This window comes from Zingiber officinale, chromosome 4A (genome assembly GCF_018446385.1).
Source record: "Zingiber officinale cultivar Zhangliang chromosome 4A, Zo_v1.1, whole genome shotgun sequence".
Taxonomy (NCBI): domain Eukaryota; kingdom Viridiplantae; phylum Streptophyta; class Magnoliopsida; order Zingiberales; family Zingiberaceae; genus Zingiber; species Zingiber officinale.
The window spans coordinates 121,618,269-121,762,447 of NC_055992.1; the positions used below are offsets into that span (position 1 = coordinate 121,618,269).

The following is a 144,179-nucleotide window of genomic DNA, read 5'->3' on the forward strand; positions in this document are numbered from 1 at the left end:
TCAAGTCCCCAGTGAAGGTCTTGGTGGGGAGATGGTATTTATGGTGTCAAACATAATTTATACACCATGGATTAGGAAGTATGGCTCCGTGCCAGTTGGCACGGAACAATGCACATCTTTTCTTTTCTACCCTATGAAAGGTGACTATTAAAATTGATGTTATTTTATTATTTTGATCAGGCCCCTGTAAGAATGCTTGGAGTTTATATTAGGGGGATATAGAATAATGCTTTATTAAATGATATTCATATCAGGCCCACGTTGGGCTTGATATCCACTCATATCAGGCCCACGTTGGGCCTGATATCCAAGCATATCAGGCCCAACGGAGGCTGATTGTATTTTAATTTTCTCCCAGCACCTTTAGAAATTTAAATAATGATTTGCCACCAGATTTGGAGTCCTTGAAACTCCAGAATACCACTAGAACTGAAATGGATCCAATCAGAGGTGTCTAGGTCCATTAGTGGGTTTTGACCAAAACCCACTGATGGCCCTCCCCTACTTGGATTTAAATGAAAACAATTCCCCTGTGAAGGTCTTGGTGGAAAGATGGTATATATGGTGTAAAACATAATTTATACACCATGGATTAGAAGGTATGGCTCCGTGCCAGTTGGTACGGAACAGTGCACAGCTTTTCTTTTCTACCGTATGGAAGGTGACTTTTAAAATTGATGTTATTTTATTATTTTGATCAGGCCCCTGTTAGCATGCTTGGAGTTTATATTAGGAGGAGATAGAATAATGCTTTATTAAATGATACTCATATCAGGCCCACGTTGGGCCTGATATCCAAGCATATCAGGCCCAACGGAAGCTGATTGTATTTTAATTTTCTCCCAGTACCTACAGAAATTTAAATAATGATTTGCCACCAGATTTGGAGTCCTTGTAACTCCAGAATACTACTAGAACTGAAATGAGTCCAATCGAGGTGTCTAGGTCCATCAGTAGGTTTTGACCAAAACCCACTGATGGCCCTCCACTACTTGGATTTACATGAAATCAAGTCCCCAGTGAATGTCTTGGTAGGGAGATGGTATATATGGTGTCAAACATAATTTATACACCATGGATTAGGAAGTATAGCTCCGTGTCAGTTGCCATTTATTTTTTCATAAGGAGCATGGTAGCACATTTTGAGTTTATAGAAAGGGGGAGATAGTATAAATTTATAAGAAAGGATACCATACCAATGCCACTTTGGGCCTGATATGGTCTCATATCGGGCCAACGTTGGGCCTGATATGCTTGGATATCAGGCCCACGTTGGGCCTGATATCCAAGCATATCAGGCCCAACGGAGGCTGATTGTATTTTAATTTCCTCCCAATACCTTTAGAAATTTAAATAATGATTTGCCACCAGATTTGGAGTCCTTGAAACTCCAGAATATCACTAGAACTAAAATGGGTCCAATCGGAGGTGTCTAAGTCCATCAGTGGGTTTTCACCAAAACCCACTGATGACCCTCCCCTACTTGGATTTAAATGAAATCAATTCCCCTGTGAAGGTCTTGGTGGGGCGATGGTATATATAGTGTAAAACATAATTTATACACTATGGATTAGAAGGTATGGCTCTGTGGCAGTTGGCACGGAACAGTGCACAACTTTTCTTTTCTACCGTATGGAAGGTGACTTTTAAAATTGATGTTATTTTATTATTTTGATCAAACCCCTGTTAACATGCTTGGAGTTTATATTAGGGGGAGATAGAATAATGCTTTATTAAATGATACTCATATCAGGCCCACGTTGGGCCTGATATGCCCTCATATCAGGCCCACGTTGGGCCTGATATCCAAGCATATCAGGCCCACATTGGGCTTGATATCCAATCATATCAGGCCCAACGAAGGCTGATTTTATATTGTTTTTTCCCAGCACCTATATATATATAAATAATGATTTTCCACCAGATTCTGAGTCCTTGCAACTCCAGAATACCACTAGAGTGGAAATGGGTCCAATCAGATGTGTCAAGGTCCATCAGTGGGTTTTGACCAAAACCCACTGATGGCCCTCTCCTACTTGGTTCTACCTGAAATTATGTTCCCTGTGAAGTTCTAACTGGGAAGATGGTATATCTGGTGTCAAAACATATTTATACCCCATTTCTAAGAAGGTATTGCTCCGTGGCAGTTGGCACGGAACCTAGTGACGTTGTGCTCTTGAAACCGACTGTTGGTCCGAGCCTATTTGATTTTTTAAACAATCCCAACCGTTACCATGTTTTCAGTTTTGAGAAGATAGAAATGGTGTGCATTATAACTTATATACATTGTGTCTTTCCACTGATAAGCACCAACATTGCATTTTGTATATTGTGATTTATATTTGACTAATCACTATGCAATATTATTAATATTCCAGTGACAGTTTCTAATCTTCTCATACACTACATATCACCATATTATACAACAAAGACTACATACAAAGATATTAAAAGTCCTACACTACGTAATAAGTGCATTTACATTCTATACAAGTTTTTGCCTTACAAGACTGGATATTTAATCCAATGTTTTAAAATACTTATCCCTCAAAATTGCTACAATTACATCAATTCTAATCTTTTTCATGTCTTCTTGTTTGAAGTCCATCTTCATATCATATAGGAGACATCGAATGTATTGCATCACAAAGAAGTCACAGTCAACGCTGTAAAGAACAACAGCATTTTAATGGTCAATATTTTTTTATCAATTATTTATATTCACACGTTGTGCTCGATTTATCTTGCTTGTTGTTGTGGACATTCAATTGTGCGAGAGACCCATCTATCAAACGGATAATGCCTTTCCAAGTTTGGATGAATAGCAGCAACGTGCTCACGACTATATAATTTAAAATTTGATACCTGAAGATTGAAGAGAAATTTTCTATTTTCCATCAACTAGCATTTATATTAAAATACAAAACTACACATTATTATTAGATGTTCACCGCTGCTTCAAATTCATATTTGTATTTACTTCCACTTGCTAGAGAATTGTATTGATTGAATGTCATTGATTTGGTGTTCACCACCAGCAAGTGGAAGTGTGCATTATCACTGCACAAAGGTATAAATATATACCTTACCTCTTCATCTCGTCTATCCGTCTTTATCATGTGTTGGAAGGCAAACTTACTTGACGATTTCATTAATGACTACAAATATGCAAAGTCATACATACATAACCAAATAATAAAAAGAATTCTATTTTTTACTATAATCAAATCAATTCCTTACTATGAAGAATGTTGAACAATATATTGACTTGTTGTATGTGCTTCCAGACGGGAATGCCCCCCTAAATAAAATTTTACAATACGTGTCGATTACATCCCCTCTTGTCAACATTTCTCCATTCACACCAGATAAAAGGGAATACAAATTTAAACAAAAGGGTGGTTCCTCCCAAACTATATCATTTGTAAACCTACAAAGTAAATAAATCACAGATTATTTTTACAAATTTATTTTTGATAACCTTAGCCCAACTATGTAATCAGATAAGCATATAATATACTTTACTATTCAACTATTTAATTTACATACTTTATTTCCTCCAAGGCTTTTAACAAGTACGCCACCTCTTCGTCTTGTTTTTTTTTCTTGGAAGACTTAAATTGCTTCTTCACATACTATGCATACAAACAAAAAAGGCAATTAGATAATCCATTATATCTAACAAATTGCAAAGAAATTTGCATATATTGTCTTACAGCAATTGCTTGTTTCCTCATTTTGTCATATTTGGCAAACATTTCTACATCCTTGTCTGCCTCTTCATCAGATTTGTCTTCCATCAATTGTACAATATTAATTTCTTCTTCTATTTCATCCAAACCAATTTTTCCTTTCCCCTTGTCCACAACAACATATTCTTTGACAACTTTTTTTCCTTCTCCTATACTTGTAACTTTCTCCGCAGGCTCACTTATATGTATATTTCTACGCTGCCTCTTAGGTAAAGTTTTGAGCCACAATGGACTATCAATTGGAGTATCCCTGTAATCATAGCGACTTCTGTCACGTCCTCTCCTACTTCTTGTTGTAACACCTACAAGTTCAATTTGAGGATCGTCTACAAGCTCGCTATATTGAGATTCCGTGCCTTTTTTTCAACTATTTTAAGTAACTCTTTCACCCTCTCCTTCAATTGCATGTTCTCCATTGTTAGCTCTTTATTTATGTTTGCTTGAATAATGCAATTACAACAATCCTTATTAATTTACCTTCCTCCTACAGTGACTTCAATTTGTGATGCCTCCATTGCATGTGGACTGTCATCAACGCCAGCAAGGTTCTCAACCAATGATCTTTCATCTTGGCTAGGGATTAGGTCAATCACAACCTGTAAGAATATTAAACCACATGTTAAAACCATACTTTTTAACCAAACTATAGTCAAAGTATTCTAAATTTACCTCTTCAGATGAAACTTGGTTAATCAATTCTCTCACCTTACTAATATGTGAAGGAATATTCCTCCACTTATTTATTCTGGCTCCTTTTATTTTGTATGGTTTTTGGATTGGAACATGCTCCAAAAACCATGCCTGATTCACCATGACAAGGGTTAACCATTTTATAATTGTTCGCAAAATATTAAAAATTTTCACACAAATTAAACACTTACTGCCAAAAGACCAACAAATCCCTTTAGGTAAGGGAGGTTGGTGTTAGCATGTTTTGTCTCAGTTGATGAAAATATGTCCCCAATCTTAGATAATTGTGGAGCCATAAATTCATGGATTGCTTCAACCCAGTTGAATCTATCAAGATTCTCAAAATCATCTACTATATCTATAAGACTTAACGGGACCTTATATGTACTAGAAGAAAATAAGACACAAACAAATATATACAAAATATAGAATTTGCAAAATAATAAAACATCATCTTCACCTTCAACGCGATTGCCATAAAATTTAAGCAACTCCTCAATTCTTAATCTAGTAGCTTCTTTTTTGTTTGAGAAGTATGTTAGAAAGAGGTCACTGGATGCTTTAGCTGAATTCATCGGAATTGAAGCTCCTCGGTCTGCAATACCAAGCAGCAATGAAACGTCTCCTCTTGTGAAGCAAACCGGAACACCTGACCAAGTTAAATTATTATTAGACTTCTACCAACACATACAAAAGTATTAGGAACACCGTGGACATGATACGATGTCATATCAAGCACTGATACTCCATCGTATCAGCCCCACGTTTAGCAAAAGCTTAAATTTTACCATACAACTACTTTGTAATTAAAATACAAAATTATAAATTGTACCTGAGAATCTAAAGGTTTGACTACTTGAATCCCAATTTTCAAATATATTTACCAAAATCCCACGGATGTGCTGCATATCTTCTATGTCCAAAAAAATACGAAAGGGTGACTGTTTGATCAGCACTATGTGTCGGTCATGTAAAATAACAGAGCCTCCATGCGTTCCTTTCTTCGTGGATGGTTGAAAAAAACTTTTAAAGTGACCGAGGACACTGTTCCAATGCAGTTTCTGTCCAACATCAACTGAACCCTATACTTTATAAAAATAAAAAAAAATTAAATCATACTAGTTCAGCTTCTCAATATCACAGAGTTTGTAAAATGATAACCTTTACAGCTAATTGATGTGGAGAGGATGATGATTCACCCGATCGACGTCTTTGCGCCATTATGATACTAGCTGATTAATGTAATGTAAACCCTAGAATCCTTCACTGATGGCTCACGAACACTCCTGGTTTTTAATTAAACTAAAATACTAGCTAGATGCCGCTTGAGAAAAACTCGAACTGATGGCTGACGAACACTAAACTAGGGTTTCACAAGACCGAGCTGCACTCGCATGTCACGAAGGAGGGAGGTACCCTAATGATCATTTTTTTTTAATATCAAAGTTTTTTAAAAATATGATTCGGATGCCTGGGAAATGATGACTGATCAGAGGAGTTGGCGGTAGGGTTATATTCGGTAATAAACATCACTTATCTGCGCCTTTTGGTAAGTACAAAACTACGATGCGCTTTTTGGTAACTACATTAAACGTAGTACGCCTTTTAATAAATTGCCCTAATAATAATAATAATAATAATAATAATAATAATAATAATTTCTTTGTGTTTATAACTCTTTTGCATTTCTGTTTGAGAATTCATTTACCATTCAATGACTTATTTTTGATACATCTATCAATTTCTACGTATGACATTGTACTATGATTTATATTCTTTTATTTATAATCTTTTTTTAATTGAAATTATATATATACTCTTATCGAGTAACTTTGACCTACTACATACAAGTTGGGTTAGTCTTTATCAAGTTTGTCTTTGGCAGGTCGACTTCCTTCAAGTTGAGGTTCTATCAGGTCGGCCTCATTCAAGTCAGATTTCAATTAGGTTAGCTTCCCTCAAGTCGACTTTCTTCTTACTTCGGTTAGATTGAGCTTCAGTTAAGTCGGCTTCAATCAGATTGGTTTTCTTCGTGTCAAACTTAAGTCTAGTCAGGTTTTAATTAAGTCGGCTTCCTTTAGGTCGCACTTCAGTCAAGTCAATTTTCAGTCAGGTCGACTTCATTCAAGTCATGTTCCTTCAAGTTAGGCGTCAATCAAATCTCTAGGTAGCTAGAAGTTTGGAGAGACTTAAGAAGGATGTTAGAAGGGGACCAAAGTGAACAATGACAAGATTCCTCCGTCGCTTGACTCAGAATTTGATGAAAAGATGGAGAGAACGAAAGATGAAAATAAATAGTAAAGAACATAGGAGCCTAAAAAATTAAGAAGACATTCTATCGCCCCGCATCATTATCCTAGGATATATCTAAATTCATACTTGACGCTCTAATTAATAGTACAAAAATCCTTATTGAGATTTGATCATTCATTACAAATTACATGTAATAGATTCAATGCCCCTGAGTAATTCAAGTTTCTAATTCTTCAAATTAATCTCGACTGATTCAATTTTACGAAAATTTTTCATCAAGGATAAATCTGCAAAGCGTTCGCATTAAAAACCACCGACAATTGACCTCCATAATCAATCCATCACTATAGATTGTCATACTCCACTTGGTACTAAAATTATAAGGCATAAATCCTATCACTCCACCATGTGGGGGACTTTTATAATTTTTTCCTTCAAATAAAATATATACATGCTTTAACCGAGAATCAACCGTAATATTTTAAATATCCATTACCACTTGGTGACAGTGATGATGCAAAGTTCTTCGATCAGACATATACTAAGATAGGGATGTTGCTGACTCGCACCTAATGGTTTGGCCTAGATAGTGTTGCTTAACTTTTTCACAGTTGGGAAAACATTAGAGGATGTCAAAGTTATCCGATAAAGCCAGGTCATTAAGATCTAATGAAAACTAAAGCAAAGTAAAAAAAATTTTAAAAAAAATGACCTTGATATGAACATGCATTTGCATTTTATGTGTGTATGAAAGATAGAAACTGATGAAGTATTGTGGTCCTCTTCCCGGAAAAATAAGGACCATTATAAAATAAACGTAAGCCATGTCGACCTGGATTGTCATTGAATAAAGAACTTGAAAAGTTCAGAGCATCCGTAATGAAAGCTCTACTAGGTATGTCAAGTAAAAAGGCATACCTTTCGATAAAATCATTTAAAAATTTGAATTTCTCATCTAGTATATCGAAATAAACTTTGAACATTTCAGCTGAGAAACACATTACATAGCAATAACTAATAAACTTAATTTTATAAAAATTTTAGACAAATATTCATTCGCCCTATCAATTCAATCATTTAAATGAATTCTTTCCCTATAAGTAAATAAGAATATATAAAAAAAAACTCTATTACTAAAAATTATTTTTTTCCACCACTAGTAGTTAATTTTGAGATAAAAATATTTCATTTCTAGTTAGATTAAAATATTATTTATATATTTATTTTAAAATTGATCCGATAATTAATTTCAAATAGAATTTTCATCTCTAATTTTATTTTAAATCTTTGTTAATGGCAAAGAATATATCGAATATAATTTTAATTTATTTATAAATTTATTTATAATTCTATTTATAAATTCATATATAATTTTGTTTAAAATTTGATAAAATATAGGGGAAAAATGAGATGATAACGTGCTCATGTAAAATGAACTCGGACCCCTTCTATAACATTCTTGGCAAACTCAACCAACTCAGAATCAACCAAGCCACTTTTAATTCCTGGATCCGTTCCTAATGGACCATTATAATAAAACTAGAATCCTCTAGTCTACAAACACGGTCTTCTCAACCATACAAATATCTTTATTTATTTCAAATGTCTAAAAATCCAGATTAGAAGATGCGAAGAATATAGATGAACAAATAATGCTCCGGTTATATGAACAACAACAAATGATACATTAAAGAGTTCAAAATTCTTCTGGTAGAATACCGAGGAAAATGTATTTGGTTGGGATCGTGAAGTCAGACAGACTCGTCTTTTCAATGGTTACTTCTCCCGATGATATATTCCAACGTCGATTCCAAATGTAAAAAGGGTTATTTTTCACATAGTCAATGACATTAAAAAATCATTATGAATATTTTCAATAGAGGGTCGATGTCAATGGAGGGTCGTGTTAGAACTTGATATCATGAATTCTAGGAACCAAATAAGAACTCGAATAATAGGAAATACAAGAACATAGATCTAATTTCATCGAATCATTCATAGTAAAGAAAACATAAAATGGAAGACAAGGAACCTAATTGAAGAGTTATTCTTCCTTCTCTATAGTGACGTCCAAGAAACCATATGGAAGAAAGAAGAGGCGGAAGCAACAAGAGAGATCTTCCAAGGGTATTAGGGTTAACGATGCTTCAAACTCTCGTTAATGGAGAACGATGATTCTATCAAGATAATCTAACCCTTGAGGACCAATTATTTATATAGTATAGGATCATATCTATTAATAACAGATCAGGGTCTTACACATTATACCAACATCCAATAATCCAAAACCTAATAAAAAATAAGTTAGATCACTTTAATAGATTTGGTTCGTATTCATATATACAATTTACAAATAAGCTCACCTAATAGGGATAATATCCAACAATCTCCCACTTTGACTATATATTAGTTGTATATAAAATAAGTATAACTATAGTTGATATCAAACTTTATAGGTACAAAATACCACTATAGACAATCTGATTCATCAACTTTATTGGTATAGGATTAAAGAGACCATAACTATTATATATGTCTGTAACAAGCCTCAATAGTACAATATCAATGTAATTAATGACATAGATCAATATGTGAATATGTAATATGAAAATTATATGAAGTGTGATCAATATACGATAATTTTCAACTGGTCCTAAGTGACCAAAAAAGATCTGATCATATTTATTAAAACTTTATGCTAAACTACACTAGCAAGTCATGAGCTTTTATATATATATAAACACCAAATATGAAACAATAGTAGTAAATCATGATACTTTATTTTAGAGAGTCAAATAAACAAATAGAATTCTTATTAATATTTTAAATTTTAAGTACGTACTATAATTAAAAAAATATATCTTTATCAACATGGAGTAATAAAATAAATACAGATTACCACTAGATGAGTTCTTCTTCCATAAAAATGACTCTCATATCTATAACATGTGCATTAAATATCTTAGACACTAAGCCCTTGGTGAGTGGATCTGCTAATATGAGATCTGAGCTAATGTGCTATATTATTACCTGACGACTTTGAACTTTTTTAACCACCAGAAACTTGATATCGATATGCTTTGACTTCGACGAATTACGACTGTTCTTAGGATACAACACTATGACTTTATTATAATAGTTGATCCTTAATGATCTGTTAATGCCATTAATGATCTACAACATTATGATAAAGTTCTGCAGTTAAATACCATGATTAGATGTTTCATAGCTGTTGGTGCAGCGGGGACCGGCAAGAGCAGGGTAAATTGCCTACAAATAAAAGTTACCCTCCTCAAAGCGTTTCAACTCTAAAATAATGCAACACTAAATAAAAGAAAGAGAAGTGAAGACAGAATTTTTAACCTGGTTACAACCAAGAGGGTTGTTAATCCAGGGTGATGGAAAGCGCAGTAAGAAACTCCTTCTTTGAAGGCGGAGAAACCTTTTACACTTTGAGAGCACAGAGGTTGCTTAAACAGAGATTACAAGAGTTGGGTTTCGTATCAAATCGTTGTCCTTAATAGCTACCCGAGACCCCCTTTATATAGGGGTTCTAGAGCTTATCAGTTAACCTGAACCTTCGGGATCAGGTTTGACTCGAGAGGGATCGGTCGACCGATCCCCAAGTTCGGTCGACCGAACCTGCTGTACTTGCCCAGTCTTCTGTCCAGGTGCAGTCTCTGAGGATGAGCTTTTGTTCGATTGACCGATCCTTATGTTCGGTCGACCGATCAGCCAACGGTCTTCCAGCTGAGTTGGCCCGATCATCTTGCTCGACTAAGTCTCTAGATTAACTTCGGTTCGGTCGACCGATCAGCTTCACCAACGGTCAGCTTCTGACGTGGCATTCGACGTGTCTGCTGCGGTTGGCTTCGGTTAAAGAAGGGTTCGGTCGACCGATCAATAGGTTCGGTCGACCGAACCGTTGACAAGTCAACTTCCAGTTGACTTGCTCTGGTTCGGCTCCTTGGGTGATTGCGGCCATCCGGAATAGGGCTCACCCAAACCTAGTTCCCGGCCTTCTCCTCGAGCAGGCTTCCGTCCGGCTTCTCGTCCCTCGAACGCCGCGCACGTTCTTCTCGCTCCACCGGAGTACTCTTCCGCAGCTCTTTCGTCCTTTGGACGCACCGAGCCCGTCGGCTCCCTTCCCGTGCCGTCCTTCTCACTAGCTGCGTCTTCCGCTCGACTTCCTATGCTCCTAAGTTCCTGCACACTCAGACACAGGGTTCAAACAAAACGCAGGACCTAACTAACTTGGTTGATCACATCAAAACTACCACGGGGTCCAACAATCTCCCCCTTTTTGATGTGCATCAACCCAATTTCAAGTTAAGGTTAAAACTAGACAAAAGTAATTTTAAGAAAATTATTAAACTAACAAGTATAGCATAAATTTGCAATAAATAAAATTATAATTTCCTAACTCCCCCTAAACTTGTACTTTACTCTCCCCCTTTGATCACAGCAAAAACGGGGAAGCAAATTCTTAAGATAGAAAAAAATTTCTAAGCAAAATAATTTCTTAGAATTTTCAAAAGGAATTTTTCTAAGTTAAAATATATTTTCTAAGTTAAAAATTTCCAAAAATCCAAAACTTAGTAAAGCAAAAAAAATATTTGTACACTTTCAAAGCATTTTAATTCTACTTTTAATGCTCTTTCAGAAAGTTAATTAAACAGTTTTGTTTCGATATTTCAGCTTCCAGGTCGTGGCGACGCACTAGGCCTTCTTGGTTATTGGAGCAACAATCACTTCCTTAGACAAAGCCTTCATAAAGAAAATGTTTAATTTTCTCTCTAAAATGCTTTAAGTTTTCAGAGATTAGTTTAGCACAGATTTTGAAACCCAATAGAGGTTCCTTCATACTGAATTAATCAGGAATTTAGGTGGTACATAATTTATTGGTATTTTCCTAATTTGACCCTGATAATGTTTGACATACCAGTTTAATTTTCCATATAACTTTATTTTTGATTTTGGAAAAATATTTACTTTTAAACATGCATCATATTCAGTTCTTGAAATTCATTTTTTAACTTTGCATTTTCTAATTTCAAATTTTCATTTTCCTTTTCAAATTTATCTAACTCTTTAGAAAGTGCTTTAATAAAACGAAAGGACTGAGTAGAGGTAAGATTACGTACCTGACTTACCTGATTTGGAGAGGCTCCCCCTTCACTGCAACTTTCCTCTTCCGATGTTCCTCCCCCTTCATCGATGCTCATCTCTGAGCTTGACTCTTCTTCTGGCTGATGGTTAGCTAGTAGAGCTAATCCTGTGAATTCTTCGACTTCTGACTCGGAGGATGAAGAGTCGTCCCATGTTGCCTTCAGATTTTTGTGCTTGGGTCAAGCTGGCTTCTTGCTTCTTTCCTTATCTTTCTGTTTGCTCTTCAATTTTGGGCAATCATCCTTGATATGCCCTTCTTCGTTGTAATTGTAGCACCGGACTGTCCTTCCTTTTTGATGACGTTTACTTGACTACGATCTAAACTTGTTAGATTTAAAAAACTTATTAAAACGTCTTACCATTAACGCAGCTTCGTTTTCGTCGATTGACGCTTCGGAGTCGGGATCGTCCTTTTCAGCTCGTAGGGCTAAGTTGAGGTTTGACTTCTCTACTGGTTTTTCTGCAAGTCGAGACTCGTGAAGTTCGAAAGTTGAAAACAAGTTTTCTAAACTACTTACCTCAAAGTCCTTAGAGATGTAGTAAGCATCTACTAAGGACGCCTATTCTGAAGTCCTCGGGAAGGCATTGAGCGCGTATCGGATGGAATCCCGATTGGTTACTTCTTCTCCAAGGTTCGTTAGTTGAGTTATCAGCTGATGTGCGTAGATTATATACTCTTTTATGCATGTTTTTACGCACATTTACATACTTTGAGCATGCTTGATCTATGCATTTTTATACTTCCAGCTTTTCTTTTAGCGTATTTACTCTTTTGGTTCGGAGATCTACTTTTTGTGCATTTTCTGTACACAGGAGTCGAAATTGGTGAAGATTATGCATCCTCGGGCAAGCTTGGAAGGAATTGAAGGGAAGAGGACATGGCCGTGTGAATCTCACACGGCCGTGTCTTGATTTGAAGAAATTAGAGCAGATGCCTTATATGGCCGTGTAGATCTACACGGCCGTGTGAGGTTTCCAGAGGCCAAGCAGGTGGTGGCCGTGTGCACCACACGGCCGTATAGCATTTCCAGAGAACAGAAGGGTCCTGGCCGTGTGGATCTACACGACCGTGCTTGGTTGCTTTAAAGAGAAGAGAGCTAGGCCGTGTGAGTCACACGGCCACGCAGCTTTGGCAGAGAAGGAACTGGACATGGCCGTGTGAATCTCACACGGCCGTGTCATGGGGCCGTGTGGCGCCCGATTTCCTCCTCTATTTAAACCCTCCTTCATGAATTGAAAGGGGATCTCTTCCCCTTTGGGAGAAGGCAATATTTGGTGGTTTCCTCCCATTCTTGGGAGGATTTCTGGGCGATTCGAGGGGAGTTCTTGACGATTTCGACTCCGGAGCGAGGATTGGATCCGAAGACGAGGCTTCTTCGTAGATAAGTTTTCTCTTTCCCCCTTTTCTTGGTTTCTTGGATTGGGGATTTAAGAAATGCTTGTAATCTTTATTTCTTCGGGTATTCTTCCTCGATTCATGGAGTAGATCTTGTATTCTAGGATTAAGGGAGTATTTGTATGATGGATTGATGTAATCTATTATGGATTTGCCATTTTCTTGTTTCAATGACATTGTCTTGCTTGTATCATCAATTAGATCTTGAATGATTAATGGTGATTTGTGCTTAATTCTCATTCTTGATTGATTGTTTGGATTTCTTGTGGACTTTGTAAAGATAAACTCTCACTCGATCATCCGAGGGATCCACGTGACAGGTGCAAGCCCGTGTAAGGACGTTTGAGAGATAATCTTGAAGAGGAAATAGGAATATTCAAGAGAGTAGGATGGATCTTGTGATTAGTTTCTTGTATCTTGATAGATTAATAAGTTGTGGGCTTCTATGTTGATATCCGAGGAAGGCATAGTAATAGGTGCGCTTTTGTGTAAGGACAACGTAGGTTCACGTCTAATTGATCATATTTAGATACATTTCTCAGTCCTTAGCCGGTTATCTATTGCAAGAGAGAACCGGCAACTTTCTACAAGTGTTTGGCAATTGAGGGATAAGAATTGGTGAACCATTTACATTCAAGAAATCTTACAAAGAAACCGAAACTCCTAGAATCTCCCTTTATCATAACCCAAAACACTAAACTCTTGTTTGTTGATCTTTAATATTAGATTTGTTTACCTTCACTTTGCATTTGAAACAATTGGATAGTTGTTTAGCTAATTCGCATTGAGACATTTCTAGTGCTTATTCCAGTCCCTGTGGATACGATAATCTTTTATATTACTTGCGACATTTCCGTACACTTGCGGAGCGTAACATCAGCTCCTTGATTCTCGCTTGGAGTTGCGCTACCTTCTCGCCGTTGTTCATCCAGAGGTTTGTTAGTTGTGTCCGGAGGATGTCGCGCCGCGCCAGCTTCGCTTCTGAGGTACCTTCGTGAAGCTCCAGGAATTTCTCCCAGAGATCTTTTGCTGAGTTGTAGCTTCCGATCCGACTTACCTCCTGAGGTGGCAGAACGCTGAGGAGGTGGAATTTAGCTTTTCCGTTGGCGACTAAATCGGCTTGCTCCTTCTTGCTCCACGTGTTTTCTTCTTTGTCTTTAGGAACTGCAAAACCATATTTCATAGTAATTAAAATATCAAAGTCTGTTTTAAAGAATACCTCCATTTTTCGCTTCCATGTAGCGAAATCTCCGTCAAATTTCGGGGGATGAATGTTCGCACCGGCCATTGTCTTGATCGTAGTGCTTCAGTTGGCGGTTAGTACTTCTGAGGCGATCAGGCTCTGATACCACTTGTTGGTGCAGCGGGGACCGACAAGAGGGGGGTGAATTGCCTGCAAATAAAAGTTACCCTCCTCAAAGCGTTTCAACTCTAAAATAATGCAACACTAAATAAAAGAAAGAGAAGTGAAGACAGAATTTTTAACCTGGTTACAACCAAGAGAGTTGTTAATCCAGGGCGATGGAAAGCGCAGTAAGAAACTCCTTCTTTGAAGGTGGAGAAGCCTTTTACACTTTGAGAGCACAGAGGTTGCTTAAACAGAGATTACAAGAGTTGGGTTTCGTATCAAATCGTTGTCCTTAATAGCTGCCCAAGACCCCCTTTATATAGGGGTTCTAGAGCTTATCAGTTAACTTGAACCTTCGGGATCGGTCGACCGATCCCTAGGTTCGGTCGACCGAACCTGCTGTACTTGCCCAGTCTTCCGTCCAGGTGCAGTCTCTGAGTATGAGTTTTTGTTCGGTCGACCGATCCTTATGTTCGGTCGACTGATCGACCAACGGTCTTCCAGCTGAGTTGGCTCGATCATCTTGCTCGACTAAGTCTCTGGATTAACTTCGGTTCGATCGACCGATCAGGAGGTTTGGTCGACCGATCAGCTTCACCAACGGTCAGCTTCTGACGTGGCATTCGACGTGTCTGCTGTGGTTGGCTTTGGTTAAAGAAGGGTTTAGTCGACCGATCAATAGGTTCGGTCGACTGAACCGTTGACAAGTCAACTTCTAGTTGACTTGTTCTGGTTCGGCTCCTTGGGTGATTGCGGCCATCCGGAATAGGGCTCACCCGAACCTAGTTCCTGGCCTTCTCCTCGAGCAGGCTTCCGTCCGGCTTCTCGTCCCTCGAACGTCGCGCACGTTCTTCTCGCTCCACCGGAGTACTCTTCTGCAGCTCTTTCGTCCTTCGGACGCACTGAGCCCGTCGGCTCCCTTCCCGTGCCATCATTCTCACTAGCTGCGTCTTTCGCTCGACTTCCTGTGCTCCTAAGTTCCTGCACACTCAGACATAGGGTTCAGACAAAACGCAGGACCTAACTAACTTGGTTGATCACATCAAAACTACCACGGGGTCCAACAATAGCATGCTATTAACTCTGCCTCTATAGTAGAAGTAAATATCAGTGTCTATTTAACACTATTCCAAGTCTCCAGCAAACATGAAAATATAACCCGAAGTAAACCTCCTACTATTCAAGCATCTAGTAAAATCGGAGTCTAAATATCCAATCATCTCTAGGTGATCTGATCTCTGATACTTGAGCATATATCTTTTAATTCTTTATGAATACTGCATCACTCTCTCTTTACCGCTTTCCAGTGTGACAGTCCTAGTTACTTACATATCCGCCTAACATCCTTACTATGAATGTTATATCTGATCGTGTACAAACCTGTGCATACATGAAACTTCCCATAGCTAATGCATAAGGGAATTATTCCATCTCATTTATTTCAAGTTCAAGTTGTAAACACTGCTGCAAGCTGAATTTGTCACTTCTAGACACGGGAGTGTCACTATGTGCACAAGTTTACATACCATACCTTATAAGCACCCTTTTAATATAGACCTTTTGTGATAATCCAAGAATGTCTCTTGAATGATTGCAACAAATTTGTTTGCCTAAAATAAAGGATGTTTTACCAAGATCTTTCATTTCAAAAATACCAAATAAGAAATGACTTAGTTTCATGCAGTAAATCATTATTATTTCTCACAAGTAATATATCATCCATATACAAAACAAGTATAACAAACTTGCTTCCGCTGAACTTGACATATATGCACTGATTAATAAGGTTTTCTCTAAATCAAAATGAGATGACTACTTGATAAAATTGTAGTACCATTGACAGGACACTTGTTTCAAACCATAAATAGAATTTTTTTAATCTATATATTAGATGCTTTAGGTCATGAGACCCAAAGTTCTCCTATTGCACTATATATATAGACTCCTCAATGTCTTCATCGAAAAACATAGTCTTTACTTCCATTTGGTATAACTTTAAATTATAATGAGCTACAAGTGTCATGATTATCCCAAGGAAGTCTTTTGTCGGCATGGGTGAGAAACTTTTCATGTAATCAACGTCTTCCTTCTGAATGAATCCTTTGGCAATAAGATGAGTTTTATACTCTTCAATATTGCCCCTTGAATTTCACTTAGTTTTAAATATTCATTTATAACTAACCGGCTTCGTACCTTCAGGCAATTTGACAAGTTCCTAAACATCATTGTCTTCCATAAATTTCAACTCTTCTTGCAGGGTATTAATCCATCTTTCAAGATTAGAGTATTGTTTGACCTCTTGGAAAGATATGAGATTACTTTCCAAACCTATGTCAAAATCATGGTCTTAGAAATAAATATAATTACGAGAAGTCATGGTTTGTTGTTCCCTTATGGATCACCTTAAAGACACTTGTACTTGAGATGATTGAGGTACTTGCTCATCAATATGAGGCCATACCTCAATCTGAGTGATAGGCTCCTCTAATTGCATCGGAGATGATATGGGAATATCTTAACTCACTACTCTGACTGGATGTGCAATATTTATAATGTATGGTATGGAAATCATACTGCTACTAATTGTACTAATAGTGACAATAGGAGGATCACTAACGCTTTCCACAAAAGATACTACCCTAACCTTATCACTCTCATTGTCCTCAATATATTTGACGTTTCCCATTTCAAAGAAGGATCTATTAGAGGAATCATAAAATTTATACCCCTAGACTTTTTAAAGTAACCCACAAATTGTAGCTAAGTGTTCTTGAGTTCAGTTCATTTCTAAATAAACACAAATATCCTAATTTGTCCAAACAAAAATTAAAATTGAATTATGTTAACGGTACAATAAATATATTTTTCAAATCTATAAAGACATTAGTTCCTAAATAAAGTCTAAAAACACTAATCGACTCTACTTTAGTCTTCTTTCCATTCCCTGTATAAATGTAGCTTTCTTCATCAAGCAGAAGTTGGCTCCTAAAACAACCCTACATAGTGACACCTATATGAGTAGTAACATCGATATTTATCCGCCAAGTATAAGTGGATACAATAGATAAATTAACTTCTGAATTAACAAAGTTAAAAAGTATACCTTTACTTACATGTCAGTTGGTGTATTTGGGACAGTGTTTCTTCATATGACCTTTCTTTTTGCAAAAGAAATAAGTGGACTCCTGATCTTGTTTCTTTTGCTCCTTATGGCCGAAACCCTCCAAAATTTATAGTTTGTTTTTCCTTTTTTTTTATTCATCCTCTTTCTCTTCTTACCGGACTTTGAGAACCATATGCTAGGTGGACACTTTCAGGAATCTTGATCTTAGTCTCTTCTCTTCTTGTACGCATTGAGCTATAAGCTCATTCAATGTCCACTTTTTTTTTTGAGTATTATAATATATCTTAAAAGTAGTGAACTATACAAATAGAGACATCAAGATGAAATGCACTAATATAGACTTAAACATATTGAGTTTAAGTGACTTTAGCCTTGTGACAATATTAGACAATATATTCCCTGATGTTTTCTTTGCCATTACATCACATGGTTATCAACTTCAAAAGATGTATGGTAGTCTCACATTTTCCTTTGTCATGAAATGATTTGCTAATTTGTTAAGAAAACTCCTAACATCCTCTCCCTTAGTTATTGCTTCTTTAATTGATGGGTCGGCACTAGGGGGGCCGCTAATGTAGCGGATCTATCTTTTTTTAATTGATACTGGAATGGAAAACATCATGATACTAAAATTCATGTGATTCGATCACTCTCACTTTTCAAATTCTACCCTCTACTCTATAGTGCTAGCACTGGTCAGGGATGTAGAGCGATCATGCCTCAATGCATACTCTAAGTCCATACAGCCTAAACTGCAACAACATACTCTTTCCACTCAGCAAAATTCAAATAAGTTAGTATGAGAATGTTATTAATATTGACAATTATAGATTACACTGAAATTAAAAAAGTAAAAAAATAATATAAACTCGAGATTTAATTAAAATTAAGAACATGTATAAGTAAAACATAAGATTATGTAAAAACAATTAAATGCATATAATGGACTTTTTTTTTTGAGAAACTTAATATAATATTATATTTTACTTTATGGACTAAAATATATTATTAGTGATACTCCCTAATATAACTCAAATTTTAATTGACCATATAATGAGCATTCATTTGAGTCAACTCATTATGTGCATAATTTTGACCTAATCGATTCCACTAGTTGATTACAAAACCTTCTATATTCAACATCACACATTTTAACTGATTGAAAATTCATGGCAATCAATTGGATTTCACTAATCGATCGACTGCTCGATTTCAATATTGACAATCGATTAGCAAAAATAACCAATCGATTGGTCACTAACCGATTGATTAAATCAATTAGGCTAATCGATTAAATTGATCATGCCGCACTTTTAAGGCTAACAATCAATTAGAAAAAAAGTAGCTTTAATCGATTTAGTTAATTAATCTGAATCGATTTTGCTAATCGATTAGCAACAAACCAGTAATCAATTCAAATAGATTTATGCCCGAGATTAGTCATCAATCAATTGTCTTGTACAGACAATTGATTTGTGACAATTGATCGATCAGGTTAGTAGATTCCAAATGATTATGTTTGCACAATTGTCCGACTAAGACAATCGATTACATCATTGCGATTTTAACCTAAAATTAGATCAACGCGGCGGTTCTTCTTGAAGATAGTGGAGGTTCACCGTTGTTCTTCATGAAACACACAAATAATTTGGAAGGTCAAGCATTTCCTAGGTTTTCTTATTAAAAATCTTCAAAGATCAAACATGGTATATACTAGGAAAACCTAATCTCAACAAATTGAAAAAAAAACTTAAACTATATAGCCATAGAAAAGAATGAAACAGAGTCAAGGCTTTGTTACCAATTGTTAGAACTTGATATCCTAGGCCGCATAAATTCTAGGAACTAAATAAGAACTCAAATAATAGAAAATACAAGAACATAAATCTAGTTTCATCGAATCATGGTATAGTAAAGAAAACATAAACTGAAAGACAAGGAACCTGATTGAAGAGTCATTCATCCTTGTATGTTGCGACATCTAAGAATCATTTTGAAAGAAAGAAGAGGCGAAAGCAACAAGAGAGATCTTCTAAGAGTATTAGAGTTAACGGCGCCGCAAACTCTCAATAATGAGGAACGAGGGTTCTGTTAAGAAAATCTAAATCCTTGAGGAAAAATCCTTTATATAGAAGTTCCAATCTATTATTAGCCCATATATAATAACAAATCAGACTAAACGGTCATACACATTAAACTCACATCTAATAACTTGAAATCTAATAAACATAAGTTAGATCAATTTAATAGATTTGGTTCGTATCTATATATACAATTTACAAATAAACTCACCTAACAAGGATAATATCCAACATGTTAATGCTACGATATTGCCAAGTTGATACTTGGGTGGTAGATTGCCACACATGAGAGCAGAGATCGAATTCCGAAGAACAATCCCTTAGAGAATAAAATTCCTCCCACCTAAAGAGGTCACTCGGTCACCATGATTTACTCCCTTCATCTTGTTGTGGTCGAGGCTAACATGAGGGGTGCTTGGATGAGTGAGTTAGCTTTTGTCACATTATTTTACACAACATGATTATTGAAAATAATGGGATGTAGCAGTCAATTGATGAAAGATATCTTTCGTTACAAATATTTAAGGGTTCCATCCAAGAATTCCAAAAATACCCTCAGAAAATTATGAGTTATGTGATAGTCTACTACATTATTATATTTGAGCCAACTTAATTGAGCATATTTCGGCATGCTAAAATCATGATCAATGAAAAATAATTTATTAATTATAATACATTCAATTATCTTATCTTATATTTTATAAATGATTTGTAAGAAAGAGTGAGAATTGTTAAGCTATTGTTAGGAGATTTTTTTTTTTTTTTTTTTTTTTTGGATAGTAGAGAAATGAGTAAGATTTTTTTTAAATTTTGATGCGATATTGTAAAAACCATGAAAAACTTCACCGTCAATTCCTACCACAGAAGATGCCCTTAGATAACTTCGGAGACTGAACTGGATGGAGAGCTTTGAGCTAAATCAGACCCCTAACATGAATGAAGACGTAGGTTGTGACCTACTAACACGAGGTAAACTCATAGCAATCAAGTTTCAATTCATATTAAACAAACAACAAATACATAATTCGGCTAAACAAAGATGCATATGCAGTACCGTTAATAACTAATTTTAACTGGGAAAAAGTTAGTTATACTCGTCAGTTCAAAAATCTATATCATTTTACTACTGTTTATAGTCTACGCCCTCTTTTCTTTCCGCGCAAGTAAGCGTTCCATTTTTAGAAGATCTACCAACAACAGCAGCTGGTGACGTGGCAGTCGATCACAGCTCTGCGACCGACTCCCCCCCATCCATTAACATCCGGTGAATCTAAACACAGATGGACCCAATCACGCTCCGCTTATGCGAAATGACAGAAGAGCCCTTGGATTCCGTCCCTGTGTCCGTCACTGCGGCGCCACGCGTTTCGTGCCGCGATATATCGGCGTCAAGTCCCAGGCCAAATCGAGCGACGTAAGCTCGATCGTGTAGACGCGTGCCCACGTGCCGTCCCGCCATTAGTTGTAGAGTGAGACTGCGTTACGACACCTTATCACGACTCGGGCTACGAGGTTGCAAAGCTTTCCCCCGTGTGTTTTTGAGAAGGGCAGCGGACGACGGCACTGCGAATTCGAAGCACCCCTCCTTCCCCTCTGTTCCTCTCGATAATTGTTCGGTTTCGACTCTCCCTGGTGCTTGCGGGTCGCTCTTCCAATCTCCTGCCCGGGTCAGTGTCTCAAACTTTCGGAGGCTTCAACTGGATCGGGATCAGGGCCGTGGAGTTCGGAATCCGAGTTATGCAGGTTGTACAGATTGCGGGAAGGGAGCTGGGAGTTCTGGTAATCGAGTGAGGATTAGTGAACTGCGCGGTGCTTTGGCGAGCTCAAGCTTGAAAGTCGGGATCTTGGGGGTTGTTTAAGTGACGAATTTGCTGGTTAGGGTTTGGGGAGTATTTCTCAATTCGACCGGTGGTCGGGAGGAAGGCATCCCATTGCGTTACATGGCACAGTAGAAGCTTGTTGGCAGCTGAGGAAGAGTGAAAATGTTCTATTCTCAGTTTATCTTGGCCAAGAAGGGCCCTCTTGGTACTATATGGATTGCTGCTCATTTGGAGCGCAAGCTGAGGAAGAATCAGGTTGCAGATACTGATATTGGCGACTCCGTAGGTTGGTAACTCTTAATTCAACACATACTTTCTTTTTTTCCCCATTTTAACTTTTTCAACTTTCATGCTAAGTTTTCATTGGCGTGGCGGCATTCTTTCAGTTCGTTTTCATTGCTCCACAAATAAACACGTATGTTACTTCTGCTAATGTGTCCGCATGAAGTGCTAGTGAACACCCAACTTGAAATCGTTACATCCTGGAAAAACACTATTGCGTAATTAAGGCAGTAATTTGTGTTATCATGTCATACTCAGATTCTTCATATATTTCAAATGATGTATAATGATATAAACCTAGTAAAGTTTTAAGAACATCTTTAAGTGATGGGAAAAAAGTCAAACCAACTAAAAAAACATGATGTGACAGAATACCTTCATCAAAGAACTGTCTTAGAACTATTTCCATATGTTTTTCTACAAACAATTCAGCTGAGAGTGCCCTCTTCTAAATCAAGACTAGCTTTAGATTGATTATCTTGGTTGCTTTTATAGACCAGATAATATCCCAAGGGAGAGCACTAAGCAAAGACTTGATGAAGACACAAATAAGTTTCAACAGGAGAAAAGGGCAATCTAAAGATAAGGAACAAAATAATTTGAAGAAGCTACACATCAATCGACAAAAATAGTTAGTAAAATTTTCAAATTGTCACAAGCAACCCTCTATAAAGAGGGGATGGTGCACCAAATTGTATTGGAAATAGAAATTAACAAAGTTCTCTTCTTTAATCACTTGTTATCTCTCTTTCTCTCTCTTGGTCTTTTGTTCTCTCTCTTGGTCCTTTGTTCTCCTACAGTTGCTTCCCACCTTAGTTTTTGTGCACTCTCAGTTTGCTACTGAAATTCTCAATGGTGGTTTCCTTTGCTAGCCACTCCCATGTTGGCTCCTAAAGTAGAATCAAAGACTCTTACACCACTTTTCAAGCCCAATTTCTAGCTAAATTGCTCGTGGACCTGCCATAGTCACCCATAACAAATTGGTATTAGAGCCTACTGTGGGTGCTGACTTCCAACAAATTGTGTTGGAATTCGTTAAGGAAGTGAAAGAGGAACCATCCAATGGACAAGAAGAACATGTAGAGTTGGTTGCCTAAATCTTGCAGAGTTGGCCACCCAAATTACTACATGAACGAGAGATGACAATAGTACAGTGTTAGTAGTGATGCCATCTGAAGGCTCAAACAGACCACAATTATTTGAGGTTGATTGAGGAAATCAAGGGAGCCCCTCTCTCCTTGAAATGCCTCATTTGGCTATCACTCCCAATGTTCAACGCCCTAAGGGTCGACTTCCCAAGATATGATGGAGAAGAAGAAACATTCACTTGGTTATAAAGATATGGCCATTTCTTCATGGACTTGGGAATCCAGGAACATGAGAAAATCAGCATCTTATCTATCAGTTAAAGGGAGATGCACAGGTGTGGTTAAAAGTAAACAAGACTTCCCAACACTAATGACTGCTTCATGTTTTTGTTGTTCTTTTCTGAGAGTAACTGTGAGCTAATGACTGCTTCATGTGAGAATATTCATTTTCTAGGGTTGTTTTAGTTGCTTCTAATCATTGTAGATAAGGAAAATCTACTTGTCAGATTCATTCCATGCGTGAGTCACTGTAAGTTATGATAAGTTTATATGGATCTAATTTGGTCTAACAGTGACACATCTGACACATACAGGCAAATAAACCTTCAGGATATTTTTTTTGGAATTTTCTTATTTAGCTTAAGTGCAACAATTGACACTATCTTATCAATTTTTTGTTACACTTTTGAATAAAAATTTCCTGTTTTCTTCTAATTCAGCGAGAACAATGGGATACTTGGCGGCTAGTGTAGGTTTCAATATTATATGGTCAAATTTTGCATTGTCTTTTAAGCGTGATAGCTTGGGTTTACTATAAAATTTATTTGATATCCTTGTGTCTTTTGTCCGGAAGTACCATTAAGTTCTAGCTAGTTTAACAATGAAATTAGAGAACCAGTTTGAGTTTGAGTTGGCCACTGATATATAAGTGGAATTATTAGCAGAATGTTAATAGAGAATTAATAGAGTATCTGACAAAGATAAGTTTAAACCTCCTTATATTTCGTGAACACAAAACTTTTGGACAACCTACAGTAATTTATGTAGACAATTATATCTTTAGAAAAAGGTGATTTTTTCTCTCTCACAATTTTCCATTGCATAATGCTAATTGGTGTGTAAAATGCTTATCAGAGTATTACTGCTCAAACTAAATATCCTAATAATTATTTCTAACACGATTCCAAACATTCTGGTTTGCTGAATATTGCTTCATGAACATGAGAAAGTAATAAGTCAAAATTTTCAGACAATACATACTCTACTAATTTTAATATATGTCCTTCCTGGTTTTAAACTACCTAAAAATTTGTAGGCTTTATTTGGTTTGGCTGCTTTGACTTGATCTGTTTCTGGAAAACTTTTGTGCAGATTCCATTCTCTCCCCCGAAGTTCCAATTGCACTTCGCCTATCAAGCCATCTCCTTCTAGGTGTTGTGAGAATCTATTCTCGGAAGGTGAACTATCTATTCCATGATTGTAGCGAGGCTTTGCTCAAGGTAAAACAGGCATTCAGATCGACTGCAGTCGATCTTCCTCCGGAAGAATCTATTGCACCTTATCATTCCATTACTTTGCCAGAGACTTTTCATCTGGATGATTTTGAACTACCAGATACTGCTATTCATGGGTAAGTATTGGCTTCCTTTATGCATGCGCTGTGCATCTATTACCTATTACTGCACACTTTGTGACTTTGCTCAAATGTAATAAATTGTTTTTTGAGAAAATATTCGAATTTTAGATGGTGTAACAAATTCATACCCTAACAAATATTTTCAAAATTTAAGTAGTTGATATTTCAATACTATGACAAAAAACATATCTCCATTGAATTCCCTGTCATAAGGTGATGGAAAATGCCATGTGGCACTTGGCAACATGTTGGATCGCAGGTGGCCCTTACATCTAGAAAGTGCACACCTGGTGTGCTTTTCTATTACTCAATTCATTGGCTCTGGAAATCAGAGTTAAAAACACTTCAACAAAGAGGAGAGGAAAAGGGAAAGAGTAAGCAATCTACTGTCTTCTACCATGCTAGGATTTCTCTATTTGGCGGTGTTGGTGTTGGACTGAAGAGAGAAATAGGAGTTGGCTCAGATTCTTATTGGTCTAATGGCAACACCAATAGTCCTCCTCGGCATCATCTTAACAACTATCATCCGGATCCAGGCTTCAACAACCACACCTACAAGCAATGGTCAGCCTTGCTTCTCTTGATCTCCTTTTCTCCTCCCAATTCTTACTTTATCCAATGTCTGTTTTCATGCAATAATGTTTTTTTTAAGCTTTGGTTCAATATATTTTGTTATTGTGAAAAGGTTCAATTATCATGTAGGCTTAGTTATCATTGGGCCTTATGCTTTCAGGTTTTTTATTATTATTTTTTTCCTTTTTTCTTTTGTGAGAAGTGCATGCTTTGGGTTGAAAAGGTCTAGAAATCACTTTAAGAAGGAATCTGCTTAAATTTTATGGGGAATATTATCATGTTCTCTCAAAATCAAATATGCCAAACCATTTGATAGTGTTTCCAATTGTTTAGGTTGGAGCAACAAAAAGCTACGAGCAAGGTGAAGATCTGAGCATGGAGGGCAGAGAGGAAGGAGGGAAGCAAGCAAGGAGTGAGCAGGAAGGGTAGCCATAATGGAGGATCAGAGAGTAGGGAAAAGTTAGGGTTTTAAGTGTATATAAAATTATATTATAGTTTCAGCTGTGTTCTTGCATACATAGTTTATCACCTAAGGGGCGCATGAGGGTTACATATGATCCAATGTGATGCTAGGTATGTGCTTCGGCATTTTGTCTCCTTATGATGGGAGTTTAAAGGAAACATGTATATCTGATAAAGTATTTTTTTCTCTTATTTTTTCCTTTCCCCAATCTTTCTTATTTGATAACAATTTGTAAGTTTGACTTGCATGTTGCAGTGATTTTGTTGATCACCATGTCAGTGCAAAAGAACACATCACACTTCAAGATACTATGGATGGCACAGGATATTCCATGTTACGATTTGGATTGGATGGTTTGTATCTAAACCACACAGATAACAATACATTTAGTAATCATTTCCCCTGTTAAAGTTTCATTGATTAATTAATTGCTAGTTTCAAACAGAAACATTTGGTGATGGAACTGCTTCCCAGATTGGTTTAGAGCTTGAGGAGGTAATCTCAAGTCTTGTGTGCCCTTATATATAGTTTAACACAACCATATGGTCCATATCTTGGTTATCCTACAATGAAAAAAATATTCAGAGAGGATCAATTCTAGGGGCAAAATAGAATTTTTCCCTCATTAGAAAAGCAAATTGGATCTGTAGCAGTCAAGGGTTTCTCAAAACAAGAAAGATTTTATGGCTATTAATCTGTGAGAGCCCTTATAGAAACTTTATTGATCCCTTTAATTAGATTGTAGTGACTATAGTTTGATACTGAGGTTACAATGTTCTTTAGAATATTTTGGTTGTGGTTCTTATATAGTTGCACCAATACTTGCCCCATTGCACTGAATTGTTATTTGTGAAATATTCAATTCAATTTAGGAAACCACCATCAGTTATCTTAACTTTCTGTGTTATAGTGAGGTAGAGATCTAACCATATTCTATTTTCCCTTTTAGCAGTGCAGGGATAAGGTTAAGGTATAGTAAAACTGCGTTTGATCCAAAAGGTGTTAATGTGCTATATGCTTTCTAATTCAGTTTCACAGTTCAAATTGATTGCTTCTGGTGAAATTTATTATTGGGGTTGGACTTCTTGTGTAATTTGGTGAATTGTCTAATTAGCTTCAATAACTAAGAATACCCAGACATGCTTCACATGTCACTAGATTTAAATTGTGAGGACGTAACCTAGTATCTGATTTGTTTACATGTTAAGACCAAATTGTTTCAAAATTAGTTAGGTTCATTTTACTTGATTAATCAAATTCTAAATAACCTTGAACATTGAAATGGTGGAAACATTGGAACAAAGGGGGCACTCAGCCAGTTGATTGTCACTAGTTTCACGTCTCTATTTTCTTTGTCTGAAGTTGGATTCACCATTTAAGTTCAGCCTCATTTTGGTCCGTTTCCTTATTAAGTGCACACTCAGACCTTGTATTTCTCAAAATTTTCTAATTCCCTCCATAGATAGACCATAGATGAGAATTAGGCCAAACACCTCATTCATCTCTTCTTCAATGAGTCTTGATGTAATATTACATCTCTCGATCAATACTCTTTCAGAATCCCCTCTCAATTAAACCCAATGATAAAAATCGAATATTTTTTAATTACTTCATACTTATAATGTGACAGTGGTTATTAATATATTTGCACTTATTGATTCTATACTAATAAAATATGAGTTATTATCTATCAATAATCTGAAAGCTAAACATTAGTTTAGTGATATAATAGTATTTTGATATTTTTAGAATATTATTTTATCAAATAATATAAATAAATATAATATTGTTAGTCTAATGGTAACAATAATACGAAATTAATGATAATATGTTAATTCAATTAATTAAATCTAGTGTTCATGTTTATGTTATTTCATGAGGCATAATATATATCCTTGTCATCTTTTATCTCATATGATTAAGTTTGTCATTTTTTCCCCAGTGATTCCATTTGATATGGCTGATAGAGTTTTTGACCATCCGATCCTAATACCTATTTTAACAACCATGGATTAAACAATCATTATTTCACATTGTCAGTCATTCTAGTTTTATCCTGCTCCACCATGACTGGTTATGCTCTATGATTTGCACAGGTCAAAGGTGCCAAATATTTTTATTATTAATATATTTTTTTATTAATAGGACTTGTTCTTGGTGGAGGATAATGACCCATCTTCTCAGCATGATGCAAGTACTCTGGTGTCTGATGAGTGGTACATTCCTTGCTGAAGACTTGAGTAACTTTATGGTTTTTAAATTCATTTTGAGTTCTTCCTTTTGTTTCTGGTCATTACTTTGTAGATGTATTTTGCATTTTTGTTCCAGAGTTAGCAAAATATCTTTTGCATTATAAAGCTTGTTCTATTATCTCTCTGCTCATGAGACAAAAGGTAATTCGCTCGCCCCCAGCCCCCGCGCCCCCGCCAACCCGTCCCTAGGTCAATAGGAGGCTACTAACCATTAGTATATGTGGCCAAGGCATGAGGGAAGGCATGCTTGGACGCGTCGAGTTTCAACCCCAATACTCATGTGACAACACCCCATGCCTTAACCACCGAACCGTCCTGAGGGGACATATTATCTCTTTGTTCATGCTACTATAGTTTTTGGTTCATCTACCAAACATGAACAGTGAAGCTGTCAGAAATTCATTAAAATTATCCTCTTGAACAGATAGTTTTCTTTAGAAAGATAATTGGGTTGGCATATGCTATTTACTTAATTTTCATGAAGTTTACGTGATTTTCTTTTGACTCTTTACTTTATCTATGCTGAATAAATAGCTGATAAGACATGTTTACTTGGCTGTTGATCTATAATGAAGATAGTAGTTTGATGTTTTGATTAGTGTATATGGTTTCTCCATCGTTTATTTATTTTTCTTTATTTTTAAAAATCCTTTTTTTTTTGTCTCTCTTCCTCAGTGCTGTGCATCATGATCAATCTCTATTTTCTTTTCCTCTAACTCCAATGGATATTGACGATGATGACAAAAGTGGGATAGTCAAAGATAGAGATGTAGATCCGAAGGATCTTTCTCAAGTTTCTAATCCTCAGAGTATGATTTATATGAAGGAGTACAACATTCAGACTCCTGATCTCAATGAAATCTTTTCTCCTGGTGATCCTATTGAAGATGCTTCAAGAGAACCTAATCAAACATTCATTTCATCAAGTGCTAACGGTGTTTCATCAACAGATGCTGATTTTACTCATGCTGCTCCCACTGATGGTTTAAGGGAAGACATATTTTCAGGCAACATATACGAAGTTCCCGCTACAAGTTTCCATCCAGACCCTTCGCATTCAAGCTGTACAGAGGTTAGGCCTGATTGTTCATTACAGGCTGGCCATCCAAAATTAGTGAATTATGAGATGCATGGTGCAAATATGGTCCTTGATTCAGGAAATATAGTGCAAGCTCCTCCTTTTTCTTTTTCAGAACCTTCCAATCATAGGGAACAGGTAGTTTCAACTAATGAAACTCAAATGGTATGTGAACAGAAGAGTGTGAGTGGTTTTCAGGATGGATGCACTTGTGGTGAAAAGAAACTTGCTACAGTTGATGAACAAATGGAAAACCATATGGAGCCAATACATTATGAAGCAGCTCAAGTTGAAGGTTTGAAGTCCTGCAATGCTTCACATGAGACAATTCCTTCCACATCTCCTCTTGACAGATCACAAATTGATACTGAAATATTTGTGACTCCCAAAACATCTGATGAAAATTCACATGGATCTGATTTGGCTTGTGCTAAAAATAGCAATTTGTGTGCAGCTGAAGTTCAGCCATCAGGTTGTTTGAGTGCAGAACATGTAGAAGTGAGTCCAAGCCCCAATGTAGATTCATCTGCATTCGGTTCAGATATGCATTTGTTATGCTCTACTTCACAGATCAATGAAGCAAATGCAGTCTCTCAACGAGATGAAACTTTAACACAAAATGTTTCTGGAGTTTCAGTTGAAGAGCCTGATATTCCTTCAAACTTGCTGAAGGAAGAGAATAGGCTGCATAAAAATGACTCTTCCTTTGAGCTGCATGGTTTGTGTCTTATAAATCTCCTTCCAATAAGCTAGTCCTTTCTGAAGAATCAACTTCTATATTTATTTATTTTTGTTTCTTTCCAGGAAATGATTTTCACTTACCTAATTCTGCCAATGCTGAATTAGAGTTACATCAGAACCCACATGACCTATTGACAGAATATGCCATGGATGACAACAGAAATGAGTTATCGACTGATCCATGCCAGAAAGACACAGAAAAGAATCAGATGAATTGCTCTGCAAGCTCTGAGTTCCCTGAACCTGAAAAAATGCTCTTAGCACCGACTGTGGATGGTGATCCAACAAATGAATTAAGTCAGGTAACTGAAGAAAAGGGGGTGATAGAGTCTGATGGTAGTGTTAATAGGATCACCAGTCTCTCTGGGAAAAAGCGTCGAATAATGGAAACCACATCAGCTTGGCAAATTGACAGCGCCGGCATAGTGTCTGGCAGATCACAATCTAGAAAAAACATTGAATATATACCAGATGACGATGATTTGCTAGCTTCTATATTAGGTATACAAATGGTTTTGTCTTTATTTTCTTTTTCAATCTAAGAGAATCTGTCTTTCAGGCAAGCTTCTAGTCAAACTATTCCAATGTTTTGTCAAGACATTTCATGTTCAGACTTCTATCTGAATTACTACTCATATTCATGTATCATGTTGAAGTTTTTATGAAACTTCATGTTTTTCAGTTGGTAAAAGGACTCCACTTATGAGGATAGGGCCTACACCTACACTGAAAGAAACTTCTCAAAAACGTCCTAAACTCACACCTAGATTGAACATGCTGAAGAGGAAGGTGCTGTTGGATGATACAACAGTCTTACATGCTGAGTATGTTTTCTTTACATTTCTTTCTGTATTTCCATATCCGAACTTCCCATAAATCCCTGATCATGCTATGGTAGTTTTAAACGAAAGTTTCTAGAAAATTTCATCAAATGACCAAATTTTGTTTTGACTACTTGCATGAAATTTTCAAAAGGATCTGAATAGCAAGAAATGGTACTAGGGTGTTATTAGGTCTATCTTTTCAAATTAATCTGATTTGTTATGAAATCTCGTATTTTCATTACCTTGTGAATATCAGTTTAAGATGTGATCTTAAAGGCTCTTTTGGAAAATAATTAACATTATTTTTTGTCAGTTCTAAAGAATAGATGTTGTTGCTTCGACTGACATGTTATGAGATTATTTGCACTTATCCATACTTTACTTTGAGGTTATTTTGACATTACGTTATATAAGTTAACACAAAAGGCAAGTGATAAAGAAAGGAGTAGAATGTGCTACCTTTATTTAATATTGTTCTGCAGTGCCTTTTGTTTTTGAGTTCTATAATATTTGTGTTAAATGATGAGCTTCACGTGTAGTTGGTGATGCCAAGACTAGCTAAGCATTGGGTCTTAGCCAAATGAACAAGGGTATGAATAGAGGCCTGGGCCTACAGTTTTGCTCTCATTTTTGTCAGGAAGATAATTCATTATATATATGACTAGGTCTTAACTATACAATAGGAAACTAGCTATCGACGACGGTGGATGAATATGTTCAACAGAGTTATGATCCATGCATCATTAGTTCAAACTTCAAACCATGTGTTACTGGTCTCTATCATGTCATACAAATACTTAAAAACTCTAACCAAATTCAGAGATCAATATTTTGACACCTGAAATATGACAATTACCAATATTGACTATAATTTAAAATTTAACAGATAAAATCATTGCCTACTTGCATCGCCAATAAGTAACCTTAAAAGGCTTGTATTTGTAATGACTAATGGAGATTACTATTAACCCTAAGGCGTTCTTTAACTTGGTTGAGCAACCACTAAACTTCCATTAATTATGTTATTCACAAAATTTTATTATACATAAGTAGCTGGAGCAGCTATATGGAGGCCAGATGGATTTATATACAAACCACATTATAAACAGGAAACATGAACATATTAGTGCAAAAAGTACAGCCATCAAACTCTCTTCTCTTAGTTTCACTGTGCTCAATTTAGTAGGCTAATGTGTTGGCTACTTTGAGACATTATCTTGCTGTTTTGGTACTTGGATGTTCTATCAAGGTCTAGATCATTAAGAATGTAAATATTTTTTCTTCCCATTTACTAATTTCTTTTCTTTTTTCCAGTGCAATAAGGCAGCAGTTAATAAGTACTGATGACATCAAGCGCATGCGGAAGAAAGCACCTTGTACACGCCCTGAAATTTTGATGATCGAGAGGTGTTCACTAGAAGATGAAATCTTTAATGAGTTTATAATCACTGGTAAGGTCAATCTTGATATTAGACATTCATTGTCTTTTCCACTTTGCTGATATTACCCTAGATTTTTATTAAATACTCAGATTAGTTTTGAGACTTCATACTTACTATTGACTTGATTACTGCGAGAAGCTTAATGTCCGTATATGATAATTTGGCCAATATGATCGGTGCTTAATTTTTTAAACATCCGAACAACCATGAACTTATGCATGATGAAAGGCAGTAAACAACTCAACCTAAAGTTGTTGAGATGATGGCCAAAAGTTTGGTTTTAGTTCAGAATAATCAATATGTAGAACCAGAAATCATTTCTGAGATTTGTCCTGAAATGTCCACATTTATACACGCTGAATCGCAGGGAAGTGGGATGTCTGTGACAGGTATTTGTTGAATGAATCAAGTTCAGCTAATTTTATTTCTCCATTAGAACTTCATACTTGCTCATTAATTTTTCCATTAGACCTGCATTTTTGTATTAATTCTCTTATGGTATTACTATGAATGTAGCTCTTATTTCTGAATTTTAGTCTTTACATTACTCTTGCATCTATTTGATCTCTCTTTCTTCAGGTATGCCATCTGTGCTGAATGATTTGCACAAACGAAGATTTCTTTCTGCAATCAGCCAAAACAATTCCTATAATGAACCGCCTAAAGAATCTGATCATACCGAAGACTTGGAATTTGTTCAGGAAGCTCAGCAAATAGAAACAACTGAGCAAATTTTAGTTACACCAGAATGTGGTGCTGGTGAAACAAGAGCTCCATCATGCCTGCCTTTAACAACTGAGGGGATGATAATTCCTTCTAAAACTGATGACATTTCTTTTCCTGATACCAGCAATGCTGCTGTCATTGCAGAAGGTAATGTTGATTACCCACTTTCCATGCATCAATTAGTTGATGAAACGGTCCAACCTAGAGATGTTTCTTCTGCGATGAATGAGGAGGCACAGCACATTTCCGAAAATGCTTCTGCTGTAAGCTTAGATTATACCCATGATGATTCAAAGGGAGGGATTGTCGATAACAATGCACTTTCAATTGTGAATGATCCTACTACGAATGCAGAGGCTCATGAGTCTGTTGATGCATCCATAATAGACAGAAGCACAAGGCCGCTGGATACTGCATCCCTAAATGAACAAGAAGATATCAACGTTGTTTCCACAAGCACTTGTCCTCCTGATACTGCATCCCTAAATGAACAAGAAGACATCAGCATGATTGCCAAAGGTTTAAATTCTGAGGTTCCGGTGACTGCAGTAGATAATGCATTCCATGAGTCTGATCCTCATTTGACAATCAATTTATCAACCAGTATCTCACAAGGAAACACTTCTTCCCAAGATGTTAATCAATATGAGAATGGAAGTGTTTTGAATGCTATAGTGGAGAAAGAAGGGCTGAAATCCATCCATAGTGAGGGAAACCTTGCTGTTGGTGAAAGCTCCTCAGGAAGACCGGAAATGGCTTCTTTATCCCCTACTCGAGCAAATATTGAAAGTGAACATCTTCCATCAGCTGTGGGTGAAAACTCTAGTTTTCAGGAATTTAAGTTAGAAGGTGGTCTGGTTGTTGAAAGCACACCCATGGATATAGCTACTGCAAAAGATTATAGTGTAAGATCCGGACAGAGATCTCTAGTTTCAATAATGATACAACAATTTATGTCTGCAAGCTAATAGTTTTAAGCTGATTTAGGAGTAGTTTGTAAAAAATTTTCACCAGGCTTTTTTTTTTTTCATCATTACACTATGCAGCAGTATGCATAGAATTTGCTTGAAAGTATTGCATACTTGCAGTTAGGATTTGCTAAATTTTATTGCATTGAGGTCTCCCCTGCTGATTGACTGTTTTTTAATCAATGCAGGACTTCTGCAGCGCAATTGAGGACAATGACACAGGTAGTCTTTTATTTAATTTCCTCAAGTTTTACATTTCATTAATTTTCTCTTCAATCTAGCCATTAAGATAATCATGTGAAACATGCTATATACTAATAACCTTCCACTTATGATACCTAATATTAACTCAACAAATCAGTAGACCAGTCAGCATGGTATACATATCGCTCAGACTCTTTCGTAGGGGAGCTTTGATATTTTGATTTATTGGTTTTAATTAAAGCTGACTTGCTTAGATCAATCCAGTTGTTTTTTTGGGGGCACTATGATACAGTCCAGAGTAGTTTAGAAACTGAGTTTTGCTTGTCCAACGTCTCAAACACAAGATAATTTGGATCATACCAACATTTGTGAGCAAGCATGACTCTTGCAATACAAGAGAAATGTTAGGGAGGCCACCTACCTGAATTATGATGAAGCTCTGCTTTGATAGAAGTTCATTCTAACTTGTCTCCTTAGTGAGCTAAGTTTGTCCTTTAGTTTCAGGATCTGATAGGAAACTAACCATTTTAACTCATGAACAAGCTCATCTTGTGCTCATAAGCTAGCAGGCTGGCTCATTTTGAACTTTTCTGCAAACTCAAATTGTTCATTTGTAGATTCCTAAACATGCTTTTGATAAATAGAAAATAAATTCAGATATTTATAACTCATAAAACCTCATGCATTTTTGACATGTCTATACTCAGTTTACTTTGTCACATGTACATATATGGAAGTGTTATTTAAATTTGTTACATGTCTATACTCATATTTAAATGTGTTGGGGCCAATATAATTGTTGCAATCGAAACAGAAGATGATAACGTTTGTGTTTCTCATAACTTTGTCTTCTATGTTTCCCAGAGTTTCTTAACGTAGACGATGAGGCTGACTATCATGAAGAAGGAGATGATGTCGCGGATCCTGAAGATGCATCACTTGATAACAGTGGTTGGTCTTCAAGGACAAGGTGGGTCTTTTTGTAAACCTTTCATGTGTTTTAGTAAGTTTATTGGCTCCTTATCCCCAACTAAGGCACTAATGAAAATGCATCAGAGGTGTTGCTCGCTACCTGAAAAAAGTGTTTGATGAAGAATCCGGGCACGGGAGGAAATCCGTCGCTATGGACCACCTTATCGCACGCAAAAGTCGCAAAGAAGCCTCAAGAATGTTCTTTGAAACTCTGGTATGCCAATCTTATCCTCTCGTCTTTCTAGCTTTCAAATTTAATCCAGTCTTAACTGTACCCGCCATTCAATTTCCACTTATGCAGGTTCTGAAAACAAAAGATTATATACATGTAGAACAAGAGAACTCTTCTGGGTTCATCACCATACTACCAAGACCAAAGCTTCTGAAGGCAGAGTTCTAATCTATAATGGTGTGCCCTGGAAGCCATGTTCATGTAAATTTAAGCTTTTCATTACATCCACATGCTTACTCCACCCCTATTTTATATATAAATAATATTTTTGTTGTTTACCTTTTTGCTTCTTGTGAGCTCCTAGTTGGGGTGGAACATAGTTAGCTCATTGTATTATTAGCACTCTAATTAAATATTTGTGCCTGTGTAATTTAAATGATCTCATGCTTGTAGTTAATACAAGAGCCTACAGATTGCAGCTTGAGAATTGTACACATCATAAAGCTCCTGTTTGTCCTTGAATCATTTCGCTAAGCAGATATGCAAGTTCATGTTTGATGAGTGATGCTGTTCGAAAATTGTGGAGATGCTGGTTAGGGATAGAATTTTTATGTCGATTGGATGTAGATCTCACTTCATTTTGTAATACAAGAAATGTTAGTACCGAGTCAGGAAAGGAGTCTTCGACGTTGACCCTTTGACACTCAAGTTAGTCACCGAAAAGATGAAATGAAGTGAAGCAACAGTGCGTTTATATAGTGTCCTGGTGGACAATGGACACGTTCTTAAAGGTGTAGGCACACTTTTTCAATTATTCCATGAACGGATATGTCAGAAAAGTATCTCTGACATCATATCTTAATAAAGCATGTAAATTCATGATGAGACAGTAGAAGTTTTCGTTGTACAATTAGCCTATTGACCATGTCTTGTGTCGTCGACATTATCTCTGAGAAGGATATTAAGAGATACGTCAATGATCCCTCTGCTTAGTCGAACGAGGTAGTCGCTCGACCAAGTATCCCTGTTCGATCGACCTTAGTCGATCTTTTCCATAATCCCTTGAGTCAATTGATTGTTTCCGCCCAACCAAACCGGCGCTCTGGTTGTCTAAGCGTCCATCGCTTTGTGATGAGTATCTGATGTTCCTAAAAATGTAGTCTTGGTCGTACGGACGCTCTGCTCGGACAAACCACTTGCAGATCGAACATTTCATGGTCAATCAGCGACTGCAGTAGACCACCGCTCGGCCTGCCTTTGGTGGCCCGTCGATTTTCTGGCGTTGACCATCTTGACTTTGACCTCCACGTTGACTACTTTCTCTGCCCTTGACCTGCCCTTGACCCGCACTTGGTGGGACTCCCTTTATCACTGCATCATAAGTCTTCCCCTCAAGACTAGTTAAAGGAAGCTGTAAATTTGACTGACTAGACGAGTAGTATCTTGGGTGGCCCCTGCCGATTGAACATTCTCTATTCTCGAGCATTCAATCGGATTATATAATCTTCTTAGTCGTTCTGCTTCCTCTTACTGCCCTGAGTGTGTGGTTGCCACTTGGCTTTTAGTTCACAAGACTGACTTTTGAGCCTCCACTCGACTATCATATAGTCAGTGATCCACGCCGATCGGAGAAGTTGGTAGCGACACTTAGCAATTTCTTCACATCTCATCAGTCTATTGGATGAGTGCCTCGTAATAGTTGCTAATGCCATCTTGATTTCTTGAAGACTGTGCAAATCCCTGTCCATTATGGCCAAGCACGTCTCCCATGTCTTTTAATTAAGCCCCATTAATGCTTCGCTATAATTGACTGTCACGTGTCCCACTTTTTACTACCACACGCTCAACATGACAGACGGATATCCGCTGATGATGTGACAAGCATCTTTTCAAATTTCATGACTAGATTTTATCCTGGTTTTACGCAACCCTTGATCGAACGGCTTAGATCGATCACCCGTAATATTTATAAACCCTTATTTATTCGTCGTCCTCTTTACACTTCCTTGCATCTTCTTCTTCGCATACGTTCCTTGACGCTTTTTCTTCATCTCCGTTGGCGACCCTTTTCAAAAAGTCTTCCCTTCCTTTTCTCATTAAATTTGCAATTTGCTCCTTTCTTGGTTTCCAATGGCTAATTCTCAGCAACCTCTCGTGCCCATCCCCGGACTTTGGTATACTTCTACTTAATCTAAGTTCAACGGGGATGAGATTGATCAAATGAAACTTACGTATCATTTCCACCTGACTATCAAGTTGCTATCCCTTCGGCCTATGATAGACCCCATTTGCCTCCAGCCGATTTCTTACCCTTTCTTAAGGAACAGTTTTGTGTCGATCTGTGTTTCCCCGTTCACCCTTTCTTCTCGACTGTTTGTAAATATTTTCATATCTCCCTGCACCAATTAATGCCTAACTTTTTTAGGCTTTTGTGCGGGGTCGTTGTGCTATTTTACCTGCACGACATCCGTTTGGTGCCTCAGGTCTTTCATTACTTCTACTATCCTAAATTGTCCGAGCCGGGGACCTTTTTTGTTTCAAGCCTGAGTCGACTCCGTCTTCTTTGATAAAATGTCAACCTCCAATAAGCACGGGAAGGAGCATTATTTTTATGTTCAATTTCTCGATCGGCTCGACTTCCCGACCAGTTGGCAGATGGAAGTGATGAAGCCTCCGTCGCTCAATCGATATCGAAGTCGATCGGACTATCTCCAAGCAACATCTAGTTTGGCCGGTCAGAAATATCATATCCATCGGCTGTTGTCAGAGAGTGTCCTATACGTATTTGGCCTAAGCCCGATTCGCTCACCCTAGGTATGCTCTTTCTTTGTCTCATCTTTGAATCTAATTGATTTGTCTTCGTTTTTTACCGCTCAGATCATGTTGACGGCACGCCTAGCCGACAAGAGTAGACTTGCGGACATGGAAATTAACGCCATGGGTGTCGTCGAGTTGGAGAGTCATGGCCTACAGCCGATCATCCAATCCGACAATCCGCTCGGCGAGGTCGGAGAAAGTACAGCCGCAGCCAGCAAAGGAGGCCATACGGCGACAAGCGATGTCGTTGCTATTATAGCCGACCTTTCTACCGAACGACCATCTATGGTGTCGATCATTGTGCCCTCTGAATCCGCTACAACTACATCAGACGAGCCTTTAGTCCATCGCATGAGGCATCGTGGGGAAGGTTCGTCCCGCTCGGCGACCTCCACGCTGTAAACCATCGCTCGAGTTGGCTCTCGCCCTCCCTCCGAACAGGGTGAGGCTCCATCGCTCGCCCTTCCCGAGAAAGGAGTCATCACGCTCCCAACTTCATTGCCATCCGATCGAACGCCCTCGTTGTCTGGGCTGTCGCGAGGATTATTTGTGTGGCGCCCATCGCATACATGTCACCACACTCCTCGCCTGCAGCACAAGTATCCACCATCCGATCCTCTCCCCTGCCAAGGTTCACCGGCCAAGCAACCTCCGATCCTTCAGGTCCGAGCGGCCGGAGGCATATAATGACCATCATTCACTTACCCACGGATGAGTGGCGCCATTCAGACGACATTGAGCCCCGCTCCCTCGAGCATCAAATCAGGATACAAGGAACGCTGGCACAAGTCTTGACCGATGCTAGAGCCCGAGTGGTGACCATCTCCCTAGAGGAGCTTGCGGACAGTCATACCCAGAAGACTGCTGGGGTACATATATTTTCTTTATGCTAACTTATTTATTTCCCGATTAGCATCTACTAACTCATTTCTCTACAGTTTTGGGTCGAGAGTCTGGCCATGTGCCAGAGATTAGCTTTTTTGGAGCACGAAGTCCAATAACCAATCAGAGGCTTCTCGGGCGCGTTTGGAGTAGCTTACTGGCGAGGTGGCCCAATTGAAGATCAATCTCGAAAGGAGCTCCGAACGGCTGTAAGCGGAGAGGAGCAAGAGCGTCGAGCAAGCCTTATAGATGGAACGACTCAACAACTCCTTCGAGGCAAAGATCGATTCTGCCAACGCCAGAAAGCTCTGAGCCATTGAAGACTTGGATATTAAGAATAAAGAGGTCCGGGTCTTGGTGCAGAATCTGAAGGAGACTGAGGCTGCTCTGGTCACCGAGTGCGAGAACCGATTGAAAAAGCAAGTGTCTGTTAAACTTCAACTTGATGCCAAAGATGCGGAGCTAGCCTCGCTGAAGGCCGAGTTGGAAGCGTCCCGAGCGGCCTTCAAAATTTACCAAGATGCAGAGCTTGGTCGGTTTGAAGTCTTCAAGTGTGACTATCTCCATTTGGGCCCCTTCAATAATCGGCTCACTGATCGGGCACTCCGACTCTTCAATTTTGGCATAGATGGGGCCTTCCAACAGCTGAAGGATGACGTCTATTTCCCTATTGCGCTGACCAACAAGATCATAAATAGAGAGCAGCTCACCGAGTCACTACCGGACGATGTGCTCGATTATCTCGAATAACCTGTCATTGTTTTGCAGGCTGCCTTTTGTACCCTCTCCAGGTGCTTTGTAAAAAATTTGCTAAGTGTCAATGAATGATCGCCCGTTCGGTGTTCCCCCTTTTGTTATATTTTGCAAGTGTTCCTCCACATATTGCCATTCGTCCTAGTGGGTTGTCTAGCATCTTCACTGCCTTCTAGCATTTTGTGAAAATTCTCTAAGTATGCATTCTTGTGCCTCCATTCGTTAGTGTAACTACTTAACGAGCCATCCGAACGTCTATTTCAGCGCGTGCCGAACGGTATCTCTGCTTTTGTGCACGAGCGAGGACCTCATCCGTCAGCCGTGCAGCCGATGTTTATAATCGTCGCATAACTTACTATTGATTTTAATCTTAGGTTTATAGTCACCGCTTGGCTGTTGTCATAGACTCAAATGTTTACAGTCCTCACTCGACTGTTGAAGGCGTAGACAAGAGTTTATAGTCGCCGCTCGACTCATAAAGGCATAGACAGGGGTTTATAGTCGTCGCTCGACTGTTGACGTAGACTAGGGTTTATAATCGCCACTCGACTTTTGATGTAAATAGGGGTTATAGTCGTTGCTTGGTTGTTGACATAGACAGGGGTTTATAGTCGTCGTTCGACTGTTGACATAGACAGGGGTTTAGAGTCGTCACTCGACTGTTAACGTAGACTATGGTTATAGCTGCTGCTCGACTGTTAACGTAGACTAGGATTTATAGCCGTCACTCGACTTTTAACTTGACCGATCGACGCAAGAGTCTAGAATACTTGTGAATTTTATTCATTGTTCACTTGCATTTACATGACATATGCTTATATAATCTTATCCGAATTTAACTACGCACCTCTCCCCTGGCCCTATATGGCTGAGATGGTTTGCGCTCCAAGATCGTTCGAGCCGTCTCCTGTCCTCGTCCTACAAGTAGTAGGCCCTTGAGCAGAGCTTCTGAATGACTTTGTAGAGTCCTCCCCATGAGGCTTCTAGCTTGATGATGTCGCCAACCGATTTCACCCTTTTCCATTCAAAGTCGTCGACCTGGAATGACCTTGGGATTATCCTCCAATTGTAGTTCGGCTTGATGCATTATTTGTACACCACGAGCCAGGCGTCAGCCTTACTCCGTGCTTCGTCTACCAAGTTGAGTTTCATGAGTCTCCGTTCGATGTTTCCCTCGTTGTAGAGTTACACACGGTCGGGCTCTACTCCGACTTCCATTGGAACCACCGCTTCACCTCCGTACACCAGATGGAACGGGGTGATACCGGTCGCCTCTCTTAATGTAGTGCGATGTGCCCATAATACGCTGGAGAGTTCATTGACCCAGCTGCCTCCTGCATGGTCGAGCCAAGCCTGCAACCCTATGAGGATTTCCCTATTGGTGACTTCCACTTGGCCGTTACTCTGGGGGTAAGCCACTGAGATGAAAGCTTGCGTAATGTCATAGCCTTCACACCACTCCTTAAGCCTCCGTTTGGTGAATGTCTTCCGTTGTCCGAGACAAGCCGGTGAGGGATGCTGAACCAACATAAGATATTTTGTCATATAAATTTGATCACCATATGCTCGGTTATCTTGGCTCGGCTTTCACTCACTTTGAGAAATAATCTACTGCAACGAGTAGAAATCTTCGTTGCTCGGTCGCCATGGGAAAAGGTCCAACGATGTCTGTGCCCCACTGGTCGAACGGACAAAATACCGTAGATGCTTTCATCTCCTTGATGGGTCGATGTGGGATGTTATGATATTTTTAACACAACGAGCAAATGGCCACTGTCCGAGCGACATCATCTTGCAGTGTGAGCCATAAGTATCCCGCTAACAGGATCTTTTGGGCTAGTGATCTGCCGCTTGGGTGACTTCCGCAGGAACCCTGATACACTTCTTGCAGGATGTATTAAACGTTCTCCGATTCCACACACATGAGCAGCGGCCTTAAAAAAGCTCTTTTGTATAACTTCTTGGGAGCACGTTTAGGGAGATGAGTGCCGTCCGGCCGGAAGCCCCGGCATGGAGTAGGGAGAGAAGGACAATGAATATCTTATGACAGCTGCCAAGTCCTATGACTAGGCTATACTTCAAATCTGACTGCAAGGTGTTCTGCTGTCCCATCGAAGACGTGCCTGGACTGTAGCAGTATGATATCAGGTAAGCTTTCTGATAAACACATACTGAGGTATGGGCTGAGGACACGTATTTGCCTCAGTAGGTGTGCATGAGCTCTTTCACCGCTCTATATAAGGAGCCTTCTATTTAGCCGGAGGTACGCGTTCTACAACTTTGGGTGCCACTTCTTCACTGTTACCTTGCCTGACTTGAGCGTCGGAGGGTCGCCGCCGGGAACCCCTTCTCGCCCCGACTTCTTTGCAGGATCGCCGGAGGTTCGCACCAGCATTCGAAGACCCACGTCAGCAACTAGAGAGCGCCACGTGCCCAGCGTCCGTTGATTCAGCTTTCGGACAGGATCATAAGCTAAGAAGAATTCACTTATACAAATAAATAATAAAAAGTTGAAGATGTTATCATTCATTTACTAGTTAAAAGAAATCAATAAAAAAAATGACATAATTATACAAGTTATAAAATCCATGAAAATTTAGAACTCTATGAAAAATATTACGAATGTCTATAAAAATCTTGCAAAAAAAGTCAATAAGAGTCTATGAAATTCTGTTTATAAAAGTCTGTGAAATTCTATTAAAGTCAATAGAAATCTATCAACTCTATAAAAATCTATTATTTTAAAAACTCATTAAAAATCATTAGATGTCTAGAATGAAATAATAGAGAAGTGGATTTTTCTCTACTTTACCATTATTGTAATGGTTAGTAAAAATTTTTTATGTCATAGACTAATCACACTCTCAGGATTAATCGTAACATTTGGTATCAATTAAAAAAAATCAAAATCCTCTTATTTATTTTTCTAAATACTTTACACTTAATTGAATTTAATATTAAGTTTTTTAAGTAACTTTTGAAAAGATTTAAAACTCAAACTATTTTGTTTGACCACTCTTTGAAGGTGGGTTGACCAAATAAGTATGTTTGGTCAACAAAAAAATTGTAGATTCTTGCCTTTTAATTGTAAATTTTAAATTTACAATGAGTTTTAAAATTTTAATTTTAAAAACTTATATAATACAATACTTATTATTTATAGAATAAAAACTCAATTTATTTATTTTAGTTATCTTATTAAAATATTAATGATTTTTTTTTAAAATAAAGGCAATCTTCAATCATTTTCTGGCACTTGTTAAGTAAACAGAGATAATCATCTACTTATCTATCTATTCATCCTTCCACCCCTCTTCTCCCCTCTAGTAAGCACACCCGCTCCGAGGTAAGTAGGGTTCTCCTCCCTATTAAAGTCCGCGCCTCGCTACCTCACGCCGCCGCCGCGAGATCGAAGCTGGCCGCCACGAAAGACGTTGGAAGATGGTATTCTTTAATTGTTGTCTTTAAGTTGTAGCATAAAAAAATCTATCAGGAATTGAACTGCAGTGAATTCTGGTTCATGTTTGGTTTGGATCTCCTTTTGTAAATTTAGATGTAGTAAATCGATATTTGAATTCGCTTGGTGCAATTATCTTGTCGATTTGTCTAATGGTTTCGTTCCACATATTGGATGAGAATCATATTGCTGAATCTTCACCCCTTTATTTAACTTTCAGTTTTCCCGACTAGAACTGCCCTTGGAAATGATTGGTTTGACGTAATTACGGTTCCAATAATGATTTTTGATTTCTACACCTTGCAGCCGAAGCAGATCCATGAGATCAAGGATTTCCTTCTCACCGCCAGAAGGAAAGATGCGCGATCAGTGAAGATTAAGAGAGGAAAGGACGTCGTCAAGTTCAAAGTTCGCTGCTCCAAGTACCTCTACACTCTGTGCGTGTTTGACTCTGAGAAGGCGAACAAGTTGAAGCAATCTCTTCCTCCAGGTTGGTTAAATTACTGAATAGCTTTGATTGATTGCTCTACGAGTAAAGCTTGTCATAGTTACTTGAAGATTTAGTGACTTCCATAATGGTGCCATTTTTAAAGAGTTTCTACACAAACAAAATGGCAAATTGAACTATTGAAAATTTTATTTTTGCTACCAACCTTCTGAACTTTGATCACTAGTCAATGAAATTGGATGAAGTTACCTTCCCAAGTCAGGGAATTTTGGTTTCTCAATCATAAGAGCTAAGCAGTAATGAATCTACCTTTACAAATCACAATGAGTTGCAACAGAAATCCATGTTTCAAGGACTCAAGTCTATGTATCCTACACGAGCATTTGTAGGTGTCTGATGCCCCTTCTTCGAATAAGATGTTCAACTACCAGTTACCATTGCAAGAAAGTAAATTTGTGTCAAGCTACCACTGTATCCATCCATAGATTATCCTGCTTAAGCATTAATAAAGGTGTATAATATCTCATATTCTTAAAGAGCTAAGCATCTAATGAATCTTCCTTTACAAATCACAATGTGGCCATGTATCCTACACGAGCATTTGTAGGTGTCTGATACCCCATCTTCAAATAAGTTTGACACGAAGTTGGATATTCAATCGCTAATTACCATTGAAATAAAGTCAATTTGTTTTTGTTAACAAGCTTATCAAGCTACCACTATATCATCCATAGATTATCCTGCATAAGCACCAATAAAGGTGTTTAATATCTAATGTTCTTAAAGCTTTTATATGAAAGTTAATTGGGTTAGTATATCTGTCCGGTGTCCTGGATGGTTTACTTATGGGTTATTGGTTATTGTTGCAAGAAAGAAAAATTTATGTTTGATAAGCCAGCTTGTCAAGATACCACTACCATCAAATAGTTCCTCTGACAAAAGATTATTCATTGTTATTCGTTTGTTTTTATAGGTTTGAGTGTCCAAGAAATATGAAGATGCAGCTAAGAACTCTAGTTTGGCCTCTAGGTTTTGAGCAGCTCCTGAATTTATATCTTCTCAGAAAGAAGTTTAGTATTTCATTAAGTGGATTGTTAGTGTTCTAGTATGCTTGTAAGGATCATATTTGAGCTGTTCCTGTGTTGCTGAAGATCTGCAGCACACTTTCTCTCTTTGGAATATGGAAGACTTAATTCATCCACTGTCATGGCATTTGTTCCATTTATAAATGTCATAATGTGAAATAGTTCCCAAGTTGTTTCAGATAAACACTTGGTCAATAATCAGAATTTCATTTGTTAATCTGTTAAGGATATATTTTTTTTTGAAAAAAAATAGTACTCTTAATTCATTCCTGAGCTTTAAAAATTATTTCAATTTTATTCTATTTATAAAATATTTTGTTTTTTACATTAAGAATTTATTTTCTCATTTGGTGACATGCTTGATTGCGGCTAGAGAGGAAAGGTAAAGAATCATTTTTTAAAAAACTTTTTTAAATTGTAATTATTATTTTATTATTTATTTAAATATACAAAAACAAGCGACTGTATAAAAGTTTTATAATTTTAAGTTATTGAGAAATAATGCGTATTTGATTTTATTAAATTAATATTTAAGTGATTTATAAGAATAATAATATTTCTACTCGAACTTCAAAAAAAGTTAAAATATAAATTAGATATAATTTTTAATAAATAATTAAATTTGAAGACAATGATCGGGTTCTATATCCCTAAGGGGTACTAAGTTGAATATTAAGTGAGTAGTTGGTTTTTTCCTACTTCGACTCTGATTCTAATTTTAATTCTTAAGATCTAGTTTGATTTGTAACAAAATTAAATAGTTCACGAATTATTGGAGTTCTAGCTTGTTTAAAAGTCTAAAAAGCTTAATTTGAACTTTGACGAGTTAACATATTATTTTTATATCGTTAAATAAGTTGGAGTTCTAACTCGTTATGTTCGATCTTAAATTAACGGTATTATTTTACTTTTAAATTTTAATTATATATATATATATACACTCATGAGCGACTAAATTCGGACATCTCAATTAGTAAATTGAATCGAGGCACCCAGACAAATTTCCGGGAGTTCTTACAAGCTTTTAGGTGTCCGGACAAATTTTCGGACATTCTGATTTGTATTGTCCATAAATATACAAGGTAAATTTCTTCTCTCTATATATTGATATATTCTTGAGCCTTTAATTGAACATATTACCCCCAAGGATTTGACACAGATGAAAAACGTATGGTATTGTGTTTGAGTTGGGCAGGGATTAATCGTAGAGTTTCATTGTCTTATCATGCACTTGTCACATGTGCTCCTGTTGGTTATAGGGGACCGTTAACATGATAATTTTATATTTTCTTTAAATAAATGTATTTACGAGCTAGAGAAATAAATATTGTTAAATTTGAGCTTCATCAATAATATTTCCAAGTTCGAAATGTTGAGGCTTAATCGAATGATTTTTTTTTTTAACCGAGATAATAGCTTGCGAGTGACTTAATTGGTTTACACACATATGGGTCCCATACGTGGGACCCGCACATTGCCACATAGGTGGGTTCCATTACAAGGGTATCTAGGTAATTAGCCAAGACACAGCTTTGCAAAATTAGGGTTGCCTTCGTATATTAAAGTCCGCCCTCCTCCGAACGCAGCCACGGTTGCTTCGCAAGATCGACTCCTAATCGCCACGGAAGCGGCTCGAGGATGGTAATGTTTCTTTTCTTCCGCCGTGTATTTGTTTATTCCAATTATTTTCTCTCATTTGTAGCGATTGTGCAGAAAAAATTTGTATCGGGGATAGATTTTGGTGTATATTTGTGTTTCGGATCTCATCTTGTGAATTTAGCTTTAATGAATCGATAAATGAACTCGCTTGGTGCAGTTATCGTCTCGATTTATCTGAGTTTTTCGTTCAACTACTCCGAGAAGAATTTTTAACGGCTGAATCATCACCGCTTGCTTTACATTTAAGTTTTTTCCCACTAAAAATGCCCATATTTATTTTTTCCTTTATCAGAAACAATCGTCTTGTCGTATCTACGGTTCAGATAATGATTTTTGATTTCCACTACTTGCAGCCGAAGCAGATCCATGAGATTAAGGATTTCCTTCTCACTGCGAGAAGGAAAGATGCGCGATCAGTGAAGATTAAAAGAGGTAAGGACGTCGTAAAGTTCAAAGTTCGCTGCTCCAAGTACCTCTACACACTGTGTGTGTTTGACTCTGAGAAGGCGAACAAGTTGAAGCAATCTCTTCCTCCAGGTTGGTTTCGGCATGGACATCTGTTTGTTATTTACCTTTATCGGATTTACCTTAATTTATATTATATGAATCTTTTATTGTTTTATTTCATAGTTATTTGAAGACTTGACGACTTCTGTTATGGTGACTTGGTTAATTTTTTTTATACAGAGTTCTACACAAACAAAATCAAAGGCTGAACTATGAAAAATGTGATCTTGCATTAATCATCTTAACTTTGAACACTAGTAAATCAAATAGGCTGCAAGCTATCTAGAGTTCAAAATTCACAATAAAGTGTTGAAGGTATACATGCAATAATTTCAGATGCTAGTTTCATTGGGGTTTGAGATATGAAAATTTTTGACAGAGCAACAATGACTAAAGAGTGAAGTATTGTATAAGCCTTTATCTTTTGTAAGCTAGAAAATATCAGAAACTTAAATCTGTTTTCCCCTTTAAATTATGTTAGGAAGAGTTTATGATATGATCAAATTCCTAAGGCAAGGAGTTTGGTTTCTCAGTCTTGTGAGCTAATCAGCTAGTGAGTTAACCTTATTGAGTCAGCTACTGGTATCCTGCACAAGTGCTTATAGATGTTCGATACCTCATTTTGCTGGTGAGTGTTTGATGTTCGATTTATCAACAGCAGTTATGCAAGAAGGTTTTTGTTTGCTAAGCTAGCTCTACTGCTACTTCCATAGATTATTGTGCACCAGTATTAATCTAGGCGTTTGATATCTCATTTTCTTTAAGTTCTTATCCGTAATCAATTGGAGATCGATATTGCACCTGCATGTTGTTGGTTTTGTTGGTTGCCAATTATCGTTGCAAGAAAGTCAATTTTTGTGTCTGCTAAACCAGCTGAGCAAGCTGCTACTATCATCAAATAGATTCTTTTGTTACGTTTATTTATTTCATTTGCTTGTTTTTATAGGTTTGAGCGTCCAAGAAATCTGAAGATGCAGGTTGAAACTCTGAGTGGTCCTAGGTTTTGAGCAGCTCTCGAGTTTATTTCTTTTCAGCATAGTAGTCATGTCCTCCTTTGTCGAATGGATTGTCACTGTCCTAATGTGTTTGAAGGATCATATTTGAGCTATTATTGTTTTGCTGAGGAATCTACATGCATTTGCTTATTTGGAATGTGCAAGGCTTGAGTTCATCCTCTTTGTTTCATCACATGTTTGCCCCATTTATGAACTTTCAGATAAGCCAACTTTGCAATCTATTAAGAAAAAATATTAATGATTTCCTTTTGATGAATATTAACTAAAATTGCAAGTGTAAAAAATAATATATATTTATGGTCATATTGTAAGGTTAAAACTTTCATTTAAATTATGTTTATTAAGGTGATCATTTCATCTTAATGGATTTGTCTTAGGATATTTAGTTGACTAGAGGATGATAGTTTTATAAACTAACTACGTATTTTATCTCCTTTTGAAGTTTTGATATATAATCTACGGATAGATGAGAGATGTTTGAAATAAATATAATCATCTTTATTACAGTAAATGTGAGCAAGATTAGTCACTCATTTGTACCCTTATGAGTTGTGTAGATCCATAAAGTAAATAATAATTTTACTTATAGAATTCTTATTTATTTTATGAATTTCTGGAAAATGAAAATGCATTCTTTATTTTCATCTAGCAATTTCCCAAATCTGAACCAAATCGAAATTTAGTAAAAGAACACTACCTTCAGTCCCCTAACCACCCATACTTTACCTTCTATGTCAGACAAAAATTATTCCTGATCATAATTATCCTTAATTTTTATAAGGATAAAGAGGTATAATTTTTTCTCAATTTAGTATCATTAAAAAAAATTAATATATTTTTTTTTGTCTAAATAAGGATCATTCTTTTTTCACCTGGCCAATTAATCAATTAGGAAGTATTATATCTCTTTTTTAATTTTTATACCTAAAAAATTGAGGGCTTGTGTTCCCGCACGGCAACCCTATTGGTAACTTTCAGGATAATTTGACTATTATTTTTTTAAAAAAATAATAAACTCTTGTCCTAATTTGTCAAAAATGGATATGATATGGCAATCCTATTTGAAAAATAGGATTGAGAATTTTCATATTTGGATTCTAGTTGTTCTGAATTTAAAATTTAGGCTTTTTTTAATTGAATAAAATGTTATTATCAAAATTTATTTTAAAAATTAAAATATTTTTTATATATAAATAGTAAAATCTTAATATCACTGATAATGATTTGTTAAGATAAAAGTAAATAATTATAAAAAAAAAATAGTATAAATAAATCAGGTCAAACAGGTTATTCAAATTAGTCAGATTATTCGAGTTCAAGTTTAGAATTTTCAAGATGAATTTTAATTTGGATTGAATTCAAGTTAAAAAATTTTTATAATATATCCGATCCTCTCTAATACTATTTAATTGTACCCGAAGTGTTTAATACGAAAATGATAAAATATCAGATAAATCATTAAAAAAAATAAAAAAGAAGCAGCAGACAAATAATCGTTCTAACAATTCACACAGGACAAGCAAATAATACTAATGATTACTGAACAGTTGTAAAATTCAGTCTTCTGAAAAATTTAAGAACGTTGAGATATTTCCCTCTGAAGGGTATAAATCCATTCCAGAATCCACAAAAATTGCCTCATTGTCATGGAAAACTAATTAATGTTGCAGCATTCTAACCATCCTTGAAGGGGGCCAATTGCAGACTTGAGAACTCAAATTGTGCCTCATTTTGAGGGCTTCAAGGTTGACAATGATCGCTTCTTCGAGGAGTTTGACTTGGATGAATCTTGTTTCTTCTCAGGCTCGACGGTCTTCTTCCTATCCTTCCGTTCCCTTTTCTTAAGAGCATTCATGTGAGCTTTAAGAACAGTTGCATAAGAAGCTTGGAATTTCTGGTATTCCTTTGCCGAAAGCTAGCAGAACATTTATGAATTAAAAAAACAACCAGTAAGTGGCATTCAAAAGCAAGCATCATGAACTCATTGGTATATTTAAAGTTCAAATGAGATGAGAAATCGTTGAGAAGATGACAATTGAGAAAACACAACTTCAGATATGATGGAGAAACTGACAAATCTCAACATTGTCAAATGAAATGGAGCACAAGTTTCTATTCTGACACAATTCAAACCCTTACCAAGAGCAAAGCACTAATAACAAAACATGTTAAGAATAAAAAAAAGCTTACCAACCAATGTTTATCTAAACTTTGTTTTCATGTTACTCTTCAGATCCTTTGGGCCAAAATGAGTACAATATAAGCAATGCAAATAAGAACTCAATTAAAAAATTAATAATCTCTAGTTGAATGTTTGTATCCTAACAACTAGCAAGTAACAAAAAATAAAAATCATTGATACTGACCCTATATGGGTCTTTAATTGTAATTCAGCAAACCAACACCAATCACAAAATAGTAGATTTTGTTTTCTGAGTGGAGTGAGAAAAAAAACTTTCTTATAATTGTCTAAGATTTATTCTAATCAAGTTACAGGCCAATAGGAAAAGCTGAACATTTCGATATGTCACATTAATTTTAGCAGAAGCAAAATATCATAATATCCCTTTATATTGAAATAGCAAAAATTCATGGTATTGAAAGTAATACATCACTCATCTGTCTAGTGACAAAAAGTATGTCATAGGAACATGATGATTAGAGATAGATAAGATAAGTGCTAACAGCTTCCATTTTTAATACAATTTTCTACAGAAGGTGACCTATGCATATTGCATTTAAGTTCGAGGTGCTCAACTAGGAACAGTGGCTTCACTAGTGATTAGTAGAAGTTGTAAGGATATCAACATTTCAGTTAGCAAAACTGCATGTCATTTTTCATTTCATTGTAATTAATTGGTCTACTTGTCAATTCTTTAAACTGAGATTGTAAAGCATGTTCATCATCTAGTTCATGCCAATGAATTAACTGGCATATCAGGCAAGAGCCTCTAAACTAAATCATAACTTTTCCTTGAAAGTTGAAACTAATAATAACTGAAAATCATTGTTCTTATTTTAGCCACACCATTACTATGTCTTCAGATTTGTTGACACAGTACAATAATGACATGATTAAGTAAACTATAGTAGGGATTGGCTAGTCCAACTCCTGCATTTTTATTTTTATTTTTTTTGCTATTGAGCATGTCAGATACCATATGCAAAGACATGAAGAAGAACAAGAAAAGATAGGAAGATAGGAAAGAAAGAAAGCACTGGTTAAAAGCTGAAATCTAATCCAATGTGTTATTCCACCAGAATTTATAGAAATAGAATAACTATTCATAGGAATAGAATAACAATTCCTGTGAACCAAATGCACCACTATAGTTGGATTGATTAGAGCAACGATGCAATTAAATTGATTAAAGTAATTTTAATTAAAGAAAACACTAGTTGAATTGAGTCTTAAATAATACTAAGGATGTATCTTTGCATGGAGGCCAATAGGCCCAAAATAGTTGGGATAAATACAACTTGATGATGATAATGAAGATGGCTCTGGTGGTGGTAATATGTAGGCACCTTTAGATGGGTAGTGATAAAGGAGTCCTATCTCATTTTCTTATGGACAAAACACTACAAGATACAAGTTACAATTGCCAAGTGAAGTAGATTAGTCAGGAAGAAGAAAAAAAAATCATGATATTGCTATAAAAAAACATAGTTCGATAATAGTTACAATGTTGAAGTTTTTCCAAAAGGTTAGAACAAAGCACATCATGGTATAACTAACCATCTGGGCCATTCAGAGTACAAATTAAACAAACCACTAAATGAAAAGAAAATTTAATAATGAAGTTATTGGCAAAACCCATCTATGGTGCAGACTCAGTACATCAATAAGCCAAAGTATGATAAAAGATCTAACTAGACTCTTTCTAGAAGTATTTGAAATATATGGAAGAATAATATGCTTTCCAACAAATAATATGTGAAACAACTCAGCTTGATAAATGATGACTGAATAATAATCAAAGAAACAAACAACAAAAAAATGAAACGTGTACACACTCCATCGTATCTTACTGGAATGAGGTTGGAATTCCAATATGGTTAGTAATAAACTGAAGGATAAGCATGTACAGACTCCATCATCTCACCAGGAATAGTAAGAGTAGCATATATTACGGAAAGTTAATCCAGCAAATAAGCAATCAAAACAGCAGCAATCTAAAGCAACAACCTTCCAACTATTTCTCCAAAATACTTCTAAAAAAAATCTCAAATACTGCAAGTGACCATGAAAAATGTTCATGAGTGTAATCATTACTGCAAAAGATACATTATATTTTGGGGAGGAAAGAAAGAAAGATTGGAGATGGAAATGTATGAACAAGTGAATCAAAAGCATATATAACAATTAACTTCCATAGCACCGAAGTAGTATAGAAGAGACATAAAAATATATAAATTAACAAGCAATTAACTATTCTCCATTGGCTGCAAACTGTGATTGTTAAGTATGCACATTTTTTAAATATTAGAAGTTAAGAGACAATGTTCATCAGCTAAGACCTTACCGAAGTAGAGATGGTCTTCTTGCCATCAGTAGCACGAACAAGGCAACGATACTCAATTGGTTGCCCACTAGTCTCCATTTTGTTCCTAGTTGCCTTGCACTTCATAGATGCTATTTGTGGGGGGAAAGGGCAAAAAACAAACAAAAAAAAAAAATCCTCATAAATAACATTACTATGTATTCCATCTTAAAAACTGAAACTTAGGTAAAAGTAGCTAGTGAACAAAAAAAAAGGACTTGATCAACTAACAACGCTTGAGGGTGACCCAGATAGATCCTTTCTCTGTTGAGCGCTCAAACATGCTAGTAAGCTCATTAAGAAACGGATCTGGCTGCAGAAGAACCTGAAGAACAAAGAGACAATAAATGAGAAAAACCCATTCAACTTTGCCAGCGGAATGTTTTTTTTTTCTTTTGCTTAAAAAGAAAACCCTCACTGTGATGAAACACGATGCGACTATTTACCGAAAGATAGAAAAAGGAGACCCAATTGGGGCAGATAATTCCCAAGCACAAAACTAGGAATTGTCGGACAATACTGTAATTAGTTACAAAAAGATAATTTTGAATGAAGAAATTCAACAAATATATGGGGACATATTTGATCGAAAGGAACTAATAGATCTTTCGACAAGAGAGAGGAAAATGTAAAAGAATTTCATGCAAATCGAGAAAACAAACAAACCTAGAACAAAATAACTGATCCACCAAAACGATCCAGAAAATACCAGATCAAAAACGTCGAAAGAAAAACAAGTGCGGAACCGAAAATGATGCAATCACAGCACGATATCGGAGCAAAATCAAGCCAAATTTCAGAAGAAGAAAAACAAAAGGAGAAATTACAGAAGAACTGGCGGCGAAAGCTAGAAACTCACCATCTTTCAATGGACTCCAATTCGACGAATCAAGCAAATCCTTCCACCTTCGCTCGCCGTTTTAAGACTCCGATCGAAAGAACAGCGACGCCGAGTGGGGTTGATTTGGGTTGGGCTCCGACTCGATACCTTGGCAGTTCGTTGCCGATGCACTTATAAATGGGCCACAAAAAAGGCCTATTTACATACGGGGCGAAAAACCCCGTTGATATTTTTCATTCTGCTGTCCTTTAAATAAAAAATTTAGACAAAAAATAAATAAATAACATTTAAAAATCATCTAAAACAATTAATCATTACGATGCAATATCAAATTACGACGAACAGACAAGGACAAGCTCAATTTGGTGTTCAGTCCCTATTCCTCTTTACTTTATTTTTAATTGTGGGGCTCAAATTATGTCTTTTCCCCCAATTTTGGGGTACAAATTAAACATAATTGAGCTTCTCGTCCACCTAACAATGGATACACATCCTCTTTTTGATGATCTTTGTTTGTACGTTGTTTCTCTTTAATGTCGAAGGGCAGGGGGGAAATTGTAATAATAACTTATACGAGGATTTTGAGTTGAAAAAATCTTTTAGTCATGAAGACCAACTTCTTCTGCTATTTTAATTTTGAGCCCTGAGTTTTAATCTTAAGCTTAATCTTACTTTTTCAATAATAATAAGTGATAAGTTTGGAAGGACTTGAAACCTTTTTTTTAAAAAAAAAAAATCATCAAAAGGCGTTTTTTAAATTTATTATTGATATGGAGTCTTCTTATACTTCAATCTATTTTATTTTAAAAAATATTTTTATTTTAGTGCTGTTCTTGTAGCGATGATTTTTATAATGGTTACATTTTATTTATGGTCAGTATTATATTGTAATAACTTTGGAATTATAGCTAGTTATGATAGTTATGGGTTGGCTACTGATATGGAGAATGGTAAGAATCACCATGAGAGTAAGAAGCTTAAATCGGTAGATTGAGTCATGACAAATTTAAGATAGATTAATGATCATTTTTCTCAATTGACTAGACTAACTGATTCACCAAGGTTGAATCATTATTTCTGTCACGCTGGTCAATCTATTACTCTGTCGATCTGTCACTCTTCTTGATCGAGCCGAGTCCTCAAGGTGATCTACATCCTTTATCAGAACCGACTCCCTCCAAAAGTAAGGTCCGATTGGACGATGGAGGGGACTTAGCTGACCTATCATCACAGTACATTAATGGTTCATCAGCTCAACATTCCTTTTTGACATTTTGTACCATGGAGGATACAGAATATTCTGCATGCAAGTTGTACATTAGAAGCTTCCTCTCTGCCAAACATAAAGATTATGAGTTCATTTTAGGAAAGGTGTCAGAACATTTTTATAGTCTGTCTTTTTTTTAGAAACGCTTGAGATTCATGCATAGAAAAATAGAAACACTATAAAAGTGGATCTCTATCTACAAGCATAGGTACGCGATGTTATGCAATTTTAGACACTCATAGCCACTGTTCATTTACTGTTCATCATATTCAAGCAGATATTTGACTTGAGCATCGAAAGGTCTACAATGGGACCCCCTTCTTGACCCGATTGCTAACACTCATTTTGACACGTAGGATCACTCAGAGTCACTTTTTGCTGAATCAGAGTCTTCAATCAATCAACATTAGAGTCACCTTCCCAGCCAACATTAGAGTCTTCAATCGATCGGCTTCGGCTACTCTTTTGTGTGATGATTCTGAGCGGTGACTTGTCCCTCTTGATCGGACAAGCTCTTCCATACCCGGTGCCTCAATGTTTCCTAGAGCGCACGATGTTGAGAGGTGTCACCGCCTTACCCCGAGCCAGACGGGCGAAGGAGTCCTGGTGCCGAGCGGCTGACCCGTTCGGACAAGCAGCATGACAGGTGGACCGTGCACGTTGGAACATGGGGGGCGTGACCACGAACATGTTGGAGAACGTGGCCACAAACATATCGGAGAGCGTGCTCACGTTTCAAGGAACATGCACGTCGTCCACTAAAGCTCTATATAAAGGGGGTCCATCACCAGCGGAGGTGCGCGTTATCTACTGTTTGTGCATAATTCTACCGTTTCTCCACTTCTTATCCACATTCCAGCGATTGACTTGAGCGTCGGAGGGCCAACGCCAGGACCCTTCCCTGGCTCGGCATTGACGGTGTTTGTTTTGCAGAGCAGAGCGGAACCCACATTCGATCAGCGAAGCCGTCACTTCCAGCTTTCTACTGGCCCGCTTTCGGATATGATCATTTTGACGTCGTTTGTGGGAACGTAGCTTGCATCCAAAATGAGGAGATGGAAGACGTTGGATGACACCACACGGTGACGCTGAAGCAAGAAGAGCTTGACGCGCTGATACAAGCCCAATCAGTGAAGATAGTGGAGCAACAACAACAACAACAAGTGCTGGCCGAATGCTAAGCACCAAGGTTGAATAGGAAGAACCACCATGAGAGTAAGAAGCTTAAATCGGTAGATTGAGTCATGACAAAATTAAGATAGGTTAATGATCATTTTTATCAATTGACTGGACTAACTGATCCACCAAGGTTGAACCATTATTTTTTCTAGCCGATCCGTCACGCTGGTCAATATATTACTCTGGTCAATCTGTCACTCTTCTTGATCGAGCCGAGTCCTCAAGGTGATCTACATCCTTTATCAGAACCGACTCCCTCCGAAAGCAAGGTCCGATTGGACGATGGAGGGGACTTAGCCGACCTATCATTATAGCACATTAATGGTTCATCAACTCAACATTCTTTTTTGGCATTTTGTGCCACGGAGGATACAGAATATTCTGCATGCAAGCTATACATTAGAAGTTTCCTCTCTGTTAAACGTAGAGATTGCGAGTTCATTTTAGGAAAGGTGTCAGAATATTTTTATAGTCTGTCTTTTTTTAAAAACACATGAGATTCATGCATAGATAAATAGTAACATTATAAAAGGGGATCTCTATCTACAAGCATAGGTACGCGATGGTATGTAATTTTACACACTCATAGCCACTGTTCATTTACTGTTCATCATATTCAAGCATATCTTTGACTTGAGCGTCGAAAGGTCTACGACGGGACCCCCTCCCGATTGCTAACTTATTTTGACACGTAGGACCGCTCAGTCACTTTTTGCTGAATCAGAGTCTTCAAGCAGTCAACATTAGAGTCACCTTCCTAGCCAACTTTCTTCTCTGCTTTCGGACGAGATCATGTTTGACATTATCTATGGGAACTACACCTGATCTGGAATGTAAAGATGGATGATACTGAAGAACTCTTTGCCATTGTCATGACTTTGGAGAATTTTGACAAACAAAGCACTGCCATAGTGCGGGAGCAAGAAATCAGAGTTTTGTAGGCATCATTACTGTTGTGCTAGAAGCCCACATGTCTTCATCCTTATAAGATCCTCACTTTCAAGATACTTAGTCAGCATCTCAATTTGCTATTATTATTTTTCCCTGACTTAGCGGGTATTCTGGATCTGAGGGATGAAGACAGATATTCTATCGAGAGCTCCATCACAAACGTCTGATCAACAAATGGTAGCATCAAATTTGTCGATCGACGGTTCTAATGGAGTCAAAAGTGATAGTCAAAATTGGCAGCCCCCACACAAGCTCCGAATGGCAGGAACAAAACCGAGTGACCGCTCGACTTGATAGTATCCAATCGGCAACCTCATCACAAGGATCCAATCAAATCCATGTGTCATTTCTAGATTAGTCAAATTTCAATCACCCACCACATGGTCAAATCCGATCGGCAACAACCCATTTGTTGCTTGGTAGCTCAGGGCACGAGTGCTCAGTTAGCTTATTGGCTGCTCTAATCACAATGCTTTTGATCCTGTCTGAAAGCGGGCGAGTGGAAAGCTGGGAGTGACGACTTTGCTGACCGGATGTAGATTCCTCTCCGCTCTACAAAACAAACGTCATCAATGCCAAGCCAAGAAAGGGGTCCCCAGTGTTGGCCCTCCGATGCTCAAGTCAGTCGCTGGAATGTGGAGAAGAAGTGGAGAAATAGTAGAATTATACACAAATAGTAGATAATGCGTATCTCCGCTTGTGATGGACTCCCCTTTATATAGAGCTCTGGTGGATGACGTGCACATTCCTCGAAGCATGGGCACGTTCTCCGATATGTGTGTGGCCACGTACTCCAACATGTTCATGGTCACACCCCCTATGTTCCAACGTGCATGGTCCACCTGTCCTGCTGCTTGTCCGAACGGGTCAACCACTCGGCACCAGGACTCCTTCGCTCGATCAGCTTCGGCTACTCTTCTGTGTGATGATTCCAAGTGGTGACTTGTCCCTCTTGATCGGACAAGCTCTTCCATACCCGATGCCTCAATGTTTCCTAGAGCGTTCAATGTCGAGAGATGCCATCGCCTTACCCCGAGCCGGATGGGCGAAGGAGTCCTAGTGCTGAGCGGCTGACCAGTTCGGACAAGCAACAGGACAGGTGGACCGTGCATGTTGGAACATGGGGGACGTGACCACGAACATATTAGAGAATGTGACCACACGCATATCGGAGAGTGTGCCCACGCTTCGAGGAACGTGCATATTGTCCACCAGGCAGAGGTGCGCGTTATCTACTGTTTGCGCATAATTCTACTGTTTCTCCACTTATTCTCCACATTCCAACGACTGACTTGGGCGTTGGAGGGCCAACGTCGGGGACCCCTTCCCTAGCTCGGCATTGACGACGTTTGTTATGCAGAGCGGAGCAGAATCCACATCCGGTCAGCAAAGCTGTCACTTCCAACTTTCCACTAGCCCGCTTTCGGACAGGATCATTTTAGCGTTGTCTGTGGGAACGTAGCCTGCATCCAAAATGAGGAGATGGAAGATACTGGACGACACCATACGGTGACGCTGACACAAGAAGAGCTCAACGCGCTGATACAAGACCGAGCAGTGAAGATAGTGGAGCAACAACAACAACAACAACAACAATAAGCATTGGTTGAACGCTTAGCACCAGAACCTACGACATCAGCTGCAGGCCGGTCGACTGAACGAGTAGAGTGAGTGGACCAAATAGCCACTCGGGAGAAGACTAAGAAGTCAATCGACACCTATAGGGAAGCCCCTAATGCACCGATCTCATTCCATCGAGCACTATTCCGGACTCCATTATGTTAATTAGAGCCCTAGAGCCAATCATTTGATGATTGTTGTATGGACTCGTTGTATCATATTCTCGTATATAAATAAAGGTATTTATTTTTTGTTATTATACTTACTTGTATTGGTGCCAAATAACTAAGTATAATAGCGTCCTTGAGTAGAAGGTTCTTACCTATATCAATCGATTGGTTGAATCAATAGTGAGATGATATAGGGAACACTACTCTTAATCATTCATAGTCAAGTATTAACATTCAGGGACAATGTTAATACGACGAGACTAGCATGTAGGTCAACTCGATGACTTGATCTCACAAGTCATGGATATGGAGATATCAAGTTGACACATGGGTATGCATTGGAGAATGTATACTGAATGACCCGCCATGAGAAAGTATCATGGATCGTTATATAAGTGTCATATACTTTCTTATATGGCTATTAGTATGACTATTAGTCTTTGGACCTGAAGTCACCATAGTTTCCTACATAAGGAGTTACGTACTTTGGCTTCGTCAAACATCACCCGTAACTGGGTGGACTATAAAGGTGATTACTGGGTATATAACAAATTATGCGGAGGGATGTGAGTGATGTAGGTGAGATCTATCCCTCCTATATGACGGGAGTGACATCGATATTCTTGATAGAGTGAGACCACGAAGTGCATGGTTATGCCCAAATGAGTCAATATGAGATATTGAGCTCATTTGATTGAGTGAGTCTACTTAGAGTTCAAGATTTAGATTGATTAGAGGATGACACGGTCTATGCCTCATATTGTTCAATCTAGATATATAGGATAGAAAGACAACAACAAACAACAACAACAACAACCAAGCCTTTTCTCACTAGGTGGGGTCGGCTGCATGAATCCTTTTACGCCATTGAGCCCTATCTCCTATTATATTATCATCTATATTTAAATAAATTTTATCTTGTTTTATTGTTGCTAACGAAGTCTTTTTTGGTCGTCCTCTTCCTCGTTTGATATGCATGTTTATCATGGTTTCACATCGCCTAACTGGAGTATTTATTGGTCGTCTAAGTATATGTCCGTACCATCTTAAACGTGTCTATCGGAGTTTGTCCTTAATAGATGCAACTCCGACTTTCTCTCTAATGCTCTCATTCCTTATTTTGTCCATCTTCGTATGTCCACACATCCACCTTAACATCCTCATTTCTGCAACTCTCATCTTATGCTCATGTGCTCGAGTCATAGCCCAACATTCAGCTCCATATAACATAGCAGGTCTAACTGCGGTTTTATAGAACTTACCTTTAAGTTTAAGAGGTACTTTACGGTCACATAAAATACCCGACGCTCCCCTCCATTTCACCATCCTGCTTGTATTATATATAAGACATCTCTCTCAATCCCTCCATCATTTTGTAAAAATGATCCTAAATATTTAAATCTCTCGATTCCGGGCAACTCGTCCTCTCCTATCTTAACAATTGTTTCATTACTTCTAATATTGCTAAACTTAAATTCCATATATTCTGTCTTTAATCTACTAAGCTTAAAACCTTTCCCTTCTAGTATTTCCCTCCAAGATTCAAGCTTAACATTTACTCCTTCACGTGTCTCATCTACCAAAATAATATCATCTGCAAACTGTTGGGGTTGCAAGGTTGCAAACATAGTCCCACATTGAAAACACATGGGAAAGATCATGGGTTTATAAGAGAAAAGATATCTCCATTGACATGAGACCTTTTGGGTAGAGCCCAAGAGCAAAACCATGAGGGCTTAGGCCCAAAGTGGACAATATTATATCATTGTGGAGATATCTAAATTTTTTTTGATCCTACAATTGGTATCAGAGCCCGGACTGCCAGAAGGTTTAACCACCAACTATGCACAAAAGCTATGGTCTGATTAAGCCATGTGGGTACAATATTGACCTCGAACAAAGAAAGTGGCGACTCCTATGTTCAGATCAAGAGGACCAGACATCAGGCAGGAAATCCTAGTTGCGACTAGGCAAGGAAGTCCTAGTAGGTCAGGTGGACCGAGGGACAGGAATACCTGGTGGGTCGAGAATCGGACGTGGGAAGCCTGTGATCCTTTGTTTGAGGGGGGATTGTTGGGGTTGCAAGGTTGTAAACATAGTCCCACATTGAAAACACATGGAAAAGATCATGTGTTTATAAGAGAAAAGATATCTCCATTGGTATGAGGCCTTTTGGGTAGAGCCCAAGAGCAAAACTATGAGGGTTTAGGCCCAAAGTGAACAATATCATACCATTGTGGAGATATCTAAATTCTTTTTGATCCTACAGCTACGACATCTAATAGGCTTTTACCTCAATGGCGTACCCCAAAGCAACGACCAGGTTGAAGTCACGAACCGGGAGATCCTCAGGGGTCTACGGACTCAGTTCAACCACACAGGAGGAAGCTAAGTCGATGAGCTCCTAAGTGTCCTGTAGGCACTTCGCACAACTCTGAAAGAGGCGACCGATGTAACACCATTCCAGTTGGTGTATGGAGACGAAGCAGTGGTCCCCGTGGAAGTCAGAGTAGAGTCCGACCGGGTACAACTCTACGATGAGGGAAACGCCGAGCGAAAGCTGATAGAGATTGACTTGGTGGATGAGGCACGGGATAAGGCTGTTGTTCGGCTAACAGCATACTGACAGCGGATAAGGCAGAACTACAACTGAAGGGTGATCCCGAGATCTTTCCAAGTCGGTGATCAAGTGTGGAAGAGAATAAGGTCGGTAAGAGATGTCAACAAGCTCGAAGCTCCATAGAGAGGCCCCTTCAAGGTCGTGCAAAAGCTCCGATCGGGAGCCTACTACTTGGAGGATGAAGACGGGAGACGGTTCGAGCGGCCATGGAGTGTGAATCATCTCCAACCTTATAGAGTCAGGTGAGGTGCATGAATGAGTCCCAATGTAGCTATATAAGTGAGTCTTATGAAGGTAGGAAAACTATGAATGGAGAATACAAAGTATTCTAGACTCCCGTTCCGATCGTTGGAGTCAAAAGTCGAGCGGTGACTATAAACCCAAGTTTACATCAATGGTCGAGTGGTGACCTTAAACCCTAGTCATCATCAACAGTTGAGTGGCGACCTTAAACCCTAATCGTCATCAACGGTCGAGCAACGACCTTAAATTATGGTCTTCTTTAACGATCGAGTGACGACCTTAAACCTATGTCCATGCCATTAAGCAGTCAAGCGACAACCTTAAACCCTAGTCGTCATCAACGGTTGAGCGGCGACCTTAAACTATAGTCTTCGTCAACGGTCGAGCGGCGAACTTAAACCCCTGTCTTCATCAATGGTCGAGCGACAACCCTAAACTCGGGAGTTCAACGAAAAATAGTATCAACGAAAATGGCCGGCCAGGAAATGCGCTGCTCAAAAGCAATGGTTTTCACTATAAGATGGCCATTCAGCAACCCTAAATTGATCATGTTGGTGTGATTAACACTAACGGTCTAACTTAAGTTTTGATGAATGACAAAGTAGGTTAAGTTAGTTTCATATTAATCTAAACACTTTGACGAAGTGTGCAGGAGAAGTCCAGCTAGGTCAACGGGTCGACCTGATAGCTGGCAAGAAGCCCAGACTGGTCGATGGGCCGACCGGATGTCTGACAAGAAGTCCAGATGGGTCGAAGGGCTGATCGGACGTCTGACACAAAGTCCAGACGGGTCAAAAGGCTGACCGGACGTCTGGCACGAAGTCTAGACGGGTCGAAGGGCTGATCGGATGTTTGGCAGGTAAGTTAAGTTAAGTCAATGGAGGGGAGTGACTGTGATGACGCGTTCCCGGGAAGGGAACATTAGGCGTCGATCCAACTTAGATCTATTTCAGAAATCTAAGTTGAGATCGTGACTAGATTCCGGTCTCGAGGAGACATAATCTAATTACTGCTTTTATTACTCTTATAACTTAACTATGCTGACACTTTATTTTCCAAGGTAGTTTTGCATTTTGCCTCAAACTAATGCTTTTTGCAGGTTGCTGAAAAAACAAAGGTCCGGGTGTCCGGGATGCAAACTTTATCCCCTCGTAGCGTCGCCACGTGAAGTTTTATGTTTGGACCTGCTACGCCATACTCCAGGCACCCAGAAGGGATCCAGGCGCCTAGAGCCTCCTATATAAGGAGGATGCACCCTGGAGCAAAGAACAACAAACAACAAGATCTTCCAACACTTGCTCTGCCTTGCTGTGCTCCCACGACACTGCGAAGCTCCTCCGACAACGCGCTTCTTTCTCATTCATTATTGTTGTTGGTATTCTTCCTTTAAATCAATTGTAATTTAACTTGTAATATTTCGAATTGCTAGTGGATTGCCCAACGAAAACATTCAACGGGTGCGGGTCTTGGAATAGGAGTCGACCAAGGCTCCGAACCAAGTAAAAAATTATTTGTGTTAGCGTTGCTTTAATTTTATCTTTTCCGCTGCGTACTCGATCTTCTTTACGATATTTTTTTAAAATCTATATTCACCCCCTCTATCGAATTTCACGATTCAACAAGTGGTATCAGAGCAGGTACTGCTTTGATTTGGTGCAACCACCAATCAGATAGGGGGTGAATTTATTTTTATTTTTTTTTCGATTTTCAATTTTGCGCTATAAATTCAAACTGGTATCGTTGCCATTTTTGGAAATTTTTTTCGTAGTAATTAAGTTGAATTGGTGCAACACCAATTCGGTTTTTCTTTAACTTTATTCCGCACTGCTAATCCAAGACTAAGTCTTGGGATTTTTTTTATCTCTTTGTTTATTTGTGTACAGGATAAAAATGTCTCAAGTCGAAGGCTTCAACACAGTATGCCCCCAATTCAACGGGGACGACTTCCCCTACTAGAAGAAGTGAATGGAGGTCTACCTGAAGACTGACTTCGACCAGTGGTTCAGCGTCACCAAAGGATACAAGGTACTTGTCGACAACTCCGGAAACCCACTAGACCCGGAACAGTGGACTCCGAACATGAGAAAGAAGTCCTTGACAGACTACAAAGCTCTCAACACGCTGCAATGCGGGATGACGAAGGAAGAGCTGAACCGAGTGGGACCACACCAAAATGTGAAGGAGTTATGGGACAAGTTGATCGAACTACACGAAGGAATAAGTGACGCTAAGGTAACTAAGCGCGACCTTTTATTAAATAAATTATTTAATATTAAAATGCAGGAAGGAGAAACAGCGAGTCAACTCCATGCAAGGATCAAAGACATCCTCAACGGACTCCACGCAATAGGCCACCAAATGGAAAATCATGATTTAATAAGGTACGCTTTAGAAACGCAAGAAGTCAAGCAGAAGATGCAGCTAGCGAGAAGGAAGACACGGGGAGAGTCGACGAGCTTGGTGCGTCCGATGGACGAGGTGCTATGGAAGAGTACACCGGTGGACGAGAAGGAAGTGCACAATGTTCGAGGGATGAGAAGCCGAGGAGGAAGCTTGCTCGAGGAGAAGGTCGGAAGATGAGTCGGGTGAGCCCAATTCCGGATGGACAAAATCACTTAGACAATGGGAGCAGCAAAAGAGCAAAGGAAGTGTTGTAAGAGCTGCTGAAGGTGCCTTCAACAGAGTTGAAGGCACCCCCGCACTTCTTTGTGGAAGGCGCCTTCCAACCATGGAAGGTGCCTTCGATGAACAGTACAAAGGCGCCTTCCAGCCTTTGAAGGTGCCTTTCGATAGTCATTAGCCGCGGATAAGCTTTATCCTCAGCGGATAAAATTTATCTGATGGAAGGCGCCTTCAAGTTACAGATAACATTTTCCAAGAGCTATAAAAAGATTCTTGGAGTTAGGAAATATTCAACAACTTCGATATTCATTTCCTAACAACTTTCTGAACATTCAAAGTGTGTAAAAGACTTTTTTGCCTTCAATGAAGGAGATCTACTAGTGCTTTTTTAACATTTTAGATTAACAACTACCTAGGTTGTAACCAAGTAAACCTCTGGACTTTTATCTATTCTTTATTTTATTAGTTATTCATTTATTGTTATTATAATTATTGTTGTGTTGTTAATTTACGTTGAAAGAATGAGAAGGGGTTTTCTATTTTTAATTTACAGGCAATTTACCTCTCCTCACTTGCCAGCCGCAAGACCCTAACAGAACGGACCAGGTAGGGTTGATCGTACCAAGTATGGTCGAGCGGACATTACAAGTTTCGAGACAAACAAGTTGGGTATTTCTTGGTCAAGTAAAAAAGCCTTCTGACTTTAAAGAGAGCTAAGCAACAGCTGGTCTCACTAACTGGGCTTCGCGTTCGGTCAGACAGAGATAACTAACGACGGACAGGGAGCAAGGAGACGAGTCGACATCTTTGATGGACATTGCCGAGCGGAGCAACCAAGCTGAGCGGACTCTGTCTGGTCGCGCATATCCCCTCTAGATATATTATCGTATCCTTTTGGGAGTTTGTGCTGCTGACAGTAGGGCATATCCAGTAGGTAATTATACTTTAGAAGCTTTGAGGCTGTCACATCAGAGGATTGCATGGTTGCTTAAGGAATGATATCAGAGATACTTTTTGACCTGTCTCTTCTTAGGACACCTAGGAGGACGTGGCCATGCCTAGAGAGGCGTGCATGAACACCATGTTGACATTATAAAAGGGGGTTCCTATCTACATGAAAAGGTATGCGTAATTTTATCTTCTACATCCTGTAGCTACAGTAGTTCTCCGTTTCTTGTGATCGTTGGAGACTGACTTAAATGTCGGAGGGCCAACACCGAGAACCCCTTCCCGGCCTGACACTAACGTTTTTATGTTGCAGGACTACGTGGAGTCTTCACCGCGTCAACTTCAAAGCCACATCCCCAGCTTGTCACCTTCACTGTTTTTGGACAGGATCAAGATGTCTCCATCTACAAGCGTAGGTACGCAATGCTACACAATTTTACACTCTCATAGCCACTATTCATTTAGTGTTCATCATCTTTAAGTGGATCATTGACTTGAGCGTCGGAGAGCCTACGTCGGGACCCTCTCCCTGACCCGATTGCTAATGCTCATTTTGACAAGCACGACCATTCAGAGTCACTTTCTGTTGAATCAGAGTCTTTAAACAATCAATATCATAGTCACCTTTCTAGTGAGTCATCTTCTTCATCTATAGAATCTATAATTGGAATAGTTGTTACAATTATAAAAAAATGTTTTTTAGGAAAAAAGGATTATTGTGGAATTGAGACGTTATTTTAATAATAAATGAAAAGGACATTTTTTTTATTTTGCTATTCCAATAGAAATTGTTTTTTCCCCCAAAATCTTCCCTTCTCATTTGAGCAATATCCCATAAAATATTTCAAATTATTATTTTAATTGGAAAAAGTTCCTTGAATTTTCCAAATTTTATTTGCCGTGTGATTCTGCAATCTAACTTGAGGGTATTTTGCAAATAAAGGATAGACTTCGAGAACCTTTGTAGAATATCTTGAAACTATAAGAGGGAGCAAAGTGAAATTTTCATCAGACTTCTAATTGTTTTCAAATATAAAACCTTGTTTCGAGTCTTTTTGCTGCATTGTTTTTCTCCGTGCCAAAGTAAGGAGAGAGAGGGAAAGAGGGGGAGGTGATGGTCGGTGATTTCATACTGCGTGTCGACTCGGTCGTCGGATCGGCGGCGTGCGTGGATTCTTCTCGCTGCGGCAAAGGATCGCTGGCGTCGTACGGCGTTGCGTCAGCGCCGGGTTGCTCGGTCAGCGGGATGACCAATGGTGATGGTAAGAATTGTGGCGAAGTGGTCGAGTGCCGGATTTGCCAAGAGGAAGGGGATGAATGCGACTTGGAATCCCCTTGTGCTTGCACGGGAACCCTCAAGGTATCTGTATCCTCTTCAACTCTTCCCCTCCTCAAGGTTCTGGAAGAATTTTCCCCCGTTAATCATAGTGTTGTGTTTCAAAAGTTTTTTTTTTTTTTTTAAAAAAAAGTAGTGATTTTGCTTCACTTTGTGAATTAGTAACTCGGATTCTCGTGTACTTCAGATATGTAATCTATGTTTTTGTACATGTAGAAGAGTCAATGGACTATTACGCTGCATTGTTCGTCTGAAGGAATAAATACCATAGTTATTCTTTTTTTTATCCTCTTTTTGGATTTTGTTTATGGGGTTTACATGTCCTTATCATCACAGGTTGACGGCTTTCATAAATAATATTTTGTAGTTTTTGACAACTCATCGTGTGGACATACTTGATAGACAATCTTTTTAAAGGCTCTCAAAATAGAAGCGTTGTGGGTAAGTGAAGTTCATATAATTGCTGCCAAATTTTATAACTCGGTTTCTTATTCTTGGCACATGCTTCTCCTGCACAATCTCTTTTTGATTCCTGTTTTTATCCGTTTGTATCATTATACAATAACCCTACAATTATAGCAGAACACTGTTGCATTAATAAGAAACTGTAATTTCGTAGTACTTTCCTGCTTTTTTGATGGAAGATTACTGCTGCTAAATTTAACATATAGCAAATTCTGAAAGAGAATTAACTGAATATAAGGAAACAAATAACATTAACGCACGGTAATCATTCTAGTAGAGTATTAGAGTTAAGGTCCCACTTCTGTTTCTCAACTTTTGCAACTAACTGTTAGATGATTTCAACTTTTTGTTGTAACTTCTTTGGTTTTCCATGTCTTTTCTTTGTAAAGATGGGTTTGTTTTATTTTCACTCAGTCATGTGATTTCTGGGAGATTGATTTTGTCTGTTCGTTAGTTCTTTTTCATTTGGTGGTAAATTAGTGTTATTACAGTCTGGTAATTATTTAACTTTCTTGTATTGGTTTATACAGTTTGCCCATAGAAAATGTATACAGAAATGGTGCAATAAGAAAGGGAATATCACTTGTGAAATCTGCAACCAGGTTACTGTCCAAATGATTTTATGAGAATGTACACCATTTTTGGCATGCTTTTCTATTTTTTTAAATAAAGAGATTACTGAAAAAAAAACTTCTATAATAGGCTTTTGCTCCAGATTATGTTTCCCCCTCAAGTGAAATTGGTCTCAATATAACGACAATTGATATCAGGTACTTGCTAATATTTATATTATGTACAAGCATAAAGTGTTCGAAATTGTTTTGAAATATATTGTCAGTTTTTGGTTGAATTTTTTGATTAGTTTCTTTGAACTACCAAACTTTTCATGTTTACACCAAATAACATTTATATTTAGAAATTACATCAAACATTGTAGACACAATTAAGTTCATGCAATTCATCTTCAATTCATAAGAATTTGATGCACCGTTGCCTACCATGAACACTTTTACAAAACTTTTTTTGACAGGACTGCTTAGCGAACAGAAGAAAGTTGTACTGATTTAAAATTTTTTAACCTTACTTTAATATGTTTTTCTATTAATTAATTATGTATTTATATGTTCACACACACACATTTCGACGAATGTTGGGGCTTAAATAATAGTTGGAAAAATTCAGTATCGATATGGATCGCCTATGCTAGATTGGTATTGGCAATGGTTGATCTAAGAAATCAACATTGATCCTGTCCGAAAGTCGAAGAGACGGAAAGTCGGCAATGTGGCGCTCACGCTGACCTCCTGTGGACTCCGCGCGGACCTGCAACACAAATTACGTCAGTGTCGAGCTAGGGAAGAGGTCCCGGTGTTGTCCTCCGACGCTCAAGTCAGTCACCAGCGATGAAGTGGAAAGCGGAGCAATAAGAAGACTACTGTAGCATAAACAGTGAATATCGCATACCTCCGCCGATACTTGGACCCCCTTTATATAGACCTCCGTAGCGCACACGCACGCTTTCCAAGGCAAGTACGCTTCTCAAAGCTTTCCTTGAAAAGACTCGTTAGTAAAGTATCCCTGACACAGTACCTTAACAGGCCGAACATATCTCTGAAGCGACAGTGGAAGCTTCCGCCGTACGATCTTCTGACAGTCAATGCCTTGTGTCGGCGGCACCAACTCCCAAAAGGATATCACTGGATATCAAGAGTGTACTGCTGGGTCGAGCGGATTGGCCGCTCGGCTGGATATTCGCCGCTCTGACACCCAGTCCGGTCGGCAAGAACCTCGATACTCCTTTCTGCTTAACCGAAGTTCCACTATGCCACTGTCGAGATCTTCTGTCAGGCCGAGCAAGGTAGCCGCTCGGCCGAAGTTGAACTATGTCGATCAGGCTCTAATGTCTGGTCGAGCGGGGTAGCCGCTTGGCTCGGTTTCTGCACGTCGTTCTCCCTTGAGCGCCGATCGTTTGATTGCTCTCCATGTCGAAGGCGACGGTGGGTCAAAGCCTTCTCCCCGGTCGGGGCATACTTCGCCCGACCGGCCTATACCATCTATGTGTTGACAACCTTGACTTTGACCTCCACCGTGGCAGCGGGGTGGGACCCTTCATCAGCACCGCATCACAAGCCTCCCCCTCAAGTTTAGTCGAAAGAGGTTGTAAGTCCGACTGACTGGATAATTGTCTGAGCAGATTTCCTTCCGATCGGCCTTTGGCATCAGCTTAGCTTCTGATTGGGATAAGACTGCTCCTTGCCGATCGACCTTCGGAGCATTTTGAAGAATAATGTCGAACGACCACTATATCTCGAATTTCGAACTCTTGAATAACCCAGGCTCACGACCGGCTATTCATCGACGCTTGCCTGCTTATTGAGCCATGGGTTTAAGGTTGCCACTCGACCATTGAGGAAGGTTAGGTGAACACCGGGGTTTAAGGTCGCCGCTCGACTGTTGATGTGATCCTGGGTTTAAGGTTGTCGCTCGACCGTTGATGTGATCCCGGATTTAAAGTCGCTGCTCGACCGTTGAGGGAGATTAGACGATCACTGGGGTTTATGGTAGCCGCTCGACCATTGACGAAGACATGCGTTTAAGGTCGCCGCTCGACCGTTGACGGAGACACGCGTTTAAGGTCGCCACTTGACTGTTGATGGAGGCACACGTTTAAGGTCACCGCTCGACCGTTGATGGAGACATGCGTTTAAGGTCACCGCTTGACCGTTGATGGAGACACGCGTTCAAGGTCGCCGCTCGACCGTTGTCGTAAACTCGATATAGACCCGGGTTTAAGGTCGCCGCTCGACCGTCAATGGAGACAAGAGTTTAAGGTCGCCGCTCGACCGTCGATGGAGACAAGAGTTTAAAGTCCCCGCTCGACCGTTGAGAGAGACGCATTTCAAGAGGCCTTCGCTTTTTATTCACATTTTGCCCTACATTTGAGAGACATACAAAAATACATGGTATTCATTCGTGCACCTCTCATCCGACCTGTAGGTTTGGAGATGATTCGCGCTCCACAGCTTTGCCTTCTTTTTAGGTCCCCGATCGATCGTGATTAATATGGTGGCCTCCGTCCGACTTGGGTGAATTTTGGACTTGCTCCTTTTTCTTCGTAGACCAACCCATGAAGCTTCTTGGTGACGGCGTTCACCTCCAAGCGCGGGTTCTTCCGAGCGCTCCTTGCTTCAGACTTGACCATCTCGACATAGCATCGCCGAGCTGATCGCCCTTGACTTCGCCCACCCGGTCGTCCACCGGGAACTTGATTTTTTAGTAGTAAGTGGACACTATCGCCCGGAACTCGTTGAGGGTCAGTCAGCCCAATATGACATTATAGGCCGACGGTGCGTCTATCACGATGAAGTTGGTGGCCCTTGTTCTCCTCAAGGACTCCTCCCCGAACGAGATGGCCAGTCGGGTCTGTCCGAGCGGCAGAATCTCGTTGCCTGTAAAGCCGTACAGAGGGGTCGTCATGGGCAGCAACTCATTTCGATCGATTTGTAACTGATCGAAGGCCTTCCTGAAAATGATCGAACATCCCTATATCAATAAAAGTTCGGTGAATGGTGTAATTAGCAATTACCACTCGGATGATTAGCGCGTCGTCATGAGGGATCTCCACTCCCTTCAAATCGCTGGGGATGAAGTTGATTTCGGGCCCTTCTGCCTTCTCCCTGCTGCATCTTACAGCGTGGATCTCCAGTCGCCGAGCATGCGACTTCCTGGTTCTGTTGGAGTCGCCGTTGGTCGGCCCTTCGGCAATCATGCCTATCTCTCCTCGGGAAGCGTTGTTCCTGTTTTCTTCTTCCCGAGCGGATGGCCTATTTCGCTCGGCCGAGATTCGGGAGGGATCAATGTCAACCCTCTGCTGATGCTGGTGGTGTCGCTCAGGCGCCCTTTTGTCGTCCTCTCGCCGCTCCGCAGAGCAATGTCTCTATCGCCGATCAGGAGAAGGTGATCAGCGCTGGTATCCTCTTGGGGCCGGTCAGTTGATTGGTGTTAAACCGCAGCAATCACGCGTGTTGTGGGTCGCCGACTGGTTGAACAAACAAAACATCGGCGTCCATACCTTGCCCTTTGACGCCTTCGGTCGACCGGAAGCCACATGTTGCACGACATGTGTCCTGATCTCCTGGTGCGGCCGCGCTCCTTCGACCCTCGACCCCTTGGGTGGCTGATGGTTGCTCGATGGTCGGCGCTCGGTCGGCGTCGAGGGTTTGATCGACGCCTCTTTTCTTCTGGCCGCTTGGGCTTCTTCTACGTTTATATATTCGTTGGTCTTCTTGAGCATGTGGTCGAAGTCCCTGGGCGGCTTCCTGATGAGCAATCGGAAGAAATCTCACTTGACGAGCACCTGGGTGAAGGCGTTTATCATTGTCTCGGATGAGACCGAGGGGATGTCCATGTCAACTTGGTTGAACCGCTGGATATACGCTCGGAGCGCTTCCTTGGGCCCTTGCTTTAGGGCAAAGAGGCTGATGCTCGTCTTCTGGTAGCGTTGGCTGCTGGCGAAATGATGCTGGAACGCGGCTCAGGAAATCTTTGAAGCTTCGTATTGAGCCGTCTGGTAATCTTCGGAACTAGCGCTACGCCGATCCGGAGAGTGTAGTGAGAAAGACTTGGTACTTCTCTCCGTCCGTGTACTGGTGCAGCGTGGCTTCGTTATCGAACCGATCCAGATGATCATCTGGATCAGTCGATTCGTTGTACGTCCTGATCGCCAGCGGGGTATAGTGTCTGGGCAGAGGGTCTTGTAAGATCTCCCCTGAGAACTGTCAGTTGATCTGTTCGGATGACGCATTGTTTCGGGGCGCCTTGCTTTTTCGTGTATCCCGGATGGGAGCATCATTCGATGATGATTCCCGCTCTTGATGCGCCTGGGCTATCTCCGAAGGGGTTTGGAACAAAGCGCGATGGAAGGAGATCGGTGCGGGCGGCGCTTCACCCTGCGTGCCGGTCGACCTTCGGTTCTGCCCCTATACGGAGATTTGCTGCTCGGGCTTGAACGAGCATCTCAAGCTCATCCTGAGTGAGCGTCATGGTGGTAAGTCGTCCAACATTCTCCATCTTCTCGGCTCGGATGTAGGTGACGTTCACACAGACGACGCTAAATATGATCCTGTCCGAAAGTCGAAGAGACGGAAAGCTGGAGATGTGGCGCTCACGCTGACCTCCTGTGGACTCCGTGCGGACCTGCAACTACGTCAGTGCTGAGCCAAGAAGGGGTCCCCGCATTGGCCCTCCGATGCTCAAGTCAGTCACGGGCGATGAAGTGAAAGCGGAGCAACAAGAAGACTACTATAGCACAAACAATGAATATCGCATACCCCCGCCAATACTTGGACCCCCTTTATATAGAGCTTCAGTAGCGTGTAGGCATGCTTTCCAAGGCGAGCACGCTTCTCAAAGCTTTCCCTGAAAAGACTCGTTAGTAAAGTGTCTCTGACACAGTACCTTAACAGGCCGAGCATATCTCTAAAGCGACAGTGGAAGCTTCCGCCGTACGATTTTCTGACAGCCCATGCCCCGTGTCAGCGGCACCAACTCCCAAAAGGATATCACTAGATATCAAGAGTGTACTGCTGGGCTTAGCGGATTGGTCGCTTGGCCGGATATTCGCCGCTCTGGCGCCCAGTCCGATCGGCAAGAACCTCGATACTCCTTTCTACTTGACCGAAGTTCCACTATGCCATTGTCGAGACCTTCTGTCAGGCCGAGCGGGGTAGCTGCTCGGCCGAAGTTGAACTATGTCGATCATGCTATGATGTTTGGCCGAGCGAGGTAGCCGCTTGGCTTAGCTTCTGCACGTCGTTCTCCCTTGAGCGTTAGTGGTTTGATTGCTCTCCGTGTCGAAGGCGACGGCGGGTCGGAGCCTTCTCCTCGGTCGGGGCATACTTCGCCCGACTGGCCTATACCATCTACGCGTTGACGACCTTGACTTTGACCTCCACTGTGGCAGCGGGATGGGGCCCTTCATCATCACTGCATCAAACATCTCACAAAGATTGAGGGGAGTGTAGAGAAGCTAGGGATTCCAAGAAATTAGCTAGCAATGAATTAGATTGCATTAAAAAATTAATGTAATTCCTTGAAATTTGGTCAAATTGGGAGTGAAAATGGATGACATCAAGTCAAAACTTGATCAAATTGAGATGACTTCAAAAAATCAGTTTGATTCTTAGGGACTTCCAGAAAGGAAAAAATCATCACTGCCCTTTAAATTGCTTAGCTTTGCTTACTATGAATCTAGGATCTGTCATTCAACTCACACTCATCCATCTTCACACTCATCCATCTTTCTCTCTCTTGCTATTGATAGCTTGCTTTTTTGTGGACCAAGATAGCTTATTACGGATCAAGAGAATGCCATAATGTTTTGTAATCAACAACAATTGCTCCTCCTTCAAGTAAAAGGCCAATTTGAATTTGGTTAGAGACTCGACTAAACTGTGATGTTCAATAATAAATAAATATAGATTTTATTAAAATATACTTTAACATATTATTGAGAAATCTTTACTAAAAATATTAGTATTAATGATTGTGATTTTTTTTTATTTATGTCATCTTAATAAATATGACCTTATTTGTATATTGCATTATTAACAATTGGATGATAAAAAATTTTCTTAAAATTTTAGAACATCTACCGTAATCTCTATATAAATGCTTTTACTATATCTGTCTTATTTTTAATTTTTTCCATTCTGATTTCACTGTTCCTACCAATCTGGTGCAACTAGTACTTGGATTTCGGTTATGTGATCCTGATCCTGATATCATTTAGACAACTATGTCTTAAATATAGCATAAAATAGAGTCGACAGGTGGATGCATTGTGGAGGTATGCTTACTTGTTCAAAGAACATTAGGTAAGTCTATGGCAGCATAGCAGATAAGATAAACGCGGAGGATCTATAAATGAAGTCATCGACATAGGATGGGGGAAGATGGGAGGAGGAAAAACTAGTGAGGTGGTTGTGGGGGACCAGAGGGTGGGAGGAAGGAGAGAACGCCATGAAGGAGAAGGAGTAGCAGGATAGAGGGTGGGGGAGGACACTGAGGAGGGATCTGTCACGTTAGAACCATTAGAAGTGGGGATTGCTACAAGTAGAGGTTGAAGGAAGAGGAGAGGATAAACCAAGTGGATACTGAGGGTTATTGATAGAGGAGAGGGATGGTGGCTTTGAGACAAAATCTGGAACTTGGGTAGTAGACTTTACAGTGCAAATTAGGCAATTAAGTTCTTCAGGTTGTAATAAATGTCTGGATCACTCTACAAGCTAATTTTTCTTAATTTTGTTAAGCATCATATTAAATTCAGGAAGTTATTGCTTATGTCTGCTGGCCAATGATTCATGATTTGAAATCTCTCTCTGTCATACCATATCTTATTGAAATGGTTTGATCATTAAGAGGAGTTATGAATTCTAGTTAATAATCAGGAGTTGATCTATTATGCTACTCAATTAAATGCCTATATTATAATCAGAATTCATTAGGTGTAATTGATGTGTTTTAAAATTAGGAAATTTTTAAATTTGGAAGTTTAAAAGTTTTGGGATTTTATTTGAAGAAGGCAGCCCGGTGCACGAAGCTCCCGCCATGCGGGGTCTCGGGGAAGGATCCATTGTACGCAGCCTTACCCTGCTTTTTGCAAGAGACTATTTCCAGGATTCGAACCCGTGACCTTTTGGTCATATGGCAACAATTTTACCGTTGCGCCAAGGCTCCCCTTCTATGTCACATGGGATTTTATTTGAAGAAGTCAAGACAAAATGGGAAAAATTGTATTTTAATAAGATAAGTTATTTCTTCTGTGTGAGTTTTATTTCTCTGTGCAGCAGTACTACATTTGAACTACTTGAGCTGTTTGTTACTTGTCATGGGGATTCCTCAAATTAATATGTTTTCTCCTCTACAAATTCTCAAATCATGAATCTACTCATAACTCGCTATTTTCCTAGGCAAAGTTGGAGTTCACAATTTGACCTTCGAGAGTCACATTTACTTGCCATCTCGGCTGCAGAACAGGAATTGCTAAATGCAGATTATGAAGATTATGCTGCTGCTGGTTCCCGTGTGATCGCTTTTTGTCATACAGTTGCTCTAATTGTATGCTTGATTGCTTTGTTACTACTTAAGAGTCCCTTGCAAGTATGAAATTTCTAATTTGATTCTGGCCTTTTACAGTTGATGTTGCTTCTCTTTATCCGACAAGTTCTTAATGCAATGAAGGAAGCTGGAATGATGCAGGACATATCATCAATATGTGATGTAAGATGATTTTATGCTCCTTCCTGATAACTTTAGGTCATTTTTCCTAAGACTGAAAAAATTAGTGATGGAAAAAGTAGGTGCAGGAAAAGGTGGAAACTATAATTTTTCCTTGTTTTCTTGGGAGTAAAAAGTTGAAGGGAAAAATTTCTTGAAGGAATTAAATGTCTCCGAATCAGCCAAAGCCTATCTGCCCAAAACTAGTGGAAATTTTTTTTGATATCACTTTTCTCATGTGGTTGTCAGTGATTGGTGGCATCACTTTTTTCAAGTGATTTTCCATCCTTCATAGGAAACATGTGGAACAGAATATTTTTGTTGGATATCCACAGATTTTTTTTCCCTCAATATTGGTATTTTTTTCACCTCATTTCCTTCCCCATAGGAACCACAGCCTTAGGTTTTGAAATGTGAATATACTGCTGGTAATCTGGTTGCAAAGTAAAGAACATCATAATGTTTTTTAACTAAAATATCAACTATACAATACAATTCTTAAGTATCCATGTTTTCACACTCTTCCAACATCATCACACAATATCACAAAACAATGTTGGAAAATCATATCATGAAGTTGTGATATAAAAGATTGACATTGACTTGGTAACTTGAACAAAATGGACTATGTTTATGTAGCTGAAAGTGGTTAAGCTCAAATTTCTTGGGATTTAGAGATTAAGCTCAAATTTCTAGTGTATAAACCTTTTTAGTATTTTATCATTGTAAACTCAAATTTCATATGATGACATTTGCTTCTAACCTATTTAGAGAGAAGACTCTTTTGACCAAATTTTTAACTTGAGATGTTTTTGTATAGAAAGGCATCTCATTGTACTTTAGTGTTCTTGCCTTCTAACTCTTGTTTTTTTATTAAGATTTATTTTTATTTCATGCACGGACTTGACTTTTGCTAAACCTTTTTGCTACACATACTTAGACAAGTATCTGAAAGGATTATTTGGATATTTATTTTAGAAGTAACACATTGTTGTGCCAGTAAGTTGGTTATTATGGTGAAGTTCATTTAGTAGAAGCATTGACACAACACAATGAAAGGGTAAAGATACCATCCCCACCCAGAGGAAAGTTACTGATTCTTACCTAGAGAAAAAGAAATTGCAAATTGTATTAACTCATGAACATGCCCATTACATCATATCTTAACCCCTTTTCATAGTTTGATAATATGACCTATTCTTTATAAAATAACAAACTTTTCTAATTAACCCCTAGACTTTTCTAAAAATAGACTTAACAACTTTTTTAAAAGTTCCAACAAATTATAAAATTTAATGACTTGGAGAACTTTGAATAATTCTAAATAGAATTAAATTCTTGATTGCATTAAGAGGGAACAAGAATTTAGTTAGAGTTGGAGAATGGGTGAGAAGAGGGAATTAATGATGATGGTGAAATAAAATGATGAAAGGCGGAGATGACCGCAGATTGATAGAAGATTCAATGGAGGAAACAATGTGCGATGGGGAGAGAAGAAAATCATAATAAAAAGTGATGATGGAGAAGATGAATTGGGCAGATTGCAGTGCCCAATGATCAGATTGCAGTGGGCAGATTAGTAACCAAAAAAAAGAAGGAATAATAATTGTGCAGACAGGGAACACAATGTGTTGAATACTAATAATGAACGAAAGTATGATAGGTGGGATGACGGTGGTGGAGGAAAAAAATAGTGATAAGGAAAAACAATAACTGAGAATAGATGCGAAAATATTAAATACCGAATTAGCAATTCGACTCTAATACCATGTGATGTAGCACAACGAAAGGTTAAAGATACGATCCAAAGTTATTTATTTTCACCCAGGGAAAATGAAATTGAAAATTGTGTTAACTCAAAAACTTGTCTATTACGTAAGATCCTAGCTTCTTTTTATGACTTATTCTTATAAAATAACAAACTTTTCTAATAAAACCTTAATTATCTAAATTAAAACCTAACATATTTTTTGAAAAAAAAAATTAACAACTTTTTAAAATTTCCAACAAATTATAAAGATTAATGACTTAGATAAAAGAGACAATCTGGTGCACGAAGTTTCCGCTAATGCAGGGTCCTTAGATTTATTATATGCAACCTTATTTTGCATTGCAAGAGATTATTTCCACTATCCAAATCCGTGGACACGGTCACATAGTGGTAACTTTACCGTTGCGCCAAGGTTCCCCTTCAAAAATTAATGACTTGGATAACTTCAAATAATTCTATATAGAATTAAATTTTTGACTACGTTAAACATGAGTCTTGTTCTTTAGCCTTCATTTTGAATTAGATAATTATGTATAGATAATTTACAGGAAATCTACTCATAACTGATGCAAATAGGTTAGTTATGACAACACATAAACCATCAATTAGATGCTCCTTTGACCTTATTTTAAACTAATTTTATCGAAAGGATCAGCTTAATTAATGTGAACAAAAAATGGAAAAAAAGTGTATAAGTATCCTGCCAACTGCCATGCACCTATTTATGGAAGATGACTTTTAGATCTTGTGCTTTTCCTAGGAGTTATCCAAAGGGGAAATACGTCAACGCTTGTCTTGTTATTTATATTATAATAGTACAGAATGAATACTAACACATGCTTTGGAAATAAGATCAAGTTGATCATCCGAACTTTTTTCAAGATAATCTAACCCCCAACAACTAATTTCATTTTTATTAATGTAAATCAAAACGGTGATAACTTTCTTGCTAGCAATTGAGTAAAAAAAGATATGATCCCTTTTTCAATCATGTTTTTTGTCATTTTGCTTATCATGTTGAAGTTTAATAGGTTTTATCCTTGTCCTGTATATCTTCTGAAACTCTCTTATTTTTATGGTAGCATATTATGGAGAATTTCATGCAATTACACAAACGGTCGGCTCTTTTATATACTTGCAGGTATCTCTCCAGATTGCTGGCCTTCTCCTTCCATGTTATGTGATAGCTCGTTCCTGCTACATTCGGAGACGGCAGGTATGTTTTGAATATGAATAATGAAATTTTGTGCATATTAAGTAGAACTGGCAAATTAGAGATAATTTGACAACACAATCTGATCTGAAACACAATAATTGAAACAAAATCTGAAATGGACACAATACAGATGTATAAATGTGATGACACAAATTGATTATTTTACAATACTTTATTTTCTGTTAAAAAAACTAATAATATAACATAATTCTTAGGCAGGTTAGTTAATCTTATACCTTATAAAACTATATTTTACATTATTTTTTACAACTTTCTATTGATTCAAATGATATAATCCCTTTATGACACGACACAATACGAATTGAGCATAATGCACATTATGAGCCTATACATGTCTCCTGTAAGCATATGGGTGTGCTGAAACAATCATTACAATGTGATTGGTTATTTGATTGGTAAAAATGGCATATCTCCTTCTTGTACAATTACTGGGTAACACATGCCTTCTTAAGGCATACTGACCTATCTTACTCGGACTCGGTATGAATACCCACTCTCGGTGTAGATTCGAAGTGTTTGACATGGTTACTAATAAAAATATTTATACGTAGTCATTAGAGATATCAGGTGTCCATTAAGAGTGATGGTGTCCGAGTCACATTTGATAGGGGATATGAAGGAGATAATGATGAGTCCAAACAGAGTTGTATCGCATGTCAACTCAGAGAGATTGTGATCGAGTATTTGTATTTGATATCGATACGGAAGGGGTAATGGTGAGCCCGAATTCACATTTATTGGTTCTTGGTTGGATCTCCAATTCTTTTTTTCTTTTGAAATTGTTCTTATGTTTTCTCTTTCTAACTGGACCCAACCCAACCATGCAAAACTGATTCTGGTTTTAAAACCAGAGCCAGTTTCATTATTACTATTGGCAATATTATCGAGTTTCTTAGCTAGCATACTATCTTATCAACAATCCAATGTGAAACAAATTCCATCTGGACCATGATTGAGGCCTCTTATCTTTGCCTTTGCTTGATTTTAAGCTCACCCAACATATTGTAATAGAGGTGCTAAAACCCGGAAAAACAAATTTGCAGTATGATAATTCATTTTGTTTAATCTACTGTTCTTCAAAATTTATGTACTGGTATGATGAAACACATGTATTCACAGGTCTAAGGTTTTATGATAAATGCCAGTTCTACGTCTCTCATCTATGAATGGAGAGCTCCTGCTTTCCTAGTTGCCACGACACTTTTACGAAGGAACCGTCATCGAAATTGGAAGGGGTGTATCTTCACACAAGTTCAGACCCCCATTGACAATACATAATTGAGATGTTGCACTATTGTGAACACAACTCATTTCATGAAAAACTAAAATGGATATGTCGGTTTCTGAGATCTTCTCATGTGTTCATCCAATGGAGAAATGGGCACGCTCATAGAAAACAGTCTTGTGGCCAACCTTATATTGGTTTACTGCCTCAAGATCACTAGGTTAGATTATTGAACTGCAATAACTCTAGAGAATATGAAGCGATACCCATTATTTATGGCTCGTGATATTTTACTTTCGTTCGTTCTTCACCTTTGGACCAATGATTGTGTGCTAGGGTTATATGTCGCCTGCATCAGACAGGTAAAGTTTTGAGTTAGTTTAGTGGTTCTGTTTATGCTATAATCTGAACCATTCTTGCGGAACAATTTACCTCAATTTCCATGCACCATGTAGTGAACTTGTGACTAGAACAACATTAGGTCGGTCTAATGGTTAGTACATAAGATATTGTCATCATGAAGTCTGGGATTTGAATCTCGGCAAAGTTGAGGTAAATACCTCTCTTATGTGCTAGTCACTATTCCAAAGGTTAGTAGCTGTCCGTGATTTATCTCCTCTGTATTAGCCTGGAACGGATTAGCCGAGACACTGGGGGTGAATGTATTCATTTTTTACCACCATATGACTAGAACAACAACAAAAAAACACAATAGCAGACTCAGAAACCACACCATTGGGAACAACCAAGTTTCTACATGCCCGTTTAGTCAGTTGCTACAAGGTTGGACAGCGCTAGGATTGCTCCCTTCTGGTGGTGCACTACAAACAAAAAAAAAAAAAATAGTTATTTAGATGAATATTTGCAACTAAATTTTTTTGTCCTTAATTTACAAGAAATTTTGTAATAAAAATATAAATCATCACAAATTAGCAACCTATTTTGTGATAAAAATATTTTTATCATAAATTAATAACAAAATATAATTCATCATAAAAGTCATTGGAAATTAGTGATGAATTTTAATATTTATCGTAGAATCTATAACGAATCCTATATTTGTCCAAATTCTATTTTCGCCAAATTACCGAAGAGTGTAGAAAAGTTTTCGAAATGCTTAACTTATGTATCCTAATTTTAAAAATTATCAACTTACATACTCAATATTCATTTCCCTGTTTAGCTGATTCACCAAATCAATTGCTATACTATAATTTGGACATAATTTTTATTTTTTAAAAATGATTAAAAAAACCTTTTATGACGAAAAAATTTATTATTTTCAATGTAGTATGTCAAATTAATATTTGAGAATATGAATATAATTAGGAGAACTAGAAGAACACATATGTTTTGGTTACATGTCATTTTAAGTACTCTAAGTCCATCAATCGATTTCGAAAAAGATCGATTGATAGATCTAAAGTGTAAGATATGATAATTAAATAAAACAAAGGTTAATCAATAATTATCCTATATAATTTTTTATTTTTTTAAAAAAAATCTGAATTTTAAATGAGTCTTTTTATAATTTATAGGTAAAGAGATAAAAAGAAAATTTTATTTTAGCTACACTGATTAAACGACCAAGACATAATTTTTATTTTTTTAAATGATTAAAAAAGTCTTTTATGATGAAAAAATTTAAAATTCTCAATGTAGTATGTTAAATTAATATTTGAGAACATGAATATAATTAGGAGAACTAGAAGAACACATATAATTTGGTTACATATCATTTTAAGTTCTCTAGGTCCGTTCATCAATCGATTTCGAAAAAGATCGAGAGATCTAAAGTGTAACATACGATAATTAAATAAAATAAAGATTAATCAATAATTTCCTATATGATTTTTTATTTTTTTTAAAAAAATCTGAATTTTAAATGAGTCTATTTATAATTTATAGGTAAAGAGATAAAAAGAAAAGTTTATTTTAGCTACACTGATTAAACGACCAAATGTTTAATTTCCAATAATTGATTTTATCTCCCATGCACTAACCTCTCCCATCGCCCCGATCCATCGCCGCCTTTCCTTTGCTCTAAATCTGTTGTCATCGCTCTTCTTCCTCCGATCTCCGATCCGGTTGTCTTCGTACCTTTCTCCTCCTTGGCCGTTGTGAACATCATCTCCTCCTGTCCTCTTCGACTATCGGCCGCTGCGCAGAAGATCTGTGAGGAGCACGCCGCCACCTCCTAGCCTGCCGCACACCGCCATTTAATTCAAGCATTAAGCCTGCTCTGTCGAAGGAAGCAGACATCAGTGAAGCATATATTTCTGCTGAAAATGGTGACTTTTGCTAAGCCTAAGAACGCTCTGAAACGTGCAGAAGAGTTGGTTAATGTTGGACAAAAGCACGCTGCCCTGCAAGCCCTGCATGATCTAATCACTTCAAAAGGTACAGAGCATGGCAGAAGACTCTAGAGAAATCATGTTCAAATATGTAGAGCTCTGTGCGGACATGAGGAAAGGTTCGATTTACCAAGGATGGCTTGATCCAGTATCGGATCATATGCCAACAAGTAAATGTAAGCTCTCTAGAGGAAGTGATAAAACACTACTCCACGCAGCTTTCAACAGAGATAGCTGAGAAGGCCATAACTCAGGTGCAAGCTTTGGAAGATGTGCTTGACATGGAGGATCTTGAGGCTGATAAGAGACTGAGGATTTAATGCTAAGCTATACTAGTGTGGAGAAGGGAAAGGGCAGATCAGACAGGGAACTTGTTACTCCATGGTCCAAAATCTTGTGGGAGACCTACAAGACAGTGCTTAAGATTCTGCAGAACAATTTCAAATTGGAATTACTGTATGCAGTTTCTAACTCAAGACAGACGCCCGATTGGAGGACATTCAGCACGAGATATAGATAAAGACGGATATTTCTTTTTTACCTTTTAATTCATTGAGCACTAACTTATTTCTTTGGTTAGTAGTTATTTTTACCTTAACTCTATTCACATTTGCTTCATAAGTTTGATATTTGTTTGCATATTCTTTGAGTTGATCTGTTATATTCATGCAATCTCGTCTTTGCTATTCAGCTCATGTAGTGTACGCACACATATGTTGTGTATGATAAGATGATACTTATGTTTGATTATGTATATCATATAATATACGCATGTGTATGATGTGTACAATAAGATGTTACTTATGTTTGGTTATGCATACCATGTAATGTACGCATATGTATGGTGTGTACAATAGAATGCTTGTCGTTCTAATTTTGCATATCCTGCTAGTAGTGCACATGCGTGTGGCGTGTGTTGATGATATCCTATCCTATTAATATTGATTGTGTATTAATGCTTAGAGTTCCTATACTTTTGGCGATGTGATTGGTTACCATCTAAGTAACACTTGCATTGTTTATTTCCTATTGACCATGTCCTCCATTTGTGATTGAGAGTGTCATCAGTAACTATGATATGTGTATTATATATGGTAACCCCAGGATTATTTTGATGTGACCAACAAATTAAGTTAGGTCATGTGATATTTTAATCTTGTGTCTAAGTATGCAAGAACTTAGGAGCACAGGGAGTCGAGCAAAAGACGCAGCTAGCGAGAAGGATGGTACGGGAGAGAGCCGACGAGCTCGGTGTGTCTGAGGTACCAGGTGCTGCGGAAGAGTACGCGGGCAGGCGAGAAGGAGGCGCACGATGTTTCCGAGGGACGAGAAGTCGGAGCGGAAGGTTGCTCGAGAAGGCCGAAATTGGGTTCGGGTGAACCTTATTTCGGGTGGCTGAAATCACCCAAGCGAGCGGAGTCGGAGCGGAAGACCTAGACCAAGGCGAGCAACACCGGAGCAGAGAGTCCGGACCAAAAGTTAACTTTGTTGACTATAGTGGTCCAGGCGCCCAGAGCCAGTCCGGGCACCCGGAATGGCTCCGGGTGCCCGGAATTGAGTTTTGACCGGATCATGATCAAACGCGATCTGTTGCAAAGGGGATAAAATTTTATCCCCTCCCAGGCGCCTGTAACCCTTCCAGTCCGACCAAGGCTATAAATACAGTCTTGGTCCAGAAGCTTTTCAATTAATTCAAGAATTGTGTACTCAACACTTGTGCGCTTACTGTTAGTAGTTTAGCTTCTATTTGTTTGTACGTCATTTCTGTAAGAGGCTTCTCCGCCTGAAGGAGATTCTAGTCCGACTTATTCCTTAGATTAACAACCTCCCCGATTGTAATCAAGTAAAAATCCCTTTGCCTCTTCTTTCAGTTTTATTTGTTCACTTTATTTATGCAAGTGTTATTTTGAAAGTTCGAGAAAGGTAATTTTCTTTTTGTGCAAGCTATTCAACCCCCTTCTAGCTGGCCAATGCGGTCTAACAAGTGGTATCAGAGTCAGACTGCTTCAGGAGGATTAACCACCGAATGAAGTACCGAATTAATGGTCGGACCAAGCATCTACCAACCAAAATTCGAAAGGGAATTCACTAGTTGGAAAAACCGAATGCAAATATTTTTTTTAAATCGATTTCGATTTATTATTAATAATGGAGTTCGGTTTTACATCACCAGAAGGTAAAGAAAAATACCATTAGACGAAAAAGGAGCAGGCCGACTACGTGGCAAACGACAAAGCAGAATTCCATCTGTTGAGCGTTCTTCCGCCATAAGAAGTCAACCGGATCAGCAACTACGACTTAGCAAAGGAACTGTGGGAAAAGTTCCTTGAGCTGCATGAAGGGACTTCCGAAGCCAAGCTCGCAAGACAGGATTTACTTTGCAACCAGCTCACCAACCTGCGACTTGAAGAAGACGAAATAGTTGCGCATCTGCACTCGAGAATTAAGGAAATCATCACCGAACTTTCGAATATCGGAGAAAAGATAAGTAACCGAGATTCGCTAAGGTACGCACTCAATTCTTTTCCTAGAAATTCAAAATGGGCGTCACTAGTAGATGCGTTTTATATTTCTAAGGATTTAGAAACTATTTCATTAGAGGAATTATTTTCCACATTTGAAGTGCATGAATCAAGATGTGCAGGTACAAAGGAGCCCAAGCACAATATTGCCCTCAAAGCATCGAGAGACGAACCTGAGTCAGAGCCTTCTCTCGACGACGAAGAAATGGTTATGATGGTAAGACGTTTTAAGAAACTTTGTAAATCTAGAAAAACTAACCATCCGCAGGGTAGAAAGAAAAGGGCGATCCGATGCTACCACTGTAACGAAGAAGGGCACGTCAAGGACAATTGCCCCAAGCTAAGGAACAAGGACAGAGACAAAGGAAAGAAGTCCATCCAAAAACACAAGATCTTAAAGGCGATGTGGGACGATACGTCGTCCAAATCGGAAGTCGAGGCTTTCTCCAGACTTGTACTAATGGCAAGTCATCAAGACGAGAACTACGATTCAAGCTCATCCGAAATGAGCATCGAGAGCATTGATGAAGGGGGAGCTACATTGGAAGAAAGCAGCAGTTCAGGGGAGACTCGGATAACGAGATCGACAAGGTAAGTCAGGTACAATCTCTTCCTCCCGACAAATTATTTAAATTTATTAAATTATTAATTAAGGATTGCTATAAATTTGAAAAAGAAATTAAAAATTTAAGAGTAATTTTAGCTAAGTCTTGTCCATTAGAAGAGTTAGACAAATTAAAAGTAAAAAATAAAAATTTGAAAAGACAAGTAAATAACTTGAAAAATCATGCATGTTCAAATAAAACAAATTTTAAAAAAATTCAATAATTTAAATTGGTATTTTAGATATCATAAGGGACAGATTAGAAATATTTCAAAGAAATATGTCCCTAAGAAATTCTTAGTTAATCTAGTTGGTTGGAACCTATATTGGGTTCCAAAGTCGTGTCTAACTTAAAATTTAAAATTAGACTTAGTGCTTTCAGCGAGAAAAATTAAACGTTAAATTTCTTTATGATGCTTTGTCTAAGAAAGTGATTATTGCTCCAATAATCAAGAAGGCCTAGTGTTTTGCCACTGCATGCCTAGAAATCAAAATATTGAAATGAAATGTTTAATTAACTTTATGATAAAGCATTAAAATTGAGATTAAATAATACTTTAAAAAGTTGTTTGTCAAACATTTTTTCTGAAAATTATTTTAAAAAAAAATTTCGTAAGAATTTTTAACTTAGAAATTTTTTCTTGCTTTAAAATTTTTGTAAAAAAGTCCTCTATTTATGTTTGCAAAATTTTTTTCTAGAATATTTTTTTAAATTGTCTAAACTTAGAATTTTTTTTTAAGTATTGAAATAAGTTATTGCAAATTTTTGATAATATCGAAATAATTTTTAAAAGTTTTCTAAATTATTCCCTTAGAGTTTTCTGAGAACATCAATTTTTTATGTGATCAAAGGAGGAGAAGGAAAAGTATAAGTCTAGGAGAGGTAGCCTACAATTTTCTATCTTTTTTGTACTTTATTGCAATATTAGTTATTTCATTTTTTTTCTATTTACCCTAGCTTAACTTAGGTTGCTCACATCAAAAAGGGGGAGATTGTTGGAACCCCAGGGTTGTTTTGATGAGATGAATAAGTTAAGTTAGGTCCTGTGGTGTTTTAACCTTGTGTCTAAGTGTGCAGGAACTTAGGAGCACCGGGAGTCGAGCAAAAGACGTAGTTAGTGAGAAAGATGACACGAGAGAGAGCCGACGGACTCAGTACGTCTGAGGTACGAGGTGCTGCGGAAGAGTACGCGGGCGGACGAGAAGGAGACGCGCGACGTTTCCAAGGGACGAGAAGCCGGAGCGGAAGGTTGCTCGAGAAGGTCAAAATTGGGTTCGGATGAGCCTTATTTCAGGTGGCTGAAATCATCCAAGTGAGCGGAGCCGGAGTGGAAGACCCGGACCAAGGTGAGAAGCACCGGAGCAGAGAGCCCCGACCAAAAGTCAACTTTGTTGACTATAGCGGACAGAGCGCTCGGAGCCATTCCGGGCGCTCGAAATTGAGTTTTGACCGGATCGCGATCAAACATGATCTGTTGCAAAGGGGATAAAATTTTATCCCCTCCCAGGCGCCTGGAACCCTTCTAGTTGCCCTAACCAAGGCTATAAATATAGCCTTAGTCCAGCAGCTTTTCAATTAATTCAAGAATTGTGTACTCAACACTTGTACGCTTACTGTTAGTGGTTTAGCTTCTATTTGTTTGTACATCATTGTTGTAAGAGGCTTCTCCGCCTGAAGGAGATTCTAGTGCGACTTATTCCTTAGATTAACAATCTTCCCGATTGTAACAAAGTAAAAATCCCTTTGCCTCTTCTTTTAGTTTTATTTGTTTACTTTATTTATGCAAGTGTTATTTTGAAAGTTCGAGAAGGGTAGTTAGTTTTCTTTTTGTGCAGGTTATTCAACCCCCATTCTAGCCGATCAACACGGTCTAACAATATATGTTGATGATATGCTTGTTATATTGTTATTATCTAATTGTTATACCCTGGACTATCCACGAGACCATTCGTGGTAAAGCGTTTCTCTCGCAGACAGGGACCTTGACATTACGAGATCATTTTGTGCTAGAGCATTTCTCCTGCAATTCATAGCTAGATAACTAAATGTCTTGATCACTTATAGTTTAGTGTGATATGGAGCATTGCTCTCACAATATGATGATATATTATCACTATTTATACTAACATATGTTTAGGCTAAGTAGTACTCATGTTGATCATTTCCTAGCACTGCTTATGATATCATTTACAGTTGAGTAGGTTGATATATATTAGATGTATTCATGTGATATCTGTAGATGGTGAGTATTTTCCTTTGAGATTGTATATATTGGATCATGAAGAATGCTAGAGGGGGGTGAATAGCGATCGTTAAAAATAGAGACAAAATTAAGTGTGCAGCGGAAGAGAAAATTGAAAACAACGCTAACAAACCAAGTTTTACTTGGTTCGGAGCCTTCGTCGACTCCTACTCCAAGGCCCACACTCGTCGAGTGCTTTCGTTAGGCAATCCATTAATAGTTTGCAAAAAGGGTTACACGATAAGTACAAGAACTATAATATAAAATTACATACAACAAGGGAAATAAAACTCAGAGTCACAGGTTGTCAGAGAAGCTTCACAGCGTTGCAGGAGCGTCTTTAGAGCAGCGCGCAAGAAGACAATTGTAGAAGAAAGTTGTGTCCTGTGCTCCTGGTGGAAGGCTGCTTATATAGACAGTTCCGGGCGCTTGGATCCCTTCCGAGCGCCTGGACCGTGACATCAACCCATCCAATCAGCATGCTCCAAATTGACGTTGAGATAGATTTTGGCATTCCGAGCGCCCGGATCCCTTTCGGGCGCCTGGACCTGGCTTTTCCAACAACTTATTTTCCTGCAAGAAAAAGTTAGTCCGAGACAATAAAAATTATATTACCTTGCAAAACAAAGTATGATATGCAAAACTGTACACCCGGTGACACACCTGTGTCAAGATGTGACAAGTTCATCTTGCAGCAGTGTCTACGACTTGAACTTAAAATAAAGGAGATGGAGCAATTCTCACATATGTCAGCAGTGGGAAGTCTAATGTATGCACAAGTTTGTACTCGACCAGATATAACATTTATAGTGGGAATGTTAAAAAGATATGTTAGAAACCCAGGACCGTCACACTGAAAAATAGTAAAGAGAGGGATGCGGTATTTGTAAAGAACTAAAGGGCATATACTCACGTATTGGAGATCAGATCACTTGGAGGTGATTGGATATTCAAACTCTGATTTTGTTGGATGCTTGAATAGCAGGAGGTCCACTTCGGGCTATATCTTTATACTTGCTAGAGGGGCTATATCTTGGAAGAGTGTCAAGCAGACGCTAGTAGCCACTTCTACAATGGAGACAGAGTTAGTAGCATGCTACGCAGCATCCAATTACGGGATTTCGCTGTGGAACTTCATCATAGTATTACAGATTGTTGATGGCATTGACAAGGCACTGAGAATTTACTATGATAATAAAGCCGCATAACTTTATGCTAAGAACAACTGCAGTTCGTCGAAGTCTAAACACATCGACATCAAGTTTCTAGCGGTTAAAGAAAGAGTTCAGAGTTGTCAAATTATGGTAGAGTACATCAGCATAGATTCCATGTTGGCCAATCCACTCACCAAAGGCTTGGTGCCTAAGGTGTTTCATGCGTATGTTGTGGATATGTGAGTCCTTCTTATGGAAGAAGAACTCATCTAGTGGGAGTCTGTATTTATCTTATTGCTCTATATTTGATAATAAAGACAAACATTTTATTTTGATTATTATACATACTTAAAGTTCAAAATATTGATGAGAATTTATATGTTTGTTTAATACTCTGACTGTGATATCATCATTTACTACTGCTGTTTAGCATTTGATGTTTGTAAATATAATAAAAATTCCTTTTTAGAATCATAAAGTTGATCATGATTTGCTATTGCAGTTTAGCATAAAATATTTTACAAATATGATCTGACCTCCTTTGAAGTTATCTTAGGACTAGTTGGAAATTGACATGTATTGATCACATTTTATATAATTTCCACTCTACACATCCACATATTGATCTATGTCATTAATAACATTGGTATTGTGATTACTGTGGGGGGTTTGTTATGATCATATATAGTAGCTATGACCTCTTTAGTCATATACCAATGAAGTTAATGAACCAGATTGTTTACAGGGGTATTTTGTACCAATAAAGTTTGATACCAAGTAAAGTTTTAATTGTATTTCACATACAAATCACATATAGCCCAAGTGGGAGATTGTTGGATATAATTATCCCTATTAGGTGAACTTATTTGTAAGTTGTACACGTGAATACGATCCGAATCCTTTAAAGTGATCTAACTTATGTCTAGTGGGTTTTGGGTAATTGGTTGTGGATCTCATATGTGTAGAACTTATAGTCCCGTATCTATTATCATCTATGGGCTGATAATAGATGTGCACTATATAATGGGTTGGTCCCCGGAAGATTAGGGTAATCTTTGAGACGTCTCTTCGTTCCCCATTGACGAAGAGGATTTGGCGCCGTCAACCCTAACTCCTCCGGAAGATCAACCTTCTTTTCCTTCTTCTTCCGCAGGATTACTGGATCGATAAACTCTACACGAAGAATAATGATAATTTTGCTACATTCAGGTTCTTTGTAATTATAGTATTTACTTTTTTATGTCATGTTCTCGATGAAACGAAGATTCATACTCATATGTTCTTGTTTTTCTTATTCGAATTCTTATTTCGGTTGTTTAGAATTCATACAGCTTAGGTTTTACGAGAACCATCACAGTCCCGGTCCCCTGCTCATTCATTGGTTGAATGGGTTGGATCCCACCTATTAAACAGATGGGATCTAGCTCATCCAACCAATGAATGAATAAGGTCTCTTCTGGTCCAGAAAATTCTGGACCAGAGGATCTGGCCTTCTACACTAACATATTGTGCCTCAATATGCCCCCTTGGGAATTCTTCAAGCTTTGGTAGATGGAACTAAACTACTTTTAAAAGAAGATCTTCTCCCGTCTAGAGGAGATCTTTGTTTGTTTAGTATTGGACCGTCTATAGTAGTCATATCGATTCTAATAAGTTATTTAGTAATCTCTTTTAGGTATTGTCTTGTTTTAGTCGATCTCAGTATATGTGTTTCTTTATGGATTGCCATTTCAAGTATTGCTCCTATTGGGCTTCTTATGTCGGGGGTATGGATTGAATAATAAATATTCTTTTTTTAGGTAGTCTGCGAGCTACTGTTCAATCCATTAGTTATGAAATATCATTAACTCTATGTGTATTATCAATATCTCTACGTGTGATTCGTTGAATATAAAATTTATACTTCTTTCCTTTACTTCAAGGAAAAAAGTTGAATCAATTGAATGAATATTTTTCTATTCATGATTCAGGTCAATGAGTTAAACCGGATCTCGAATTTAAAATTTTTTACACCAAAAATATTCTCTTAAATGAAGATATTCGTGCTTGGATGGTGGCTCAGGATCAACCTTATGAAAACCTTATATTCCCTGAGGAAGTTCTACTATGTGAAAATGCTCTTTAATGGAACTTTAACTTTAGTTGGTCATGACCAAGAAACCATAGGTTTAGCTTGGTGGGCCAAGAATACTAGACTTATTAATTTGTCTAGTAAACTACTTGGAGCTCATGTAGCCCCTGTTGAATTAATCATATTTTGAGCCAGAGCAATGAACCTATTTGAAGTTTCTCATTATGTACCAAAAAAATCCATGTATGAACAAGGATTGTTTTTCTTTCACACCTACCTACTCTAGGTTAGAGTAGGGGATGCTATAGACACCTTTTCATACTTCATATTTAAAGTACTTTACTTAATTTTCTCTGTATTTTTAAACTTTGGTGGTATTTATCATGTGTTCAGTGTTGATTTTCAAATTATAACGCTATAGTAATGTTGGTTTTGAGATTTATGTGATTTTTAAAATATAGCATTACCTAGTGATTGACGAGAAAGGTAAATTTAAAAATAAAGAGACCTTTTAAAAAATTTAAAAGTTAGATACATTATTACGAAATTTTATAACTTTATGTACGCTATTAATTATTGTAGTTTTTTTTCTCCAATCTAATCTTTTCATGTTATTGAGAATAATATGTCGTTCTCAGTGGTGAAATTTTCAGAAAATGTTTTTAATTTTATTTTAGCAATTATACTTTATTAAACATTTTTTTAAAAAAAATAATTTTTAGGCGCCTTTGATAAAAAATAAAAACGAGATTCGTTTTAATAATTTTGAAAAAAATAACGGTATCTTTTAATTTTTACCTATTAATTTATTTGAAGTTAAACATTTTTAAAGTAAGTTCTGTTATTAAAAAAAAAGGTAAACGTTTGGTTTACATATTTATTTGTTGTTTAATATAAAGTGTGCTTCATATTTAGTTCTTATTCTTTGTCCTACTCAACATTCACAAAAACGGATCATGAATATTTTTATGTCTTAAATGAATAAAATATTCATAAGGTTGATGTTCATCTCGGCAAGAATTTATTCATTTGAACTACTTAGTAAATTAAATAAATAATTTTAAATAATAAGATCATGAATTATTTATGAATAATATTCACTAACTTTGTAATTTCAAATCTACTAACCAACAAACTAAATTTAAAAATATTAACATAAACTAATTTTTAATAATATCTAAACTCATTTTCATACTCAAAAATACTAAATTTAAATTAAAAAATGAAAAAATTAAGTCAAACTCTAACAATGATTTTAACAACTAGTTCACTTTAACTTCAACTCAACTCGATTACCTTATCAAATAATTTTTAACAGCACCAAAACTTAGTTCAGCTTTCACATTGCATTTATTGGTTCTCCTTAATCATGTTTTTTATCCTTTTATTTTTTGTTCGTTTCTCAAATATATAAATTCTTTTCCCTCCTTGTTAGTAGTTCCATGTGTTTGTGTCCTAATTCTTAGTGTGCTACTCCGTCCATGCTTCATTGGCATTGAATCTCAGAAGATTCACTAAAACCTTGAACCTCCCAAACTAGAACTCTTTAGATTCAGTGGTCCCACTTTAGATTGACACCTCTAAAAAGTAAAGGGATTTCTGATTAAATTAAATTTAATTGAGAAAAATAAATATGAAAAAAAAGAGAGGAAAAAAAAAACTAAAAAAGTATGCGAGCAACCGCCGCAACGGTCGAAAACAGGAAGTGTCCCGATTCCCAATCCCTAAAGCCCACCCCGAGTCTTGATTCGGAGCGTTCGATCGGAGATGGACGTCTGAGATTCGTCCGTTCGGTCCACCCACGGCTCGCCACGCGATACGACCCGACGCGGAGGCGCGAGAGGAAAAACTCCCTTCCTCGCCGTCACGCACGAGCGCCGCACGTGACGGGTTCCTCCAAAATCCCTCCGCTCGTCTCGAGGTAGTTCTCGCTCGCTTCCTACCCCCCTCTGTTTCCGCCCCCCGCCTCCGCCCTCCCTCGTCCTCCGCCATCTCCGTCTCCCGCGCGATCCCTATATCCGCTCTCGCAGGCGATTCCTGGTCTCCCCGAGCCGATCTCGAGGTTAGGGTTCGGATTCAATCCCTTCCCGATTCGTTTTGTCGCCGCCTGCCTACGGTTTCCCGTTTGAAACTTGTAAACGATGCCTTCTCGACCGCCAGAGTCGCTGAATGCTCTGGTTTTCGGTTCGTCAATGGGTTTACTTATTTGTTACCAGGATCTTTTGATTTGGTTTGGGTTGCCTTCTTGCTAGGGTTTGAAAATGCTGCCCATTTTGGGGGGTTTGATTACTTTAGCACGATTGGTAATGCCGGCGCTGTAGCGGACTTGGTGCTGCGTTATGGATTCAAAAAGAGATGGGGCATCAATCGCGCCTCTGCGGACAAGTGATCGACTCCGCCGACGGCCTAAATACTTTGGCCGGCCTTACTTATACTACAAGCCCATGATAAGGAAGAGGATCAAGTCTAAGCGGAGGGATGCTGCTTCTCAGATAGTGAAGAGGCTGTTGAGGCCGAGGAATCACACTATTAAGGTTCCATCTCCAAATGTAAGTGCCTCTCATCGTTACATCAGTTGTGTTTATTGATGCTTCAAATATTCAAAATTGACTGTTCACTAATATTATTGTATTTAGCCGGTGGTCACTTTCTTATGGAATTTTACAATATAACAGTTGATACCATAATATCCTTCTTTATTGATTCACTTTCTGTTTATCGGAATGCAAAGGCAAATGTTCATGAAATCACACCACATTCCTTTAGAAGTTGGTATTAGATAAGAGTGCTTGCAGAATCTTGTTTGTTATTGACGGTATGGGCGTTACCCCAACTAAGTTTGAAGGTTTGGCATACCAGCCTTGGTAGTTGCTGTAGGAGATTAAACTTTATTCAAGTTGATCTTGGTTTGGAGGATTATTGAAGGTATTTATGGTGCAAATTGGAGGGAAAAACATATGGTAATAGTATTTATCTTTTAAATACTTGCAAGAAATTATTCATGTCTCTGCTGCAATTCCTTAGACATCTAGATTTTTATGTAATTCTTATGATATTAGAGCCAAAATATGTAAAGTTTCGATTGTGTAGATTAACTAGAGTTTCAGAAGAAAAGTTCAACATTTCAAAAAAAAAAAAAACGGAAAAATGAAATAGATGCTTTTTCAAATTTGATTGAATATGAGTAGGAGCAAATACAAATTTTCCATTACAAAACAAAAAGAATATATTTACCATAACTAAGTTTGATGTCCATATCTATACTTAATCTCTATAAATCTGGCACAAATGTCACTAACATCAATCAAGCTCTAGTGAATAATATCTGGTTTTAATTTTAGTCACAAAATACCTTATTTTAATTATTACAATTATTTAATTCCATCTTTCTTATCATTCTTCTTTCACTTGAATTTCATTTCCTTGTAATGCCTTTTTTCCTTGTCAAGTACCACCCAACATAATGATTGCCCCAACTTTGGCCGATTAGTCTCTTCAGTGTACTGTAGACCAAAATATGCACTATATGGAATCTTTAAACTTGATTGAGGCGCAAATACATATTTTTTCTTTCAAAACTACAAAACAATATATTTACCATTACAAAGTTTGACACTCATACCTATCCTTCTAAATCTATGAATCTCACATAAATGCCATTAACATCAATGAAACTCTAATTATTCATATTTTGTTAAATTGTAGAACTAAAACACCCTTACTGTAATTACACTAATTATTAATTTCATCTTTCTAGTTGAAAGAGTTTCCTTGTGTGCATAGTTTTTTTCTTGGTTCCTAATGTGTTGTGGTATACAACAACTAAATTGTTGTTAAGCCTTCACTTGAATCCATAGTGTTGTCTTTTTCTCAGATATCCAGACACTTTTTTTTTAATCTACAAATTACTAATTTTGGTATGATCCAGTGCCTCGCATTGTTATGCTGGTGGATACGAGGTCTAAATGAAGGTTTGAAATTATGAGTTGTGCAGGGTGGCATGGTCAAAACTTCTAGTGCTGCCCATCTTGGAATCGTGTTGCCCATGCCTAGTAGGTTTTGGCAGTGCCAATGGAAGCCTTGGTCGACACAAATGGAGATAGAACAAATCAATTGTGAGGTGCCTCATGAAGTTCTGAATCATGCTACTGATCATAGGGAGGGAAAGAGGAGACGAAGAAGATGCTACAAATAGACTTGAAATCTCTATGTGAATGCATACCAGGTGATTGACCAAGAACCAATGGAAGTGGAACCACATAAGGATGTGATCAACGAAGGAGGAATTCAATGACATAGGCGAAGGAGTCATGTAAGGTCGCTAGGGGGTTAATTTGGTATGGGTCCTCTTTGGAGTTGTGATTTGATGATCGCTGTGAATTGCACAACAAAGTCACTATTGAGGTTGGATACTAGGGAGAGTTATGTTTTTTTCCTCAAAGGCTTAGGTTGGATGTTAATTGATATATGATAATTAATTGATATTATAGAAATGTGAGCAAAGGGGAGCCTTGGTGCAAGGGTTAAGTTGCTGCCATGTGACCTGGTGGGTCACGAGTTTGAGTCATGGAAACAACCGCTTGCGATGCTGGGTAGAGTGGCATACAATAGACCCAATCTGGTTCGATCCTCCCTTGGAACCTGTATTGACACGGGGTTCGTTCACCGGGCTGTTTTTTTTAATATATATAGAAATGTGAGCCCTATCGCTTAATCTAAACTGGATCAAGTGACATATAATAGACCCAATCTGGTCCGATCCTCCCCCGGAACCTGTATTGACACGGGGTTCGTTCACCGGGCTATCTTTTTTTAATATATATAGAAATGTGAGCCCTATCGCTTAATCTAAACTGGATCAAGTGAATAAATTGATGGTTGATAATCAATCCTGATGTGATCCAAGGGCTCCATGTCTCAGCCCACTTAAATTGATATTAAAGGTGTGATATATACTCTATGTGTAATATATTGTTACTAATAGTATATGTATGGTACATAATTGTATGTATTATTAAAATAACATAGTTGATATTGCATTAATTAATTAATTGATATATTGGGTCTTAAGAGAAACCACTTTGGTACATTCTAGGAGAATTGTTTAGTTTGGGTTTTGAAAAACTATGAGGTTGATTTGATGCATGACATTCGTTATTTCCTTCTGGTAATAGCATGATGTAGGAAATAGCCAAGTTGCTTGCTACAATTCGCAATATGTTGCTCGCAAATGTTAATGTAATCAACTTTTTAATTCATATAGATTTATATACCGAAGTAGTTCCAAACCTGTACTGACACAATATAGTACAATACGGAAATTGTCATTCCAGTAGAAGGCCGAAATTATGGCTTGAGATTTTAAACTGTGGTCTAATCTACCAATCAAGTAGTTAGAGATTATCTTCATATGCCAGAAGTATTATTTACAGCAGATCATTCAGAGATTCTCTTCTCCAATTAAACTAGTAATATGTTCCTTACCCTTATCATTTGTCACAACACCTGTTCTTTTCCTCAATGCTATCTTATTTGTAAAGGCAACTAGAGGAAGTTGTTTCTATGTTTCCTTAGAAGTTCTGAGCTTCATCAATGTTACTTCTCCAAAAATATTTCTTGCTTCCTTTCTGTGTTATTGCAATGTCATCTTCTTTTATTGATATACTAATACTATGATGGAAGAGCACCTCATCTTAATTCAAAGAAGCCATTTTTTTGGTTTCTTCATGTCAACATTTCAGACAAGGTAGTTGTTTATTTTCGTTTTTTGGGTTTTTTCCCTTCTTTATTGCATCACCTCTTTAGATTTCTTTCCCAGATCATTGATCCAGATGCTTCCTATACATGGTCACTACAGCACTTAGAGTTTTTTGTTTGATCTAGCATATTTCTATTCCTAATTTTTCTTATTCATTGTGTAGTCTATGGTAACAAACTTGCGCCGCTCAACAAGAAAACGGAAAATGTCTATAAATTTAGAAGATTATGACACAGATACTTCTGGATCAGAAGATGATGATTTACTGGTACCTACTCAAGCTACCTGTATATGCAATTGCACATTCCTTTATTAATAACTTCCATTAGAAGCTTGAAACACAATACTTCTTTTTCCCCCCCTGATTTGAAGTTTTCCCCCCTTGTTTTTTTGTTTCTGATTTCCCAGGCTTCCAAATACCAGCCTTCTCAGCAGAGAAAACGAATTACAAGAACTAATTCTCTTCCTCGTCGAGAAGGATTGCGGCCTAGAAGGTCTTTGAATGATAGAAGAGCATACCAAGAAACAGAGGAAGGACAAGAGAGTTCTGAAGAACAAGAATCTGAAGATGAAACAGAAAATGATGGCGATGAGGATGAGGATGCTGGAAATGAAGAGGATGGTGATTTGGGTGATGAAGTAGCAGAAGATGAGGAAGTGGGGGATGAAGTTGCAGAAGACGAGGAAATGGGAGATGAAGTAGCAGAAGATGGTGATGATGAAGAGGGTGAAGAAGAACAGGAAGGAAGGAAACGATATGACTTGAGGAACCGTGCTGAGGTTCGTAGGCTTGATTCTGAAAAGGAGGGCAAACAAAGAATTGTGTCCCCTCGAAAAATACTTCATCGGGGTATGAATTCCAAAAACAAAAGATATCTGAGCAAAGATGGATCTCGAGTTCATAGGCGTCGAGGTATGTCATTACCTGATGATTCAGATGATTCTCTTCTTGTGGACGAATTCAATGAAGGCCCATCTACCCCTTGGATGCGAAACAGAAGTGGGATGCCATGGCTCTTGGGTGGCCTGGATATACATGGTTCAACAGCATGGGGATTAAATGTTGCTGCATCTGGATGGAGTTATCAGGGCGAAGCTATTAGTTCATTATCTACGGGGATTCAAACTGCCGGACCAAGTTCAAAGGGAGGGGCAGACATTCAACCATTACAAGTGGATGAAAATGTGAGTTTCGAAGACATAGGAGGTCTTTCAGAGTACATTAATGCACTTAAGGAAATGGTATTCTTTCCCTTACTATATCCTGATTTCTTTGCCAAATATCACATAACTCCTCCAAGGGGAGTTCTGCTTTGTGGTCACCCAGGCACTGGGAAAACATTGATTGCTAGAGCATTAGCGTCTGCTGCATCTAAAGCTGGTCAGAAAGTCAGCTTTTATATGCGCAAGGGAGCTGATGTTCTCAGCAAATGGGTTGGTGAGGCAGAGAGACAGCTGAAAATGCTTTTTGAAGAAGCTCAAAGGAATCAACCTTCAATTATCTTCTTTGATGAGATAGATGGCCTTGCTCCAGTTAGATCCAGCAAGCAGGAGCAAATTCATAATTCTATTGTTTCAACATTGCTAGCTCTTATGGATGGGTTGGATTCTCGTGGACAAGTTGTTCTGATAGGTGCTACCAATAGAATTGATGCCATTGATGGAGCTTTGCGCCGCCCAGGGCGTTTTGATCGAGAATTTATTTTTCCTTTACCCGGTTATGAGGCACGTGCTGAAATTTTGTCTATTCATACACGTAAATGGAAGGAACCTGTATCAAAGGAGTTAAAGATGGAACTTGCAGCTAGTTGTGTGGGCTACTGTGGAGCAGATTTAAAATCTCTTTGCACAGAAGCTGCTATCCGTGCTTTTCGTGAGAAATATCCTCAAGTCTATACCAGTGATGAGAAGTTTGTCATTGATGTTGATAGTGTTAGGATTGAAAGACATCACTTTTTAGAAGCCATGTCTACAATCACTCCCTCATCTCACAGGGGATCCATTGTGCACTCTAGGCCATTGTCTTCAACTGTTGCTCCCTGCTTGCAAAGGCATCTTCACAGAATAATGGAACAACTGTCTGATATATTTTCTTTCCTTTCAAATTCAGATGTCAGCAGACTCTCTGCTTTTTCCTGTGGCTCTGGAATTCCTCTTGTTTATAGGCCCCGTCTTCTAATATATGGGGATGAAAGTGCTGGATTGGTATAAATTCATAACTTTCTTTCAGTAAGTTAGAGGCTATCTTGGACTCTCTTTCTAAATCTGTTTAAGCATGACAGGACCATGTTGGAGCAGCTATTCTACATCAGTTGGAGAAGTTCCCTATTCATTCTATTGGGCTTCCATCTCTTCTATCTGATCCGAGTGCTAAAACACCAGAAGAGGCTTTGGTGCATATATTCAGTGAAGCAAGAAGAACTACTCCCTCTATACTTTACTTACCACAGTTCCATATTTGGTGGGAAACAGTGAGTTCAAAATTCAAATCCCTGGTTAAATTATATTAGCTTGTCAATTTTCTAAATGTGATTGAGATGCTAGATTATGTTTACTTTCTGCAGGCTGATCAACTACTTAAAGCTGTTTTGAAGACTCTTTTGTATGAATTGCCTTCAAATCTTCCAGTTCTAGTTATAGGAACATCTTTAGTATCCCTGGAACAAATGGACGTAGATGCTACTTCCATCTTTGCTCTCTCTAACATGTATGCTTGCTTACTTGACCTTTTCTTTTTTCTGCAGTCTTTTGTTATAATTGGTCAGATTTATAAGCCAAGGTTGTCAAATTGATATACTCTGTGATCAGTTTCAAATTTTGAATGAAGTTTTAGATAAAAAAAAATACTAAAGAATACATTTACCTTATTTGGAATATTTTTACATCATAAAATACATAAACTATTTAATATTATTTTATTAGCAGAAAATTAATGATGGAGCAAATTGTTGGAGATCCATAAAAAAACATGTAGGCCCAATCACAAAATTGCTATGTATTTCATTTCACTATGAATAGAAATGAAATGGACAATAGACTTTCATCAAGAAACACATTAAATCCTAGGAAGATCACTGTTAACTTCACTTTCGTTATTGACTCCAAGTTTCAATGCAATGAACTACAATTTTGAAGTGGCAATGCTTGCTTATAGTCTTTGTACTTTCTTCTTGGTCATTGTTGAATGTCAACTTCAGCTTGTCTACCATCAACTTTACATCTATTTTTCTTCTTTCTATATTTCAAGACTCCATGCTCGCTTGACATTTCTGCCTTTATTTCATAACAGAAGATTCATCCTTTATTTCTTATTTTACATGACTTCAGTTTAATTTTGAATCTATTGGGTTAGGTTTCCTTTTTAATGGTCATATCAATTACTGATGAGTTTTCTTTCCTTTTTTAGAACTTATTACATAAGACATGTGTTTGATCACATTGAGTAAAATCAAATCATCACAATTCTTTAAATCTCAATTTATACATATAATATGGACAATTTTACTTCTTAATCGCAATATATACTATAGTCATAGCGTTTCATTCTATTCTAACAACTATGCTAATTGTCAAGTTGCCATTACCCTTTCTCAATGTAGAAAGGACATTGAGAGATAAAGTATGCTAATTTTGTTGACTGCATTGAGGGATTAGCAAGTTTTTTTAAATGTTGCTTAGATTTCTCCTTGGCTCAAGTGTATAGATTCTTGCTGATGTTCTTATACCTTCTCAATAAAAGTCTCAATAGAATTCATTAATGAATTATCTAGATATAGTTTAACATGCATGATTTGATTTTCCGTGTATTATTTAATTTTGTTTCTAGGGACCTTTTATGTCATTGTCCCATAGAAAATATCAGTTTTAAGTTTTCTTTTTGTGTAGATTGTTTATGAACACCTTTATGGTTTGTTTTAAGTTGAGTGGAATTTCAAAGTACATTACTAAATTTTGAAATTATTGTGGAATAGTTGTCTTTCCAAATCTGCTTGATTACCAAACTTGAGGTTCATACATGGAACTGGACCTTACGTCGAATCCTCGTGAAACACAAACACCGTTAAAGTTACCTCCAGTCCCGTGCATACTATTTTTTGTTTTATACCTGATAACTACCTTTTTCTTTCTATCTTTACATATTGAGAATCTTACCTGTGAAAAAAAGCTTCTATGCTCATCTAATCAGCTTGGATATGGTTTTTTCTTTTGGCAGATATCAATTGGATAAACCAACCGCAAATGACAGGCTAAATTTTTGGGAGAAAATGGTTGGAGCTCTGTTGTCTATCCAACTTGAGCAGTCAACAGACAAAGAACTGACAAATCTTCCTGAACTTCCCAAGGCCCCAAAGGAAATAAGTCATGCAAAACTCTCAGAGCTCAAAGCAAAATCAGAGGCTGAGCAGCATGCTCTTCGCCGGCTCCGGATGTGCCTCCGAGATGTTTGTAACAGGTATGTTGTTTAATTCTGTATGGTGGAAACTTAATTTCTCCCAAGAATAAGTTATCAATTTTTTACTGATTGACCAAATTCCATTTTAGTAAATTACATATAAGGGATGCCGTATGTGTGAAACTGTCAAATATTGTTTTAGTTATTTTCATCTGGCGGTTATTTGGACTCTGATTGTGATGTTTTGTCATGCTCATCTTATGTGATTTTAAGTGAGCATACATGTGTGACATTTGTGTATTGTGTTCTGTAAATTACTCTTTTTTTTTTGCCATTGCATGAACATGAACTTTGATTCTTCGTGTTGGGTTTTGCTCAGTTGCCTAGCTCTCTATTCTCTTATTGTTCAATTTTTTTTCGAACATGAAACCATGCTCATTCAGATAAGCATGTTATGTAACGCCCCAGCTCAGACGGGCCCCACCCGAACCGAACCGAGCACGTCATCTGAATTGCCCATCGGATTAATGACTAGCTCCACAGACCACCGAAGGTCCTTTCAGCGTATTTTGTCCTCACTTGCACGCACTCTGGGAAACTTCCCAGAGGTCGCCCATCCTAAGATTTCTCCAAGCCAAGCACGCTTAACTTTGGAGTTCTTAAGTTTGGGCTTCCGAAAAGGAAGGTGCACCTTGGTGATATGGATAGTACCATCTAACATTTTAAGTCATACTTAATCAGAATCTTAGAACCGGGGTATTACATGTTATGTGGAGTTGGTAGATTAGATTTAGATTATGCCTTAAATGATGAACAAATTGTGGAACGATGTGATGGAGGTTGGAGAGTAGGGCTTTGGGAGGTGGACGATGGAGGGTATTAAGGTTGGTAGCCATTGTATAGGATCAAGTGCAGGTGAGGGAATAGATGTAGGATTATACATGATGACTTGAGGGGGATGAATAGTCAAAATATGAAAAATTGTTAAATAAAATTGAGTAAAGCTTAATTAAAAGTTTGTTACATTGTGAAAAGACAAAGCAGAGGTAAGATAGACAATTAATTAAGTAATGCTAACTCAATTCTTTTACCATCGTTTGGAACCCCCATGTTCTCTTTTACCATGATTTGAATTCCCCATGTTCTTACTCCAAGGCCTACGGACAAGGTAACTCACTTCTCGAAAAACCATTATATTTTCTTGTTACTAGAGGCGGAGAAACCTCGTAGAAAATCTTTTAAAATAAAAAAAAGTAAGGCATAGGAAAAGCTTGTGTAAAAATTAGAGTTTAAATATAAAGGCCTCAAGTGCAAACAAAATGGAATGATAGTAGAATAGTGCTTTTCTTGTTGTTAGACTACCTCCCCTTGCTTTTCTATTTATAGTCTTTGGAATAACCTTGAATTAGTTTCAACTATCTATTTTCACCTTTTGGGAGCTTATAACCTTGACTTCTTTGGTTGCAAATTTGTTGGACTTCTCTGGCTACCAAGTTTCTGGTCAGCATTGACCTATTTGAACATTTTTTGTTAACATGTTGGATTTCTCCCTTCTGTAAGTATTCGATCAACCTTGACTATTTGGACTTTTCTATCAGCCAACTCATGTCAAACTTCCTTATCTGCTAGCGTCTGTTGTAATTTTTTATTCACTAACTATTCCGTCAAAGTTGACCTACTTTTCCAACCAATGCACCTGCAATTATCTGTGCGCACTTCCACACTTAACAAATACATTAGTAAACACAATATTAATCTAATTTAAATCATTTGTCAAATACATCAAATCTACTTAGTCAAGCTCGATCACTTAGGGCACGATTGCTCGAACAATAGAGATGCATGCGTTGCTAAGGATTCATGTTGCATTGCAGTTTGTTGATTCTGGTGCAATAGAAGTAGCGTTAAGAAGAGAACGAATGAGTGGAAGAGAGGGAAAGAGGGAAAAAGAAGGTTTACAAAGTGGGGGACAGAGAAGGAGAGAAGTGAGGAGAAAAAGAGAGGAAGAGAGAGAAAGGGAGAGGTTAAAAAAAAATTATAAAAAAGGATTCAAAATATGCTGTTTAAATATTGCATTCAGATTTCCATCCATCTTCATTATAATTTTTGGCGGTCATTCAAAACTGTACTTATGAATGATCGTGCATGATTGCAACAAAAAAGAAATCATGTGTTCATTTACAAGGTAGTCCAAAATTTATTTATGATTTAAGCTATTTACCTATTACATATTGATCTAAATGACTGTATATGATATTGGCATGCTGAAGTTATTCTGTGTTCTCAGGATTTTGTATGACAAGCGATTTAGTGCATTTCACTATCCTGTGTCTGATGAGGACGCACCTGGTTATCATTCTATTATTCATAATCCTATGGATATGGCAACTATCTTGCAGCGAGTAGATTGTGGACAATACCGCACCCGTTCAGAATTTTCACAAGATATTGACCTGATTGTGTCTAATGCTAAGGTGCTTGTTAGTTTGTGTTTCCTTATGGTGACTACGGCATTTTGTCCTCTATTATTTTGTTAGCCAGTCAAGGGTTCCATCTCTCTAAATGTTTTTATTGCGTAGGCTTACAATAAAGATGATTATACGGGTGCTAGGATCGTAAGCAGAGCTTGTGAACTCCGTGATGTGGTATTAGTATTTTCTTTTCTTTTATACCAACTGTTAATTATTCATCCGAATGTCTTTCCAATTTTTTTTTTATAATATTGTCTTTTTGTTTAGGTGGAAGGTATGTTGACACAGATGGATCCAACACTAATTTCATTCTGTGACAAAATTGCTGCACAAGGCCCATGCCTGCAATTGGCAGATGACGCCGATGGATCAAATGTTTCTGCAGTACCTGTTGCTCAACTAGCTTCTGTTACTAGAGCAAGTGCCCGACTCCGTAATGTCCAACCAGAAGTAAACCCGACACAAAGTTATGAAGCATTGAAGCGGCAAAAGAACCATACAGGTATCGAGATCTTTTGTAATATATCCAGTGTATCAGTAAATTCTGACCATCCTACGAAATTTCACGCTCAACTGTTATTCTTCTTGGATTTCCTAGTTAAGTAATCAGTATCAAATGAGAGCATAGTAACCGCTTGTCTTTGTTTTCACTTCAGGTATTGATGAAGGATCTATAGCTGAACCAGTCCAGCAAGAATCTCAAGAACTAGGTGCAAGTGCTCCAGTAGACAATTCAAATAAGGAACAGTTAGAAGCATCAGAAGTAGCGCCTGTTCCTGAAAACGATCATGATGTTGATATGGCTGATGCAGAGTTCTCCGAGCGGTTAGAAGCTGTGAAGCAGCGGTTTATTGAGCGAACAGAAGGCCATGGCATTCCTGAGCTTGAGCTGCTCTACATCAGAGCAATGAAAGATGTGACAGTGGTAGGAAGTAAACATACAGAAGATGCTAAGCTTCTGGTTTTGAGGCATCTTTCGAAATTTGTTGAGGATGATGCAAATATTTAACTTCAATATATCAAGCCTTTTTGCTGGCCTTCTAGCACATTGAGTTTCGTATATATAATTGGTTATAGTTTCATCGACTCTACTTAGGTCTAAAGTTTAGGGAGAATACAGAGAGATTTTAAGGCTATGGCTCACGCAGGTGAAACTCCAAAAGCCTATATAGTATACTTAGAGCTGTAAGCTGAGTTAAATGTTAATGAGCAAATTTGATATTTAGCTTGATAAAGAACTTGTTTATGAGCAAATTTCTGCAACGTGCGCTTTCCGATTTATCCTAGTGGCTGATGAAATTTTTTTATAGAGCTGGACCGGTCATCCCAGGGATAGTAAATATGATTAATTGAGATTATCATTTTTTTTTTTTTTTGTTTATGAGCAAATTTGAAACTTAATTCATTTAGTACATCAAAGAAAGAATTTCACATTCCTAAAACATACTTGAATGAAACCCCAATTTTCAAGTCAGTTCCATTTCGGCACTTCAAGGATGGCCAATCAGACTGAGAAACAACTCTAAATAAGAATCGAGCAATTTTAGTAGATTATCCGTGATTTATCTCCCTTCACATAACTATAATAGTGTTGTGAGGGACAGGGTGAGCTTTTGCTACAATAAGAAACAAGCAAAGTTTTCTATTACTGATATCAAAGTGCTTCCAAATTATCTAACTCATAATAAGAATCAAGGAATTTGAAGAACTAGGCACATCAAACTTCCATGTCAGTTTCTAAACAAGCAAAGACCTTAACAATGGAAGAAGAAGCTTCTTTTTTCAAGTTTCAAGAAAGAAATTCTACACAGAAATTTGATTTGAATCATGCAAAATTTCTGGCTGATCATTCATCAGATATCAGTAGTAGAGAACACATGCTAAGAAATCTGGGTTGAATCTCTGGATGATTGAGACAGAATGCAATTCAATCAGACTGCAAGCTGAAGTTGAGGGAAGAACAGAAGCAGCGTAACCTCATATTTTAATGATCTTTGCAGCTCTTATGAGAGGGTTGTTCTTGGCGATCTGCTCTCTACCAGCCGCCTTGTAATCGAAAGAGCAGTCATGAGCATCGGAGTATCGGTGGAGATTGCAGAAGAGATCGCCGCAGCGGCAGCGGAAGCAGGTCAAACCCACCCTTTTCCTGCAGATCAGGCAGCGCTTGATGGGCGGGGACGACCGGCGCTCTTCCTCGGGCTTCAGCGGGCAGGAGATCGGAGCGACAGGAGCTTGGAGCCTCTCGGGCCTCTCCGGAGCTGGAAATTCTTGAGGGGCCAAAAGAGAAGGCTGCGATGGCAACGGAGGGGGCGAAGAGGACGACGAGGGTTTGAGAATCTTCGCTTCGTCCTTGTTAAGATCACACCTTTCCCCTGCCATCTACTTTAACTCCGAAAGCAAATCCACACAAAATCTACAAGAAGAAGAAACTGAAGATCAATCACGAACAAAGCCGCGCCGATCGATCCAACGGAAAAAATCACCAAAAGGAACCATTTTTGCAAGGGAAACGAGATCGACAAGATGAAATCGAATAAATCTACGTTTTTTTTAAGAAAATCGAAAGAAAAAAAATATACCTGGGGCACAAATTATGCAGAAGAATCGAGAGAAGGCAGCTTTGTACGACGAACACCCAAATAGAGAAAGATCGCGAAAAAGTTTGAAAGAGGAATCTGACAGGAGGAGATCGGAGATCGGAGAGGAAACGTAGATCGATCAAAAAACAAGTTCGTCGCCGATCGATCTCACAACCCGTCTTATGAAAATCTCAAGGACGTTTTACTAGGAAAATGTCCTAAAAAATCCGTGGCAGATTTTTCGAAGAGCACCTTTGAGTTTCATTTTTTTCCATTAGACGCCCAATTTGATCAATAGTGTGTGTAGATTGAGTTGTTGTTATTATTATTATTATTATTATTGTTATTATTATTATTATTAAAGGGACCAAATGAACCATAAATTTAAAATAAGATCATATTTGTAATATTTGTATTCTTAAGAGTGTAAAATTTTAATTTTTTTTTAAATTTTAAAAGTTTTAATTTATCTACTAATATTTGTATCATGTATATATTTTGAGTTCAAGTAAAATTATGCAAAAAATAAGATTATTTTATTTGTCTAAAGTATGAGAAATTTAAATATATTCTTAATTATTTTAAAAAACTTTAATTAATTTAATTGTTTATAGTAGAGTGAATAATAACTTCAAAATCTAAAATAATAAAAATAATTTTGAACTAAACTTAGATTATGGAGTTAGTTATGTGATGGAATACGAAAAATAAGTAAAATAGCAATAATCGAAATCTTCAATTATATAGAATGTAAGTCAGTTTAGAAGAACTACTATATTTTCTCTTTACTAAAAAAGAGAAACTTTATATAGAATTAAGAGTGTAATTGAATTGAGCCGAGTCCAACAATAAGAGACTCGAGTTTAGCTAAGTTCATTTTTCTCTAAGCTCGAGCTCAGCTCGAGTTTGATTTGAGCTTCAATTCTTAAGCTCGAGTTTGTAATAAAATTAAATAACTCGTGAAACGTTCAAATTCAGTTTGAGAATAATTCGTTAGTTCGAGCTAGTTTGATAAAATTATATATATATATAGCTTTATGAATTCATAAACCCAATACTAGTAAGCTCGAGTTCAGCTCAATAATATTTTCGAGTTTAAACTTAGACTTAAGCTCGGTTCGTTAATTTAATTGAATAAAACTCGAATAATTTTTTTTTTCAAACCAAGATCCTAATAGTTTGCGAGTGACTTGACTTATTTACACCCATATATATAGAATCTTTTACCATGAAAATTAAAATAGTAAAAACAAGAGTAAAATTAAGATAATATAAGTGTTTAATTTTAGTTGCTTAAATTTTAGCTAGTTAATTGCTAGTTGATATCTTTAATTAATTCAAAACTTGTTCATTTGATTAAATCCATTTCACTCAAATCAACACTCGTCAATTGACTCAACTATGTTAGGATTATGAGAGCTAGAAGAGGTGAATAACTTGCTTCACATATAAGAATTGGAATTTGCAATGGAAATTTGAAGAAAACTCCATCAAAATGTTAACCCTTTGATTTACTTAGTATCCGTCTCCTTGATATGATTAATTTAAAAATCCAAAATCGAAGATGGAGAAATCTTCTACAATAGTCTTACAATGCAATACAAGAATAAGATGAAGCAAGAAGATATTATAATGATTTCTTAAGTAGATATAGGCTTTTTCTTTTTCAAATTTTCCACCAAAGATGAAGATTGAACTCAACATTTCTCAGTAATCAAGCAATCAGATAGCACGAAAAACCTTGATTGGGAATGATAGCTCTATCCCTTCAAATGTTTTTTTTTCTTTTACATGAATGCTTAAATCAAAACTTTTATTTCAGACATCAGTCAACTATTACAAAATATCAATCACTGATATAGTCTCTTACAACTGTTTATCTCGTTAAATGACCACTAACATGTCTAAAATCTATCTGATTTTATCTCTAATTTAAATTTCAGTCGACTAATGTCCAACATTAGTCAATTGCTAATATTAGTCAAATAGGACATGCGAGTCCCACTCACTTATGTGCTCTTCAAATCGACATCAGTCAATTGATGTTCAACATCAATCGATTGAGCACATCAGTCTAACAGAGCACGCGGGGTCTCACTTGCTTCTGTGCTCTTCAACTCGACATTAGGTGGCTAACGTCCACCATCAGTCAACTAAGCTCATTAGTCGAACAGAGCACACGAGCCCCGCTTACTTCTGTGTTCTTCAATTCGATATCAGTTGACTAATATGATCAATCAAACAGAGCACACGAGTCACACTCACTTATGTACTCTTCAATTAGATATATTAGTCGACTGATTACTTCAGTCAAACAAAACAAGTGAGTCTCATGTGCTTCTTTTTCTTCTTCAAATCAACATCAGTTGATTGATCAAACTCATGAATCAACTGATAGTCCGATCCGAATGAGTTCTTAGAGTATTAGTCGATTGATTCTCATATCAATCGACTAATGCTCTTATCTCAGCCTTCCCAAGGAATGTTACCTGATGTTAGATGAACTTCTCGTTTACTGAACTTTTGTGCTTGGAGCCACCTCGTCTTCGGATCTTCATCCACCTTTGCATCCGATCCCTGATATGCTTAGATTTCTTCTTTTACTAAGAATTTGGTTTTCGACCTTCTCGGATTTTCCTTACCTTGCTTTCGGTCTCCAACTTACAAGGACTTTTTCTTGTACATTTATTGTACAAGTAAGATCTCCTTTCATTAGCCTAATCTTAAATATTATTAAACATCAAAATTATATTTATTTGGCAGGATTACATCAACAAACTAGACCATTTCGCAAACTTATTTTTCAGCTAATTACAATTTTAGTCAATTTAAAAAATATTTTTAATAGAATATGAATGTAGTCATGCAACCTCTTAATTATAACACTCTCCAAGAGCTTTTATAAATGTGGTTCTATTTTCTTACCTAGTTGATTGGAATAACCCATCGTTGATTGCTCGGGTAAATGTAGTCATATTATATCACCAATCAACTAGAAATTCTTTTCGGTCAATTACTCAAACCTCTAATCGATTGAACAAACTTAGTTAAGCACATCTTCCTCTTCTATAATCGAAAATTTCCCTCTAGTCTTAGAATTTGAAACTTTTCTATGGTGATTTACTATTAGAGAATATTTACTTAGTTTATTTATTTATTTCCTAGTATTCTAGGTAATTTTTTTTTTCTATTTTACACTTATAATAGTATTTATATACTGCACATTATTATTAAGAAAGTTTGTGTATTTGAGTCTAATATGGTATCAGAGCACTATGCTTAACATATTTTTATCTCTTCTCCACAAACCTTGTCGTGCGTTGCCGCCGATGATATCACCCGCCAACTGCCTCCCACAAATGATGCTGATTCGTCTTCCGGTCTTGTGGTTCTCAACGCCAATACTCAGATATCGTTGAAACTCACCACCTCCAATTATTTAGTCTGGTGCTTGCAGTTCACGTCTCTTCTATTCAGGTATGACTCATTGGGATTTGTTGATGGCTCACGTCCCTACTCCCTGCGTAGATAATGCCTACAACCGCCACGCTCCCTCAGGCGAATCCTGATCAATTTCTCTGGCTTCGCCAGGATCAACTTCTCCTTAATGCTATTGTTGGATCTATGTCTCCTACTGTTGTGTAGTTTATTTCTAAATCCACTTCATTTAGATCCGCGTGGCAGACACTAGAGAGAACCTAGCTGCCCCCTCACGTGGTAGGATTATGACTTATCGTCAAAAAATAGCCAACCCTTACTAGGATAACAGATCTATCACTGATTATATGTAAGACATCAAAAGAAATATTAATACTCTTGCGTTTATGAATATCAAAGTTGGCTTTGATGAGCTCTCCATTCACGTCCTGAATTGTCTTAGCCAAGACTACTGCAATATCTTACATGCCCTGCAAGTTCGTGATATTCCTATTATCTTTGACGAGCTCTTCAAGCAATTCCTTAGCTATGAGGCCCAGTTAAAAATCTCAACACCATCTCCATCTTCGGTGCTAGTGACACTCTTATGGCTCCAATTCATGTAACCAACATTCAAATTATCGTGGTGATCAGTAATAGACTTCTAATTCAATATTTGTGCATCAGCAGGCATGTCATGTTTCAACGATGTCCGTCCCCTCGGATGGGTCTAGTGGCTAGCACATGAGGTGCTGCCACAATGAGATCTGGAGTTCGAATCTCGGTAAAGCCAAGGTAAATACTTCCCTTATGTGCTATTTACTATTTCAAAGGCTAGTAGCCGCTCGTGATTTACCTCCTCCGTGTTGGCCCTGGGACGGGTTGGCGGGGGCATTGGGGGCGAGCGTATTTGCCTTTTGCCACAATGTTTCAACGATGTCCTATTAGCTATGCCTGCTTGCGCAACCAGCCATGTCTGGTACCAATTGCTATCTTGGGCACTGCCAGATTTGTGGTGTCACATGGTGACTCTACTCGCTAGTGCAGTCATATGACTACCTCGATGCTATTGATGCAGGAAGCACCATATGTTCAAATCCAAATTTTGATAATGACAAAAGGTTCAAAGTTAAAGGTTATTGTGATTTTAATAAGCTTGACTGAGTGTGCAGGAATGCCCTAAGTAAGTGAATACTAGGTAGGTGGAAAGCCTTAGTTAAGGCTAAGAAAGGAAGTCTTGGTCTGAGGAACTGGATGGACGTCTTAGTAGGTCGAGGACATAAAACGAAAAATCCTATGGGTCAAGGACAGTAGGTGAAAGTCCTGGAGATCGTGGATACTAGACAGAAGATTGGACAGGTCAGGGATCATACGTCCAACGAAAAGTCCAAAAGTCTCGGATATTGAGCAAAAGTCCAAACAATTTAGAGGACTGGTTTGACATCAAGTAAACTCTCGTGAGAGGAGTAGGTGAAAATGCATTCCCCGTTAAGGGAACAGTAGGTGTCGATTCGACATAAGATTTCATGGGAAATTCGAAAGTCAAAACTAGACAGTCTCAAGAATGTCAAATTAATTAATTAATGCTATTTTATTGTACTAACTCTGTTTTACAAGGTATCTTTGATATTTGTACTAACATATTTTGCAGGAGCTGAAATACACAAGTTAGCCTTGGGGTGAATAATGCTCGAGGCGCCTTAGAGCTGCTCGGAGGTGCCTTGGGATTGCGTGAAGGCGCCCTGGATTGGGAGGAAGCACTCTCACATAGATAAACTTTGAGGATAAAGTTTATGTTGCAGGAAGGCACCCTGGAACATATGGAGGGTGCCTCAGAGTGCATTGGAGGAGCCTCGAACTGCCTGGAAGGCTCCCTCGGGTAGATAAAGAGCATAGTCTACGGAGCTTATCGAGTCCAAAGCTGAGGGGATAATTCTTGTAGCTAGAGGTGCCTCAGACGACGTTGGAGGCGCCTTCAACACCTTATAAAAGCATTATTTGGCCAAAATTCAAGACAGTACTTCAAAATCAATAAGCTACAACTTTTACGCTTAAATGCTCGCTGCGCTACTCCGACTTCCTACTACAACGCTGTGACACTGCTTCGACAATTGGGCTCTACACTGGATTTTCATATTGTCGGTACAATTTATTTTTACGCAAAGTTGTAATCATTTCTTTTGTAAATTCTTTGTAATAATCGAATTGTTAGTGAATTGCCCAATGAAAGTGATTGTCGATCACGGGCCTTGGAGTAGGAGTCGTCACAGACTCCGAACCAAGTAAAATAAAAAGTGTTAGTATTGTTTTTTATTTATTTCTGCTGCTTTTATTACTCTAAGTCTTTTTATGGAAAAGTGAAAAAGTCACAAGCGTTATTCATCTCTCTCTAGCGCTTTCAATCCTACAATTATATCAGAGTGGGGCCGCTTTGAATCAGTGCAATCATCATTCAAGTAAGTTTTTTTTCATGGTATTTTTGAGCTTTTTAGAGTTGATCAAAATCGGTGCTATCACCTTTTCCGATCAATTTTTTTTTAGTTTATGTTTCTCGAAGTTGGTGCAACACCACTTGACTACATTACTTTTCATATCGTACTACTAATCCAAGAGCAGGTCTTGAAACCAGTTTTCCATGTTTCATTATATGCTTGATTTCGAATTGCCTATCAAGAAGGATACAGTACCGTATGTCCTCTCCTCTTTTCTAGCGAGGATTTTAGATATTGGAAAGGCCGGATGGAGTATCACCTTAAGATGTAGGTGGAGATATGAATCATCTTTCAAACCAGATTCACATTCCCCCCGAGGATGTGGTACTCATTCCTTACGACAAGTGGGACATACCAATAAGGAAAAAGATCAGCATCAAGGTAACTCAGACTCTCTAACGAGGCTTGACCAAAGAGGAGCAGAACCAAGTCGGTCCATTCACAAGTACAAAGGACTTATGGGAAAAACTAATCGAATTTCACAAGGGGACCTCCAATACAAAGACAAGCAAACACAACTTAATTTTAAATAAATTATATAATATTAAAATGTAGGATGGTGAATTGGCGAGCCAATTAAACACTCAGATTCAAGACTTGCTCAATGGTCTCCACGTGATCAGACAAAAGGTAGAGAACCATGACATTATAATATGCTTTTTTGAGGAATATCTTGTGAGCATCAATGGTAGATGCTTACAAAGTATCCAAGAATTTTTCAAATATTAGACTAGATGAAATGTTTTCTAAATTTAAATTACATGAATAGACTAATGCACTTTCGGTTGAAAAATGATTGCCTTGGTTGCATGTACAAGCAAGACGAAGGGGTTTACTGTCGAACTCGTGAACTTGGTTAAAAAATTGTACAAAAAGAAGAAGGGGTTTACCAAACGAGAGATCAATAAGGTGATTCAAACGAAGACGAAGCAATTGAGTCCAAATTCAAGCACGAAGGCCAAGTTGGAAGTCATCTATTATAGATGCAACAAGAAAGGACACATCAAGTCAAACTGTTTGAATCTGAAGGAAGCTAAGAAGCAATGGAAAATGAAGATGCTATAAGCAACGTGGGACGAGTCTTCATCAGTAGACTCCGATGAAGAACACAAGCAAGCAAACTTCCCCACACTTCTGGCCCAAGAATGAGCTGTCAAAACTGAGACCGATAACTAATCCAAAGTCAAGTCCAAGTGAAGTCACGAATCTGTATCCGGTTTAGACGATTCTAACTCCATTGTAAGTCCGTCATTAGTTAGATTGCACAACTTAATTTCTTCCTGATCTAGAAAATTAGTCAAGTCCAATATCTGAGTCAAGTCATTGCAAAAGGAGGTCAAAACCCTCAAGGAGGAGACTAATCCAAGTTCTTTGACTGAGCTAATTCAAATTAGAACTTCAACTCAAGTCCAACAATTTGAAGAATAATTTTTCAATTTGAAAACTCAAGTTAAAGAATTTAAGGACACATTGGAATGGTTCATTTTGGGTTCCAAGATTCTTGATCTACTTCTTGAAAAACAAAGGGTTGTATATAACCGATCGGGACTCAAATACAAGGCTAAACATCGATTCAAATCTTACTTATCTTTAGTAAATCGAACTAATAGAAATTTAGTCCAAGTATGAGTCTCTAAGTCTAACTTGAATAATCAAATTGGACTTAATCAATATTGGATCCCCAAAGATCAAATCCATTACCTTGATAGACCTTATCAAAGCTATGATCCAAGGGGAGCTAATATGAAGACCATATTTATTATTAGATAGATTTGCTTGATTGCATGATTTATTGTTTTCCTTATTTCTGCTTAGATTAGGATGGTTAGATAAGGACTTAGGTTTGATCTACACTTGACTAGTTAGACTAAGGATTTTCAGAAAGAAAGTTAAATATTCAATTTCCTTAAAAGATTTTGTTTAGAAGTGATAGAAGTGGTCGTTGCTTCGATACCTAAGAAGGCTCATGTGCCTCGCCACAACCTGGAAGCTGATTATCGAAATGGATATTTAACCGACTAATTGTTAAACTTAAGTTTAACTCAAATATAAATCAATTCTTAGACTTTAAATTAAATCAATAAAGATAAAATTAATAATCATCTCACAAAACACATAAGTTTCCCTATTTAATAATTTAGAAAAGGGTGAGATAAATTTAGATTAAAATTGAGAATTAGCTTAACTTAACTCAAACTTAACTTAAACTTAACTCAAACATAATCAAACTTATCTTAAACTTAACTCAAACTTAATAAACATAATCAAACTTAACTTAAACTTAACTCAAACATAATCAAACTTAACTCAAACCTAATCAAACTTAACTTAAAATTAATTCAAACATAACTTAAACTTAACTCAAACATAATCAAACTTAACTCAAACTTAGTTACACTTAACTTAAATTTAACTCAAACATAATCAAACTTAACTTAAACTTAATTGAACTTAACACAAACATAATCAAACCTAACTCGAACATACTCAAACTTAATCAAATCTGGTAACATTAAGATCCATCTCATAAAGAACTCATAGGAGTAACATGATTGATCATCTAAATTGGGTGAAATAGAAAATAAGAAGTTGACATCAATTAATCTATCTTATAATCCATTTAAATTATATCCAAATTAAATACTTTATGTATAGGAACATAATAATTTGGATCAATGGATATTGGATACTCTAGACACATGACTAGAGACAAGATTGAAGTTCACCAAACTAAAGATCAAGAACTTAGGATCAGTTGCATTTGGCAATAACGGAAAACTTAAGGTGATTAGAATAGGTAATATTGAATTGAGTTCCGATTTCATTATTCAAAAAGTTCTACTAGTAGACAAGTTTAAGTTTAACTTAGTATTAGCCAATTGTGTGATTTTGATTATTTAGTAACATTTTCAAACTTTAAATGTGTAATTAAAAATATCAAAAATTTTGAAATTACACTTAAGGAAATTAAGAAAAATAATATTTACACAATTGACCTACCAACTTCTTCACTCAAATGTCTATTGACACAACAAGAGGAAACCAAGTTGTGGCATAGAAGATTGGGTCACGCTCACATAAGACTCATTTCTAAAATAAGTTATAATGATTTAGTTAGAGGTCTATCAAAATTAAGAAATTTAGAAAATATGACCATTCGGGAGTCCTAGGAAATGCGTTAAGCACGTACCTTAGCGAATCTCGGTTGGTTACCTTTTCTCTGAGATTCATGAGTCCAGTGATGAGTTCCTTGATCCTTGAGTGGAGGTGTGAGATGATTTCTCCTTCGTCTAACCGGAGGTTACAGATATGGTTCCAAAGCAGGTCTCATCTCGCGAGTTTGGCTCGGACGTACCTTTGTGTAGCTCTAGGAACTTCTCCCAAAGTTTCTTTGTTGATTCGTAGGCGCCGATTCTATTGACTTCTTATGAAGGTAGCATGCTCAGTAAATGAAATTCGGCTCGTCCATTGGCTACGAAGTCTGCTTGCTCCTTCTTGATCCATTGATATTCTTCTTTGTCCTTCGGTGCTACAAAGCCATACTTCAAAATTAGTAATAAATCAAAGTTTGTTTTGAAGAATACATCCATCTTTCTTTTCCAAATCGCGAACTCCCCCTCAAACTTAGGCGGATAGATGCTCGGTCTTGTTGGGGTTGCAAGGTTGCAAAAATAGTCCCATATTGAAAGCACATGGGAAAGATCATGAGTTTATAAGAAAAATATAACTCCATTGGCATGAGACCTCTTGGGTAGAGCCTAAGAGCAAAATCATGAGGGCTTAAGGCCCAAAATAGACAATATCCTTCAGGTCTGGCCATCTTTTGTGCTTCGGTCGATGGTTAGTCCTTCTGAAGCGACCTTGCTCTGATACCACTTGTTGGACTCTTGTGGCTAGCAAGAGGGGGGGTGAATTACCCTTTCTCGACTTATAGCTTGATTAAAACTAATATTTGTATAAAAAGAATTAACAAACTAATTAGGAAGAAAGAAGAGGCACAGAAGAATTTACTTGGTTTACAATCAAAAGATTGCTAATCCAAGATGTTGAAAAAGCCCACTAAAGTCTCCTTCAGGCGGAGAAGCCTCTTACAGCGTTGACAGCTCACACAAAGAAATTGATTACAAGTGATTATTTCTAACTACTGGGATCATGGTTATATTTATAGCACTGATCTGGGCTCCTGGAATGGTTCCAAGCGCCTAGACGTAGATAGAATTTTATCCACGTCTTACCAAATCACAACAGGTGGCTTTGCGATAAATTTTCTAGTCCGAGTGCCCAGACCGGGCTGAACCAGCTAGACCAGGGTGCAAGCCCAGGGTGCCCTGGGTCCTGGCGGTCCGGGAGCTTGGAATAGCTCTGGACACCTAAACCAAAGTCAACTTCTAGTTGACTTTTTGTTTGAGTCTTCCACTCCAACTCTGCTCATTTAGGTGATTTCATCCATCCGAAATAAGGCTCACCCGAACCCATTTTTCGGCATTCTCAAGCAATCTTCGGCTCCGGATTCTCGTCCCTCGGAACCGTTACGCACTTCCTTTTCGTCCGCCAGTATACTCTTCCGCAGCACCTCATCCCTCAAACGCACCAAGCCTGTCGATTCTCTCCCATGCCATCCTTCTCTCTAGCTACATCTTTTACTTAACTTCCTGTGCTCCTGTACACTTAAATACAAGGATCAAACTACAATAAGACTTACCTTGACTTGGTTGATCACATCAAAACTACCACGGGGTACTTACATGTACTAGTCGACTGGCAGTTGGACTGAGAGAGAATAAAATACTTCTGTTCTCTCAAGCAAAGTGGACTAGTCGACTGGTCCTAGCATCAGTTGACTGGTATCAAGCCGTTGGGTTGTAATAGTCAAATTCCATAGAGGACTAGCCGACTGGTAACAGTAGGAATAACATTGTTGTTCTCCCCAAACTTTTTTTCTTCGAACCACATAAGAAAATATGTTAGCAGTTTGTTTGTATTTCTTCATAGTCTTTAGCCTTCTACTTGTTAGTTTTGTTTTGGTATTCTGCTGTGCCCTAACAAGTTGTAGGAAGTGAACATTGGGTGAGAAGCTATTCACCCCCTTCTAACTAACGTCAAAGTCCCAATAGGTGTTTCGCATTAAGAGTAACCCTAATGCTTTATTAATTGGTATAAGGCTCGCCTTGTTGCCAAGAGTTTTTATCAGCATCTTGGTGTTGACTTTCATGATACATTAAGCCTTGTTATTAACCTAGTAAGTATTCACATTGTGCTTAGTCTGGTTGTGAATCAGGGGTTGTGTTTTTACCAACTTGATGTCAGCAATATGTTTCTTAACGGTTGTCTTACATAGGAGGATTATATGGCGCAACCTTTGGGTATGTTGTAACGACCCAAATTTCCTCATTACGAGTCCTAATAGTGCTTAAAAATATTTAGAAATGCTTTAGAAATATTCTAGAGATTTTTAGAAAATTTTAAAGTATTTTTATGTAATTTTTGAAAGTCGTTTGGTATTTTTACTAAACGAAAGAAGTTTTGACAAAAATAATGTCCAAGCCGAGATTCGAACCCACGACCTCCGACCCCAGCAAAGCCTAAGCGAATCCGGCTGACCAAGTGTGCGAGCGGGCAATGTTGATCAAATAAGGGATGATATATATTTAAAGGATAGTTGATAATAGAAATATTTAAGGTTATAAAAGGATAAGTTAAGAGAGGGATTAGGTTATTTTCTTTTCTCTCAAAATCTTCTTCCCCCTCACGTGTGCGCGGCGTCGGCGACTTCTCTCGAGCGGAAAACGAAGCCGAGTTAGGGCTTCTCTCCGACGGCCGGCGAGGGTCTAGATCCGAGAGTCCTTTGTCTCCTCACGATCCTTTCGTCGAGGAGAGTTCGTGGGCACAAGGAAGGGCCGAGTCTTGCGGTTTCTCCGAAATCCTAAAGGTCTTCCTCGGCTGTAAGTCCAAGAAATATGTATGTTGCTTACTCACCTGCAGTAAGAGTGGTTTTCGAACCTCGAATTCATTCTTTGATTTCAGTAGAGTTTGTGGCTTTAGAATTTCCTGCCGTGAATTGAGGTTTCAAGCTTGGTTTTCTTCTTTGCATGTATGCTGTAACATGTTTAAGATTTTGTTTGCTGCCGTGAGTTAAGGTTTCATATCTGGTTTTTCTTCTTTATCTAGTATGCTGTAAAGAATGTCATATGAAGCTCATTGCCAAGGATCTCAAAGGAATGAAATAAATTGTATAAACTAGGCATGTAGTTTAGATTGTCCAGCCCATATGTTGTGCATTGAGATTCTAGACTTTCTAGCTTTAATAAAAACAAACAGCCCTGTTTCCTTGAGTGTGCAGAGGAGTTTTGCTTCCTTAATAGGCAAGAACAACCCTTTATAATAAGCTTGCACAACCTTGAATTTGGGCCTACAGATTTAGTTCCCTTATTTTGAGTTATGTAGGCACTTCCTGAACATGTTGTTTGGCTTCGATTTTGAGTTTCTGTTCGAGTTTTGAAGCATGGACAGATTCTAATATTAAGCATATAGTTTATAGTCTTTCTATTACTGCCGTGGGCATAAACAACATGCATGTCATGAATATGCAGTCCTTTACTTTTAGGGTGCAGATTTGAAGTTTGCTACTTCCTTAATGAGCAGAAATAGCTCTTTAATTTAAAGCATGTGTTCCATTAAACTCTTTTTGAGGATTATGAGTAGTTATAAGTAAGAAAAGATCAAGGGCTTGATAGGATCCCTAAAGTTTAAGAATTAGGATCAGCAGCACACCAAGTGCTCAAAGAAATGCTAAGGCATTTTATTATAAGAATATTAAAAGATAACAAGTATTTTATTTTAAAAAGGCTAGTACCCGACTTCCAAGGTTGTCGTTAGACAAATCCAGGTGACCAATTCCAAGGTCTTGGCCCTGGTAAGACCAAGGTCTTTACCCTAGTAGGACTGGTGACTAGCTACCACAGTCTCTATTAGGGAGCGCACATTGGTACTAAGCATGAGCCCAAGAAGAAGTTTATTATTATTTTGAAATATAAGAGTATAAGTTTTTGAAACAAATGAAACAAGCCTTACATTAGTATTAAACTTTAGTAGATTTTCATTTTGCTATTAGTTGGGCACAAGCAGATTTTCTTATTGCTATTTGATGAGTAGTTTTCTATTGCTAATAGAAGTGCAGATTTCTTTTGCTATAGATGTACATGTGCAGTTTTCATTTGCTGTTATTTGAGCATGTGCAGTTTTCATTTTTGCTATTAGTAGAGCACGAGCAGATTTTCTAGATCCTTTGCTATTGAATATGCATGATCAGATTTTATTTTCTATTTCCATTTCTTTGCTATGGTTTGAGCATGAGCAGTATAGAATCTTATTTCCATTCCTTTGCTATGGATTTGAGCAAGAGAAGTATTGAACTATAATGCTATTTCTTTGCTATTAGATTAAGATGAGCAATTATATATATTTTCTTTTAGAGCATTCAGTTTCTAGTTTCTTCTTGTAGACATGCACATTCGAGTTTTTGTGAGTTAGACAGCGCTTACTAAGCATTCGCTTATAGTTTGCATTTCCTCTTACTGCAGATAAAGGAAAAGAGAAAGTGATATAGAGGAAGGTGACAAGGAGATGTTTGACGATGTGTGATGGCTGAACTATGGAAGACTTGGGACTTGCTAAGAGTTTACTTAATTAGATTCATTCCTTTAATTTGCTAGAGAAATAAAGAAGTGTGCATGCAAATTCTTGTGACTAGGATATAGGAGATGATTGAGTTGTTGTTTTTAATATTGCTGAAAATCTTTGAAACTTGCTAGAATTGTTTTTTTTTTGTTTTGACTAGATTTGAGCTATTTGCATTGCTGGAATTGGTTTTCGGTATTATTGGAAATGAATTCAATCTTGCATTTTTGTTTTGCTGGAAAGCTTTCTGGGTTGCTAGAAATTTGAAGTTCGACTGGAATTTATTTTCTGGGCTGCTGGGAATAGATTATTTGAGTGTTATGGTGGAGTTTATAAGCATGCAAATGCAGATGTTTCTTTTGTTGCTTGCTTAGAGATAAATTGCATGCTCATTTTAGTCTCAATTCTAAAATGTTGTAGTTGCTGTAAATGGCATGCTATTTGTAGCTTAAATTGTTTCAGTAGCTAATAGATTGCAGTCAGATATGTTCGCAAACAACCTTTTCTTATATACGGTAAGAAACGTATATAGCATTGCTGGAATTTCTGTTAGGTAGAAAAATTTTATTCCTGCATGTTCAGTAGAAATGTTTTAGTTCATATTTCTTTTCCGAAAATCTTAAGCATTGCTGTTATTAGCATAAGCATTATTACTTAAGTAGAGTTAGTAGTTAGTTAAGTAACGGTCGCTCTCAGGGTAGTAGTAAGGAGGGTAGTCGTTACAGTTGGTATCAGAGCGGTTCCCATTCTCCAGCATCACATACACATCAGCACCATCCTTGTCGTCTTCAAGTAAGAAAGTATTTAAGTTTTCTTTTATGCTTTTCCTTATTATTTGCAGTATAGAGTATTTGCTTAGATATGATTAAGTAAGATGAAAGTTCTTGTTTTCTTTTGTTTACATATGTATATATGTCTAGGAAGTGTAGGGACGGTTTTAAGTTTTTCTCTGCATAATTAGATGTCAAGAAGAGGAGGTCCCCATATCGCTCGTACTAAGGACCGAGCTCAGAAGAACGAAGAGCCCAGAACAGCTGAACCAAATCTCTCTGAAGTTGTTGCTCAACTCCAGAGACAAGTGGCGGAGCAGCAACAAGTGATCGTCAATCTGATGGCGAATCAGCAGCCAGCCCCTCCCACTCCTCCAACTATCAATGTGGAGACTCCAGTGGTGACTGAGGTTCCACCAGCCGCCCTGGAAGTCCCCACAGCACCTAGAAGACAAAAACCATACCTGATACAGTGGCTGAAGCTGAAGCCAGAAAGTTTCTCAGGCACGACTGAGCCCTGGGATGCTCAGGCTTGGTTCAAGATACTGGAGAGCACCATGGAGCTTCTTGACTGGCCAGAAGTCGAGAATGTCAAGTGTGCCTCTTTCTGCCTATCTGGAGATGCTCGTATGTGGTGGGAGAGAGTTAAGAGCAAGAAAGCAGTTAATTAGATGAGCTGGGCTGACTTCGAGATAGAGTTTTATGAAGAATTCTTCCGCCAGCAAATCACCAATAAGCACTATGAAGAGTTTATAGAATTCAGACAAGGTGACCTGTCAGTGGAAGAAATAGTTAAAAGGTTCAACAGGCTAGCTCGCCTCTGCCCAGAGCTAGTAAGCACGGAGAAGGAACGAGTCAGACTGATGCTCAAGATACTGAGACCAGTGATAGCACTTAATGTGAGTAGTGGAACTCACCAGTCCCAGACTGGTGAAGAGCTGGTCAACAGAGCATTAGTCGCTGAGCATTATCTGAACAGTATCAAGGCACAACGAGAGCAACACAAGCCAGTCAAGATCGAAGACAAGACAGTGGGGAGCCAGAAACCCCAGTCAAGTAAGCAGAACTGGAAGGGCAAGGGTTACAAGAGAAAGCAGTGGAACTCAGGAGGTAATCAGAAGGGAGGACTAGCAAACAAGCAGATCAAGTTCCCTCTCTGTCCTAAATGTGGGAGAACACATCCAGGAGTCTGTCTTTTGGGTAAGACGGGATGCTATTCGTGTGGGCAGGAAGGACACATGGCTAGGAAATGTCCTAACAAGCTCAAAGCACCTCAGCCACAACCAATACAATATGGAGGCAAGCCTCAGTTACATTCAGCTCAGTTAAGGAAGGTTGGAAGCCCCACCAGTTCCAGCCAGTGCCAGAGTATTTTCCCTCACTAAAGAGGAAGCTGCTAGTGCCTCCACGTCGTAACAGGTCAAGTAGTTATTTTTCAACATTTAGCTACTGCACTATTTGATACTGGGGCGACCCATTCTTTTGTATCAGTACCCTTTCCCAAAGAATTACAGGTACCTACAGAATGCATGAACTCCAAGTTCCTGACAACCCTACCTTCTGGGGAAGTCATGGAATCCAACCAATGGCTTCGGTCTGTACCAGTCAGAATTACAGACCGAGAGCTATATGTTAATCTGGTAGTCCTCGCCATGCAGGATTTCAATATCATTTTGGGTATGGATTTCCTCAGCAAGTACAGTACTTCAGTGGACTGCCGCAGAAGGAAAGTGATCTTTAGTCCAGAGGGTGAACCAACCTTTGAATTCACAGGAGTGCCAAGGAGGAGGACCCAGAAGCTTCTCTCTTCTCTGACAGCTCACTAGATGTTAGCTAAAGGGTGTGCTGGTTTTCTTGCATTCATTGTGAGTACAGAAGAACAAGAAAGACCCAAGCAGGAAGAAGTTCGGATAGTCTGCGAGTATCCAGAGGTATTTCCAGAAGAGTTACCTGGACTACCTCCCAACAGAGAAGTGGAGTTTGAGATTGATTTGGTTCCTGGTACCGGTCCAATTTCAAAAGCTCCATACCGCATGTCTCCATTAGAGCTGAAAGAGTTACAAGAACAACTTCTGGAGCTACTTGAAAAGGCTTCATCCGCCCTAGTCATTCACCATGGGGAGCTCCTGTGTTGTTTGTCAAGAAGAAGGACGGATCTATGCGGATGTGCATAGATTATAGGGCTCTGAATCAAGTGACAATCAAGAACAAGTACCCACTGCCCAGAATCGACGACTTATTTGATCAATTGAAAGGGGCAACAATGTTTTCCAAGATAGACCTACGCTCTGGGTACCATCAGTTGAAGGTGAAGGAAAGTGATATACCCAGAACAACTTTCAGGACAAGATACGGACACTATAAGTCCGTAGTCATGCCTTTTGGTGTGACTAATGCACCTGCAGTCTTCATAGACTTGATGAACAGAGTGTTCAGAGAATACTTTGACAAATTTGTTATTGTGCTCATCGACGACATTCTAATATATTCCAGAATCCCAGAGGAGCATGACATACACTTGAGAATAGTCTTGCAGACCCTACAGCAGAAACAGCTTTATGCCAAATTCTTGAAGTACGAGTTCTGGTTAGATCAGGTGGCGTTTCTAGGTCACATTATTTCTAAAGAAGGCATCCAAGTGGATCCTGCCAAGATAGAGGCAGTCAATAATTGGCATAGGCCCAAAAACGTTAGAGAGATCAGAAGTTTCCTTGGATTAGCTGGGTATTACAAAAAATTTATGGAGGACTTTTCCAAGATAGCCTCTCCACTAACAACCCTAACGAGGAAGGACAAGAAGTTTGAATGGTCAGACAAATGTGAGCAGAGTTTCCAAGAGCTAAAGAAGAGACTGACCAGTGCTCCCATCCTGATAGTTCCAGAAAGTGACAAGAGTTTTGACATCTACAGTGATGCTTCCAAGATGGGCCTAGGAGCTGTACTCATACAAGAAGGAAAAGTTATAGCTTATGCTTCTAGACAACTCAAAGACTATGAGAATAACTACCCCACTCATGATCTTGAGCTGGCAGCTGTGGTCTTTGCACTGAAACTCTGGCGATACTACTTGTATGGAGTCCAATGCAGAATCTTCACAGACCATCAGAGTTTAAAGTATTTCTTCACCCAGAAAGACTTAAACATGAAATAGTGCAGGTGGCTGGAGTTGGTCAAAGACTATGACTGTGAAATCCTCTACCACCCAGGCAAAGCTAACAAAGTGGCAGATGCACTAAGCAGAAAATCCAGTGCATCCCTGATGTCTTTGTCATCATTAGCCCTGCCACTGCAGAAGGAATTGTCAGATTTTGGAATGAAAATCATTTATGAGCAACTCTCTGTATTGACCTTAGAGTTAACCCTACTTGAGGATATACAGAGAAAGTAAAGTGAAGATACAGATATCCAAAAGATCAAGCAAGGGGTACAAAAAGGGGAGAATTCGGAGTTTCGAGTATCAGACAGTGGAATTCTTTATCAGGGGAGCCGCCTTTATGCCCCCAATGATGAAGAACTGAGAAAGAAGATTTTAGAAGAAGCTCATAGTACACCTTACTCCATGCATCCTGGTTCTACCAAGATGTATCAGGATGTGAAACAGAGATTCTGGTGGTCTAGACTCAAAAGAGATGTTGCAAAGTATGTCAGTACCTGCCTGACATGCCAGAGAGTCAAAGCAGAGCACCAGAGACCAGGAGGAATGTTACAACCTCTCCCAATACCAGAATGGAAGTGGGAAGACATATCCATGGACTTTATTATAGGTCTTCCAAGAACCATGAATGGATATGATGCAATATGGGTAATAGTGGACAGATTGACCAAGTCTGCCCATTTTCTAGCCATCAAGGTGTCCCATTCTATGGAGCAGTTAGCACAACTGTATGTTAAGGAAGTCATCATACTTCATGGAGTTCCAAAATCTATTGTTTCTGATAGAGATGGGCGTTTCACCTCTCACTTTTGGGAGTGTGTTCAGAATGCACTAGGCACCAAACTCAAGTTCAGCACAGCCTTCCATCCTCAGACTGATGGACAGACAGAGCGAGTAAATCAGATTTTAGAAGATATGCTCAGAGCTTGTGCACTAGATTTCAAGGGAAGTTGGTGCAAGTATCTATGCTTAGCTGAGTTTGCCTACAACAATAGCTATCAGGCCACCATCAAGATGACACCTTATGAGGCGTTGTATGGTAGGAAGTGCAGATCACCCATTTGTTGGCAAGAAGCAGGTGAAAGAAAAGAAATGGAAGTAGGGTTGAGCATTCAGACTGAGATGATAGATGAGACCACTCATGCTATTCAGAAGATCAGACAGAGGATTGAGACTGCCCAGAGTAGACAGAAAAGTTATGCTGACACACGTCATAGGCCACTTGAATTCCAAGTAGGGGATTCAGTTTTTCTCAAGGTTGCTCCGATGAAGGGAGTGATGAGATTTGGCAAGAATGGCAAATTAAGTCCTCGCTACGTAGGACCTTACCTGATCATGGAAAGAATTGGGAAAGTAGCTTACAAGCTGGACTTACCACAAGACATGTCAACAATACACAATGTATTTCATGTCTCTATGCTAAAGAAGTATATTCACGACCCTAGCCAAGTGATTCAGCCTCAGACAGTGCAGATCCAAGGGGATCTTAGCTACGAGAGCAGACCTACACAGATAGTGGACAGAGCAGTCAAGAGACTAAGAAACAAAGAAGTACCACTAGTGAAGGTCATCTGGCAGAACCAGAAGCACGAGGAAGTCACTTGGAAGCGTGAGGACAGTATGAGACAGAAATATCCAGAACTATTCTAAGTTCGAGGACGAACTTTTTATAAGGTATGGGAAATTATAACAACCCAAATTTCCTCATTACGAGTCCTAATAGTGCTTAAAAATATTTAGAAATGCTTTAGAAATATTCTAGAGATTTTTAGAAATTTTTAAAGTATTTTTATGTAATTTTTAGAAGTTGTTTGGTATTTTTACTAAACGAAAGAAGTTTCGACAAAAATAATGTCCAAGTCGAGATTCGAACCAACGACCTCCAACCCCAGCAAAGCCTAAGCAAATCCGGCTGACCAAGTGTGCGAGCGGGCGAAGTTGATCAAATAAGGGACGATATATATTTAAAGAATAGTTGATAATAGAAATATTTAAGGTTATAAAAGGATAAGTTAAGAGAGGAATTAGGTTATTTTCTTTTCTCTCAAAATCTTCTTCTCCCTCACGTGTGCGCGGCGTCGGCGACTTCTCTCGGGCGGAAAACGAAGCCGAGTTAGGGCTTCTCTCCGACGGCCGACGAGGGTCTAGATCCGAGAGTCCTTTGTCTCCTTACGATCCTTTCGTCGAGGAGAGTTCGTGGGCACAAGGAAGGGCCGAGTCTTGCGGTTTCTCTGAAATCCTAAAGGTCTTCCTCGGCTGTAAGTCCAAGAAATAACACTGTAAGTTGCTTACTCACCTGCAGTATGAGTGGTTTTCGAACCTCGAATTCATTCTTTGATTTCGGTAGAGTTTGTGGCTTTAGAATTTCCTGCCGTGAATTGAGGTTTCAGGCTTGGTTTTCTTCTTTGCATGTATGCTGTAACATGTTTAAGATTGTGTTTGCTGCCGTGAGTTAAGGTTTCATATCTGGTTTTTCTTCTTTATCTAGTATGCTGTAAAGAATGTCGTATGAAGCTCACTGCCAAGGATCTCAAAGGAATGAAATAAATTGTATAAACTAGGCATGTAGTGTAGATTGTCCAGCCTATATGTTGTGCATTGAGATTCTAGACTTTCTAGCTTTAATGAAAACGAACAACCCTGTTTCCTTGAGTGTTCAAAGGAGTTTTGCTTCCTTAATAGGCAAGAACAACCCTTTATAATAAGCTTGCACAACCTTGAATTTGGGCCTACAGATTTAGTTCCCTTATTTTGAGTTATGTAGGCACTTCCTGAACATGCTGTTTGGCTTCGGTTTTAAGTTTTTGTTCGAGTTTTGAAGCATGGACAGATTCTAATATTAAGCATATAGTTTATAGTCTTTCTATTACTGCCGTGGGCATAAACAACATGCATGTCATGAATATGCAATCCTTTACTTTTAGGGTGCAGATTTGAAGTTTGCTACTTCCTTAATGAGCAGAAATAGCTCTTTAATTTAAAGCATGTGTTCCATTAAACCCTTCTTGAGGATTATGAGAAGTTATAAGTAAGAAAAGACCAAGGTCTTGATAGGATCCCTAAAGTTTAAGAATTTGGATCAGCAGCACACCAAGTGCTCAAAGAAATGCCAAGGCATTTTATTATAAGAATATTAAAAGATAACAAGTATTTTATTTTAAAAAGGCTAGTACCCGACTTCCAAGGTTGTCGTTAAATAAATCTAGGTGACCAATTCCAAGGTCTTGGCCCTGGTAAGACCAAGGTCTTTACCCTCGTAGGACTGGTGACTAGCTACCACAGTTTCTATTAGGGAGCGCGCATTGATACTGAGCCTGGGCCCAAGAAGAAGTTTATTATTATTTTGAAGTATAAGAGTATAAGTTTTTGAAACAAATAAAACAACCCTTACATAAGTATTAAACTTTAGCAGATTTTCATTTTGCTATTAGTTGGGCTCAAGCAGATTTTCTTATTGCTATTAGATGAATAGTTTTCTATTACTAATAGAAGTGCAGATTTCTTTTGCTATAGATGTACATGTGCAGTTTTCATTTGCTGTTATTTGAGCATGTGCAGTTTTCATTTTTGCTATTAGTAGAGCACGAGCAGATTTTCTAGATCCTTTGTTATTGAATATGCATGATCAGATTTCATTTTCTATTTCCATTTCTTTGCTATGGTTTGAGCATGAGCAGTATAGAATCTTCTTTCCATTCCTTTGCTATGGATTTGAGCAAGAGCAGTATTGAATTATAATGTTATTTCTTTGCTATTAGATTAACATGAGCAGTTATATATGTTTTCTTTTAGAGCATTCAGTTTCTAGTTTCTTCTTGTAGACATGCACATTCGAGTTTTTGTGAGTTAGACAATGCTTACTAAGCATTCGCTTATAGTTTGCATTTCCTCTTATTGCAGATAAAGGAAAAGAGAAAGTGATATAGAGGAAGGTGACAAGGAGATGTTTGACGATGTGTGATGGCTGAACTATGGAAGACTTGGGACTTGCTAAGAGTTTACTTAATTAGATTCATTCCTTTAATTTGCTAGAGAAATAAAGAAGTGTGCATGCAAATTCTTGTGACTAGGATATAGTAGATGATTGAGTTGCTGTTTTTAATGTTGCTGAAAAGCTTTGAAAGTTGCTAGAATTGGTTTTTTTTTTTGTTTTGACTGGATTTGAGCTATTTGCATTGCTGGAATTGGTTTTCGGTATTACTGGAAATGAATTCAATCTTGCATTTTTGTTTTGCTGGAAAGCTTTCTGGGTTGCTGGAAATTTGAAGTTCGACTGGAATTTATTTTCTGGGCTGCTGGAAATAGATTATTTGAGTGCTGTGGTGGAGTTTATAAGCATGCAAATGCATATGTTTCTTTTGTTGCTTGCTTAGAGATAAATTGCATGCTCATTTTAGTCCCAATTCTAAAATGCTGTAGTTGCTGTAAATGACATGCTATTTGTAGCTTAAATTGTTTCAGTAGCTAATAGATTGTAGTCAGATATGCTCGCAAACAACCTTTTCTTATATACGGTAAGAAACGTATATAGCACTGCTGGAATTTCTGTTAGGTAGAAAATTTTATTCCTGCATGTTCAGTAGAAATGTTTTAGTTTAGATTTCTTTTCCGAAAATCTTAAGCATTGTTGTTATTAGCATAAGCATTATTACTTAAGTAGAGTTAGTAGTTAGTTAAGTAACGGTCGCTCTCAGAGTAGTAGTAAGGAGGGTGGTCGTTACATATGTGTAGTGCTAAATTTTTGGATCATGTGTGTTGTCTGCATATGGCACTTTATGGCCTGAAGTAGGCTCTGCGTGCTTGGTATTTGGAGCTTCATGCCTTCTTGGTCTCTCTTGGCTTTATTACCTCGTTTGCTGACATCTCCTTATTTGTTTATCATTGGGATAGTACTATTATGTATTTGCTTATATATGTTGATGATCTAAAATAATAATAAACCCAGTTAGCCTCATTGACTAGCCCTGGGAGTGACCGGTCTGACCCCATGGAAGTTTCCCACTGGCCACTAGGATAAATCAGGAAGAGTGCTCTATGGGCAGTTCAGAAGCCTAACATCCTTTGGTTGCTCGCCTCATTTGGAGAAAAAATTCCTGCAAAATATGCCATAGCTGGGAATTGAACTGCTGGTGCCTGGGTGACAACCTAGATGTGCTTTCGTGGCACCATAGTCCCGGAAACTTATGTTGATGATCTATTTATTATAGATAGTGATGCTTCTTTAACGTCATAGTATGTAACCTTAATGAAAAAAAAAAAGTTGTGACTAAGGATCTTGAGGCTCTTTTCTTCTTCTGTAGGGTTGAGGTTCGCCCAACTTCAAATGGTCTTCTTTTGTCCTAGCAAAAGTATGTCATTGATCTTCTCTCCAAACACAACATGCTAGACTCCGAGCCAATCTTCACTCTATTGCTATTGGCTCTCGCCTTACTCTGCATGATGGGTCTCTGTATTTTGATGCGACTAAGTTCCAACAGGTGGTTGAGAGTTTATAACTTCTCTGAATGATTCGTCTTGATATTTCCTTTGCGGTCAACAAACTCTCACAGTTTATGCATGCTCCTTCAGAGACACATTAGGGCGCTGTGAAGCGTCTGCTTCGATATCTCAATGGTACTAGGGATCTTAACATTTGTCTTCTTGCGAATACACCTCTCATCTTTTATGGTTAATTTGATGCAGATTGGATAGGAGCAGGGTCAGCTCAAGGCATAGGTCATTAAGGCCTATGCCTATATATATATATATATATATATATATATATATATATATATATATAGTTTAAAAATATATGAGTTTGGATATTAAATATTTAAAATTATGGTTAAAATAAATTTTAGTGAAGATTTATTTTCATCAGTAATTTTATTTTTTTTACTATTCAAATTATATTTGGTCATTAATTTTTATTTTTTTATTTAATCAATAATTTTAATTTTTTTATTGTGAAAGTTAAATTTGGTTGATAATTTACTTTTATTTTTTATTAAAATTTGTTTGGTAATTTTTAATTTTTTACTAATAAAAATTTAATTTACTAATCAAAATTAAGTTTGGTTTATAAATTTAAAATATTTATCTGTTATATTTAATTGATAATTTTTATAAGGTTTAGAGTTTATGGTACTCTTATTTTTAATAATTCATCGTTGATATTTACTAACTAAATATTTTTTGGCTAAATGAATTTGATTGATAATTTATCGATGTTGAAATTGATACGAAACTCCCGCTATTGAGGTATCCTGGAGAAAGATCTATTGTATATAATGACTATATCTACTACTTGAACCTATTACCTCTAGGTCACACAATGATAATTTTACGACTACGTTAAGATTTTCCTTCATTAAAGTTAAAATTGATTGATATTTTTTTTAAAATAGTAATTAAAATGTATATTAATAATATTGTAGTAATTATTATTCGTTGCCAAATTAGTTAACATAAAATATTTTAAATTTTTTAAATTTTACTAATAAAGAAGTGAGGTTTGACTAAGATAAAATTATTCCTACTTGGCCTAGTTGGTCACTGCTTCTAATTACATAAATAGTCATTGGCAATGTATGAAACTGTCATTTTAAATTTTACTAATAAAATTAAATGTCTCTAATAATATTTTTAATATTTATTTTTTAAAAAAATATTAAGATCTTATTTTTTTAACGCATAGGGTCTTAAGAATTATTGAGACGACCCTGGAAAGGAGATCTGGATGATCGATATTCTACATGTGTTTGTTATTTTTCTGGATGCTAATATATTTATTTTTCTGGACGCAACTTTATTATCCAACACTTTTGACGATGATCTGATTGCTCAGTGTTGGTTTGCTGCTCAGCAGTGGTCGAGTGTAGCAGTATCGTAGCAAAGCAGTAGGAAGAAGTCGAAGTAGTCGAAACCTCAATCGGATGTGTAGAAGCTCGTAGAGTTGATATTGTAAAACCCTTGGTCGAGCCGCACTTTTATATAGTGTGAAAAGTGTCTTCCATAGATAAAAGTTTATCTTGAAAAGTGTTGATCCTTATCGCCAACAAAGTCAGATTTTATCCGATGGAAAGCGTCTTTCATAGCACCGAAGGCGTCTTCCATGAACGGGGTACTGAAGGTGCCTTCCGTCGCATGAATAGCGTCTCGAGTACTGTTCACCCCAGGTAATTTTTGCTCCTTTTGCTTTACAAAATGTGTTAGTCCAACACAATAAATAATAATCTGCAAGACAAAGTTAGTACAATAATAATATGATTAACTTATAACTTAGACACTGTCCTCCAGATCATGATCTAGTCAGGATCTCAATTTAGGTTTCTAAAATGGACCTAAATCGGACTGATGTCTACTATCCCTTCAACCGGGACGCGTCCTCACTGAGTCACTCTCCTCTAGTGACTTATCTTCACTTACCAAGTGTCAAATTATCTCATCGACATCCAATCAATAAAAGAATCAATTGTATTAACAAGTGAACGACTCCCAATCAACCCAATGCAAAATACATTATAAATATATATGAATATAGATAGTGTGAATGAGACCCATAATCCATCAAATATAAAATGCATCATATTAATATACCCATAATCCACCCAATGATACATTTTACTAATGAAATGAAAGGATGAACGACTTGCAATTTACTCGCTGAAAAAGGAATTTTGTATAAAATAATTGAAACCTCCCAAGGATCCTTTTTGATTGCGGAGCCACATAATATAAGTATTTGTCATATTTATTAATTCAGTATATGTAGTCATGCAACTCTTACAGAGCGCAAAGTCAAAGCTTATAGTATAAGTACTTCAATCATTTTCTTCATTCAACATAATTAATCATGCAACTTATTAAGAGCATGGAGCCAAAGCTTTATGGCTTAAGTGATGCATTCATAGTTTTGTTAATTTGTACAAGTAATAACGCAACACCATTTTGAGCATGGAGCCAAAGCCCTGTAAAGCAATTTAGTCCTGCAACCCTTTTTAGAACCCGGAGCAAAAGTTTTATTTTAAAGATGGTTCATTTATGTATTTCTCATTCAGTATAAATAGTCACAAAATTCATTTTAGAGAGCCGAGTTAAAGCTCTATAGTTATTATATTGTTAATTTAATATGATTATATTATAAGAGTTAATTTTACAGTGATGAATAATAAACATAAATAATAATAGAGAGGACTATCATATAAAAAAAAAGCCTAAACTTCTCCATTAACAATCCTACCTTGGGGTCTTGAAGTATATATCAATAAGTTGTTATTGATTTAGCATTTCTGATTAAACAACAGAAATTGTTAAGAAAAGAGGGGGCAGCTGAATTAACTAATCAAACTTTTACCCCTGTTCATCAGATTAAATAAAGCTCAGTCAAATGGCAAAACAAAATGGATTTGTAATGTCTCCTTCAAAAGAATCAAATATTTTTCCTCCACTTTTCTATACCTTTGATCTTCAAATTACTTGCCCATGTTCCTCTTGTTCAAACACAGACACCTTTGATTCCATTAAACCTCCTTCTTCACAGTTCTAAGAAGCTTCATTGTATCAGATTTTCTACAAGAATGGAGAAGTTTTTCATTAAAACTCATATATCAGGAATATTGAGATGTTCTTGCACAGCACAAACTCTAATTATGTTTGGCCAAGTTGAGAGATACTTTTAAGACTTGGGGAACCCTAAAGAAGTCAAACTTTTCAAGGATGTTGTTGGTGGATAGATCATGAGCTAAGATTGCCGCAAAAAGTGCAGTGAAAGGAAAGGAGTTTGGTCAAAGGCAACAAGCTAGCCAATGGAGGGAGATGGAAGGCCTCTTTATTTAAGTTAAATTGGTCAAAAAGTCATGAGGATCAGTAGTTTACTTTGGAAAATCAAATGGAGGATGGAAGGAAGAATCTGACCAACTTCAAATACTTGTAGTCTTGTAACTCTGAGAGAGAGATGGCATTCAGATTAAGAGAGGAGTGATCAGGAGAAGAGGATGCATGGATTGGTCAAGGGCTGCTGTGGAAGCATATTGGAAATGGAACTCATTTAGAGGGTTTTTGCTGACTACTCTTTTTGGTCAATTGGGATTGATTGTTGGGCAGGCTTCTTCTTCAATCTGTGTGATGCCATTTCAATGTTTGTATGTATCAATTTATGAAGACTCAATCTATCGAGTTGGATGAATCTTATAAATTATAAGGTTTCGACTAGTTGAATGGACGAAGTATAGACGAGTTAGATAAGTCAAACTAATCGAGTAACTCTAATTGAAGTAGTAGACGAATCAAAAAAAATCAAAACAAGTTGGATAAGTAAAACAAATGAATTGAGTAAGCCAAACGTTAGACAGACAGACAAGTTACTTATATTTACTTAATCGTAAAGAAATTAAAGATATATTTTCTAAATTTTTAATTCCTTCCAAGAATATTTAAAAATAATAAAAAAATTTAGAAAACAATTATGATAACTTTAAATTATTTAGACACATTTTATTAATTCTCCTTCTGTCTCATCATTTTCATTCATGAGAATTAAACAAAAGGATAGCGAAGTTTTTCCACAGTCACAAGAAAAATGACGTAAGTCAACGATGATTTCATTTGTCAAAATTTATTAATGGTCATTTCATTTCGTAGGAATACAAAATTTATGACGAGGGATCGATATTCAGGATGACGAAGGCGATACTCAACGGTCCAGATCTAATGAGATCCGATCGGACGAGAAAGAAGCGGCTTCTATAAAAAGCAAAAAATATCTTATGAAGGTTCCGTTAGCTTCGTGGTCGACTCTCAGCCTGGCGTTTTAGTAGAGCTGCTACCGAGGAGAATTAATAGCCGCTGGCCGACGTCGTCGTCAGAGAGAAAGGAGGAGCTGCCACCGAGGCATTCGGGGGAGGCGAGCACTATGTTTTTCCAGTGTCTGTTGAGTTTGGTTTAACTGGATCGGAATCGGATTGACAAAATCTATGAAAGATTTCCCAATAGATCTGTCTGACCAAAGTGAGGCGAGGTGGGAGAGAGAGAGAGAGAGAGAGAGAGAGAGAGAGAGAGAGAGAGAGAGAGAAAAGTAGTTGGTGCATTTCGGCGTTCATACGATTACAAACGTTGGCGCCATAGAAAGAGGAGAAGATGGAAACAGAGCGGTCAAACCGCCAAACTGAATTCGAGACGCAGTATATCGATCGATAGCGAACCCCACCGACCCATTTTTTTTTAAAAAATGGGGCAACAGAGAAACGCGACCCAATTTGACCGTTATCTTTGTGTGTATCTATATATGAGAAATCTGGCGAGCGTTGTTCTTCGGTCTGTTCTCGTTAGTTGTTGTCATGGCTACCGGCGCTTCTTCTTCTTCCGCTTGGGCCGTGAGCTTACATGCGAGGAGTCGTCGGTGCAGATGGCGGAGCAGGACGGCGGTGGCAGTGGCGCCCGAGAAGCCGGCTGCTGCGGCGGTGAGGGTTCGGTCGCCGTCGTCGGTGGCGGAGTGCGGGTTGGCGAGTATGTGGAGGAAAATACAGGGGGCCGATGACTGGGCCGGTCTGGTTGAGCCGCTGAACCCGGTTCTGCGCGACGAGGTGGTGCGGTACGGGGAGCTGGTGACGGCGTGCTACGAGGCGTTCGATCTCGACCCGACCTCGCCGCGCTTCCTCAAGTGCAAGCACGGCAAGGCCCGGTTGCTGCACGAGTCCGGGCTCGGCTCGGCCGGATACGAGATAACCCGGTACATCTACGCGACGCCGCCGGAGATCGTGGGCCGCGGCGGGGGCGGAGGGGGAGGGCGGTGGATCGGGTACGTGGCGGTGGCGACGGACGAGGCGGCGCGCCGGCTGGGCCGCCGCGACGTGCTCGTGGCGTTCAGGGGAACGGTGACCAAGTCGGAGTGGGCGGCGAACTTGATGAGTTCGCTGACGCCGGCCCGGCTCGATCCGCACGACCCGCGGCCGGAGGTCAAGGTAGAGTCCGGCTTTCTCGGCCTCTACACAAACGAGCGCGGCCGGTTCAGCCACGGGAGCTGCCGCGAGCAGCTGCTGAAGGAGGTGTCGCGGCTGGTAAAGCAGCACGAAACAGAGGAGATGAGCCTCACATTGGCAGGGCACAGCATGGGCTCCGCCCTGGCGTTGCTTCTCGGCTACGACCTAGCGGAGCTGGGGATCAACAGGCGGGCGGATTCGTCGGTTCCGATCACGGTGTACTCCTACGGCGGGCCAAGGGTCGGGAATTGGGGGTTCAAGGAGCGGTGCGAGGAGCTGCGGGTGAAGGTGCTGCGGGTGGCCAACGTCAGGGACCCGGTGACGAAGCTCCCCGGACTGTTCCTGAACGAGAGCCTCCGGCGATGGGGCGCCGCCGCCGGGTGCTATGCCCACGTCGGGGTGGAGCTAGCGCTCGACTTCTTCGAAGTGAAGAACCCGGCGTGCGTGCATGACATGGCCAAGTACGTGGCGCTGTTGAAGGGCCAGCATAGCATTTTCAAGGAGGGGGCGCCCGCCGACAGCGGTATCAATTGGGCGGGGAAGGCGGCGGTGTTGCTGAGGAAGAAGATGGAGGAGTTGGCGTGGCGGCCGGACACAGCGCTGCTAAGCCAAGTGGGTATTTTGGTCCAATCACTGGGACTCATCTGAAATTAATTATCAGATATAATTATTAAAACTGTTATTTTTCTCAGTTCAAATACATGTACAATTGTGAGTAATAAATTATAGTTAATTCGTTATAGAACAGAAGGTATATGCTTCAATGACTGATGACTTGTCCAAACCTTTGCCATAACCATTTGTGAGCCTCCCGAAACTTCCAGTGTTATTTATTTATTTTAAAAAAAATAAGACATAGAATTTACAATTCTGTGTTAATTACTGCATCCATCCGTAATTATTCAGTATTAATTTTTTATAAAAAAAAATTAGGACTTAAGATTTAAGATTAGGATTTATAGTTTAAGATATAGTATTCAAATTATAAGAGAGTACAAATTTTTTAAAAAATAACAGTAGGTGTTTACGGATGTATGTATAGTGTATATCACTGAGTTATAATATTAAGCATACTCAACAAATTTTTTAGATGTACACTAAACGTATTATATAAGATATATCATCCTCTATATAATATTTTGCACACTTTACTCTCCACATCCATGAGCATTTAAAATTTTTAAAAAAAATTTAATATTTCACATATAGATATGTCGGAGGGGCACCTTCTACCAGGTTCCCACGCGCGTCATCTACCCAGAGTGTACAAGTATAAACACACAGACATACATGAGAGAGAAAATATAGTTATTATATAATTAATACAACACAGCACAAGAGGACATGACACAATTAATGGATGAAAATTAAGTTGTCAAAATTTTATGATGTCAGCCCGAGACACACTGTGCTATCAGGATTTTTGTTATCCATTTGATGTTAAAAGAAATCATCCTTTTTGTTCTTTCTTTATGTTAAAATAAAAAAAAAACAAAAGTCATATTTTCATATTTACTATTCTTTATCTATTGAATCTATTCCATGGAAAATAATAAGTCTCTTGTATAATTTTTAAAAAATTATTTAATCGTTCAAATCTTTATTTACTATAAGGGCAAAAATAAACAGAGCATTTTTTTAATCATTAAGATGGCGTCCGTCGTTCATAATTTTTTATTAAAAAATATCACATCCCATTAGTCCCCTATAAAATAATATAATGGTCCTTTAGTATTTTATTCGGCATTATTATGTTCTACTACACACATTTAATTCTAAAGTATATGAACAGGATATATTTGAGTAGGAGTAATTACGAGACTATAACTATTACTGTAGTATAATAGTTATGATTTTATACTAATTATCATAATTATAGTAATTATAATTTCATAATTATTATAATATGAATTTATCTTGATCAATAATATTCAATTTATAGTAATTAAAGTTTCATAATTATTATCATATGAATTTATCTTTTTCAAAAAAAAAAAAAACCCTGTTGATTTTTTTCCCGTAAATTATATGTTCAACGGTTGATAACGACTTAATTCAACGTGCTAAAGATAATAATTAATTGAAAAATATTAACAAATCTTCGTGTGGGCCCACCCAAGACCCACTTTTGTATATTTAAGTTTGATGTTAAATTCGACTGGAGGTCATTTATGTTCATTTAATAGACATGTATCTTCCTAATTTTGAGTTTTATAATAATTAAATGGCGAGCTGTAAGTTAAGCCACCAAATGTAATTAGTCAACCAAATGAACAAGTTTAAACTGTTGTGGACGTGACAATTAAGCTATAGTACCGCCAACCATAATTAGCCAACTATAAATTGAATCGTTATTTAATGGTACCACTTAACACCCAACTAATTTGTCTTATTTCAAAAGTATATATATATATATATATATATAAAGACGGTCTTAGGCTATAGTATAATAGTAGAATATTCAGATTATTATCTAAGTATTTAAAATTTAATCTAGTTATGATAAATTTTAAAAAATATTTTCCAAATAGGGTGCGCAATTAAAGATACTGAACTTCTTGACCATCCGCTATGAGTACTTCTCGATTTATTCTAGTGACCGATGAAATAATTTTATAAGATCAAATCAATTATCCTAGAATTAATCAATGACGCTAACTGGATTTATTAATTTACATTTTAATTTCATAGGTATAATTAAATATCATTTGCAAATAATTTTTTAGTATTTTTAAAAACAGATAGCAAAAGTTTTAATTTTTTTAGTTAGAATGCCCATTATTATTGTCTAGACAAAAATAACTCTTCTATTTTTAAAAACCATTCCATCACATGAGCATACATCTCAGCTAACTCAAATAAAATATTATAGTTGTCTTCAGATATATTATTTAATATTATTATCTTTATAATTATCCTCAAATATATTATCTAATTAGTTCATATATTTAGACACTTTAGAAGTTAGAGGGGGAGCAGTAACAAAGGCAAGGGGACATGGGGGTATGCGAAAGAACCTTTTTGCTCATGGAGCAGAGGAGCTTAGAGGCATTGTATTGTGCAGAGATATTAAGGGAGACTACCCGTGACCATCCATCGCTCACAACACCAGGCCAAGAACAGTGGTTGGCCTTGGAGCCCTATGCCCCGAGCAACCTAACGAGGTCGAAAGTAACAAAGCTCTTAAACTACAGCAAGGTGAACATCTCCACCTTGCGAGGACTAGTCTCCGTACCGCTTCAATCCGTGGAACAGGAGTTCACTACCAAGAGGAGGAACAAGAGCGAGGAGACAAGTATTGCAGCATGGGATCTTCGGTGACTCATCAGTTTTGCCCTCTGTGAGATAATTCTAACAATATGATTGCTTCTCTTGCCATCTACAACTTTTTTCAGGTTGGTATCATGTGGTGGAGGCAAGGGGCACGGGGGTGTGCAGAAACACCCCTTGCTCCTGGAAATTCTACTAGTATATCTCACCTGCCCTCTGTTCGTACCCTCTACACCTGCCTCAATTCCAGGCTTCCAACGCTCTACCTACAGGCTACAGTCCGAGAGGCGAGGAGGAAGACGAGCTCGAGCAGGGGAGCATACTATAGAGTTGTAGAGAAGCAGAAGAAGATGACTCTTTTATTTTTTTTTTTAGCACCCACTTAAATTTTTGTCTAGATCTGCCACTGAGGGAGGAGTTGATTAGCTCTAATCGCTTCATTAAGTTGATTTGTTGCAGCGAAAACTTGAAACAATGCTAACACCCTTTATTTTACTTGGTTTCTACCTCCTTGAGGTGATTAATCCAAGGGTCCACTCTCCATACTTATAGTACACTAAAAACCTCTTTCTAGGAGGCGAAAAAGTCTTATACAAGTAAATACAAAAAATTCAATAAGAAATGCAACAAGAACAAAGAAATAAATACAACAATGAATTACCTTTGCTCTTGATCTCTTATTGTTATGGATTGCCTCTTGATATTTGGAAAGTGCAACAACACTTGTCTCCAAGAAACTTAGAGAACTGACAGTGAGTGTGGAGAAGAAGATGATTGTAATTTGAATCTTTGAATGCCTCTATATCCCATGGATTAGGATTCCTAATAGATTAGCTTTATCCCCAATCAATTGTCACATCAAATCTAAACAAATCTAGTCATTCAAACCTCACAATGACTCTTTTCTTCTTTTCCCAATCAATTAACTGGCTTCAATCGATCACATGATCGATTACGAAGCCCACTGTGTGTTTGTAAATTCCTCCTAATTAATTACCTAATTGATTAAACTCCTCGCGTGGTGGCTACTGTGAAAAAACTCCATTTCAGTCGATTACCCAATCGATTGAAAAGGGTTGAATCAATTAGCAAATCGATTCAACGTCTCTCTGTTCTCACAAAATTTACCTCAATCAATTGTCCAATGATTGGCTTCTGGCTGAATCGATTACCCGATCAATTCACCTCTCCTCTTCATAACAATACTCTCAATCAATCCACTAATCGATTGAACTTGGGGCAGTCAACTACCTAATCAATTGCTACAATCCTAACTTATTTAAACCAAGTCTAGGGTTCCTTTATCCAAACTCCGGGCAACTGTGACCTGTTGAGACTTCCCCGCCAAGTATCCTATCAACCTTTGACCCACTTGGAATTTGTTAACTTTTCATTGGACTTTCGATCACCAAGTGTGGTGACTCACTTCGATTTTTCTTTGCCTGACCATAGTTAGGACTTTTCTCTTGCCAACGTGCAGTCCTCCTTGAACTACTTGGACTTTCCTTTGCCTAACCCTCGAGTTAGAACTTTCCTTTTCCAATGTGTGGTCCTCCTTGACCCACTTTGACTTTTCTTTATCTAATTGTAGTTATAACTTTCCTTTGCTAACGTGCAATCCTTCTTGACCCACTTGGACTTTCCTTTGCCTAACTGTAGTTAGAACTTCGCTTTGTCAACGTGTGATCCTTCTTGACCAACTTGAAATTTCCTTTGCGTAACCACAGTTAAGATTTTACCTTGCCTAACCTTCGAGTTAGGACTTTGTCTTTGTCAACCTCTACTTAGGACTTTGTCAGTCAAGTATTCGGTCCTCCACGGGCTACTTGATTTTCCTCTCACATATCGTCAAGTATCTGGTTAACCTTGACCTACTTGACCTCTTTCAGATATTTTCTGAACATATTGTTCAAATATTGAAACTCAAGCTCGAATCCACTCGAATTTTGTCAAACGAGTTAACCTTAACCAAAGGACGATTGCACCAATAATCTCCCTCTTTTTAATGTTGACAATATGTTTAAGTTATGTTAACCTATATTAGCCCAATTCTCATGCCAAATGCATGAATGTGGTTTCTAACTTAAACCCCATATTTCTTCCCCCTTTTATACACATGAAAAACTCTTCACCATAAAAGTCATTATATTCAAAGGAAACCAATGAAAGTTTCATACCTTTCATTCTATCATATGCTCAAGCATAACTCCATCACAATGAAGATTTCCAATCTTCCATTGTTTCCGCTACTCATCCTCGAGTATTCATAACAATGAAAATTTCCTATCTTCCATTGTTTCTTTATCCTTATATATATATATCTCATACTTTTAAGGAAGACCTCCCCCTCAAAACATATACTAAATTTCTATCATTGCACCAATAATGACTTGGAGTTCCTAAACCTTTAGAAAATCTAAAATTAAAGTTCTGAGGTTAAAAATTCAATATTGAATACAAACCTCCTCCTAAACTCCAAATTAATCCCTTTTAATAATTCCTTTCTAATTTTCATCAAGAAAATTACCCTTAAATACCTATCAAGTCACTTTAGAAGGTTAAGAATGGTTAACATGACTAAACATGACTTAATAGACTGAAATCAGACCATTTAGCCAAAATTAGATTTTTCCAATCGATTGAAGTTGAGATTTAATCAATTAACCCTGTCTTAATCGATCAGCTGATCGATTTTGAAGTGTAATATATCACTTGATTGATTCCACAAGCCTCTATTCTCATGGAAATCCTTCACCAATCGATCGCCTAATCGATTGGTGTACAATAATTGATTGGTGTACAGTAATCGATTGATCAATTGATTGCTCTATCTGATTTCCTAATTTCATATTTTAGCTTGAAATTCAGAAATCCCTAAATATTCTATAATTTTCAAAAAATCATAAAATTTTACATAAATATTATTTATGTCATATACTATCAGGAAAAAATAGTTTTTTTATAAAAATAACTCTCAATTTTCAATTATTGATATTGATCCTGTCCGAATGCTGAATCAACGGACGTTGGGCACGTGGCGCTCTCCGGTTGCAGAAGTGGGTCGTCGACTAGTTGCACGAACCTCCGTCGAACCTGCACAGAAGTCGGGCCGGGAAGGGGTTCCCGGCGGCGACCCTCCGACGCTCAAGTCAGGCAAGCTAGCAGTGAAAAAAGTGGCTCCAAAGGTGTCCTACCCGTACCTCCGGCGAAGTATAAGGATCTTTATATAGAGCGGTGAAAGAGCTCCTGCACATCCACCGAGGCGCATACGTGTCTGCGGCCCATACCTCGGTATGTGTCTGTTAGAAAGCTTACCTGACGCCATACTGCTACAGTCCAAGTACGTCTTCGATGGGACAACAGAACACCTCCTTGTCAGACTTGGAATATGGCCTAGCCATAGGACTTGACAACTGTCATAAGATGTTCTCGTCCTCCTCTACCGACCACAGGTCGGGGCGTCCGCCCGGCCGGCGGGACGGGGTGTCCGTCCGGCCGGCATTCTTCTTACGCCTGGCCGTACGACACTTACTTCACGTCCGGCCTTCTCTCTCCATCGGCATGCTGGGGAGATCTTCGGTAAGATGTTATATAGGGACTACTAGCAGTATGTTACATTACCTTCAGACGATTATGACGTCCGCTCGGCCCTTCGTTACTGTTCAATCGAGCGTCGGAACCCCGATCCCTGTCAAGGCGTCTTTTTATTATCGGATGTTCATCGGTCGGCCGGTCAGGCGGCCGACTCATCCTTCTCCGGTCGGCCGGTCGGTCTGCCCTTTTCTCATGAGTCCGGTCGGCTCACCCTTCCCCGATGGACCACCTGGCCCTTTGACTTCCACATGGCGTTGACCCCTCGCTATGGGGTCCCGTGTTCTAACCGCCGGATCACTTGCCTTCCCCTCAAGTCTAGTCGAAGGAGGCGAAGTCCGACTGACTAGACTGCCGATCTGACAGAGTAACGACCGATACATTAATCCGCTCGGCCAGGCTTAAGGATGCTCATCCGTTCGGCGGTATCTTGCCCGAGCCTTGTATTGCCTGGGAATTTATGCCGAATCTTCTTCTCTACTGCCAACCACGTGCGTTGCGTGCGATACAGGGCGCTCATTAAATGTAACCCGTATCTTGCTGACACGTGGTAATTTTTATTTTGTCAGGGTATGGCGGTGGCGTCACCTCCGATGGGACAACCGCCGTTTGAAATGAACGGCTGGATGATGACCTCGTTTTTCACGACCTGAATCGGACGGCTAAGGCCGTACGGGGCAAACGTTATAAATCTCGCGGCCCCCTCTCTCCGCCGCCTTCTTCTTCATCGACCTTCGACCCCCCGCCGTTGTTTCTGCTCCGGCGATCCTTATTCCCTGCCCGTTTGGTGCGCTCGCCATCTTCTTCCTTTCCTCGATCTTTCTCGTACCCGTAAGCCTTCCTTTTCAGCTCCCCTCCTCCTGTATTGCTTTCTTTTTCATTCTGTCGGCATTTTCTTTTAGTTTTTCTGTCAATATCTCTTCTGTTTCGACCATGGCGAGTACTTCTACGCCTACAGTCGGCGCTCCTGGTCTCTGGTATACGACTATGGAGAGCCGATTCGATGAAGAAGACGCACTGCGTCTCATTCGAACGTATGAAGTTCCGGCTGACCATGAGATAGTTGTGGCTAGTCCTTCCGATCGGCCTAATGACCCGCCGCCCGGCACCATTTGCTTCTTCCGTGATCAATTTTTGGCCGGGCTGCGCTTTCCTCCACATCCGTTCATCATCAAAATATGCAACCACTTTCGCCTCCCGCTCGGACAATTAGTCCCGAACTCGATTAGGTTGCTGAGCGGGGTGATAGTCCTTTTCAATTTGAATGATATCCCCTTGGACCCCCAAATCTTTCACTATTTCTTCTACCCAAAACAATCCGAGTGGGGGACCTTCATATTTCAATCTAGGTCGGGTTTCGTCCTATTTACCAACATGCCGAGCTCCAATAAGCATTGGAAGGAGCATTTCTTTTTTATGCGTCTCCCCGAACGGCCGGCCTTCCGAACGAAGTGGCAGACGGCGGTGCCGAATCAACCGGGTCTTGGCAAATTCAAGAGCCATCCGACGTATCTTCATGCGGCCAACCAGCTGGTCGGCCAATGTTACGATATCGACAAGTTGCTCCTTCCTGGAGTAATGTATATATTCGGCTTGTCTCCCATCCAAGCCGATCTGCCTTGTAGCATGAGTAAGCGATTCTTATCCCCCCTTTTTCTTTTGTTCTAACTGATTTATTCTTGGTTTCTGCAGCTGAAGTTATGTGGCGTGCTAAGGCAACCGAAAAGCTCCAGCTGAAAGCCGCCCATATTGAGGCGGTGAAGGACAAGGAAGTGGCCGAACGGGGGCTGGTCCTGACCGGCCATACAACTGAAGGGAGCGAGGGAACACAAGTTGCTCCCGAGGCTTCGGCCGCCCGCGTCTCCACTGACGAGGCCGCGGCCAATATCACAACATCTGCCCAGGCCGAGGAGGAAGGCCGATCGGCTGACGAGGCACCTTTGGTGACTCGTAAACGCCGTCGGCTAGAGCAAGCCGCTCAACAACCTCCACCAGGAGAGCAGCTTTCCGAGCGGAGCGATGATGCTCATGTGGTTTTTGAGGCGGTCTCCTCGGAGCACACTCCGACTCAGCTTGACTTGCCGCCGACCATCACTGAGGCGCAACCTTCCACCTCTCAGACTCTACTTCGTCTTAGGCGGTTGGGCGACCGTCCGGTCCTGATCGGCGAGTCCTCTGGCCATGCGGCTGCGTCTCAAGATGACTCGAGCGGCCCGAGGGTGATTACAACTGTCCTCAGGTTTCCCTCGGAGGAATACTTACTAGCCGCCGATCGGCCATCGATTCTCGAACAGCAGATCACCCTCACCGGTCCGCTCGCCAAAGTTTGGGAGGACTCGCGCGTACGCATCGCGCTCATGTCCCCTAGTCAGCTAGGGGACAGTAACCTGCAGCAGGCGACCGGGGTATGCCTTTCTGCTTTACTGATATTTTTTATTTTAGCTTTTAACTTAACTGCCTTTATTCGCAGAGTTGGGTAGAGCAGATCGCAGTCAGCAATCGACTGGCTGAGCTGGAGGAAGAAATGAAAAAACTCAAACTTTCGGAGGCAAACCAAGGGCAATCCACGGTTGCTTTGGAGAAAAGCAAAAAGCTTTTGGAAGCCGAACGGAAACGAGCTTCCGATCTGGCGAGCGAGGTCGCTCGGCTTGAAGCTGTGGTCAAACAACGGGATAAAGAGATCAAGATGGCGACCACTCGGAAGCGCAAGGCCATCGATGACATGGACCTAATGAAGGTGGAGATCAGAGGGCTAGAGCAACGCGTCAAGGAGCTGGATGTCCTCCTGGCCACCGAGAAGGAGGGCCGCTCGGCCGATCTGCTCAAATTTGAAGGAGACTTGAAGGATCTCCATGCCGCCAACGATGCTTCCCGAGCCGCGCTCCAAGGTTATCAGGATGGGGAGTCGGCCCGCTCTGACGAAGTGAGGAAGGCATTTGTCCGCTCGGATGATTTCGGAGAGAAATTCACCGACAAGATTGTTGGAGGATCGGTGGCCGGGTTGAAGGGGGGTTGGATAGACGGCGCCCCCAAATCCTTGCTTCCTATGATGTTAGCGCAGCGGAATACAAACAAACACAAATAGAAAGCTAAAAACTAAATACAAGAATGGAAATGCAAACCGCTAACACGATTGTTTACGTGGTTCGGAGATAATTTGCTCCTACTCCACGGCTGTCCGTAAGGTGGACGATCCCTCAATCCGTCGGTGGATTAGTCCCCGAAAACTCCGGCTAGCACAATCCTCCTTGTCGGTGGAGAAACCTCGCCACAACTCGATCAAGAACACTTGGATTGCTAGAGCACTAGATGACTACTAATTAGGCTTTAACCAAGTCTAATTTCGTCGCCTTGGCCGGCCATACCAAGCTCCTTCTTATAGAGCTTGGAACAAATCAGAATCTGATTTGCCCGTTACCAGTCGACTGGTCCTTGCACCAGTCGACTGGTGCCAGCCCAACGACTCTCTCAATGGCTATGCTACAGTGCACCAGTCGACTGATCCATCACCAGTCGACTGCTACAGTGCGCTACAATAACTGCTACAGTACACTACAATACTGCTACATTGCCGCTACAGTAAAATCCTAAAACTAGAATTTTACTCCGAGTACAATCTCTCATGCACTCGTACCCTCACCCTTATGACTCATTTGACGCTTTCTTTGCAGCTTTGACCTCTTGCCTTCAAGCTTACTTCCTTTGGC

The 144,179-nt window shown here is 38.4% G+C and overlaps 8 protein-coding genes across 10 annotated transcripts; 6 read left to right on the forward strand and 2 right to left on the reverse strand.

The window, feature by feature from the left end:
- The first annotated feature begins 21,313 nt into the window (after window positions 1–21,313).
- LOC121970828 (sister chromatid cohesion 1 protein 4-like) lies at window positions 21,314–35,535 on the forward strand. Of its 3 annotated transcripts, none has more exons than XM_042521803.1 (15): window positions 21,314–21,919; window positions 24,375–24,633; window positions 25,045–25,203; window positions 25,931–26,028; window positions 26,121–26,170; window positions 27,821–27,891; window positions 28,603–29,723; window positions 29,810–30,247; window positions 30,429–30,570; window positions 31,885–32,021; window positions 32,592–33,643; window positions 33,895–33,928; window positions 34,775–34,880; window positions 34,967–35,096; window positions 35,184–35,535. In XM_042521803.1, exons 1-15 carry the CDS (start codon window positions 21,796–21,798, stop codon window positions 35,280–35,282), a joined length of 4,020 nt encoding a protein of 1,339 aa, XP_042377737.1. In that variant the 5' UTR covers window positions 21,314–21,795; the 3' UTR covers window positions 35,283–35,535. The 3 variants fall into 3 exon arrangements, with proteins under 3 accessions (XP_042377737.1, XP_042377738.1, XP_042377739.1); XM_042521805.1 differs by lacking the exon at window positions 21,314–21,919 and adding an exon at window positions 25,546–25,785 and having other exon boundaries at window positions 24,492–24,633; window positions 24,899–25,203; XM_042521804.1 differs by lacking the exon at window positions 25,045–25,203.
- A 7,272-nt stretch (window positions 35,536–42,807) lies between these two features.
- On the forward strand, window positions 42,808–44,713 carry LOC121970829 (60S ribosomal protein L38). The gene is made up of 3 exons (XM_042521806.1): window positions 42,808–42,950; window positions 43,270–43,453; window positions 44,385–44,713. Exons 1-3 carry the CDS (start codon window positions 42,948–42,950, stop codon window positions 44,405–44,407), a joined length of 210 nt encoding a protein of 69 aa, XP_042377740.1. The 5' UTR covers window positions 42,808–42,947; the 3' UTR covers window positions 44,408–44,713.
- A 1,309-nt stretch (window positions 44,714–46,022) lies between these two features.
- On the forward strand, window positions 46,023–47,847 carry LOC121970830 (60S ribosomal protein L38). Its single transcript, XM_042521808.1, has 3 exons — window positions 46,023–46,137; window positions 46,509–46,692; window positions 47,609–47,847. The coding sequence occupies exons 1-3, from the start codon at window positions 46,135–46,137 to the stop codon at window positions 47,629–47,631; spliced, it is 210 nt and encodes a 69-aa protein (XP_042377742.1). The 5' UTR covers window positions 46,023–46,134; the 3' UTR covers window positions 47,632–47,847.
- Window positions 47,848–49,191: 1,344 nt separating this feature from the next.
- Window positions 49,192–53,232, reverse strand: LOC121970831 (signal recognition particle 14 kDa protein-like). The gene is made up of 4 exons (XM_042521809.1): window positions 53,082–53,232; window positions 52,454–52,547; window positions 52,205–52,314; window positions 49,192–49,593 (listed from the first exon to the last, which is right to left on the reverse strand). The coding sequence occupies exons 1-4, from the start codon at window positions 53,082–53,084 to the stop codon at window positions 49,405–49,407; spliced, it is 396 nt and encodes a 131-aa protein (XP_042377743.1). The 5' UTR covers window positions 53,085–53,232; the 3' UTR covers window positions 49,192–49,404.
- A 12,504-nt stretch (window positions 53,233–65,736) lies between these two features.
- On the forward strand, window positions 65,737–81,997 carry LOC121970832. Its single transcript, XM_042521810.1, has 7 exons — window positions 65,737–66,043; window positions 67,015–67,086; window positions 67,187–67,254; window positions 74,455–74,602; window positions 74,681–74,764; window positions 77,674–77,748; window positions 78,889–81,997. The coding sequence occupies exons 1-7, from the start codon at window positions 65,798–65,800 to the stop codon at window positions 78,892–78,894; spliced, it is 699 nt and encodes a 232-aa protein (XP_042377744.1). The 5' UTR covers window positions 65,737–65,797; the 3' UTR covers window positions 78,895–81,997.
- Window positions 81,998–91,850: 9,853 nt separating this feature from the next.
- LOC121970833 (ATPase family AAA domain-containing protein At1g05910-like) lies at window positions 91,851–103,610 on the forward strand. The gene is made up of 11 exons (XM_042521811.1): window positions 91,851–92,004; window positions 92,195–92,491; window positions 95,864–95,968; window positions 96,109–97,905; window positions 97,983–98,171; window positions 98,265–98,407; window positions 99,914–100,153; window positions 102,381–102,567; window positions 102,673–102,738; window positions 102,832–103,066; window positions 103,221–103,610. Exons 2-11 carry the CDS (start codon window positions 92,282–92,284, stop codon window positions 103,571–103,573), a joined length of 3,525 nt encoding a protein of 1,174 aa, XP_042377745.1. The 5' UTR covers window positions 91,851–92,004; window positions 92,195–92,281; the 3' UTR covers window positions 103,574–103,610.
- A 578-nt stretch (window positions 103,611–104,188) lies between these two features.
- LOC121973607 (zinc finger AN1 domain-containing stress-associated protein 15-like) lies at window positions 104,189–105,349 on the reverse strand. The gene is made up of 2 exons (XM_042525001.1): window positions 105,144–105,349; window positions 104,189–104,977 (listed from the first exon to the last, which is right to left on the reverse strand). Exon 2 carries the CDS (start codon window positions 104,941–104,943, stop codon window positions 104,542–104,544), a length of 402 nt encoding a protein of 133 aa, XP_042380935.1. The 5' UTR covers window positions 104,944–104,977; window positions 105,144–105,349; the 3' UTR covers window positions 104,189–104,541.
- Window positions 105,350–132,969: 27,620 nt separating this feature from the next.
- LOC121972715 (phospholipase A1 EG1, chloroplastic/mitochondrial-like) lies at window positions 132,970–134,259 on the forward strand. Its single transcript, XM_042524360.1, has one exon. The coding sequence runs from the start codon at window positions 132,970–132,972 to the stop codon at window positions 134,257–134,259; it is 1,290 nt and encodes a 429-aa protein (XP_042380294.1).
- The last annotated feature ends 9,920 nt before the right edge of the window (window positions 134,260–144,179 follow it).

Bases quoted from the DNA above. Each gene is read 5' to 3' on its own strand.
- LOC121970828 (XM_042521803.1), top strand. From the start codon at position 21,796: ATGTTCTATTCTCAGTTTATCTTGGCCAAGAAGGGCCCTCTTGGTACT. The intron at 26,171-27,820 runs GTAATCTCAAGT...TTTTATTAATAG, and splicing joins TTGGTTTAGAGCTTGAGGAG to GACTTGTTCTTGGTGGAGGA. The intron at 33,644-33,894 runs GTAAGATCCGGA...TAATCAATGCAG, and splicing joins CTACTGCAAAAGATTATAGT to GACTTCTGCAGCGCAATTGA.
- LOC121970829 (XM_042521806.1), top strand. The intron at 43,454-44,384 runs GTTGGTTAAATT...TTGTTTTTATAG, and splicing joins GAAGCAATCTCTTCCTCCAG to GTTTGAGTGTCCAAGAAATA.
- LOC121970830 (XM_042521808.1), top strand. The intron at 46,693-47,608 runs GTTGGTTTCGGC...TTGTTTTTATAG, and splicing joins GAAGCAATCTCTTCCTCCAG to GTTTGAGCGTCCAAGAAATC.
- LOC121970831 (XM_042521809.1), bottom strand. The intron at 52,315-52,453 runs GTTAGTTGATCA...CCCCACAAATAG, and splicing joins CTGGGTCACCCTCAAGCGTT to CATCTATGAAGTGCAAGGCA. The intron at 49,594-52,204 runs GTAAGGTCTTAG...ATGTTCTGCTAG, and splicing joins AGAAGACCATCTCTACTTCG to CTTTCGGCAAAGGAATACCA.
- LOC121970832 (XM_042521810.1), top strand. From the start codon at position 65,798: ATGGTCGGTGATTTCATACTGCGTGTCGACTCGGTCGTCGGATCGGCG. The intron at 67,255-74,454 runs GTACTTGCTAAT...CTATTTTCCTAG, and splicing joins ATAACGACAATTGATATCAG to GCAAAGTTGGAGTTCACAAT. The intron at 74,765-77,673 runs GTAAGATGATTT...ATATACTTGCAG, and splicing joins ACATATCATCAATATGTGAT to GTATCTCTCCAGATTGCTGG.
- LOC121970833 (XM_042521811.1), top strand. From the start codon at position 92,282: ATGGATTCAAAAAGAGATGGGGCATCAATCGCGCCTCTGCGGACAAGT. The intron at 97,906-97,982 runs GTATAAATTCAT...TAAGCATGACAG, and splicing joins GGGATGAAAGTGCTGGATTG to GACCATGTTGGAGCAGCTAT. The intron at 102,568-102,672 runs GTGCTTGTTAGT...TTTATTGCGTAG, and splicing joins TGATTGTGTCTAATGCTAAG to GCTTACAATAAAGATGATTA.
- LOC121973607 (XM_042525001.1), bottom strand. From the start codon at position 104,943: ATGGCAGGGGAAAGGTGTGATCTTAACAAGGACGAAGCGAAGATTCTC.
- LOC121972715 (XM_042524360.1), top strand. From the start codon at position 132,970: ATGGCTACCGGCGCTTCTTCTTCTTCCGCTTGGGCCGTGAGCTTACAT.